Source organism: Haliotis rufescens, unplaced genomic scaffold (genome assembly GCF_023055435.1).
Source record: "Haliotis rufescens isolate VD_foot unplaced genomic scaffold, xgHalRufe1.0.p SCAF_2, whole genome shotgun sequence".
NCBI lineage: Eukaryota > Metazoa > Mollusca > Gastropoda > Lepetellida > Haliotidae > Haliotis > Haliotis rufescens.
Window position 1 is genome coordinate 77,715,935 of NW_025963890.1, and position 144,179 is coordinate 77,860,113.

Consider the following 144,179-nt stretch of genomic DNA (forward strand, 5'->3'; position numbering starts at 1 on the left):
CATGGATGGGTCTTTGATTCACCCCCCTCAACAACAGTCAACGCAGTGGAAACATTGTCTCCTCCAAAGTATGTTCCATAGCTACCGTTTTATCGTCGAACCATCATTTATCAATATTATGCTAATCTTCTTAGGCAACTTCGATGGAGTATCCAGTCTGTCGCCATAACTGTAATTCATGTCTTTGAACTCTTTGAACATCCCCCTCAGCAACGATACTTAGCACTGTCCGATTCTACCTCTTACTGCATTTGAAGAAAAAATTGTCTGACAAGCATTATGCAGATATTGATGACGTTATACCTGGCACTCTTTGTATTACATTAGGTAAGATAGCTGCATTCAACGTTATTGAACTTATATAGCGACGTGCATGCACGTGTGTGTGTGTGTGTGCGTGTGCGTGTGTGTGTGTGTGTGTGTGTGTGTGTGTGTGTGTGTGTGCAGGGACTAGCTCGGCCGTTTAGAATGATAGCCCAGAGATACCATGCAGCAATGTAACTTGGATACCTTAAACAAACACAGTATTCAACAAGTATAATCTTTTTATATTTACTTTGCTATGGTGCGTCCAGAACATGAAACCGCAGAACTTCTGCTCACCAGCCAGAAACTATATCCACCAGGCCATTGGCGCGATCTGCATCAGGAGTTGTCCAAGAAATAAATTAACACAGATGTGACAGAAAATTTTATTTTGATCAGTGCAAGAGTAGAAAAAAAAACACGGTGATTGCAACAACTTGTTAACTGACTGCTGATACAGCTTATAGACGACATTACATACATGCTGTGTGCTGCATGTGTTTGGTTGATGTGGGAATCAGTACTAGCATTGCTTTTAAATGAATATTCAAAATTAAATAAAAGTAATATTGATAAAAGTAAGCAAAAAATAGTAAAATGATCATAATTATTTACCACCGAATTTCTAATCACCAGCCAGAAACTTTATCCACAAGGCCACGGAGGCAGTCGTACATTAGGAATTGTACAAGAAAGATATTGACACTGACTCATAACTTTCAACCTTGATACTATTCAGAGGTCCACACATACCACATAGTACCATCCTTCCTTGAGGGACGGTCGGGTAGCCTTGTGGTTAAAGCGTTCGCTCGTCACGCCAAAGACCCGGGTTCGATTCCCGACATGGGTACAATGTGTGAAGCCCATTTCTGGTGTCCCCCGCCGTGATATTGCTGGCATATTGCTTAAAGCACTGTAAAACCATACTCACTCACTCACTCACTCACTCACTCCTTCCTTGACATCAACTCAAATATACACACACATGTGCTGGGCTACCTACGTTTCAATCCCAAGGCGTAATTTAGAAAACAAGTCATATTAATTATCATGTTGAATATCTGCCACATGCACAACAGCATTTCCCCGCAGAAGTTAAGAGTTATAGGTGGTTTATTTGATTCATTGTCATTAATGTGGTCACTTGTTCAGTGGGAACTCATGGAGTGTCAGAGAAAACAAGTGAGTTCATACGGTTGATGTCTTATTGACAGAAGTACACAAAACAGGGAACACAGATGATTGGCCTATTGTATATGTATAATGTTTTATCAGAATTTTGTAAATACATGTAGCAAATGTGGTCATTCAAAGTAACACCTTATTCATTAATCGCATGGATAAAATGAAACAGAATGTGAAAATCCTGTTAAAGTTGATTCCTGGATGTCTAAAAATCTTAAGTGTGTGTAAATTAAAACTGGCAATTTGGTGATAATTTGTGTCATCACAACAAGCTAAACGCCTTGTAGTACAAGTAAAAGGCGATGGCGACAGTAGAGTTAGAGGGTTCTAGACAGTCTAGGTAGTGTGAGGCGACAGTCTCTTCCTTCTACATAGTGATTCCTCCAGGCCAATCCTCACAGTCTAGGGAGGCTGCCGCCACATCAAAACACAGGCAGACGTCCGCCTGGAAATCGAAAGTAAAGATGAACGGTATTTTGTTGTTTGACGTAATAATTACAAAGTGATACATAAGCTCCGTGTTAAAGAACGGCAGATGGTAAACACTGTACCTGTGTGATACTGTAGTGGAGGAGATTAGCCATGACTTTCATGTTGTTGAAGATCTCCACTTCCCCGTCCTGCTTCACACGCTGCAGGATGTTGCTGATGATGCAAAACAACGCTGCTTGCCTTGTTGTTGTCTCACTGAAAGAACGGTACCAGGCAGTGGAACATCGTGCTAAACAGACGGGTTTTGTTATACATGCTGTGAACGACTTCACCTGCCTGCACATGTGCATACATGTATGTTTGTGACGGGTGCCACCGGTGGAGCAGGACACTCAACTCAACACCTGGTTTCATCAAACTTTGATAGTGATTCGTAATCACATGCTGAACATTGTCGGAAACGCACAATGCGCTCTTGTTTGGGCAGATATTATTATTTGGATTATGGGAGGTGTTGTGTTGGTTTTAGTTATTGATATGAGCGGCTATATCTTTATGTGAGATAACATACTTGAACACCACTGTGACTGGGGTTGCAGTGTCTTCCCTACTGGCAAGCAGGTCCATTTGGAAAGGGTAGGCAGCAACTGTCAGATGGTTCGCCAAGTAGACCTGTATGTTTGTCCACGAGGAGGAACCCTTTGTGGACAGAGGTTAGATGTTATCGGAAACATTATATTTGGTTGGTGGCATGGTGGCAATGCATTTATACGCATTTCGTTTTCTTGTTTAAGACGAGCTCATTAACACCAGACCCGTGAAGATCCGGGCTAGAATAGATCTTCAGCAGTCAATGCCTGTCGTGAAAGGCGACTATGCTTGTCGTAAGAGGCGACCTACGGAATCGAGTGGTCAGGTTCACTGACTGGGTTGATGCATGCCATCGTGTCCCAATTTCGAGGATCGATGCTCATGCTGTCAATCACTGGAATGTCTGGTCCAGACTCGATTATTTACTGACCGCCATCACATAGCTGGAATATTGTTGAGTGCGGCATTTAACCTCAAACAAACAAACATACATTAACTCAAACCTCTTTCTTTTGCTGTATGTTCCTCATGATGATGTCATGATTGATTATGTTTTCTGTGGAACACATCACACTGAACTGACTCAGATCCAGGCTGTTCCCAGGGGATAGTATAATGTCTTGCAGGATCTACCAATGATATATAGTACATGTACATGTGACGATGCTCATGATATTGATCAAATGTCAATAGGTAGCATTACTTAATTGCAATAATTTTTTGTGTCATATGTTTCATACAATGAACTCCATGTGAATAATGGCCTATGAATTGAGGACTGTTCGTGACTACATTGCGTTATTAACGCCTAACTATATATTATTGTACCTTGAAATCCTCTAGTAATACTACAATGGTGAGAGCTTGATTTAGGTCTACCAGTTGCCAGAACTGAGATGCTGCGGTGATGAAGGTAGTATCCACAAGAAGGTACCCATTCATGGACTTGAAAGACTGACACAAAACAGCAATGAAACGAAATATAGCTTTACATTAGTAATCTGAGATGACATGCTAAAATCTTTAAATGATAAGCACAATTGGATCGTTTGCAAATTAATATCACATTTTTAATCGTATTGTTTCATTAGGTGAGGGTGAAAGCATAACTTTAAATTCAAAACGAGTGATCTTGAAATGGGACTTACTGGAGACAGGATAGAAACAACATCGCATTGTCTTGATATTCGTCCCTGTTCGCTCACTAAACACGAAAAGTATAATTGTACAAAACGTTTTCATGGAAATATAGGTAAATGAAACATCAAGTTTGTTGTGGAGCAACAACTACGTTCACATGAAGCAGATTTATATAACTTTTGAGAAGACAAGCAAGCATTGCACAGGGTGTGACTAAACACAATGGCAAACATGTTAGCGTAATTTGCCCCGATTGTGTCATTCCTGTGAATACTGTTAAACATTATAGATAACATTTCTTACATTTAGTTTGAATGTCAGTCTTCTCTGGTATGTTAATCTACATAATGTGAGAGGAATTTGAGAACATTTAGTTCGAAGGAGATGTGCAAACTGTGTTGATAACCTACATTCCTTTGTTGTCTTGCTTCCTGTATTGACAGACTGAAAGTAGATGTGAAATGTATGGATTGAACATTACAAACCTCAAGGTCTCGGGTGTATCATGTGTCAAAAGAAAATGTAGACTAAACAACCTACATTCACTGATAACTGTAACACCAGTTGTCGGTGAAACGGAGAAACCTGTTATCCCATTTGTATACTGTTCAAAGCTCTGTTCACTTTAAGGAAAAATACTTCGTGTACCGCCTAAATGCGTGCGTGCGTGCGTGTTATTGCATTACAGTGTGTGTGTGTGTGTGTGTGTGTGTGTGTGTGTGTGTGTGTGTGTGTGTGTGTGTGTGTGTGTGTGTGTGTGTGTGTGTGTGTGTGTGTGTGTGTGTGTGTGTGTGTGTGTGGCGGCGTGTGTGGGGGTGTTGGCGTACGTGAAGATAACATGTACGAATGCGTGCGTGCGTTAATTCATTCCTTGATATTTCTTTCAATCCGCTTTCTTGGTGAAATTTGATTGTAAAGGGTTCCAAAACTGGCTTGAAATCGCCACGAATAAACACTAGTGCGCTAAATGTCTTTTCGAAATTTCTGGTGAGGTGAGATGAAAGTGGGGTGGGGTGGGGTGGGATAGGGTGTGTGTGTGTGTGGGTGTGTGTGGCGGAGAGTGTGTGGGTATGTGTGTTAGTGAAGATAACATGTACGAATGCATTTATTTTGCATGAGTGTAGAATGTGTGGTACCTTCACGTAGCTGCTGACATCAACTGATCCCATGGTAAACATTCGTTGATTTATCCTATTGTGACGAAACTCTGACACGGTCATCGTTGTGTCGCCGTGAGTCAGAGCTGCTTGGAGTGTTGTGTACACGCGTTCATACTGTTCCTGAAGGGGATATTGGTACTCATTATAACATACTACATGCAAACATAGATCAAAGCAATAGTAACAAGAATCACACAAGGCATGTTACAACTGCTACATTTGTATCTTTAAGTCGCCTGTTTTACTTAGCTGAAGCGGGGCGGTCGGGTAGCCTAGTGGTTAAAGCGTTCGCTCGTCACGCCGAAGACCCGGGTTCAATTCCCGACATGGGTACAATGTGTAAAGCCCATTTCTGGTGATATTGATATTGCTGGAATATTGCTAAAAGCGGCGTTAAACCATACTCACTCACTTAGCTGAAGCCTAAAGTGTTTTCAGTAAGTCGTCAGAGAAGAATTTTGGAATCAGTTCTGATTACACTTTGTTTAACACTGTTAATACTTTTTTTCATGAATGCATCTGGTTTGGTCAATTATTCCCCATAAAATAAAATTATGTTTATTAATTCCAAGGTGTCTATTTATATTAAAATTTATTTGAAAGTGAGGTGAACTTAAAAAATGATAAGGGAGGAAAATTTTTCAATTCCCACTCATTGATCTCAAATCTTAAATGCAAAGTCACTTGTCATGGAGAGCCTGTTTTACTTGATGTGGGAAATCTGAACATATTTACATTGGCAACACACGTTACACGTCGATGCCTGGAAAAATATTTCTTTTCGTAGGTTTATAAATCCAGTATCGTATGTATGATTCCAGATGTTCGCCAAACGTATGATAGGAAACACAAAGAAACATTTTAACAGGCGCATACATTTGTCTCAATCGGGTTTGTGTGGTGGGGTAGCCTGGTTTTCACTCCTCACATTGATACAACGTGTGAAACACATCATGTGCTATCTATCTATCTAGAGTGGCCTACCTTGGTCTGCCTGGTGTGTCATCACGCCTCAGTAAGTACTAAACCTACACTTCAGAGTGCCCTACCTTGATCTGCCTGGTGTGACATCTCGCCTCAACAAGTACAAGACCTACACTTCAGAGCAGCATACCTTGATCTGCCTGGTTTGACATCTCGCCTCAGTAAGTACCGTACCTACACTTCAGAGTAGCCTACCTTGGTCTGCCTGGTGTTGTCATCTCGCCTCAGTAAGTACCAGGCCTACACTTCAGAGTAGCCTAACTTGGTCTGCCTGGCGTGACATCTCGCCTCAGTAAGTACCAGCCCTGTACTTCAGAGTAGCCTACCTCGGTCTCCCTGGTGTGTCATCACGCATCAGTAAGTACTAAACCTACACCTCAGAGTGGCCTACCTTGGTCTGCCTGGTATAACATCTCGCCTCAGTAAGTACAAGACCTACACTTCAGAGTTGCCTACCTTGGTCTGCCTGGTTTGACATCTCGCCTCAGTAAGTACCAGCCCTGTACTCCAGAGTAGCCTACCTTGATCTGCCTGGCGTATCATCTCGCCTCAATATGTACAAGACCTACACTTCAGAGTGGCCTACCTTGGTCTGCCTGGCGTGACATCTCGCCTCAGTAAGTACCAGCCCTGTACTTAAGAGTAGCCTACCTTGGTCTGCCTGGTTTGACATCTCGCCTCAGTAAGTACCAGACCTAAACTTCAGAAGAGCCTACCTTGGTCTGCCTGGCGTGACATCACGCCTCAGTAAGTACTAAACCTACACTTTAGAGTAGCCTACCTTGATCTGCCAGGTGTGACATCTCGCCTCAGTAAGTACTAAACCTACACTTCAGAGTGGCCTACCTTGGTCAGCCTTGCATGACATCTCGCCTCAGTAAGTACCAGACCTACACTTCAGAGTAGCCTACCTTGATCTGCCTGGTTTGACATCTCGCCTCAGTAAGTACCAGACCTACACTTCAGAGTAGCCTACCTTGATCTGCCTGGTTTGACATCTCGCCTCAGTAAGTACCGTACCTACACTTCAGAGTAGCCTACCTTGATCTGCCTGGTTTGACATCTCGCCTCAGTAAGTACTAAACCTACACCTCAGAGTGGCCTACCTTGGTATGCCTGGTGTGTCATCACGCCTCAGTAAGTACTAAACCTACACTTCAGAGTGGCCTACCTTGATCTGCCTGGTTTGACATCTCGCCTCAGTAAGTACCAGCCCTGTACTTCAGAGTGGCCTACCTTGGTCTGCCTGGTGTGACATCTCGCCTCAGTAAGTACCAGACCTACACTTCAGAGTAGCCTACCTTCGTCTGCCTGGTGTTTTCATCTCGCCTCAGTAAGTACCAGACCTACACTTCAGAGTAGCCTACCTTGTTCTGCCTGGTTTGACATATCGCCTCAGTAAGTACCGTACCTACACTTCAAAGTAGCCTACCTTAATCTGCCTGGCGCATCATCTCGCCTCAGTAAGTACAAGACCTACACTTCAGAGTGGCCTACCTTGGTCTGCCTGGCGTGACATCTCGCGTCAGTATGTACAAGCTCTGTACTTCAGAGTAGCCTACCTTGGTCTGCCTGGTTAGACATATCGCCTCAGTAGGTACCGTACCTACACTTCAGAGTAGCCTACCTTGATCTGCCTGGCGTATCATCTCGCCTCAGTAAGTACAAGACCTACACTTCAGAGAGGCCTACCTTGGTCTGCCTGGCGTGACATCTCGCCTCAGTAAGTACCATCACGCCTCAGTAAGTACTAAACCTACACCTCGGAGTGGCCTACCTTGGTCTGCCTGGCGTGACATCTTGCCTCAGTAAGTACCGTACCTACACTTCAGAGTGGCCTACCTTGATCTGCCTTGTGTGACATCTCGCCTCAGCAAGTACAAGACCTACACTTCAGAGTAACCTACCTTGATCTGCCTAGATTGACATCTCGCCTCAGTAAGTACCAGCCCTGTACTTCAGAGTAGCCTACCTTGGTCTGCCTGGTGTGACATCTCGCCTCAGTAAGTACTAAACCTACACTTCAGAGTAGCCTACCTTGGTCTGCCTGGCGTGACATCTCGCCTCAGTAGTTACCGAACCTACACTTCAGAGTAGCCTACCTTGGTCTGCCTGGTTTGACATATCGCCTCAGTAAGTACCAGCCCTGTACTTCAGAGTAGCCTACCTTGATCTGCCTGGCGTATCATCTCGCCTCAGTAAGTACCGTACCTACACTTCAGAGTGGCCTACCTTGATCTGCCTGGCGTGACATCTCGCCTCTGTAAGTACCAGCTCTGTACTTCAGAGTAGCCTACCTTGGTCTGCCTATTTTGACATCTCGCCTCAGTAAGTACCAGACCTACACTTCAGAGTAGCCTACCTTGGTCTGCCTGGCGTGACATCACGCCTCAGTAAGTACTAAAAAACCTACACTTTAGAGTGCCCTACCTTGATCTGCCTGGTGTGACATCTCGCCTCAGTAAGTACTAAACCTACACTTCAGAGTGGCCTACCTTGATCTGCCTGGTGTGACATCTCGCCTCAGTAAGTACCAGACCTACACTTCAGAGTGGCCTACCTTGGTCTGCATTGTGTGTCATCACGCCTCAGTAAGTACTAAACCTACACCTCAGAGTAGCCTACCTTGGTCTGCCTGGTGTTACATCTCGCCTCAGTAAGTACCGTACCTACACTTCAGAGTGGCCTACCTTGGTCTGCCTGGTGTGTCATCACGCCTCAGTAAGTACTAAACCTACACCTCAGAGTGGCCTACCTTGGTCTGCCTGGTGTGACATCTCGCCTCAGCAAGTAAAAGACCTACACTTCAGAGTAGCATACCTTGATCTGCCTGGTTTTACATCTCGCCTCAGTAAGTACCAGCTCTGTACTTCAGAGTAGCCTACCTTTGTCTGCCTGGTGTGTCATCACGCCTCAGTAAGTACTAAACCTACACCTCAGAGTGGCCTACCTTGGTCTGCCTGGTGTGACATCTCGCCTCAGCAAGTAAAAGACCTACACTTCAGAGTAGCATACCTTGATCTGCCTGGTTTTACATCTCGCCTCAGTAAGTACCAGCTCTGTACTTCAGAGTAGCCTACCTTTGTCTGCCTGGTGTGTCATCACGCCTCAGTATGTACTAAACCTACACCTCAGAGTGGCCTACCTTGGTCTGCCTGGTGTGACATCTCGCCTCAGCAAGTAAAAGACCTACACTTCAGGGTGGCATACCTTGATCTGCCTGGTGTGACATCTCGCCTCAGTAAGTACCAGACCTACACTTCAGAGTAGCCTACCTTCGTCTGCCTGGTGTTTTCATCTCGCCTCAGTAAGTACCAGACCTACACTTCAGAGTAGCCTACCTTGTTCTGCCTGGTTTGACATATCGCCTCAGTAAGTACCGTACCTACACTTCAAAGTAGCCTACCTTAATCTGCCTGGCGCATCATCTCGCCTCAGTAAGTACAAGACCTACACTTCAGAGTGGCCTACCTTGGTCTGCCTGGCGTGACATCTCGCGTCAGTATGTACAAGCTCTGTACTTCAGAGTAGCCTACCTTGGTCTGCCTGGTTAGACATATCGCCTCAGTAGGTACCGTACCTACACTTCAGAGTAGCCTACCTTGATCTGCCTGGCGTATCATCTCGCCTCAGTAAGTACAAGACCTACACTTCAGAGAGGCCTACCTTGGTCTGCCTGGCGTGACATCTCGCCTCAGTAAGTACCATCACGCCTCAGTAAGTACTAAACCTACACCTCGGAGTGGCCTACCTTGGTCTGCCTGGCGTGACATCTTGCCTCAGTAAGTACCGTACCTACACTTCAGAGTGGCCTACCTTGATCTGCCTTGTGTGACATCTCGCCTCAGCAAGTACAAGACCTACACTTCAGAGTAACCTACCTTGATCTGCCTAGATTGACATCTCGCCTCAGTAAGTACCAGCCCTGTACTTCAGAGTAGCCTACCTTGGTCTGCCTGGTGTGACATCTCGCCTCAGTAAGTACTAAACCTACACTTCAGAGTAGCCTACCTTGGTCTGCCTGGCGTGACATCTCGCCTCAGTAGTTACCGAACCTACACTTCAGAGTAGCCTACCTTGGTCTGCCTGGTTTGACATATCGCCTCAGTAAGTACCAGCCCTGTACTTCAGAGTAGCCTACCTTGATCTGCCTGGCGTATCATCTCGCCTCAGTAAGTACCGTACCTACACTTCAGAGTGGCCTACCTTGATCTGCCTGGCGTGACATCTCGCCTCTGTAAGTACCAGCTCTGTACTTCAGAGTAGCCTACCTTGGTCTGCCTATTTTGACATCTCGCCTCAGTAAGTACCAGACCTACACTTCAGAGTAGCCTACCTTGGTCTGCCTGGCGTGACATCACGCCTCAGTAAGTACTAAAAAACCTACACTTTAGAGTGCCCTACCTTGATCTGCCTGGTGTGACATCTCGCCTCAGTAAGTACTAAACCTACACTTCAGAGTGGCCTACCTTGATCTGCCTGGTGTGACATCTCGCCTCAGTAAGTACCAGACCTACACTTCAGAGTGGCCTACCTTGGTCTGCATTGTGTGTCATCACGCCTCAGTAAGTACTAAACCTACACCTCAGAGTAGCCTACCTTGGTCTGCCTGGTGTTACATCTCGCCTCAGTAAGTACCGTACCTACACTTCAGAGTGGCCTACCTTGGTCTGCCTGGTGTGTCATCACGCCTCAGTAAGTACTAAACCTACACCTCAGAGTGGCCTACCTTGGTCTGCCTGGTGTGACATCTCGCCTCAGCAAGTAAAAGACCTACACTTCAGAGTAGCATACCTTGATCTGCCTGGTTTTACATCTCGCCTCAGTAAGTACCAGCTCTGTACTTCAGAGTAGCCTACCTTTGTCTGCCTGGTGTGTCATCACGCCTCAGTAAGTACTAAACCTACACCTCAGAGTGGCCTACCTTGGTCTGCCTGGTGTGACATCTCGCCTCAGCAAGTAAAAGACCTACACTTCAGAGTAGCATACCTTGATCTGCCTGGTTTTACATCTCGCCTCAGTAAGTACCAGCTCTGTACTTCAGAGTAGCCTACCTTTGTCTGCCTGGTGTGTCATCACGCCTCAGTATGTACTAAACCTACACCTCAGAGTGGCCTACCTTGGTCTGCCTGGTGTGACATCTCGCCTCAGCAAGTAAAAGACCTACACTTCAGGGTGGCATACCTTGATCTGCCTGGTTTGACATCTCGCCTCAGTAAGTACCAGCCCTGTACTTCAGAGTAGCCTAACTTGGTCTGCCTGGCGTGACATCTCGCCTCAGTAGTTACCGTACCTACACTTCAGAGTAGCCTACCTTGTTCTGCCTGGTTGGACATATCGCCTCAGTAAGTACCGTACCTACACTTCAGAGTAGCCTACCTTGATCTCCCTGGCGTATCATCTCGCCTCAGTAAGTACCAGCTCTGTACCTAAGAGTAGCCTACCTTGATCTGCCTGGTTTGACATCTCGCCTCAGTAAGTACCGTACCTACACTTCAGAGTGGCCTACCTTGGTCTGCTTGGCGTGACATCTCGCCTCAGTAAGTATCAGCCCTGTACTTCAGAGTAGCCTACCTTGGTCTGCCTGCTGTGTCATCTCGCCTCAATAAGTACCAGACCTACACTTCAGAGTAGCCTACCTTAGTCTACCGAGTGTGTCATCTCGCCTCAGTAAGTACCAGACCTACACTTCAGAGAGGCCTACCTTGATCTGCCTGGTGTGTCATCTCGCCTCAGTAAGTACCAGACCTACACTTCATTATGGCCTACCTTGGTCTGCACCATCCCCTTTCGTTGATCCCTCATCCGTGACACAAACCCGAACACATCCACCCTATCTTCAGTGAGAGCCTGATCCAGCAGGTTGTCCACAGCGATGTACGTCCCGGTCCGCCCGACACCAGCGCTGAAATATAATCAGCAGTATTGAACCAAACTTTGAAGTTAAAAAATGGTACTTGTTGTTACCCTGCCATTAAGGGGTTCAAACAAGCACTAGTCAGCTCGGAGTTAGTATGCTGTGTATGAGTGGGGTATCAATGGTAAATTGCGGCATCGTATCTGAGTAGGCTACCATTATAAAATCAACAATAGTATATAAGTGCAATAACCTTGGACGCGACGTTAAATCCCATTTCACCTCATCTCACAAGACTAGCTCTCCTACGTAACATAAAAGATGACCTGGATCTAAGAGTCAGCTACACAAAGGCATGAACAATGTATGAACAGAATATATGGATATGTTGGATGATATCATGATTCAAGGCATTCCACAACCTACCTGCAATGTACAAGTAGAGGACTTTGTTGTGGATTGGGAGCCTTCCTAACCCGCCACATGAACTCTGTTAGAGCTGTGTCACCTGAGACCCCACGGTCGGACCAGGATGTGAAGTGAAACTGTCGGAACTGGCGACTGTTACCTGTCTGCAATGTAATTATGGCAATGTACAGATAGGAGTTGAAGACATAATAATACTTTCTACTATCTTTTTAAAGGCGGCAGGTGAATAATCAAAGCTGAGATTGTTCTTATCAAGATTCCACGCCTTCAGGGTACCTTAAGTTTGATAAGTCGTCTCGTATGAAAATCCTCATGGGTTATATTCAAAATGAAACACGTCCAAAACCACATGAATGTTGAGAAAAAAATGCATGAATGTTTAGAAATAGGTTTACATAAATACACAATGCCATTTAGAAAGGGGTCAAATGTCACAAATTTTATATTTTGGATAACAACTTCTTAGTAAAACACTAGAATGTCTACTGTACAAAGATAACATATAACATATGTTAAGTTTTATAAGCTTGAATGCAAAACCTCTTTCAGTGTAGCTGTGAGTTCTCGCATTGTCCATTGCGCGCTGTGTGCTGTCTTGGTGACTGAGATGGCGAAGAGACCAACGTCAAGATCAGACGAATCAGACCAGTAAGGTTCACACCTCACCTGTGCGGAAGACAAGTCACGATGTCACATCAGTAGGTTTCACATGTCATGTAAGTAAAATCCTGCGATCTTGTTGATTGCGGTATGGGACATAATTTCGGTTATCTCTCAGAACAGCAGATGAACTAGTTGGAGATGCATATGCCCTGCTAACTCACTATTATGTTTATTTAAAGATTAAAGATCTACATGATGGTTGCTTTGTCAGTCATCCACCCTTGCTACAATACCATATACGCCAGTGTACGTAAGGATTTGAGATAACTACACGCATCAATGCACGAAGGTGTGGAGCTGGCATTTTGTACCTGTCAACTTTATAAATATATTTTCATTACCTTCTCATTCTCCAGGATGTTCGTCAACATGATGATTCTCGTACAGTTGTTTTCCCAAATCATCCTCCAGAAATCACACAAAGTCTTCTTATTGGGTGCTGAGAGGGGGATAGAGCAAACTACGTTATTGGGCATGTTCGTGTGGTGCAGTGTGCTCTGTAATAATTGAAGTGACACTTGGTTTTCTTATTAGATATACATAAAAAATGGTTACATGTGATCTTTGGGTGTGACCCGCATCTCTTTGACAATTGGACAGTAGATATTGGATTGGACATTTTCCAAATATGAAAATATGTATGTAGAGTATTGTATGATCAGGCCCTTGGGAATCCCATTTGTACACATTACAGAGATGTATCCAGGCGTATCTACATAAGGTTTATGAAAGAGCAACTGTTTAAAGTGCCGGGATTTTTAAAAGCGAAAGTAATTGAAAAGATTCACCTTGAGCTGCGACATAGGCCTGCGAGCAAGAGTAACCCTGCAGAAGAAGGTGATAGCAAAATATGGTTTGCATGAAGACTGACAAATTGAAGAGATTCTTATGTTGGTTATATTATAGCATGCCACATGTGGTACTTTATATGTTTGTGCAGCTTAAATAATTTTGAGTGTGTCATGCTTGTACCGGATTTGCATTAATATGTATTAACTTACATCAAAATAGCTTGCATTTATATAGTCAGACGATGGATGCCCAGCCAGTTTCGGCAGCAGAACCCGATTGTAATCATCTGAAACAGTAGAGTTAGCCAGTAAATTGTAGTTTAGGTCAACACCATATCAGAGTTGATAGAAATCAACACAACAAATGAGATGCTGGCCTCAGCAACAATGTCATGGAAGTATATACTATTGTATATGTAAAGTAGTCCCTGGTTACAGATACTGTATACCGACACGTATTGTGCCCCTTATGCATATGACGTTGAATATATGAAGACGTCCGTGTCTACAGTTACTTGATACTAACAAGGATAACATCCGAGGAATCTGTTCTTTCCAGTGTTATCTGTCTGCTGCGAGACGTCATACGGTCTTGTAAAGCCAGTGAACAGCATCTGAAACTCGTAACGTGAATATTAACAGTAAAAACATTAAAACACTATACGCCGCTTGTATGAGTAAACCTAAACGAAAAGAATCACATATACATAACACTGAGCCTGCTTAGTGCATGGTTTCGTTGCAACCTACTTCAAAAATGCATATCTACCTTTGTATACTAAAGCCCTGGTTACAACAAACTATGTTAGCCTTTTTGCACTTGATGTAGTATTAGTATATATTATCAATGTCCAAATTGCAACCTGCTTGATTGAGTTAATAGCTTATTCTGTATCTACGCTGCCTAAAGATAAACCAGCAAGTCACTGATTGAAAAAACAAACATATTACACGATTAACATCACATAATAATGATAATGATAACATATACGAGAAACGATACAGACCCGGAATTCCTTCTGGAAGCCATATTTAGTGGCCTGCATCTCCTTGATTCTGTCACCCAGCTTGTCCACCCCCACCTCAGTGATAAGAGGGGGACCCTCCAGGTTGTAGTAGGTGCTGTCCCCATCATGATCCTCCATCTCTTGGTGGTCCACGTCTCCATCGACCTCCTCTACCTCCGCATTAACCTCTTCAACATCAACAATTTTCTCACCATCGTCATTACCAGTAGGTTTACTGCCTGTGTTTCTATTACTGACAGCATAGATATCCCCACCAAACCCTTCACTAACAGCTGTGACCACAACCAAGTTCTCACTAACACCCTCTACTCCCTCGACTTCAGTGCTTCCCCTCCTTCCGCCATCATCACCATCTTCACAACCACTTAAACCCAATCCTCTTCCGATATCCAGCTTCACATCCGCCCCATCTTGTGCTGTGTTGCCTGTTCCACTAAAGCCCACGTAGTGGACGTTGTCGACCATGATGACGGTAGGTGCAAGTGTTTCTGTTAAAAAAAAAACAATTCAAATCTACATCTTGCATCGCTAGTTTATAAAATATGTCTTCCTATGTGGTGATTATTGCCCATACGCATGTACATTGTCAAACAGCCTGAGGAAAATGTGATATGAGTTATGTTTATCTTTTTCTGACCCTACCTCATGTTACAGTTACGTTTTTCGTTCAACGAATCCATCATGAAAGTTGTCATACTAGCATGTGTACCAAGTAGTTCCGACAAACATCCAATATCTCGAAGTTGCCACCAATGCACGATATTGCATTTCTAAAACACCATTTATCGCTCTACGGTCAATGTGAGAAACGCATACCATCAACGCTTGCAGTCATCTGCTTCAGTTTCATCTCAGGGTGGTTGGCAACAGATTCGCGTCCTTTGGAGGTTCTGAAATTTGGCAAAGACTGTATAACTACGAGAATATATCACTTAGGGAACTTGAGTAATATTCTAATAGTATGTACGTACATGACAGGCTTGGTTAATTTGCCAATCTCAATCCTCAACCTATCTGAAACTGTAATCATGTAACGGTATACAAGCTCTAGTGTTCCAAACAGAACACTGTAATCAACAATCGATACGAGTTTATTGATCTTAACTAGAAATTATCTAGTTAAGGATCTTACCTTGTTACGACAATTGCGATGAGAACCAGGAGAGCAATGAGCAGAAGACCGCCACCTGATGCCCCTGCAATCCACAGTACCCTCACAGGTATTTCACCAGTATCTGTTGATGGATGTACAACATATACTCATGTATTCATATGAATAATGTGTTTATACATGTACATGAATGGTATTCCGCTAGGGATCAAGAAAACCTATTATATATAAAGTATATATACACAGTAAAAAAAGTGTTGCACCCCCACATTAATACGTTTGATACATCACAACATTTAAAACGCCCGACTCTGGTTTTAATGGTAGGTATTCCTTGGGGATCTGATGTTAAATGTGTAATGTTTTCGGAGGGAAGATGATCACCAAAACGTAGCAATCAGCACGTGAATTGCATGGTGCATGACATTTGCAGACTGCAGTATCTTCTTAAGCTCAACATCGCCTATAAAAGATGTTCTCTGACAGCCCAGTTTATTGTAACCCACAATGCCGGGTAGACGATTGTCAGAAGCAGTCAAGTGGCAGATTATTGGCCTTCATGGAGCAGGTCTTTCGTTCAAGGAGATTGGCAGAAGAACCGGACATCACTACTCAACAATAAGCCGTTTGGTCAGAAAACACGCACAAACTAATGATGTAAGGAATCGCAGACCCTCTGGCAGACCACGTAAGACCACAGTTAGAGATGACAGAGCGTTGTTGTGGATGGCAGAGTGAGAGTATGGAGGCGTCCTGGAACAGCTTATACTGCAAGAAACATCATGCCAACTGTACCACATGGAGGTGGATCTGTTATGGTCTGGGGATGCTTCTCATTTGATTGTAAGCTTGATTTAGTGACCATACGAGGCAACTTGACAGGGGAGCGCTGCTGAATCCAGTTGTGGTGCCCCATTTTGACAATCATCCACTGGCCACCAGACCGATATTCATGGATGACAATGCCAGACCACATCGTTCACGAGCTGTGACCCAGGTTATCCACAACAATGCTCTGACGCAGATTCCATGGCCAGCAATGAGTCCAGATCTGAATCCTCTGGAACATGTATGGGACATTTTGGGACGCCTGATTTATCGTCGGGACCCTCCTCCACAGAACTTGCGTGAATTGGAAGCAGCATTACACGAGGAGTGGCAGCAGCTGCCCATGGAGCGATTCCAACGTCTGGTGAGGAGTATGAGACGAAGACTTCAAGCTGTGATCCAAGTGTTTGGTGGAAGTTCTCGATATTGACTTACTGTGTTCGTCAAATCTCCATATGACATTCTTACCCTATTGGATGAATTTGGTCACTAAAAATTATTGAGATGTCACCATACTTAATGCGTCTTCGTTGTTCGTTCATTTTTCGTAAAAGTTCAGCATGAGATTATTACATGCCAACAGGTCATGGAATACCCCATTTAAGTTCATTGTATAGACAATACACTGGTTTGTTGGTATACACGAAATCCTGGTTATAATATTAATTCGGTTATCTTTACACCCTTTCAAAACACCCCTCCATGAAAAAGTATAGGGGGTGCAACACTTTTTTTACTGTGTATATATACGGCATGATTAAAAAATATCTATACATCTATATATATACATAAGATGTTCGAAATGCAAGATGCTGTGACCAAATTTAAAATACCCAAGTGCTAATAATAAGTACATGTAATTCTTGTCAATGATCAGCGATGAGTCTCCAAAATGATGGTAAACAAGCATCCATAATATGATATATGTTTTACACTTGCAGTGTATAAATGAACCCATAGGCACCACATGTGCGTTTCATGTTCACACAAACATGTGTTTGTGCCGGGTGCTACCAGTTGGCTTGGATACGCTCGTGTACCTATCTGGGAAAATCTGACATCATTACTGTTTGCCAGTACAATGGACACGCTATCATTTTTTTTTCTTAATGCAGTAAACTTTTTTTACCTTGCTTTGATATGCAGAACTCCCCTGTCCATCCCTCCCTGCAGCCTCTCAGACATCTTCCGTTGACAAGGTCACACGTGTCATTGTCTCGACACGCACCACAGGTTTCTGAACAGTTGGCGCCGTACGTCATCAAGGGACATTCTGATATCAAATACAATATTGTAAAAACCAGATGCCATGTTTCTCTCAATCTGATCTGCCAACTGTATCACGGTAGCTCCATGTCGTAGAAAGGTAGTACAATACACCGATACGCATTGTTAATTTTAGCATATATAATTTTCGCCAATATATAACACAGAAATCATATTCAATCTAGAAACTGATAGCATCAAGCTCACTCTGCTTGCACAGGTGCCCTGACCACCCCTCACTGCAGCCTCTTGGACAAGTTCCGTTGACACGGTGACACAGCTCACTGTCCAGACATGCACCACATGAACCCGAACACTTGTCTCCGAACGTCCCAGAAGAACATTCTGTAGTTGCAATACAAACATTGTTGATTCAGTATGTACATAACATTGAATTAGAATATGATCTAAAACTGTCTCGTTATAATGATAAGTTCGGGCTTCATTAAAACAATGCTGAAGGATATTTTGTATGTGGATAATTAGGATCACAGGCAGTAAGTGTTTTCTGTCAAAAGCATTCAGGTCAGTTTGTATGAGAATGAGTTGAGCGCCGCTTTGAACAGCATTCCAGAAATAAAACAGCTTGTCAACCTAATAAGGGTGGAAAGCCCGCTTGATGCAGGTGGGAAACTTTTAACGCTTCTGAGAAACACACAAACGCGGGTATGATGACAAATCTACAAACATATACGGGACGAACCGGGATTCGAACCCACACTCATAGGTTTATAGCATCCCTAAGGGACGAACTCTGCGGCGAAATTGCGGCGCCTTAGACGAGAGGGCCACTCGTGTTCCTGTGAATACATGAAGTATTATTCATGGGTACTGTAGTCATTCATATATTGTATCAAATATAATCAGCATAAGCACATTGTAACTACCTGCCACACAGTCCAATCCCTGCCAACCTGGTCTACATGTTTGATCTGAAACGACAGTACAACTTCTCAGAATACATTCGCACACACTATATACTTCGTACTCATATATTCTTCGTGTATGTCACTTGTATACAAAGCAGGGTTATGGTAATTTTGCTACATATGCAAGTTAGGTTACAATTCTGTCTCTGAGATTCCATTACTTTGGCTGTTCAATTAGATTTTTTCACTCACTTTTCACACCACCTGTTCCTGGATTGCTGCAGTTGTGAACACATTCACCTGTCACGTGGTTACATGAGGCATCAGGATGTTTGCAGTGTCTGTCGTCACACTTGCGGGAACAGTTAGCACCATAGTGTCCTTCCTCACATGCTACAGTAGATTAATGCAATATAATGGGCTACTTGACTTCAATCTTCAATACGTAGTTGCTTGATACAGACACGTAATGTCTTACGAAGAACTAAGTTATATTATAACGTGTGATTTCGCAACTTTGATCATCACTATTCCACACAATAAAGGTAAGAAAAAAATATATACATCACAATGTTCCTACAACTGGCAGTGGGTATGGAACTAGGATATTGAAATATGAAACAAGTAAGATGATCGACGTTGATGATGTTAACTAATGCAGAAACAAGAAATACATTGACTAATTTATGTGATATTTCACTTAAGCTGCATACGACAAAAGACATTTCGTAACTTGTGACCACATTGGAAATATAGCGGCTTACCCTGTTAACGGAATCTGACATTACAGGTATATGGCTCAGAAAGTGCACATTCATTTCTCGAAATACATTGAGGTTAATATTTGAGATACCTCTTCATACTTGGTCCAAGTTTGGGGATATTAAATATTACGCCTGTCAAACAGTATTCACTTCTTGTTTGTTGAAAGTGTATTCTATTGATGCTACTCTGTCAAACTGTGCACAGATCAGTGCGGTTATGACATATATGGTTATGACATAGTTATGTTAAGGGTACTTTACAGGTAGGGCGATTGCCGTTGGTGATACTTAAAATGCTACTTCATGCACATCAAACAAAACATGAAATTTCACTCACGTCGCATACAGTCGGGTCCTCTGTAACCTCCACGGCAACCCTCAACACACTCACCAGTTACCTGGTCACAACGAGAGCTGTCCCCCCTGCATTCCCTTAAGCGGCAATCGGTGGAGCAAGTGAGGCCGTATCTACCATGTTCGCATTCTGTACATAAATCACGGAAAATGTTTCGGATCAGTTGCAGGTACAAACTCGTTCTTTCCTTATTGGTTGTATGGTGTGTAGAAACCCTGAAGGAGTAATCGACAGAGTTGTTTCCCTGGAGAACTCTCCACTTCCCGGGCGTACAGTTGAAACAAAATATGAAAGATGATGACTACGAGACACTTGTTTATGGATACAAAGCACCTTGTTCTATCCATCTACTTATGGGAGTCCCTTCATTAGTTGACCTATATCGTAAGTTAATATATGTGCATGTCAATATTTTTACAAACATTTGGATTAAATAAGAATATCATGATCACCCTGATTACAATATTTGCTGGCAACAAACCGAACATTTGCCGCACCAACACCCATCACAGGAACCATGGAAACTGGTAGAAACCATGAAAAAGGCCAGCAAGACACAAAGATTAATTCAGAATTACAAAATCTCATGTCTAGGTCATTTGAAATAATATTAAGAAAATCCGTCTGATCATCATGATCATGAAATATGCACATATCATAAACCACTAAAGTTAAGTACAACACTAGGGATTTTAAATTGATCAAATTCATCCAAATCTTAACAATCACCGAATGTGACAATGTAGACAGGATCTCATTTTGACTTTTACAATTGCACAGGTGCTTGTGGAAACCAAAGTTAACAGTTTATTATTCGAGGAAAGGGCATTTAGCATTGGTGAACTTCCACATTAACAGCCCAAGAGAAGAGATAAGAAGAGAAGTGGCAGAAGCTCTTATCACATAACACGTTACATGTACATCAGGCAGGTTTATCACTTTGAAAGGAATTTAGAAATTGGAACAGTAATGAATATATTTCTATTTATTATCTAGTAACAACAAAACATGGTTAAGATAAGAAAACTACATCAATATATTAAATTAAGTAGTAGTGACATGGACCGTTTGGTTGCTGTGAGCTTTAAGTTTCGCAGATATGAACAGGTTAAAATTAATGCAGCCAGAGACAGTTACAGTATAAAACAATACCTTTCTTCACGTGAAAGTTTACAATGTCTTTTCCATATATATGGACTTTCACAATTCACAAAATCTATAAGCCACTAGATATTTCCATCAATAATGCATAAATGTGCGACAGCGAGATAACATATGTTTGAATTAACACCCTTGTCTACGTTTTAACACTGACAATGGGAAACTGTTGCGTGTACGCACCGGAAGTTAATATCGCCTAAAAATCGACCGCTTAGCCAATGCAAATCAAGGGTTAAAAGTATATTTGTAAAAGACCCTATAAGCACATAGTCCGTCAACAGTTTTAAATTTGGTAGATATGTGCCTCAAATATTACCATTGACCTCTACCTCACAGAAGTCCATCATAGGTGTAATGATTTCTGGTTGGTCGTTGTTGATGGTGGTGGTGTACAGAAGGAGATAGCGCCCTCTACTGTAACATGTGATATGCAACACATCCGGTACATCAGTTCCGTCTCCATTCCCAGTGACGTTGTAGCAGTTGTGGCCACTCGGTATGTTGACAGAGTTGGTCACAAACACCTGGATTCCGTTCCTCCGAGCTTTAACTAGAGATAAAGATGCTGAACTTGCAATCAATGGGGATACATTTACAAATAATCTATCATTTCATAAAAGAGGGATCTGAGTGTATATAATTAAACAGTTATAACACTTACAGTCTTTTCTGAAGGAGATAGTGACGTCATTCATCAGTGTTCTGTTTTCCAGATCAGCGCGCCACCAAGTGTAGTTTGCACCCGTGTTATTGGTGAAGAAGCAGCTGTTGATGTGTTCAGGAGTTGCAGCTACCCTCCCGTCCGCAGCTCTGTGTGGTGGTGTGTTGAGGTGGGTAGGACTTGATGTAAACGCACTCTCAGTGAGATTCAGGAGGATGTTGCCTGAAATTAAATTTGTATGTGGCACTGTAACTAAGACGTTTGAGCTACTTATGCATTAACGTCCTACATTGTTTTCTTTGGATTATGAATAATATGTAATCACATATCAGCAAGCAAGAAACAGTGACACCATGAACAGTAGATCAATAGTGGTACTATGAAAACATATGTCTATAATTTATCTGCCAAAATATCACAAATTAATTTCAGTTTTGTTGTGATTGTTTATTTATTGTTTGTCAAAAGCTGCACATCAAAACTCCACACGCAGCATTTACGTTTGAACATTTACTAGATTATGTCAAACATATACAATATAAGGTGCATTTATTTTCTGGACAGGTTATGTTACCACCATACATGCATGTGACATGGGTTAAACAGTGAATGTACAATGAGAAGGCAGACATGTTGTAATGTGTGTAAAATTAAAAGCGGAAATAATTCAGGAACTGACATCTATAGTTGACAGATTAATTTTCTAAGACAAATGCAAGTATGAGGAATGAAGTTTTTAAATGAATTATAATAAGTATCTAAGGCCTAGCTATACCGTTACTTGGAAGAGTCTGTTACTTACAGGTCAAGCGCCAATATTGCCGTAGCTGGTGATGGAATTATAACACATTGGACAATATAATGATAAATGATATTTAATCTGTAATTACACAACACAACCGAGCTTTGCATAAAGGGCTTATTGTAAATATTGACTAGGTGCAACTTAAATAACATGTGTCAAACATTGCTTTGCTGTAAAATAACGTTGTTGGTTTTTTTCTCTAATTACACAACATGCCCAGCATAAACACAGAGCATATTTTAAACTTTAGCAAAATACAGAGTAGAAAGGAAAATGTATCTACCGTGTATGTTATTAAAACTAACGTACGTTTGTGACAGGTCGGCCCCGACCACCCCGGGTAGCAATCCCCACTTGTACAGCCAGAGGAGGAGTTGCACGTGTTTGGAGGACAGTTGCACCGATAGTCACAGTCGACTCCATAAGTACCAACCGGACACGTCCCTGAAATTGAGGTATATGTATACATATCATGCAGATGGAATTTGTATTACACAAATAATAACAATACACATTCATTTCAAGATAAGTGTGCTGCCTGTGACCTGATTGTATCCACTACGTTCATTTGTTTTAACTTACCTTGAACTTCATCAGCACACCAGACTAAAACAATAACACTGGTAAGGACCAAATCGAACATGGCCGTCACCAGATTTAGTCCTTACTTGTTCCTCGTGACATTTATAGTGGCTAACTGTGTCAGTATGAGCAACAGAAATTTAGGCGTTTCCAGTTGGACTTTGTCTATTTATCGTTTTACCTGGTTGATTAGATTTTGTCATGGTTGATCAACTTGTCGTTCAAAAGACCGACCTATTTTCACCAACATAGGGGTGTAGCCGTTTATCTCTAAGGAAGTGATTTTATTATATGTTGACATGGACTACCATATAAGAGAAGCACAATGGTTGAAATGGTTCAGTCGACCATGAAGATTTGAAAATGTGCTTCTTTCTTTTTGACTTCAGCACACTCCTGTAAACATAATACACTTCGTGTTTGTGTTTAAATAAAATGCAAACCTAACGGGCGCTCATTTGTATTTGGGTAACTTAGAAACACACATCTGTGAATGAAACGTGGATCGCGTACCATAAGTGAATTCACACCTTTTGCTGTTCACTTTACAGTGTAAACTCGCAGTGATGGAGGGCATCGTGTTGTTATTCTACCTATCCTCTACGTATACGTTCCTATCTGCATCAGGTGAGGTCTATATTTGGTTTAGGGACGTGATAGGGAATATGTAACGGCAGATTATCATATTAATTTATCATGACTATATCTTGCATATGCGAGGTGTAATACACATTCCATCTGAATGATATGTATACATATACCTCAATTTCAGGGACGTGTCCGGTTGGTACCTATGGAGTCGACTGTGACTATCGGTGCAACTGTCCTCCAAACACGTGCAGCTCCTCCTCTGGCTGTACAAGTGGGGATTGTTACCCGGGATGGTCGGGGCCGACCTGTCACAAACGTACGTTATTTTTAATAACATACACATTAGACACATTTTACTTTCTACTTTGTCTTTTGCTAAAGTTTAAAATATGCCCTGTGTACAAGCTAGGAAATATTGTGTTATTTCAGATAAAAACATAGCAAAACAATATCTGACACATGTTATTTCAGTTGCATTTTGTCAGTATGTACAATACGCCCTTTGTACAAAGCTCGGTTTTGTTGTGTTATTTCAGAATAAATATAATTTACATGTTCAGTGTGTTAAAATTCCATCGCCAGCTACCACAATAGTTCATTTAAAAATGTCATTCCACATATTGTTATTTGTCTATAAAATGTATCAACGATAGATGTCAGTACCTGTATTATTTCCGTTATTAAGTTTACACACATTGCAACATGTCTGCCTTCTCATTGTACATTCACTGTTTAACCCATGTCACATACATGGATGGTGGTAAGATAACCTGCTTACAAGTAGGTCACTTAAATGTGCAGAAAATGCACCTTATATTGTTATGCTCAAATGTAAATGCTGCGTGTGGAGTTTTGACGTGTGGCTTTTGAGAAACAATAAATAAACATTAATAACACTATTGAAATAGCGTTCATTGTTTGGCAGATATATCATAGACATTTGTTTTAATACTACCACGATAGATCTACTGCTCATAGTGTTACTGTTTCTTGCTTCCTAAAATGTGATTACATATTTATCTTAATCCAAAATAAAATTCATCACGTTAATGCATTGGTAGCTCAAACGTCTTAGTTACAATGCCACATATGAATCTAACTTCAGGCAACATCCTCCTGAATCTCACTGACAGTGCGTTTGCATCAAGTCCTACCCACCTCAACACACCACCACACAGAGCTGCGGACGGGAAGGTAGCTGCAACGCCTGAACACATCGCAAACAGCTGCTTCTTCACCAATAACACGGGTGCAAACTACACCTGGTGGCGCGCTGATCTGGAAAACAGAACACTGATGAATGACGTCACTATCTCCTTCAGAAAAGACTGTAAGTGTTATACCTGTTTAAATATACACTCAGACCCCTCTTTTACGAAATGAAATATCATTTGTAAATGTATCGCCATTATCGATTGCAAGTTCAGCATCTTTATCTCTAGTTAAAGCTCGGAGGAACGGAATCCAGGTGTATGTGACCAACTCTGTCAACATACCGAGTGGCCACAACTGCTACAACGTCACTGGGAATGGAAACGGAACTGACGTACCGGATGTGTTGCATGTCACGTGTTACAGTTGAGGGCGCTATCTCCTTCTGTACACCACCACCATCAACAAAGACCAACCAGGAGTCATAACACCTATGATGGACTTCTGTGAGGTAGAGGTCAATGGTAATATTTGAGGCACTTATCTACCAAATTAAAAACTGTTGCCAGACTATATGTGCTTATAGGGTCTTTTACAAATATATTTTTCAACCCTTGACTTGCATGGGCTAAGCGGTAGATTTTTAGGCAATAATAACTTCCGGCGCGTACTCGCAACAATTGCCCATTGTCAGTGTTGAAACATAGACAAGGGTGTTATTTCAAACATATGCTACCTCGCCATCTCACATAAATGCATTATTGATGTAAATATCTAGTGGCTTATAGATTTTGTGAATTGTATAAGTCCATATTTGGAAAAGACATTGTAAACTTTCACGTGAAGAAAGGTACTGTTATATATTGTAGCTGCCTCTGGCTGCATTAATGTTAACATGATTATGTCTGCGAAACTTACAGCAACCAAATGGTCCATGTCACTAGTACTTAATGAATTTAATCTTTTGATGTAGTTTTCTTATCTTAACCATGTTTTGTTGTTACTAGATACCAGATACAAATACAGACATTACTGTTCCAGTTTATAAATTCCTCTCAAAGTGATAAACCTGTTTGATGTACATGCAACGTGTTATGTGTTGTGAGCTTCTGCCACTTCTCTTCTTATCTCTTCTCTTGGGCTGTTCGTGTGGAAGTTCACCAATGCGAAATACCCATTCCTCTATTAATAAACTGTTAACTTTGGTATCCACAAGCACCTGGGCAATTGTAAAAGTCAAAATGAGATCCTGTCTACATGATCACATCCGGTGATTGTTAAAATTTGCAATGAAATTGGTCAATTAAAAACCCTAATGGTGTACTACACTTCAGTGGTTTATGATATGTGCATATTTCATGATCATGACGATCAGAGGGATATTCTTAATATCATTTCAAATAACCTAGAAATGAGATTTTGTAATTTTAAATTGATCTCTGTGTCATGCTTGCTTTTTTCCCTATTAATAAGTTTCTTCCAGATAATGATATTCTTATTTATGTACATTAATCCAAACGTTTGTAAAAATATTGACATGCACAAATATTAACTGAATACAGGTCACCTAATGAAGGGACTCCAATAAGTAGATGGATGGAATATAGTGCTTTGTATCCATAAACAAGTGTCACGTAGTCATCATCTGTCATATTTTGTTTCAACTATACGCGCGGGAAGTGGAGAGTTCTCCGGGGAAACAACTCTGTCGATTATTCCTTAGGGGTTTCTAAATGCACGTGCACGCTATACAACCAATAAGGAAAGAACGTGTTTGTACCTGCAACTAATCTGAAACATTTCCCGTGATTTATGTACAGAATGCGAACATGGGAGATACGGCCACAATTGCCCCACCGATTGCCGCTTAAGGGAATGCAAGGGGGACAGCTCTCGTTGTGACCAGGGAACTGGTGAGTGTATTGAGGGTTGCCGTGGAGGTTACAGAGGACCCGACTGTATGCGACGTGAGTGAAATTTCATGTTTTCTTTGATGTGCATGAAGTAGCGTTTTAAGTATCACCAAAGGCAATAGCCCTACATGTATAGTACCCTGAACATAAATATTTCATAACCATATACATATGTCATAACCGCATTGTGATGTACACAATTTGACAGAGCAGCATCGCTAGCATACACTTTTAACAAACAACAAGTGAATACTGTTTGACAGGCGTAATATTTAATATTCCCAAACTTGAACCCAGTATGAAGAGGTATCACAAATATTAACCTCAATGTATTTCGAGAAATGAATGTGCACTTTCTGAGCCATATATCTGTAATGTCAGATTATGTTAACAGGTTAAGCCGCTATATTTCCAATGTGGTCACAAGTTACAAAATGTCTTTTGTCGTATGCAGCATATTTAAATATCACATAAATTAGTCAATGTATTTCTTGTTTCTGCATTAGTTAACATCATCAACGTCGATCATCTTACTTGTTTCATATTTCAATATCCTAGTTCCATATCCACGGCCAATTGTAGGAACATTGTGATGTATACATTTTTTTCTTACCTTTATTGTGTGGAATAGTTATGATCAAAGTTGCGAAATCAAACGTTTTAATATAACTTAGTTCTTCGTAAGACATTACGTGTCTGTCTCAATCAACTACTTATTTAGCGTATTTACAGAAACAACAAGATTGAAGTCAAGTAGCCCAGTAAAATGCATTTATTCTACTCTAGCATGTGAGGAAGGACACTATGGTGCTAACTGTTCCCGCAAGTGTGACGACAGACACTGCAAACATCCTGATGCCTCATGTAACCACGTGACAGGTGAATGTGTTCACAACTGCCGCAATCCAGGAACAGGTGGTGTGAAAAGTGAGTGAACACTAATTGAACACGCCAAAGTAATGGAATCTCAGAGACAAATTTGTAACCTAAGTTTCATGTGTAGCAAAATTACCATAACCTTGCTGTGTATACAAGTGGAGAAGGTCTCAATGAAACGTGTGGTGAAATACACGAAGAATATATGAGTACGAAGTAAATAGTGTGTGTGAATGTATTTTGAGACTCTGTACTGTCGTTTCAGATCAAGCGTGTAGACCAGGTTGGCAGGGATTGGACTGTGTGGCAGGTAGTAACAATTTGCATATATTAATAACATTTGGTGTAAAATGCTTGCAGAGTTTGCCCCTTGGTCACGCAAGAAACCTATGATTTTGGTTCGAATCCCGGTTCGCCCCGATTGTGTTTCTCGGTTTATCAGCACCATACCTGCGCTCGTGGCTTTCTTCGGAGCGTTAAAAGTTTGACACCTGCATCACTTCGGGCTTTCCACCCTTATCAAGTTGACACGCCGTGATATACCTGGAATACTGTTCACATCGGCGCTCGCTCACTCACTCACTCACTCACTCACTCACTCACTCTCACCCACCCACCCACCCACCCACTCACTCACTCACCCACCGGAACTGACATTTATAACGATACTGTTTCAGAGCATATTCTAATACCATGTTATGTACATGAATCAACAATGTTTGTTCAGATTGTTCTTCTGGGACGTTCGGAGACAAGTGTTCGGGTTCATGTGGTGCATGTCTGGACAGTGAGCTGTGTCACCGTGTCAACGGAACTTGTCCAAGAGGCTGCAGTGACGGATGGTCAGGGCACCTGTGCAAGCAGAGTAAGAATTATGCTATTAGTTTCTAGATTGGATGGCTTTCTGTGTTTTATATATTTACGAAAATTAAATATTTTAAAATTAACAATGTGTATCCGTCACTAGCCTTTTTACGATGTGGAGCTACCAGTATATCGTTGCCAGATGGGATTGAGAGAAACATGACATCAGGTTTTTACAATATGTTGTTTTATATCAGAATGTATCTGGATGACGTACGGCGCCAACTGTTCAGAAACCTGTGATGCGTGTCTAGACAATGACACGTGTCACCATGGCAACGGAAGATGTCTGAGAGGTTGCAAGGAGGGATTGACAGGGGAATTCTGCACACTAAATCAAAGTAAGAGTTTTGAGATATACATATCCACATTGTATAGGACTATTTTTGTTAAAACATGATAACTGTATACTTAGAGTGAGTGAGTGAGTTTGGGTTTAAAGCTGCATTTAACATTATTCCAGTTATATCACGACGTTTATACTAAGAAACAAAGGGAATGCACTACCGACTTTCGGCAACTCACCTAATACTGAAAACAGGACCATATTAGACATATGTCCAATATTGAAAACATTATTAGCCAAATATTAAAGATCAGCGACAAAGACATTAAACATTAATTACATTCAGTCAGTGTTTTTGTTGGTTACATGTGTGGTGCATATGAGTTTATTTCACATATGTTCGTTGTATGTATAGGAGAGAGACCTTGAACAAATACATTACTTGGGTTGTTTTATGTATGCAGAATCAGATGGTGGCGGTTTATCCCCAGTGGTATCTGGCATTCTTGATGCCGTGACGATGCTTGTAGCTGTTGCCGCTATTGGTGGCGTGTGGTGTTTGTGGAGAAGACATATTATAAGGTACAATGGGCACGATGTATATTTGCGTAAGTGTTGCATAACGCCGCAGTCAGCACTATTGCATAACGCCGCAGTCAGCGCTATTGTAGTTCTAACACGGTGGCCTGGGTCAGGTTAACCAGTGGCTGACAGAATGAGCAACTTGCTTTAGAGGCTGACAATCTGATCCCGATTATCACCAACATGAGGTCCTGGGGCCAGCATATACTTCCATCAGCGATAGCTTATAATATGATAGTATGATACGCATATCCAGCAGCTACATATCAGACTCCTACATATCTATTTTCATTTTGTTCTGTTAATACATTCATGATTGTTGACCATAACTTTTAATTTGCAAAAGAGTGAGGAGCGAGGTATAACTGGTAATCTTTTCTCATCATCTTGACAGGGAGCAGTCAATGAATTCTGCAGGACCTATCGTGACCACGTCTGTGACATCGAATGACTCTGAAAACAACTATATATCACTGCATAGAACGCAGACAGAACTGTACGAGATCATCAGACCAACAGTACAATACAACAGCGAAGGCGTGGATATTTAGGCTTAAACTTATCTCACACACGTCAAAGTTGAGAAAAGAAATATGTCAACACAGGTGCAGGGAACTCGGCAAGTGTATTTAATGCGCATCAGTGATTCATACTGCAAAACTGTATCTGTGCCTTTTATCATGGTGATTCAATATATTCGATTCAGAATACATTGATATTTCCACAACAACTATACTGTCAGTCATGCTATGCGCACTTGAGGGCGTATCAGTGTATTGAATTGAATAAGGAACTAAGCCGATTTGCCGCACAAACGTTCTTATCACAGCTAAACTAAGCTTATCTAAAATAGAGATAGAGATTTTAATGATTGGATTACTCTTTCTTTTGATGAACCCTACCTAACAGCAAACAAACAATACAAAGGATTGTACTTTGATACTATAACGCACATATATACAGAGAGCAGAGATCTTATTGTATTTTGCATTTGCCTTTGTTCTCATGTATTCTCAAAGTCGCGGGGGCACGGATGGCCCAGTCGTCTGAGGCACCGCAATTCGCTGTGCAGAGTTGCGTCCCTTTGACACGCCAGAAACCTATGATCCCAGTTCGCCCCGATTATGTTTCTAGGTTTGTCAGCACCATACCCGTGCGCGTGGATTTTACCGAAGTGGTAAACGTCTGAGACCTGCATCACTTCGGGCTTTACTCCCACATTAAGCTGACACGCCGTGATATAACTGGAATAATGTTAAAAGCGGCGTTAAACCCAACTCACTCACACTCTCAAAGTCACAAATAACGAGTTGAACATATAGTTTGTGTTATGATTCGTGCTCGCTGAACCCTGGTTGTGTAAATATTGGCTACGTTCCTTCAATAATCTTTATCATGTATAAAAAAACATACTTACGTGAAAGTCAAAGTGAAAGTCAAAAGTACATTGTTTTATGTATCTATTTTTTATAGTCTGATTGATCTGTGGGAAGCCCATGACTCAAAACTGCTCCTGTCAATTATCGAAAGTGTACTGAGATTTATCAGGGAATTCGTAAAGATGTTGATCATATTGTAAAAAAAGTTTAAAAACAAATTTCGAATTCGGTCTGCTCATCAGTTTTCACAGAGACAGATAATTTGACATGCGACTGTGCGTGTTCAACCTGTAACATTGAAAGGGAACTGAAGTTATCCTGGTCTGGCTAGACAACTGGTTGGCTGTGTACACAGTTAGAGGAATGATTAAAAAGTTATATAGTCACGCACATCATATATCGTATTAGTATCCCTTCACTTTATCACATTTTATTTTCCTCTTCGATTCGGTATGCTTTGAATCATCACCCACAACCAGAGGATTAGATTACAACACTAAATTGATAGCAAGCATTTTCTGCAACTTCTACATGAAATGCGTTGCAACTCTTCTTTTATCGAAACATAAGATATGGTTATAGTCGCACACACAATCTATAATGCTTCTACCAGCGGGCAGGGAAGGAATATCTCTTCTGTTGAAGGTTCTATACTTATGACGTTCTTGACAGTGATTCATAAACGCAAACTAATGATATAGTCGGAATCGTACAGTGGACTGCGTCATCACTGATTTTCAGTTGTCCATTCATTTCATTTCCATAGCTATTTCGGTGGATTATCGAGAACGGCTAGTCTCTTGCAGTGACGTTTTATATTTTGTGAATATATGAAATGTTTTTGGTTTGCCTTTGTGAACATTTCAGTCGTTGTTCATGCCTCCAGTCGACTTATAACAGACTTACATTAACTTAATAGTGACTGGAACACCAGTCACTGGATGTTCACGGGTATGTTGAACACATTCAGTTATATTGCCCAATAGTAGGAGCACACGTGCCCTAAAGCGCCGCATTCGCTGTTCAAACCAGGGATGTATTGATCAGTGTTCAGTCAGATTTTCGTCAAAGGTGAAAATGTATTAACACAAAGGTCATTATTCGGTTTTCCGTATATAAATGCCTAACATGTGATCACGGTGTATACACATTTGTATTCGACCAGGAAGTTGCATATCTCCTATGCGAAGTAGGAGGCGTCAACTGTTTATGCCACACTGCTCAATCAATATCTGTTGAAAGGGCATGTTCACTGCGGGGAGAGAGCCTGTACACCCTGTTTACTGACCGTGTAACGAATGTATTGATACCTTCTGAGCCAGAGGCTTTAGTGCTAACTTTCAGAATTTAAAACGTCAATCTTATCAGTTTTGTAAGCGGAAGTCATATTTGCCAGGAAGAGTGTCTTTTGTAGTAAAGTATAGAAATATATATCATCCTGTCCCCAATATAAGCCGTGTTACACACGATTATAGATTGTCACCTGACGGATTAGTATATAAGACAGTGATATATAGATATATATATATATATATATATACAGAGAGAGAGAGAGAGAGAGAGAGAGAGAGAGAGAGAGAGAGAGAGAGAGAGAGAGAGAGAGTGAGAGATGAGGTAAAGGATATACTAAGTTTTTACGAGTGGCACGAGATTAGTACTATATACCTTTTGTGTGGTTGTCTACAGGAAAATTGAATTATTTTATTACTAATGTAAACCTTGAAACGTAAACGTCAATTCTTCCTACCTAACACACAGGGGCGTTTCACCACCTCTTGTATTTGCGACTTACAAAGTAATTCCGTTTTTGCAAAATCTGTAAAAAATAGAAAAAAGAAACAAAAAATATAGATGCCAAATTTAATTCTTTATCATACATTTGGATTATATACAAAATGCACTTCAACAAAACATATCCTAGCTTGAAATCAGCATGACCGTTTTGAAAGTGAACGAATACACATTGGTGAAGTAACAAAAATCGCGTTTTGCGAAACAAACAGTTTCGATTGGAAAGTTAAATGAGAAATTTACAGTCGATACAGTTTCAAGAGAATAACAAACGGCAAGAAGCGATATTAACTCCATAAATGGCCGTCTGTCTTTGTTTTGCCATGTCAATGTAGAACGAACGTAAATAGGAAGTCAGTTTGTGTATGCGCTAGACACTTTTATATAAAATATCAAATATCACATTTCCCAACTTCAGAAAACTCAGTCTTTCACTCTGAAGTATATTATTAACATTCATAATACACAGTTTACTGTTACACTGTATCTATTTGTTTTGTTGAGACGATTAAACTGTGAGACATGATGCATTTGTCGGATTTTATCTCTCAGGCAAATGAAGGGAGGTAACTCATGTCACCCTATTCGATTCTACGTATACATTATTCTCACCAGTTCTAATACTATGACGCAGTAGTTTGTACAGGTACATACTGGACAGTTAGTGGCCTACAGGAATGGTATGTTACAGAACATAATGCGCCATAGCCTGTCGGCACAACACCCAAAGTTGCAACAATCTGCATACCTGCGTCACGGTTGGCTTTCCTCTAAACCTTCGCTCTTTGATATAAAAGGAAGTATTGTTCAAAGGGATTTTAAACCAGCAAAGTCGGTCACTCACTACTATCAGGGGAAATATTTTCTCGGCAAGTTAATAATCTACAGTCGTGAGTTGGAATGTCATATACGCCGTCGATGCATCATATTTTCACTGCAATATTCTACAGTCTACATGTGGATAATGTACCCTGGCCTACACTTTCTGAATGTAGGCAGATAAGATTGTTCTCAGTTGATGTCAGATCCATCATATCCAAGTTATCAGTTGAAAGCAGCTTTTGTAGTGTACACTTCCTTGTTACCCGGATGTAATGTTCCAGCATACTGACCATATAAACATTAAACATATCGACAAGAGATGTTGATGAGAGTCGGTCTGAATTGTACAAATGTAATAAAATGTTCAGTACACTGAAATTAACAAAGTCGCAATAAGTACAATAATCAGTATAGCTTTACATGACATTGAGATGAATGTATAATATAACAAAATATTAAAGGCTTTGTGATGATAATGTTACAGTTTTTACAGTAACTGTTCTAGATAGGAAAATAAAATATAATATATACATTGACGATGTAAAACCTATTTATTTGAAAAGACGCTTCTGTTTGCCACCTCAGCATCACTGCCTGTAGCCAGCCATGGATGTGAAAGACTCAGTAAATGGTCGGTGATAACAGACTTTGCCGTCATTGGGTCTCCGTCTCATTTTAGCGCTTTAGTTCGATAACAACCGAATTGATTTGAAGGTGTCGATGGGTCAATAATACATAGGAGTTCTAATTGGAAGTTCATATTTTATAAAGTATACGTGAGGCCAAGCATTGCACACTTTCTCACACATTAAACTGTCACAGCATGATATCAATACATTAATGTTCAAAGCGTAAAACAACACATCGTTATCTAACAGAGTCGGTATTTCCAATATGGTTGCCTGTTAACTCTAGCTAGCTACCAATCCAATCTATAAAACTAGTCGGTGCTTAAAAATCGTTAACAACTAATTCTGTTTTCGTCCGACCTCGTTGTACTTGACAGTTTGCTTACACATTTATTCACCTTCACTGTCGTCTACAACTTTTGTGTTTCGATGAAGGATGAGGCCAATTCAAAACACGTAGATACCTCGACCTGGAAATATATACAGTTTCGTATGTACACGTGTATTCAAACGTGACGCATGTGGCTCCTGAACATGGTGTCACCTTCCTCTTTCATTAACTACACACTGTACTCCTAACCTGAATGTGCATGTCATCAGTGTGTGCCACCTTCCTGATCTCTTAACCACACGCTGTACTTCTTACCTTTTACAAATGTAACATTAACGTTGCTTACACACCATATAATGTGGAATAGGAAATAATGCGTTGGTAGAAAACCATCGATGTATGGGAGGCTCATTGACATACTGTTTCTTGGACATAATCACATAATTAGTAAAAACATCGTGTGTGTGTTGTGACTTCAGTGCTATTGGGTGAGTGAGTGAGTGAGTATGGTTTTACGCCGCATTAAGCAATATTCCAGCAATATCACGGCGGGGGACACCAGAAATGGGCTTCACACATTGTACCCATGTCGGGATTCGAACCCGGGTTTTCGGAGTGACGAGCGAACGCTTTAACCACTAGGCTACCCGACCCCCCCCCCCCCCCCCCCTATACTAAGACTTAGAATATGTTATACCATGACTTAGAGTATGTTATGCCAAGACGTTGTAGAATAAGTTACACCATGACTTATAGTATGTTGTACCTTGATTAAGAGTATGCTTATATGATGACTTTGAGTTTGCTTTACAATGACCTGTAGTACGTTATACCATGACCTGTAGTATGTTATACCATGACTTAGAGTATGTTGAACCATGTCTTAGAATATGTTATACCATGACCTATAGTACGTTATACCATGACTTATAGTATGTTATACCATGACTTAGAGTATGTTATACCATGACCTATAGTACGTTATACCATGACTTAGAGTATGTTATACCATGACTTAGAGTATGTTATACCATGACCTATAGTACGTTATACCATGACTTATAGTATGTTATACCATGACTTAGAGTATGTTATACCATGACCTATAGTACGTTATACCATGACTTAGAGTATGTTATACCATGACCTGTAGTATGTTATACCATGACTTATAGTATGTTATACCATGACTTAGAGTATGTTATACCATGACCTATAGTACGTTATACCATGACTTATAGTATGTTATACCATGACTTAGAGTATGTTATACCATGACCTATAGTACGTTATACCATGACTTAGAGTATGTTATACCATGACCTGTAGTATGTTATACCATGACTTAGAGTATGTTGAACCATGTCTTAGAGTATGTTATACCATGACCTATAGTACGTTATACCATGACTTATAGTATGTTATACCATGACTTAGAGTATGTTATACCATGACCTATAGTACGTTATACCATGACTTAGAGTATGTTATACCATGACTTAGAGTATGTTGAACCATGTCTTAGAGTATGTTATACCATGACTTAGAGTATGTTGAACCATGTCTTAGAGTATGTTATACCATGACCTATAGTACGTTATACCATGACTTATATTATTTTATACCATGACTCAGAGTATGTTGAACCATGTCTTAGAGTATGTTATACCATGACCTATAGTACGTTATACCATGACTTATAGTATGTTATACCATGACTTAGAGTATGTTGAACCATGTCTTAGAGTATGTTATACCATGACCTCTAGTATGTTATACCATGACTTAGAGTATGTTATACCATGACTTAGAGTATGTTGAACCATGTCTTAGAGTATGTTGAACCATGTCTTAGAGTATGTTATACCATGACCTGTAGTATGTTATACCATGACTTATAGTATGTTGAACCATGTCTTAGAGTATGTTATACCATGACCTCTAGTATGTTATACCATGACTTAGAGTATGTTATACCATGACTTAGAGTATGTTGAACCATGTCTTAGAGTATGTTGAACCATGTCTTAGAGTATGTTATACCATGACTTAGAGTATGTTATATCATGACTTAGAGTATGTTTTACCATGTCTAAGAGTATGTCTTACCATGACATAGAATATGCTATACCATGACTTATAGTATGTTATGTCATGACGTTGTAACGCATATTATACCATGACGTTTTAGTCTATGACATGCAGGAAGGTAGATACACAAAGAGGTTAATGGGCAGATTCTCAACGTAACAGTGTGTAACGAATATGTCACTAGAGATAAAGGTAGACAGACAAATATGTACCTCTGTGAGGTCGTTATCAAACAGATGCCCGAGTCGTCTGATGTTGTTGTAGATTTCCACCTCGTTGTCATTTTTCACGCCCTGCAAGATGTTGTTCAAGATGCAGAACAACGTAGCCATTCGCCTTTCACCCTCACTGAAAGTATTTGTACCATGAATTGACATCTGCTTAGATGAACCCTTCTGTGAATATTTTCAGTTATTTACGTACCTCTTAAATAAGGATTCGTAATTATAATTACATGTACACTACAGCAAAATATTCATTATCAACGAAAAAGAATATAGTATATCCACAAATCCAAAGTGCATAATTACCCAAACATAATTGTAACTGGCTCTGCTCTTGTTGCTCCACTTCGTGACTCCATCTCTGCTACAAGGTCAAGGACAACGTTTGGGTTGATTGTCTTCAGTAGATACACGCGCACTGGCGGAGAGGATACGTGACCCTTAAAATACAATATGTCAATGTTATATACCACGACGTCCCGTTAATTCGTAGGGTACCTTCCCTGGTCAAATGACGTCTATGGATTACTGTGCAGAAACATAAACCTTCCCAAGTATTTGTCCTGTATGCAGGGTACCTTGGATAGTGTTATCATGACTACGTTGTACTTTGCACAAATACATAGGTACATTCCACAGTCTCTATATATAATCATATATGTATTTATTGAACTTACGACTGAACTCCGACAGTTTTATATAACTCGCATATTGACTGCGAGTGAATGACGTTATTAAGACTAAACTTGGATATCCATTCAAACTTATCATACCTCCATTTTTCTTTCCACATTTCTCAAAACGATGTCTGGACTGATATCATATATCATGGAACATTTCACGCTCAATGGAGTCCAGTCGAGGCTGGATCCCAATGTTGGCAGGAAACAGGGCAGCATCTGTTAGTTAACATTATTAAGAAGTCAATGGTAAGGCTCCTTACAGTCACACAAGTATATCTCATCATTGACACAACTTCAATATAGTTCCTGTACAAACTGCCCAACATTACTTTATGTCATCTGTCTGCTGTAGAGCAGTGGGGGACACTCAAGTACTATACCTAGAAACACCAGCTTGTAGTCCTCCCCAGCATTCCTGATGTCATCTGTCTGCTGTAGAGCAGTGGGGACGCTCTAGTACTATACCTAGAAACACCTACTTGCAGTCCTCCCCAGCATTCCTGATGTCATCTGTCTGCTGTAGAGCAGTGGGGGACACTCAAGTACTATACCTAGAAACACCTACTTGTAGTCCTCCCAGCATTCCTGATATCATCTGTCTGCTGTAGAACAGTGGGGGACACTCTAGTACTATACCTAGAAACACCTACTTGTAGTCCTCCCCAGCATTCCTGATATCACCTGTCTGCTGTAGAGCAGTGGGGGACACTCTAGTACTATACCTAGAAACACCTACTTGTAGTCCTCCCCATTATTGCTTGATATCATCTGTCTGCTGTAGAGCAGTTGGGGACACTCTAGTACTATACCTAGAAACACCTACTTGTAGTCCTCCCCATTATTGCTTGATATCATCTGTCTGCTGTAGAGCAGTGGGGGACACTCTAGTACTATACCTAGAAACACCTACTTGTAGTCCTCCCCATTATTGCTTGATATCATCTGTCTGCTGTAGAGCAGTTGGGGACACTCTAGTACTATACCTAGAAACACCTACTTGTAGTCCTCCCCATTATTGCTTGATATCATCTGTCTGCTGTAGAGCAGTGGGGGACACTCTAGTACTATACCTAGAAACACCTACTTGTAGTCCTCCCCATTATTGCTTGATATCACCTGTCTGCTGTAGAGTTGTCAGGGACAGCCTGGCTCTATACCAACAAACGCCTACTTGAGTTTAACTAATATAGTGTATCGGATTCAACGCAGAAACCACATCATAAACTAAATCACATATGTAGGCTTACTTTGTTACCAATTATCATTTCCATAAAAATTAAGGACGGTCTATTCAGATTAAACTACTTTCAGTGTTGTAGAAATACAACTCAGGGCTTATACCATAAGAAGTGAAATGGTGTCTCACTTGTTGTGACTTTGGTAGAACTATGACTGTAGAAGAGTCGTGGCTAGTTGTGAGTTCCCAGAACGAAGACGCCGTGGTGACGGAGGGAGCTTCAGTTACTAGGTATCCTTTCAGAGAGAGTCGGGACTGAAATGTTCAAGAACAGGATTGAAAGTTCAATAGTTATTTGGTAGGGACAGCCCCTATGCCGAGACTGAATCACATATCAAGTATAAACAAGCGAGTTGGTGAGTGAGTTGGGTTAATCTTTGTCGCGTTTCCCAGATTCGCAATGTCGTTCTCGATAGTTGGATTAACGTTATATACATTTACCTACAACATGAATCTGACACGCCTGTGTATAGCTAAACATTGTTACTGTCTAGAGGCGTTAACCGAATTCACTATTCTCTTTTGATATTGCAAAACTGGCGTGTAATAACAAGCACTTACTTGTTGCTGCACTTCCCTATGTGCAGCATATGAAGTATTCTGTGATAAGGACTAGCATTTACAGCAGTATGATTCTTAATTGAAAGTTATCCCAGATACAGACTGTATCTAATCTAAATCGATCCTACCCTACCACACATAAGTATCATATTTAGATCATTTACAATTACACACTGGCATCATGACTGTTAGAACATCAGCTCCCCCGTTCACCCTCACAATGTTCTTGTAGCTGCCTTCTGGAACAAGGAGATTCATGAGTTAATTACTTCCACGGTATTTATGTAGCTACCTCCTAAAACAATGATATTCATGTGTAAATTATTTCCACAGTGTTCCCGTGGCTGCCTCCTAGAACAGGGAGATTCATGTGTTAATTATTTCCACAGTGTTCCCGTGGCTGCCTCCTAGGACAGGGAGATTCATGTGTTAATTATTTCCACAGTGTTCCCGTGGCTGCCTCCTAGAACAGGGAGATTCATGTGTTAATTATTTCCACAGTGTTCCCGTGGCTGCCTCCTGGAACAAGGGAATTCATGGGGAAATTATCTCACAACGTTCCTGTAGCTGCCTCCTGGAACAAGGAGATTCATGTGTTAGTTATCTCACAATGTTCCTGTAGCTGCCTTCTGGAACAAGGAGATTCATGTGTTAATTATCTCACAATGTTCCTGTAGCTGCCTTCTGGAACAAGGAGATTCATGTGTTAATTATCTCACAATGTTCCTGTAGCTGCCTCCTGGAACAAGGAGATTCATGTGTTAATTATCACACAATGTTCCTGTAGCTGCCTCCTGGAACAAGGAGATTGATGTGTTAATTATCTCACAATGTTCCTGTAGCTGCCTCCTGGAACAAGGAGATTCATGTGTTAATTATCACACAATGTTCCTGTAGCTGCCTCCTGGAACAAGGGAATTCTTGGGTAAATTATCTCACAATGTTCCTGTAGCTGCCTCCTGGAACAAGGGAATTCTTGGGTAAATTATCTCACAATGTTCCTGTAGCTGCCTCCTGGAACAAGGGAATTCATGCGGTCATGATCCCCTCAGTGTTCGTACAATGAACGTAGGGACATGAAGATGTATATGACTTACCTTAACATGACGTCACTGTGAGTGACAAGTGCTGTTCCGCTATTCTTACCTGATTCGGCATTTCCTCTCTCCCGTCCCAATTTCTGAATAGTCAATATATAAAACCAGTGTCAATACATTGATAAATCAAAGTGATAATTCTTTTAAAACCTCAACTTTAGAACATCGATGGATCTCAGTTAAAATTTATTTCTTTAAAACATTGAGGTTGGGATGCCATTTTAATATTCATAATTCAACACACGGTTATGTATATTCTCACCTTTATTAGGTGAGGTACTGTGATGTTCCCCATAGTGAATGTTCCATGACCAGCGCCTTGCTTAAATACTGCCACGGGCAAGGTCGTATCCCCGACCAGGAGTGCTTCATAGAGAGTGGTATACACGCTCAGGTATTGACTCTGTGACATATGTTAAAATAAATGTCGTAAAATAGGCGTCAACATGAGAACAACATAATTTTTATACAAACTGCTTCCCAAAATTCTGTCATTTAGAGAACACAGTCAAAGATAAACTAGTATATGGTGTAACAAATATATGGTGCACAAAACATATTTTTAAGTGACTATAACTTATACTTATTTCAGCCCTGAATATACATTATATCATTAATACGTTCAACAGGCATCATTTATTTACCACGTTCTGTACCATACTGTTGCGCTGCTGTCTCATTGTATTCACAACCCCGAACACGTCCACTTTGTGATCAGTGAAAACCTGATCCAGCAGATAATCCACAGCGATATATGTCCCTGTTCGGCCGATCCCAGCGCTGGTGTTAAAGGCAAATGTCCAAGTGAGGCATTAAATGAACCCCCATGTACAATAGACATTGATAATTCAAAAGGATAGGTTGAGGCCAAATACATACATACCACATTTGACAAGATAAATGAAATTCCCATATGACAGCAGAACGTTTTAACCAACCGTGCTTTAGTCTGGTCTTGAAACTGAGTTTGCTTACAAAGCTGTTGTAGGACATTTGACTTTACCAAGTAGATTGTACCATTTAACGACATCAGAGTTTGTGAAAGCAGTATTCAATCGTTTTGTGTTTCTATATTTGCGGCTACAGGAGAGTCCTCGGGGCTTTACACGTTTAAAAGTTAACAGAGATAGCCAGGGTCTGTACCATTGATGTACTAATACATCTATAGTGATAATGCAAATAATATGTGACATCGTGATTGCACATCCAGACAATGTCACTTACCTACAGTGAACCAGCAAGGGGGAGTTGTTCGGGTTGGGCGTCCTTCTTACTCGGAACACAAACTCCGCTTGTGCGAGTTCATCTGCGGTGCTGTCATCCGACCACACCGTAAAGTGGAAGTGATTCACCACAAGGCTTTCTCCAGTCTACAAATGAAAGAAAAACATTTAACATTGCAAAATACTGTTGTTGTTGTTGTTTTTATATTTAATCACAAATTACGACAACTTCGATGGTTAGATCTGGTACCTCTTTAGATGTGGCGTTGATTTTCCTGAAGGTCCAGTGCGATCTCTGCAACTTCTTGGTGACAGAAATCAGGAATCGTCCTACATCAAGTTTATATCCGTCCAACCAGTAAGAGTCGCATTTGACCTTGTGTGGAAACACAGACAACAAATTGTATAATGAACATCTACGGTTCAGATATAGTGTGGTTGTAAGCATGTGTAGTGTAAGAGCAATAGGTCATACCACGTCCTTCTCTACATGGTTGGTCAGCATAACCACTCGAGTTATCTCCTTCTCAAACACCATTCGCCAGAAGTCACCAACTGTTGTCCGTTTCGGCCCTGGACAATAGGTTAGCATCAGGTTATGTATATCATTAAAGTTGATACTGTATTGCATTAACTAATGCATCGTGATAAACATGGAGGGAAGTGTTTAACGCCACTTTAGACATTATTACTGATCACAGCATGTCTCCTTAATGTGGTAGGTACATTTGTTAGTTCATCTGTGCTGCTTAAACTGTATCATTGACATGATAAAACATCTATGTTTGACGTTTACGTTTTCGTGCTTTGAATTTAAATCAATGGAGCACTTTCGGAAAGAATGTTATACATACCTTGAGTCGCAATGTATGCTTGAGGTTTGAAATATCCCTGAAATAAAATAGTGAATCATCGTTACAATATCAGAACGTAAAAGTAACATATCCCTTCTCAAACAACAACTTACATGTCATTATTAGTATGTACATAAACATAACTGATATTTTTATTGTTGTTTTGATAACTTTTTTTCCAGGCTAATTTGCATAATGCCTATAGCCTGTTTCTGCCATGTCAATTTGGACTTAGTTTTATTTTTGAATGTTGAAAGTGCCTACAAATTACCTCCTGTAAAGTACATTTTGGATTGAGCACTGATATAAAACGAGCTAATCCAGACTTGTACTTTTCAAGTTGTTTTGTTATTTCGTATTTACATCTACGTAATGCTTTGTGTGGATTATTAAATCCAGCAAAACAGTTGGGTTTTTTTCTTTTCCATGAGTTATTTAGCTTGAAACTATTTGACGATAAACCCACATTGATGTAGTTAGCGTTGATATAGGTAGAGAGAGGATCACTGTGCAGTTTCGTCAGCTGTACTTGGTTGAAATCATCTGAAATATAGTTGTAAAAGGTGCTTCACACTACATTTACATCGATTTCTAAATCAGACTAAACATATGTGGATGCATTTAGTCAAATAGCCACGTAATTTGTTGCAACTTGTTGAAAATATTTTAAAAATCGATGGAAGCATTTGTGAGATGCTGTTTAGTCTGCTGGCTGCATATGCAAGTATGTGCATCACTTCACGAATTAACGTATTTCCTTTGTTAAAGATCAAGCACTTACATGCTGTAACAAGAAACGGATCATGCCCAACAACTAGTGGTTCACAGTTTACACCTATATGCAGACCCACAAACATTGTGCATGGCATTACTTACAAGGATAGATGTTTTTATAACGGTTCTTGGCTCTGTTTCCCTTCCGTCGAGATCTTAGCTGAGGTCGATTGGCACCAACAGAAAGTCGCTGGAACATATTGCATTCATCTGGAACTACATATGTGACCAAACGGAGATGTCTTCCAAACAAGGAATGATACATATTTTGAAATTGGATTCCTAATTATGTAAAACATTGTCCATTCTTACCTTGCATTTCATATCCACTACTAGTTCATCGATAATAGTATTGCGATAAATAAAGGAGTCAAATCGATATATCATTCTCGAAAATGCCATCGTTTTCATTATATGACACCACCAATATATAGTGCCTACGTTGAATTCACCGTGAACACCACCAGCTTCCTCTAACAACTCCCTGATCTTGTCATGCAGTTTGTCCACCTCCACCTCGGTGGAATGTTCAGGGGTGCCCTGGTTTTTGTAGTCGCCATTTGCTCTCGAACTTCCTGAAAGTGTTTGCTTATGTCAGAGTTATGTTTCAATTCATATGGGGCTCGAAGAAATACGTGGTGAGTTTCTAAATAGTTCAGGGTAGATATGATAATGATGAGGGAAAATGTATTGTTTCACACACATACACACACACACACACACACACACACACACACACACATATATATATATATATATATATATATACACATGCATAAACATAAACATTTACTACTTAAATTTTGAAAGAAATCTGAATTACCTTGTGAGTGATGCACTAGACAATGGCAGCCTGTCGTGTTCTTTCCTTTGCACCTAGAAAAGTTACCATTTCATGAAATACAGTTGAATCACCAAGTTGCTGGACGGATAATCTATAATTCTCTTGCACTGACAATTGATTTTTACTTGTTGTGCGTCACTTGTATTCTAGTTATGCGGGGTACCACAATAGATGCAGTTTGGTTCTCTAAGACTATATGGGTGTTCATTCATCTTACCAACACACAACACCTACAACTGCGACAGCGATGATCAGCAACAAATACGCCACTCCTCCAATTAAAGCACTGATCAACAGCGTGTGATCTGAAAGGAAGAGTGAGAGGTGAAACATGTTTAATTCAAAAGTCTTGAATTGGAGCTGTTATGTCATTGGTCAGTGTTTGTATCGTACAAAAGCAGCTCGTTCTCTAATGTGGTAATAAGTATACATTTATGCATTTGTACACAGACTTTGCGCCAGATCCAAGGGACTGAGTGGTCAATTGGTTCAAAGGCCACTTCTTGCAAATCGTGCCCCTATTATATTGACATTTAATAACATATTTTAAATGGAAAAATATCATTATTGAACTACACGTCTATATTTAAATATCGTAATATCAATCTTAACTAATCAGTCTTGACAGTGTCCACCCAGAGCAAGGGTCATTGCCAAGACAGTGTCCACACAGGGTAAGGGTCATTGTCAAGATAGTGTCCAAACAGGGCAAGGGTCATTGTCAAGACAATGTCCACCAAGTGCAAGGGTCATTGTCAAGACAGTGTCCACACAGAGCAAGGGACATTGTCAAGACAGTGTCCACACAGAGCAAGGGTTATTGTCAAGACAGTGTCCACCCAGAGCAAGGGTCAATGCCAAGACAGTGTCCACACAGGGTAAGGGTCATTGTCAAGATAGTGTCCAAACAGGGTGAGGTTCATTGTCAAGACAATGTCCACCAAGTGCAAGGGTCATTGTCAAGATGGTGTCCACAGAGGGAAAGGGACATTGTCAAGACAGTGTCCACACAGGACATGGGTCATTGTCAAGACAGTGTCCACCCAGAGCAAGGGTCATTGTCAAGACAGTGTCCACACAGAGCAAGGGTCATTGTCAAGACAGTGTCCACCCAGAGCAAGGGTCATTGCCAAGACAGTGTCCACACAGGGTAAGGGTCATTGTCAAGATAGTGTCCACACAGGGCAAGGTTCATTGTCAAGACAATGTCCACCAAGTGCAAGGGTCATTGTCAAGACAGTGTCCACACAGAGCAAGGGACATTGTCAAGACAGTGTCCACACAGGGTAAGGGACATTGTCAAGATGGTGTCCACACAGGGTAAGGGTCATTGCCAAGACAGTGTCCACACAGAGTAAGGGTCATTGTCAAGATAGTGTCCGAACAGGGTGAGGTTCATTGTCAAGACATTGTCCAAACAGTCTGAGGTTCATCGTCAAGACGGTGTCCAAACAGTTTGAGGTTCATCGTCAAGACAGTGTCCATAAAGGGCAAGGTTCATTGTCAAGACAATGTCCACCAAGTGCAAGGGTCATTGTCAAGACAGTGTCCACACAGAGCAAGGGACATTGTCAAGACAGTGTCCACACAGGGCAAGGGTCATTGTCAAGACAGTGTCCACCCAGAGCAAGGGTCATTGCCAAGACAGTGTCCACACAGGGTAAGGGTCATTGTCAAGATAGTGTCCAAACAGGGTGAGGTTCATTGTCAAGACAATGTCCACACAGAGTAAGTGTCATTGTTAAGAGGGTGTCAATACAGGGCAGGCTTTATCGTCAAGACGGTGTCCAAACAGGGCAGGGTTAATCGTCAAGACGGTGTCCAAACAGTGTGAGGTTCATCGTCAAGACAGTGTCCACACAGGGCAGGGTTCATTGTCAAGACATTGTCCAAACAGTGTGAGGTTCATCGTCAAGACGGTGTCCAAACAGTGTGAGGTTCATCGTCAAGACAGTGTCCATACAGGGCAGGGTTCATTGTCAAGATAGTGTCCACACAGGGTAAGGGTCATTGTCAAGACAGTGTCCAAACAGGGCGAGGTTCATTCTCAAGACAGTGTCCACACAGGGTAAGGGTCATTGTCAAGACAGTTTCCACACAGGGCAAGGCACATTGTCAAGAAAGTGTCCAAACAGGGTAAGGGTCATTGTCAAGAAAGTGTCCACACAGGGTAGGGGTCATTGTCAAGACATTGTTCAACCAGGGCAAGGCACATTGTCAAGATAGTGATCACACAGAGCAAGGTTCATTGTCAAGACAGTGTCCACACAGGGTAGGGGTCATTGTCAAGACAGTGTCCACACAGGGCAAGGCACATTGTCAAGAAAGTGTCCAAACAGGCCGAGGTTCATTGTCAAGACAGTGTCCACACAGGGTAAGGGTCATTGTCAAGACAGTGTCCAAACAGGGTAAGGGTCATTGTCAAGAAAGTGTCCACACAAGGTAGGGGTCATTGTCAAGACATTGTCCAACCAGGGCAAGGCACATTGTCAAGACAGTGTCCACACAGAGCAAGGTTCATTGTCAAGACAGTGTCCACACAGGGTAAGGGTCATTGTCAAGACAGTGTCCAAACAGGGCAAGGCCCATTGTCAAGACAGTGTCCACACAGGGTAAGGCCCATTGTCAAGACAGTGTCCACACAGGGTAAGGGTCATTGTCAAGACAGTGTCCACACAGGGTAAGGGTCATTGCCAAGACAGTGTCCACACAGGCCAGGCTTTATCGTCAAGACTGTGTTCAAACAGTGTGAGGTTCATCGTCAAGACGGTGTCCAAACAGTGTGAGGTTCATCGTCAAGACAATGTCCATACAGGGCAGGGTTCATTGTCAAGATAGTGTCCACACAGGGTAAGGGTCAGTGTCAAGACAGTGTCCAAACAGTGTGAGGTTCATCGTGAAGACGGTGTCCAAACAGTGTGAGGTTCATCGTCAAGACAGTGTCCATACAGGGCAGGGTTCATTGTCAAGATAGTGTCCACACAGGGTAAGGGTCATTGTCAAGACATTGTTCAACCAGGGCAAGGCACATTGTCAAGATAGTGTCCACACAGGGTAAGGGTCATTGTCAAGACACTGTCCAAACAGGGCAAGTCCCATTGTCAAGACAGTGTCCACACAGGGTAAGGGTCATTGTCAAGACAGTGTCGAAACAGGACAAGGCCCATTGTCAAGACAGTGTCCACACAGGGTAAGGGTCATTGCCAAGACAGTGTCCACACAGGGTAAGGGTCATTGTCAAGATAGTGTCCAAACAGGGTGAGGTTCATTGTCAAGACAATGTCCACACAGAGTAAGGGTCATTGTTAAGAGGGTGTCAATACAGGGCAAGGGTCATTGTCATGACAGTATCCACACAGGGCAGGCTTTATCGTCAAGACGGTGTTCAAACAGGGAGACGTTCATTGTCAAGACATTGTCCAAACAGTGTGAGGTTCATCGTCAAGACATTGTCCAAACAGTGTGAGGTTCATCGTCAAGACAGTGTCCATACAGGGCAGGGTTCATTGTCAAGATAGTGTCCACACAGGGTAAGGGTCATTGTCAAGACATTGTTCAACCAGGGCAAGGCACATTGTCAAGATAGTGTCCACACAGAGCAAGCTTCATTATCAAGACAGTTTCCACACAGGGTAAGGGTCATTGTCAAGATAGTGTCCAAATAGGGTAAGGGTCATTGTGAAGAAAGTGTCCACACAAGGTAGGGGTCATTGTCAAGACATTGTCCAACCAGGGCAAGGCACATCGTCAAGACAGTGTCCACACAGAGCAAGGTTCATTGTCAAGACAGTGTCCACACAGAGTAAGGGTCATTCTGAAGATAGTGTCCACACAGGGCAAGGCACATTGTCAAGAAAGTGTCCAAACAGGGTAAGGGTAATTGTCAAGAAAGTGTCCACACAGGGTAGGGGTCATTGTCAAGACATTGTTCAACCAGGGCAAGGCACATTGTCAAGATAGTGATCACACAGAGCAAGGTTCATTGTCAAGACAGTGTCCACACAGGGTAGGGGTCATTGTCAAGAGAGTGTCCACACAGGGCAAGGCACATTGTCAAGAAAGTGTCCAAACAGGCCGAGGTTCATTGTCAAGACAGTGTCCACACAGGGTAAGGGTCATTGTCAAGACAGTGTCCAAACAGGGTAAGGGTCATTGTCAAGAAAGTGTCCACACAAGGTAGGGGTCATTGTCAAGACATTGTCCAACCAGGGCAAGGCACATTTTCAAGACAGTGTCCACACAGAGCAAGGTTCATTGTCAAGACAGTGTCCACACAGGGTAGGGGTCATTGTCAAGACAGTGTCCACGCAGGGCAAGGCACATTGTCAAGAAAGTGTCCAAACAGGCCGAGGTTCATTGTCAAGACAGTGTCCACACAGGGTAAGGGTCATTGTCAAGACAGTGTCCACACACAGCAAGGTTCATTGTCAAGACAGTGTCCACACAGAGTAAGGGTCATTGTGAAGATAGTGTCCACACAGGGTAGGGGTCATTGTCAAGACATTGTTCAACCAGGGCAAGGCACATTGTCAAGATAGTGTCCACACAGAGCAAGCTTCATTATCAAGACAGTTTCCACACAGGGTAAGGGTCATTGTCAAGATAGTGTCCAAATAGGGTAAGGGTCATTGTGAAGAAAGTGTCCACACAAGGTAGGGGTCATTGTCAAGACATTGTCCAACCAGGGCAAGGCACATCGTCAAGACAGTGTCCACACAGAGCAAGGTTCATTGTCAAGACAGTGTCCACACAGAGTAAGGGTCATTCTGAAGATAGTGTCCACACAGGGCAAGGCACATTGTCAAGAAAGTGTCCACACAGGGTAAGGGTAATTGTCAAGAAAGTGTCCACACAGGGTAGGGGTCATTGTCAAGACATTGTTCAACCAGGGCAAGGCACATTGTCAAGATAGTGATCACACAGAGCAAGGTTCATTGTCAAGACAGTGTCCACACAGGGTAGGGGTCATTGTCAAGAGAGTGTCCACACAGGGCAAGGCACATTGTCAAGAAAGTGTCCAAACAGGCCGAGGTTCATTGTCAAGACAGTGTCCACACAGGGTAAGGGTCATTGTCAAGACAGTGTCCAAACAGGGTAAGGGTCATTGTCAAGAAAGTATCCACACAAGGTAGGGGTCATTGTCAAGACATTGTCCAACCAGGGCAAGGCACATTTTCAAGACAGTGTCCACACAGAGCAAGGTTCATTGTCAAGACAGTGTCCACACAGGGTAGGGGTCATTGTCAAGACAGTGTCCACGCAGGGCAAGGCACATTGTCAAGAAAGTGTCCAAACAGGCCGAGGTTCATTGTCAAGACAGTGTCCACACAGGGTAAGGGTCATTGTCAAGACAGTGTCCACACACAGCAAGGTTCATTGTCAAGACAGTGTCCACACAGAGTAAGGGTCATTGTGAAGATAGTGTCCACACAGGGTAGGGGTCATTGTCAAGATAGTGTCCAAACAGGGTGAGGTTCATTGTCAAGACAATGTCCACACAGAGTAAGGGTCATTGTTATGAGGGTGTCAATACAGGGCAAGGGTCATTGTCATGACAGTATTCACACAGGGCAGGCTTTATCGTCAAGACGGTGTTCAAACAGGGAGACGTTCATTGTCAAGACATTGTCCAAACAGTGTGAGGTTCATCGTCAAGACGGTGTCCAAACAGTGTGAGGTTCATCGTCAAGACAGTGTCCATACAGGGCAGGGTTCATTGTCAAGATAGTGTCCACACAGGGTAAGGGTCATTGTCAAGACATTGTTCAACCAGGGCAAGGCACATTGTCAAGATAGTGTCCACACAGAGCAAGCTTCATTATCAAGACAGTTTCCACACAGGGTAAGGGTCATTGTCAAGATAGTGTCCAAACAGGGTAAGGGTCATTGTGAAGAAAGTGTCCACACAAGGTAGGGGTCATTGTCAAGACATTCTCCAACCAGGGCAAGGCACATCGTCAAGACAGTGTCCACACAGAGCAAGGTTCATTGTCAAGACAGTGTCCACACAGAGTAAGGGTCATTGTGAAGATAGTGTCCACACAGGGCAAGGCACATTGTCAAGAAAGTGTCCAAACAGGGTAAGGGTCATAGTCAAGAAAGTGTCCACACAAGGTAGGGGTCATTGTCAAGACATTGTCCAACCAGGGCAAGGCACATCGTCAAGACAGTGTCCAAACAGAGCAAGGTTCATTGTCAAGACAGTGTCCACACAGAGTAAGGGTCATTGTGAAGATAGTGTCCACACAGGACAAGGCACATTGTCAAGAAAGTGTCCAAACAGGGTAAGGGTCATTGTCAAGAAAGTGTCCACACAGGGTAGGGGTCATTGTCAAGACATTGTTCAACCAGGGCAAGGCACATTGTCAAGATAGTGATCACACAGAGCAAGGTTCATTGTCAAGACAGTGTCCACACAGGGTAGGGGTCATTGTCAAGAGAGTGTCCACACAGGGCAAGGCACAATGTCAAGAAAGTGTCCAAACAGGCCGAGGTTCATTGTCAAGACAGTGTCCACACAGGGTAAGGGTCATTGTCAAGACAGTGTCCAAACAGGGTAAGGGTCATTGTCAAGAAAGTGTCCACACAAGGTAGTGGTCATTGTTAAGACATTGTCCAACCAGGGGAAGGCACATTGTCAAGACAGTGTCCACCCAGAGCAAGGGTCATTGTCAAGACAGTGTCCACCCAGAGCAAGGGTCAATGCCAAGACAGTGTCCACACAGGGTAAGGGTCATTCTCAAGATAGTGTCCAAACAGGGTGAGGGTCATTGTCAAGATGGTGTCCACAGAGGGAAAGGGTCATTGTCAAGACAGTGTCCACACAGGACAAGGGTCATTGTCAAGACAGTGTCCACCCAGAGCAAGGGTCATTGTCAAGACAGTGTCCACCCAGAGCAAGGGTCATTGTCAAGACAGTGTCCACACAGAGCAAGGGTCATTGTCAAGACAGTGTCCACTCAGAGCAAGGGTCATTGCAAAGACAGTGTCCACACAGGGTAAGGGTCATTGTCAAGACGGTGTCCACACAGGGCAAGGTTCATTGTCAAGACAATGTCCACCAAGTGCAAGGGTCATTGTCAAGACAGTGTCCACACAGAGCAAGGGACATTGTCAAGACAGTGTCCACACAGGGTAAGGGACATTGTCAAGACAGTGTCCACACAGGGTAAGGGTCATTGCCAAGACAGTGTCCACACAGAGTAAGGGTCATTGTCAAGATAGTGTCCGAACAGGGTGAGGTTCATTGTCAAGACATTGTCCAAACAGTCTGAGGTTCATCGTCAAGACGGTGTCCAAACAGTTTGAGGTTCATCGTCAAGACAGTGTCCATAAAGGGCAAGGTTCATTGTCAAGACAATGTCCACCAAGTGCAAGGGTCATTGTCAAGACAGTGTCCACACAGAGCAAGGGACATTGTCAAGACAGTGTCCACACAGGGCAAGGGTCATTGTCAAGACAGTGTCCACCCAGAGCAAGGGTCATTGCCAAGACAGTGTCCACACAGGGTAAGGGTCATTGTCAAGACAGTGTCCACACAGAGCAAGGGACATTGTCAAGACAGTGTCCACACAGGGCAAGGGTCATTGTCAAGACAGTGTCCACCCAGAGCAAGGGTCATTGCCAAGACAGTGTCCACACAGGGTAAGGGTCATTGTCAAGATAGTGTCCAAACAGGGTGAGGTTCATTGTCAAGACAATGTCCACACAGAGTAAGTGTCATTGTTAAGAGGGTGTCAATACAGGGCAGGCTTTATCGTCAAGACGGTGTCCAAACAGGGCAGGGTTAATCGTCAAGACGGTGTCCAAACAGTGTGAGGTTCATCGTCAAGACAGTGTCCACACGGGGCAGGGTTCATTGTCAAGACATTGTCCAAACAGTCTGAGGTTCATCGTCAAGACGGTGTCCAAACAGTGTGAGGTTCATCGTCAAGACAGTGTCCATACAGGGCAGGGTTCATTGTCAAGCTAGTGTCCACACAGGGTAAGGGTCATTGTCAAGACAGTGTCCAAACAGGGCGAGGTTCATTCTCAAGACAGTGTCCACACAGGGTAAGGGTCATTGTCAAGACAGTTTCCACACAGGGCAAGGCACATTGTCAAGAAAGTGTCCAAACAGGGTAAGGGTCATTGTCAAGAAAGTGTCCACACAGGGTAGGGGTCATTGTCAAGACATTGTTCAACCAGGGCAAGGCACATTGTCAAGATAGTGATCACACAGAGCAAGGTTCATTGTCAAGACAGTGTCCACACAGGGTAGGGGTCATTGTCAAGACAGTGTCCACACAGGGCAAGGCACATTGTCAAGAAAGTGTCCAAACAGGCCGAGGTTCATTGTCAAGACAGTGTCCACACAGGGTAAGGGTCATTGTCAAGACAGTGTCCAAACAGGGTAAGGGTCATTGTCAAGAAAGTGTCCACACAAGGCAGGGGTCATTGTCAAGACATTGTCCAACCAGGGCAAGGCACATTGTCAAGACAGTGTCCACACAGAGCAAGGTTCATTGTCAAGACAGTGTCCACACAGGGTAAGGGTCATTGTCAAGACAGTGTCCAAACAGGGCAAGGCCCATTGTCAAGACAGTGTCCACACAGGGTAAGGCCCATTGTCAAGACAGTGTCCACACAGGGTAAGGGTCATTGTCAAGACAGTGTCCACACAGGGTAAGGGTCATTGCCAAGACAGTGTCCATACAGGGCAGGGTTCATTGTCAAGATAGTGTCCACACAGGGTAAGGGTCATTGTCAAGACATTGTTCAACCAGGGCAAGGCACATTGTCAAGATAGTGTCCACACAGGGTAAGGGTCATTGTCAAGACACTGTCCAAACAGGGCAAGTCCCATTGTCAAGAAAGTGTCCACACAGGGTAAGGGTCATTGTCAAGACAGTGTCGAAACAGGACAAGGCCCATTGTCAAGACAGTGTCCACACAGGGTAAGGGTCATTGTCAAGACAGTGTCCACACAGGGTAAGGGTCATTGCCAAGACAGTGTCCACACAGGGTAAGGGTCATTGTCAAGATAGTGTCCAAACAGGGTGAGGTTCATTGTCAAGACAATGTCCACACAGAGTAAGGGTCATTGTTAAGAGGGTGTCAATACAGGGCAAGGGTCATTGTCATGACAGTATCCACACAGGGCAGGCTTTATCGTCAAGACGGTGTTCAAACAGGGAGACGTTCATTGTCAAGACATTGTCCAAACAGTGTGAGGTTCATCGTCAAGACATTGTCCAAACAGTGTGAGGTTCATCGTCAAGACAGTGTCCATACAGGGCAGGGTTCATTGTCAAGATAGTGTCCACACAGGGTAAGGGTCATTGTCAAGACATTGTTCAACCAGGGCAAGGCACATTGTCAAGATAGTGTCCACACAGAGCAAGCTTCATTATCAAGACAGTTTCCACACAGGGTAAGGGTCATTGTCAAGATACTGTCCAAATAGGGTAAGGGTCATTGTGAAGAAAGTGTCCACACAAGGTAGGGGTCATTGTCAAGATATTGTCCTACCAGGGCAAGGCACATCGTCAAGACAGTGTCCACACAGAGCAAGGTTCATTGTCAAGACAGTGTCCACACAGAGTAAGGGTCATTGTGAAGATAGTGTCCACACAGGGCAAGGCACATTGTCAAGATAGTGATCACACAGAGCAAGGTTCATTGTCAAGACAGTGTCCACACAGGGTAGGGGTCATTGTCAAGAGAGTGTCCACACAGGGCAAGGCACATTGTCAAGAAAGTGTCCAAACAGGCCGAGGTTCATTGTCAAGACAGTGTCCACACAGGGTAAGGGTCATTGTCAAGACAGTGTCCAAACAGGGTAAGGGTCATTGTCAAGAAAGTGTCCACACAAGGTAGGGGTCATTGTCAAGACATTGTCCAACCAGGGCAAGGCACATTTTCAAGACAGTGTCCACACAGAGCAAGGTTCATTGTCAAGACAGTGTCCACGCAGGGTAGGGGTCATTGTCAAGACAGTGTCCAACCAGGGCAAGGCACATTGTCAAGAAAGTGTCCAAACAGGCCGAGGTTCATTGTCAAGACAGTGTCCACACAGGGTAAGGGTCATTGTCAAGACAGTGTCCACACAGAGCAAGGTTCATTGTCAAGACAGTGTCCACACAGAGTAAGGGTCATTGTGAAGATAGTGTCCACACAGGGTAGGGGTCATTGTCAAGATAGTGTCCAAACAGGGTGAGGTTCATTGTCAAGACAATGTCCACACTGAGTAAGGGTCATTGTTATGAGGGTGTCAATACAGGGCAAGGGTCATTGTCATGACAGTATTCACACAGGGCAGGCTTTATCGTCAAGACGGTGTTCAAACAGGGAGACGTTCATTGTCAAGACATTGTCCAAACAGTGTGAGGTTCATCGTCAAGACGGTGTCCAAACAGTGTGAGGTTCATCGTCAAGACAGTGTCCATACAGGGCAGGGTTCATTGTCAAGATAGTGTCCACACAGGGTAAGGGTCATTGTCAAGACATTGTTCAACCAGGGCAAGGCACATTGTCAAGATAGTGTCCACACAGAGCAAGCTTCATTATCAAGACAGTTTCCACACAGGGTAAGGGTCATTGTCAAGATAGTGTCCAAACAGGGTAAGGGTCATTGTGAAGAAAGTGTCCACACAAGGTAGGGGTCATTGTCAAGACATTGTCCAACCAGGGCAAGGCACATCGTCAAGACAGTGTCCACACAGAGCAAGGTTCATTGTCAAGACAGTGTCCACACAGAGTAAGGGTCATTGTGAAGATAGTGTCCACACAGGGCAAGGCACATTGTCAAGAAAGTGTCCAAACAGGGTAAGGGTCATAGTCAAGAAAGTGTCCACACAAGGTAGGGGTCATTGTCAAGACATTCTCCAACCAGGGCAAGGCACATCGTCAAGACAGTGTCCAAACAGAGCAAGGTTCATTGTCAAGACAGTGTCCACACAGAGTAAGGGTCATTGTGAAGATAGTGTCCACACAGGGCAAGGCACATTGTCAAGAAAGTGTCCAAACAGGGTAAGGGTCATAGTCAAGAAAGTGTCCACACAGGGTAGGGGTCATTGTCAAGACATTGTTCAACCAGGGCAAGGCACATTGTCAAGATAGTGATCACACAGAGCAAGGTTCATTGTCAAGACAGTGTCCACACAGGGTAGGGGTCATTGTCAAGAGAGTGTCCACACAGGGCAAGGCACATTGTCAAGAAAGTGTCCAAACAGGCCGAGGTTCATTGTCAAGACAGTGTCCACACAGGGTAAGGGTCATTGTCAAGACAGTGTCCAAACAGGGTAAGGGTCATTGTCAAGAAAGTGTCCACACAAGGTAGTGGTCATTGTTAAGACATTGTCCAACCAGGGGAAGGCACATTGTCAAGACAGTGTCCACACAGAGTAAGGATCAATGTGAAGAAAGTGTCCACACAGGGTAGGGGTCATTGTTAAGACAGTGTCCACACAGGGCAAGGCACATTGTCAAGAAAGTGTCCAAACAGGGTAAGGGTCATTGTCAAGAAAGTGTCCACACAGGGTAGGGGTCATTGTCAAGACATTGTTCAACCAGGGCAAGGCACATTGTCAAGATAGTGATCACACAGAGCAAGGTTCATTGTCAAGACAGTGTCCACACAGGGTAGGGGTCATTGTCAAGACAGTGTCCACACAGGGCAAGGCACATTGTCAAGAAAGTGTCCAAACAGGCCGAGGTTCATTGTCAAGACAGTGTCCACACAGGGTAAGGGTCATTGTCAAGACAGTGTCCAAACAGGGTAAGGGTCATTGTCAAGAAAGTGTCCACACAAGGCAGGGGTCATTGTCAAGACATTGTCCAACCAGGGCAAGGCACATTGTCAAGACAGTGTCCACACAGAGCAAGGTTCATTGTCAAGACAGTGTCCACACAGGGTAAGGGTCATTGTCAAGACAGTGTCCAAACAGGGCAAGGCCCATTGTCAAGACAGTGTCCACACAGGGTAAGGCCCATTGTCAAGACAGTGTCCACACAGGGTAAGGGTCATTGTCAAGACAGTGTCCACACAGGGTAAGGGTCATTGCCAAGACAGTGTCCATACAGGGCAGGGTTCATTGTCAAGATAGTGTCCACACAGGGCAAGGGTCATTGTCAAGACATTGTTCAACCAGGGCAAGGCACATTGTCAAGATAGTGTCCACACAGGGTAAGGGTCATTGTCAAGACACTGTCCAAACAGGGCAAGTCCCATTGTCAAGACAGTGTCCACACAGGGTAAGGGTCATTGTCAAGACAGTGTCCACACAGGGTAAGGGTCATTGCCAAGACAGTGTCCACACAGGGTAAGGGTCATTGTCAAGATAGTGTCCAAACAGGGTGAGGTTCATTGTCAAGACAATGTCCACACAGAGTAAGTGTCATTGTTAAGAGGGTGTCAATACAGGGCAAGGGTCATTGTCATGACAGTATCCACACAGGGCAGGCTTTATCGTCAAGACGGTGTTCAAACAGGGAGACGTTCATTGTCAAGACATTGTCCAAACAGTGTGAGGTTCATCGTCAAGACATTGTCCAAACAGTGTGAGGTTCATCGTCAAGACAGTGTCAATACAGGGCAGGGTTCATTGTCAAGATAGTGTCCACACAGGGTAAGGGTCATTGTCAAGACATTGTTCAACCAGGGCAAGGCACATTGTCAAGATAGTGTCCACACAGAGCAAGCTTCATTATCAAGACAGTTTCCACACAGGGTAAGGGTCATTGTCAAGATAGTGTCCAAATAGGGTAAGGGTCATTGTGAAGAAAGTGTCCACACAAGGTAGGGGTCATTGTCAAGATATTGTCCTACCAGGGCAAGGCACATCGTCAAGACAGTGTCCACACAGAGCAAGGTTCATTGTCAAGACAGTGTCCACACAGAGTAAGGGTCATTGTGAAGATAGTGTCCACACAGGGCAAGGCACATTGTCAAGAAAGTATCCAAACAGGGTAAGGGTAATTGTCAAGAAAGTGTCCACACAGGGTAGGGGTCATTGTCAAGACATTGTTCAACCAGGGCAAGGCACATTGTCAAGATAGTGATCACACAGAGCAAGGTTCATTGTCAAGACAGTGTCCACACAGGGTAGGGGTCATTGTCAAGACAGTGTCCAAACAGGGTAAGGGTCATTGTCAAGAAAGTGCCCACACAAGGTAGGGGTCATTGTCAAGACATTGTCCAACCAGGGCAAGGCACATTTTCAAGACAGTGTCCACACAGAGCAAGGTTCATTGTCAAGACAGTGTCCACACAGGGTAGGGGTCATTGTCAAGACAGTGTCCAACCAGGGCAAGGCACATTGTCAAGAAAGTGTCCAAACAGGCCGAGGTTCATTGTCAAGACAGTGTCCACACAGGGTAAGGGTCATTGTCAAGACAGTGTCCACACAGAGCAAGGTTCATTGTCAAGACAGTGTCCACACAGAGTAAGGGTCATTGTGAAGATAGTGTCCACACAGGGTAGGGGTCATTGTCAAGATAGTGTCCAAACAGGGTGAGGTTCATTGTCAAGACAATGTCCACACAGAGTAAGGGTCATTGTTATGAGGGTGTCAATACAGGGCAAGGGTCATTGTCATGACAGTATTCACACAGGGCAGGCTTTATCGTCAAGACGGTGTTCAAACAGGGAGACGTTCATTGTCAAGACATTGTCCAAACAGTGTGAGGTTCATCGTCAAGACGGTGTCCAAACAGTGTGAGGTTCATCGTCAAGACAGTGTCCATACAGGGCAGGGTTCATTGTCAAGATAGTGTCCACACAGGGTAAGGGTCATTGTCAAGACATTGTTCAACCAGGGCAAGGCACATTGTCAAGATAGTGTCCACACAGAGCAAGCTTCATTATCAAGACAGTTTCCACACAGGGTAAGGGTCATTGTCAAGATAGTGTCCAAACAGGGTAAGGGTCATTGTGAAGAAAGTGTCCACACAAGGTAGGGGTCATTGTCAAGACATTGTCCAACCAGGGCAAGGCACATCGTCAAGACAGTGTCCACACAGAGCAAGGTTCATTGTCAAGACAGTGTCCACACAGGGTAAGGGTCATTGTGAAGATAGTGTCCACACAGGGCAAGGCACATTGTCAAGAAAGTGTCCAAACAGGGTAAGGGTCATAGTCAAGAAAGTGTCCACACAAGGTAGGGGTCATTGTCAAGACATTCTCCAACCAGGGCAAGGCACATCGTCAAGACAGTGTCCAAACAGAGCAAGGTTCATTGTCAAGACAGTGTCCACACAGAGTAAGGGTCATTGTGAAGATAGTGTCCACACAGGGCAAGGCACATTGTCAAGAAAGTGTCCAAACAGGGTAAGGGTCATTGTCAAGAAAGTGTCCACACAGGGTAGGGGTCATTGTCAAGACATTGTTCAACCAGGGCAAGGCACATTGTCAAGATAGTGATCACACAGAGCAAGGTTCATTGTCAAGACAGTGTCCACACAGGGTAGGGGTCATTGTCAAGAGAGTGTCCACACAGGGCAAGGCACATTGTCAAGAAAGTGTCCAAACAGGCCGAGGTTCATTGTCAAGACAGTGTCCACACAGGGTAAGGGTCATTGTCAAGACAGTGTCCAAACAGGGTAAGGGTCATTGTCAAGAAAGTGTCCACACAAGGTAGTGGTCATTGTTAAGACATTGTCCAACCAGGGGAAGGCACATTGTCAAGACAGTGTCCACACAGAGTAAGGGTCAATGTGAAGAAAGTGTCCACACAGGGTAGGGGTCATTGTTAAGACAGTGTCCACACAGGGCAAGGCACATTGTCAAGAAAGTGTCCAAACAGGGTAAGGGTCATTGTCAAGAAAGTGTCCACACAGGGTAGGGGTCATTGTCAAGACATTGTCCAACCAGGGCAAGGCACATTGTCAAGATAGTGATCACACAGAGCAAGGTTCATTGTCAAGACAGTGTCCACACAGGGTAGGGTTCATTGTCGAGACAGTTTCCATACAGGGTAAGGGTCATTGTCAAGACAGTGTCCAAACAGGGCGAGGGTCATTGTCAAGACAGTGTCAATACAGGGCGAGGTTCATTGTCAAGACAGTGTCAATATAGGGCAGGGTTCATTGTCAAGACAGTGTCCACACAGGGCAAGGGTCATTGTCAAGACAGTGTCCAAACAGGGCGAGGTTAATTGTCAAGACAGCGTCCACACAGTGTAGGGTTCATTGTCAAGACAGTGTCCACACAGGGCAAGGCCCATTGTCAAGACAGTGTCCACACAGGGTATAGGTCATTGTCAAGAAAGTGCCCATACAGGGCAGGGTTTATTGTCAAGACAGTGTCCAAACAGGGTGAGGTTCATCGTCAAGACGGTGTCCACACAGGGCAAAGGTCATTGTCAAGACAGTGTCCACACAGGGTAAGGGTCATTGTCAAGATAGTGTCCACACAGGGTAAGGGCCATTGTCAAGAGAGTGTCCACACAGGGCACGGTTTATCGTCAAGACTGTGACCACACAGGCTAAGGTTCATTGTCAACATACGGATGAACAGTTTACTCCATTGGTGTAGAGGCTGCATTCTGTCAAATAACCAGTTCATAATACCCCAAACGTCGTGATAGCATACGTTTCATTCAGTAATTTGAAAAGTAACATTCAACCTTGTTCAACGTCGAATGCGACACTAATTTTTCCGCCTGTTGCAGATTTCTGTGGCGCCGTCTTGCTTTGAATTGGACCAATGACTGTCTTAATGACACAATAATGTTGTTTTCTGTATTTTGCTTCCACCTGTTGAGAGAGCCTGGTAATAGCGTTTTACACGTCCCATTTTAATTCTGGAAACCCAAAAGTCCAGAAACGCTTAGGTCTTTGCCGACTCTTGGTCAAAGGTATTTACAAAGTTAAACATGTTGTTTTCATGGGAACATACTAAGGAAGAAAAAATGAAAAATAAATTGTTCAAAAACTCAATATTAACACTATCTCGCCGATGGGCCTGCCCATGGGCGAAGACAGGCCCATGGGTAGGCCCATGGGTAGGCCCATGGGCGAGAATATGTTCCTTTACTCAAAACTCATGTTTACATTTAATGTAAAATTTAAGTACATTTAAGTAAAATATTTCGCCCATGGGCGAGAAAAAGGTTTGGCCCATGGGCGAGAATATGTTCCTTTACTTAAAACTCATGTTTTTGTTTCGTAAATACATTAAATGTATTCATTCAAGTATCATGACACAAAATTTAACTCATTTTAACTTAATTCAACTATTTTATAGCGATATTGAAATATTTCGCCCATGGGCGAGAAAAAGATGGCCCATGGGTAGGCCCATGGGCGAGAATATGTTCCTTTACTCAAAACTCATGTTTTTGTTTCGCAAATACATTAAATGTATTTATTCAAGTATCATGACACAAAATTTAGCTCATTTTACCTAAATTCAACTATTTTATAGCGATATTGAAATATTTCGCCCATGGGCGAGAAAAAGGTTTGGTCCATGGGCAGGCCCATGGGCGAGAATATGTTCCTTTACTCAAAACTCATGTTTTTGTTTCGTAAATACATTAAATGTATTCATTCAAGTATCATGACACAAAATTTAACTCATTTTAACTTAATTCAACGATTTTATAGCGATATTGAAATATTTCGCCCATGGGCGAGAAAAAGGTTTGGCCCCTGGGCGAGAATACGTTCCTTTACTTAAAAATCTTTTTTTTGTTTCGCAAATACATTAAATGTATTCATTCAAGTATCATTACACAAAATTTAACTCATTTTAACTTAATTCAACGATTTTATAGCGATATTGAAATATTTCGCCCATGGGCGAGAAAAAGGTTTGGCCCATGGGCCAGAATATTTTCCTTTGCTCAACAGTTTTAGTTTCGCAAATACATAAAGGTTTTAGAAGCATGACACATGATTCAATTCATTTTACCTTAATTCAACTATTAAAATATTTCGCCCATGTTTTCGTCAGTCCCTTAAAATAATTAAATAATTGTGTACAGAGTATATTGTATCATGTGAAATATACTTTATGTTATATCATTACATTCCTATTTTAAAAAGGCATTTGGTTCGATGTTTCCTTTACAGAAGTTTTACAAATTTCACCTTTTTTACATATTGCAACGATACGCCAATTCATTAGCGACATTTTCCAACACATCAAAGTTTAGTTAGTTTCTTATTCATTTCCCATTTTATGTCTCGTTGATACATCACACTGGGAAAGTAAGTGACACTAAGTTTGCAATATACAGGTACACGTGCGCGTATTTTAATTGCAACAAAAAAACGATTCGTCTTTCGTTGCATAACGTCTGGCTGAATATCTCACATTCTAACGAAATCTCGAAATAATTATTTAATTATATGCGGTGTCGAACTGACCAATGGGAATTATGTTTACAGGCGATTGAGGAAAACTTGAGTGAATATTATAACACTAAAGCAACTTTTAAATGCATTGTCACTTTTGGTATGAAAATGGTAACAGTTCAGAAAAAAACAACAACCTTCTTATGATAATTCTCATATTCTCATTAGGACGTTGTATCTAATTATAGTGTCGGCCTTATTTACAGGTGATTCTACAATACCTGCTCTCGGTCAATTACGATCTACCACACCACGCGTGAATAAACAGTTATTCAGGTGTTGCTGTGGGCAAATACCTAGCCTGAAAATGTTTTACAAATTTTCGTTGATATGTGGATATATTAAGCACAAAGACAAAAAAATGTTTATGAAAGATGAATTAGTGCCTTGAAATATTCATCGAGATGTGTATCATCGTTTAATGGGGTCATTCAATAAAAGTATGTTTGGAGGAGATATCAAAGGAGCCGCCCAATATACACAGTGTCGTCCGGTGAACTACCACCCCACCCTGTCCATAATAGTTATGTAATCGGTACACAAATATATTTCATGCGGTGTCAGTGTGGAAGGAGTTTGAATTACGTCCGCCACTGGCCACAGAAATCCTCAAAGTATAGTAACAATCAACAAGGTCAATGCCGTACTAATTACCTAGTGACGCACGTAACAACGACTGTCAATCTGTCTGCTACAGCTACCATACCATCATCTCTGTCACAACTGGCATATTTACGGCTTATTCAAAATATTAATTGTAGAAACGTCGTTAAGAGACTAACGTATGTCGTATACAGTCCTCATATTTGATTAAAAAAAAGGAAGTACGTCAACTTGGAATTCAACTGGATGTTACCTTCCTTATATCAGCTAACAGCCCTGTTTGTGAAAATATTTACTAGACATAAGATTTAAAGACTAATAAAATCAATTGTAAGACCGCATATACCATAAAACCGAATAAAATATGACTTGGTATCATGTCTTGTGTATTATATGATGGTAATGACCTGAAATGTTATAACGTTAGATTAGGACGGAGAAACATTAAAGTGTTTTATAATACTTGAGAACATGAGCAATAAGATGTAGCAACATTAACATGCATGGGATAGGGAAAATGGTGAAAATAAATTTAAATAGATTTTAATAAAAAATTATTGTACTAAATAACTTGCAAGAGCGGTGTCCAAAATTGTTTGACCGTGTTATGTGTGTTGTAGACTGACGAATAGCAAGTAATTGTCATGCTGTACGCATGGTTCCATATACAAATTCAGATATACAACCGGTATGAAACTGAGAACTGAGATGCCAAGTACAACCTGCATTCACAGACGGAAGCAGTATACTTGTGTGTATGCCCTCTCATCTGAAAAATGTATCACTAAAGTATTTGCATTGTAATAAATATAGTAATGATAAAACTTGGTTATTTGGTAGGTCTCCGACAGATATGATTTTCAGGATTTTTTACACCTTTGATTGATACGGATTACGTACATGTAGTCTAGTCACTGTCTCTAATATATCTGCTTGTTAGAAATTTTCTTTTATCGGGTATAAATAGTTGATTCGTCTTTCGCAGTCATTTTTACTTGATCGAATGATTTCCACAAAAAATTACGGCAGATTACGACCGATTCCGTTAGTCGCCTCTTACGGGCGTAGTTATCTCTTAAAGGCAAGGGGACACGGTTGCCCAGTTGTCTAAGGCGCCGCGATTCGCTGTGCAGAGTCGCGTCCCTTGGGCACGCCAGAAACCTATGATTGTGGGTTCGAATCCCGGTTCGCCCCGATTATGTTTCTAGGTTTGTCAGCACCATACCCGTGCTCGTGGGTTTCACTGAAGGGGTAAACGTCTGAGACCTGCATCATTTCGGGCTTTCCTCCCACATTAAGCGGACATGCCGCGATATAACTGGAATACTGTTAAAAGCGGGTTAAACCCAACTCACTCACTCACTGTATCTCATTACGCCAAACTGATAACATTCAAACATGTAATTAGTACACAGTTAATTGTAGCATATAATTTCCTGCATATTCCTTTTTGAACAAAAAGCCTACATGTATACTGAAATCGGTGTCCACTGTTAAAAGGCTATTAGTGCAGCCAGCCATGGTAAATGGAGAGACAAAAATAAGGTGATTAATTATAGTCTGTTGCAGAATATGCGGTATAAGTGTAGTCATTTATACATATACACATTACACATATACAGATGAAATACACGATATGATACAGTGCAAGAACAAATTAAGACACGGTTTCTATTAGAAATAATTATACGATTATGGATTTAATGAGCATGTTTAAATTTTCAGGCCAACACGGTTGAGATACAGCATCGGCATACTCAACTGTATGTCGTAAGTTTATTGTTTGTCTGAGCACATTTGTGTCGGGGTTGCGATATTTTCATCTCTTTGTTGGCAGCCTGCCACCGGCCTGAATTTTGAGAAAGGTCTCAGCATGGGACTGTTAATGTCTTCTTAATGACGTCTACAAGCTTACAAACTTGTAGATGTTGGGGCGGTTAGGACCAAACTTTTTCAGCTCAGATTGTTAGTGGTCCTGGAACCCATAGTGTCAAACAGGTTCTGCACAATACGTCCATCAGATTCTACTGTTCAGCAACATTGTCACTGAATTTCAGAACTCTTGCATGATATAATAATCAAGGATTTCCAAGGTGAACGAGGGGAAAGGCAGACGCACGTGGATTTACTCTCAGGTAATTATTGTTTGGAGTTCACATTTTGGGGCATTTCATATACTAATTCAACAGAGTTCACCTGCACATGTCCACTTTAGTTAGACAGACTGTAACCAAAAATGCAATGAGCCGTAGCTCCTAATCCCTTATAACAACGGTAACAACAACAAGGGGGAGGACACAGTAAGGTTAAACCGTGCCCAACCTACAATCTCAGGTGGCTAACGCCATATCTCCCATCAAGTCAGCTCTGTTTTGAAGCGCATAATTATGTTTTTACATATTGAAATAAAAGGAATTAAAAAAATCATATTTAACAAACCTACACATTACCAAATACAAAACCTTATAACCCTTTCTACACTTCGTTCCAATTAACCTGGATCATTCAACTCGCTCGCGAAGGTCGTATACGACTTTAAAGTGAATACATCTACAGTGTATCATATATACTCATGATAAGCAATTTCGTTCCTATTTCGAATGAGCACATCCTGAGGCTAAATCTGCAAAAGGACAGACAAAATATTTCTTTGTACAATGCAAACGATACAAACGTAGCGGCTGATAATAGAGACAATGATTTAATAATCTGCAATATATCATTTGTTCTCGTTCAATCTATTGTAGATAATGAAGTGATTGTAAAGTTTCAAGGAGTACTAAAATGTTGTGGTATTATGAATTTATTTAAAATATGAATAGCGAAAACAGTCACCATATCGGATGTACATGTATAACTTGTCTTCCATCACCACGCTTGTGCCGAGGCCCATGGCCATAAAACTAATCGGTCCCATAAAAGGAGCAAATAGTTTCGCAGATAGTACTTGCTATGGTTCACAATACTGTCATACTGTGGGCAGAGTAAGCGACTCCAACTTGTTGAGTGATACAGAATTACCAGATTATGATTGTGTTTGTAAGTTGCGTTTAATCTGTGTCGGATTGCAGTTGGTTTTTTTGGCAAGACCAGGGGTATTTTTTTCAATGAAACCTTTTAGCCGTTGAGTTTGTTTTGCATTCATTTCATTAAATACATTGTTAGGTAGAATAATAACACGTTATATGGATTAAACATAATCTCACATGTACTCTAAGTTCCGTACTATATTACTTTGCGGAGACATTGAGTATAATTTTTGAGTTGGCATTCTATGCTGTCTGCCCATGGGCGAAATATTTCAATATCGCTATAAAATAGTTGAATTAAGTTAAAATGAGTTAAATTTTGTGTCATGATACTTGAATGAATACATTTAATGTATTTGCGAAACAAAAACATGAGTTTTGAATAAAGGAACATATTCTCGCCCATGGGCGAGATAGTGTAAATATTGAGTTTTTTCATTTTTTTTTCCTTGGTATGTTCCCATGAAAACAGCATGTTTAGTTTTGTAAATACCTTTGACCGAGAGTCGGCAGAGACCGTAGAGTTTCTGGACTTTTGGGTTTCCAGAATTAAAATGGGACGTGTTGTTTGTATTTTGTTAGTGTTGCGCACCTTTCCTCGACGACAGGGGTGATCATGCATTTGTGAGCTTTGAGCCAAGCATGATTTTTCCTTGTTTTTTCCCCAAAGGCTGAGATTGAAACTGTGTGTCTCCTAGATGGTCCCATCCTTTCTTGGCATCACCATATGGAGGTTCTGTAACCAGATAATCATCCTTGGCACCTGAAAAAGACTCAACTCTCAGCGGGTCCCAGGTCTTGCTGACATCAACGAATCTTCCTCTCTAGCTTAATAGAGAGGTCAATCTTCTTCCGCTGGAATCAGACCAAGAAAAGTTCGGCACTGAGGTGAACACATGTGATAAGCTGCGGTGTGCTGATCAGGTCCATTTGGTGCCAGTGTTTGGACCGGGGTGTTTCCGGGACATCTTGCGCTGAGGCTTAGCTGGGAAGCAGGAATCGGCACATTTCCATTTGTGCGTGTGCACAGTTTAAGATTCCGTCCATCTTCATTTATCTTACCAATTCGGTATTCCGGGTCAACGCAGCTGTTCTTGACTGCCGATTCCCTTAATAATGATTTGAAGATGGTAATAGAATTGGAACTCGTCCTTCGCCTTTACAGAGAGTAGAATCGTTCACGCTCATGAGGTTGACAGGCCCGTCGGATGTGAGGATAACGACGGTCAGAGGTTTACAGTCAGGCTGGTCAGTGCCCTAAGTCTGGCATCCATACAGCAGTATAATAGAAAAAGTTGTTAGTTTATATTTGACTTCTCAATATTTAAATACACACCATCAGCAACAAGTTCGTATTTTTTTTAATTTTCCTAGCATATATGCGGCAACGCAAAATAGGTGAATACTCAACGTGATACAGAAACTCCTCCAATCGGACACAATCTGGATCCTGGTCACAAACATATTCCGATTACAGTTCGATTAGTCAGCGACACATTATGCACAGTCTAAGTCTAGCTCAAATCACAGTTCCAATTTCCTGTCTCTCACAAATGAAAGACACGGCCGAATACATGACAAGACTACACTGGTAGGAATGTCACAGACGGACATGGTGGAATACATGACAAGACTACACTGGTAGGAATGTCACAGACGGACCTGGCCGAATACATGACAAGACTACACTGGTAGGAATGTCACAGACGGACATGGCCGAATACATGACAAGACTACACTGGTAGGAATGTCACAGACGGACGTGGCCGAATACATGACAAGACTACACTGGTAGGAATGTCACAGACGGACGTGGCCGAATACATGACAAGACTACACTGGTAGGAATGTCACAGATGGACATGGCCGAATACATGACAAGACTACACTGGTAGGAATGTCACAGACGGACATGGACGAATACATGACAAGACTACACTGGTAGGAATGTCACAGACGGACATGGACGAATACATGACAAGACTACACTGGTAGGAATGTCACAGACGGACATGGCCGAATACATGACAAGACTACACTGGTAGGAATGTCACAGACGGACGTGGCCGAATACATGACAAGACTACACTGGTAGGAATGTCACAGACGGACATGGCCGAATACATGACAAGACTACACTGGTAGGAATGTCACAGACGGACACGGCCGAATACATGACAAGACTACACTGGTAGGAATGTCACAGACGGACATGGCCGAATACATGACAAGACTACACTGGTAGGAATGTCACAGACGGACCTGGCCGAATACATGACAAGACTACACTGGTAGGAATGTCACAGACGGACATGGACGAATACATGACAAGACTACACTGGTAGGAATGTCACAGACGGACATGGCCGAATACATGACAAGACTACACTGGTAGGAATGTCACAGACGGACATGGCCGAATACATGACAAGACTACACTGGTAGGAATGTCACAGACGGACATGGACGAATACATGACAAGACTACACTGGTAGGAATGTCACAGACGGACATGGCCGAATACATGACAAGACTACACTGGTAGGAATGTCACAGATGGACATGGCCGAATACATGACAAGACTACACTGGTAGGAATGTCACAGACGGACATGGCCGAATACATGACAAGACTACACTGGTAGGAATGTCACAGACGGACGTGGCCGAATACATGACAAGACTACACTGGTAGGAATGTCACAGACGGACATGGCCGAAAACATGACAAGACTACACTGGTAGGAATGTCACAGACGGACACGGCCGAATACATGACAAGACTACACTGGTAGGAATGTCACAGACGGACATGGCCGAATACATGACAAGACTACACTGGTAGGAATGTCACAGACGGACCTGGCCGAATACATGACAAGACTACACTGGTAGGAATGTCACAGACGGACATGGACGAATACATGACAAGACTACACTGGTAGGAATGTCACAGACGGACATGGCCGAATACATGACAAGACTACACTGGTAGGAATGTCACAGACGGACATGGCCGAATACATGACAAGACTACACTGGTAGGAATGTCACAGACGGACATGGCCGAATACATGACAAGACTACACTGGTAGGAATGTCACAGACGGACATGGCCGAATACATGACAAGACTACACTGGTAGGAATGTCACAGATGGACATGGCCGAATACATGACAAGACTACACTGGTAGGAATGTCACAGACGGACATGGCCGAATACATGACAAGACTACACTGGTAGGAATGTCACAGACGGACGTGGCCGAATACATGACAAGACTACACTGGTAGGAATGTCACAGACGGACATGGCCGAATACATGACAAGACTACACTGGTAGGAATGTCACAGACGGACACGGCCGAATACATGACAAGACTACACTGGTAGGAATGTCACAGATGGACATGGTGAAGACAGGGACCTAGTACGTGTGAGACGTCCGTCCTGGACCCGTCTCAGCTCTAAAGTCTACGCCTGCGGGTAGGTATGTCATGTCCATACCTCTCAAAAAACACACCATACAAACATAAGAACATATTTACAGATACTCGAGTGTAGCAATATCTCCTTGATTAGCAATTACATGCAGCTACATACATCAACATGGAGACTCTCAAAAATACCCACCTACATGTTAACGTGAACTGATCACTCGTTACATAGCGACATTATTTTTCATTCTTATACACTGATTATGCTTACAAAGTTGTTGAAAGGTCTTTACCTGTTGCGCCAACAATCCGACAGAAGGACAGAGCGGAGAAAATCCGCAGCACAGCCACCATACTCCCTGTGAAACAAAGACATATCTCACTTCCCGGTTATAAATGAGCTCATACAGTCTTTCAATGCAAGGTTTTAGTTTTAGTTTCAGGTTTAGTTAACGCGTCACATAAAACTGTCCGTGACCACCTCCGTGATCTGGTGGATAGAGCGCCTGCCCAGAGAGCGGAAGGTCGGGGGTTCGACGCTCGGGTGCGTCATACCGAAAGACATGACAAAATAGTTCTTGCTGTTACCCTGACTTGTGCTCGGCATTGAGGGGATACAACTCTACTGGTCGGCTCGATGTCTGTATATTGTGTCTGAGTGAGGTATCCATGATAAAATGGGGCATGGTACCTCAGTGGGGTAGTACCATAATACTGGACTAGTACAAACAGACACATGTACATCATGGTCGGTAGCCTCAGAGAAATTCAGAACGTCAACGTCAGAGAATATTTACCGAAACAGATTCCATAAGTAGAAAAAGCCGAAAAGGTAAATATGTCCTGCTCTACTGATAGCATCCTCCACTCAAACAATGTTTATTTGAAAAGCGTGTTTATCACTTGCCTAACGCTGCATATGGCGGCGGTCTGTAAAAGGTCGGGTGTTTACCAGACAGTCCATTGTGGATTATGAGCAATGATCAACGCCAGGCTATATGTGGGTGTGCGCGCGCGCGTCTGTGCCTGCTTGCGTGCACATGTGTTTGTCCCGTTTTGAGAGTTAAGCCTTTTGTAATTGTTCACTGGTTTTGCTGAAAGTTTGGGCTGTCTACAGTGATCTAGGTTTCTCTACACACTTGACGTGAGGTGTATTCTCTTGATAACGATGTCAACAACAACGACGTCAGATAATGGCTTAATTTGCAAATTGATACACTGAACAAAGTTTCCGAAAATAACATGATATCCCAACAATTAGACCGAGGAAGAGAGCAGACAAAACTCGCAGTACATTCACCAAACTCGAGCGTGAGCATGGAAATACCTTGTACCGTCACACCTCTGGGGAAACATGGAAATACCTTGTACCGTCACACCCCTATGTTTAATGAAAATACCTTGTACCGTCACAAACCTGTGTGTACATGCAAATACCTTGTACCGTCACATCTCTTTCGAAACATTGAAATACCTTGTACTGTCATACTCCTGGGTGTACATGGAAATACCTTCTACCGTCACACCCCTGTGTGTACATGGAAATACCTCGTACCGTCACAACCCCTGTGTGTACATGGAAATACCTTGTACCGTCACACCCCTGTGTGTACATGGAAATACCTTGTACCGTCACACCCCTGTGTGTACATGGAAATACCTTGTACCGTCACACCCCTGTGTGTACATGGAAATACCTCGTACCGTCACACCCCTGTGTGTACATGGAAATACCTTGTACCGTCACAACCCCTGTGTGTACATGGAAATACCTTGTACCATCACACTCCTGGGTGTACATGGAAATACCTCGCAACGTCGCACCCCTGTGTGTACATGGAAATACCTTGTACCGTCACGCTCCTGGGTGTACATGGAAATACCTTGTACCGTCACACTCCTGGGTGTACATGGAAATACCTTGTACCGTCACACTCCTGGGTGTACATGGAAATACCTCGTACCGTCATACTCTTGGGTGTACATGGAAATACCTCGTACCGTCACACTCCTGGGTGTACATGGAAATACCTTGTACCCTCACACTCCTGGGTGTACATGGAAATACCTCGTACGTTTATACTCCTGGATTTACATGGAAATACCTTGTACCGTCACACTCCTGCGTCTACATGGAAATACCTTGTACCGTCACACTCCTGGGTTTACATGGAAATACCTTGTACTATCACACTCCAGGGTGTACATGGAAATACCTTGTACCGTCACACTCCCGGGTGTGCAAGGAAATACCTCGCACCGTCACACTCCTGGGTGTACATGGAAATACCTTGTACCGTTATACTCCTTGATGTAAATGGAAATACCTCGTACCGTCACACTCCTGGGTGTGCAAGGAAATACCTTCTACAGTCACACTCCTGGGTGTGCAAGGAAATACCTTGTACCTGCATACTCCTGGGTGTACATGGAAATACCTTGTACCGTCACACTCCTGGGTATGCAAGGAAATACCTTGTACCGTCACACTCCTGGGTATACATGGAAATACCTTGTACCGTCACACTCCTGCATGTACATGGAAATACCTTGTACTGTCATACTCCTGCGTTTACATGGAAATACCTGGTACCGTCACACGCTTGGGTTTACATAGAAATACCTTGTACTATTCTACTCCTGGGTGTACATGGAAATACCTTGTGCCGTCACACTCCTGGGTGTAAATAGATATTACCTTGTACCGTCACACTCCTGGGTGTGCAAGGAAATACCTCGTACATTTATACTCCTGGGTTTACTTGGAAATACCTTGTACCGTCACACTCCTGGGTGTACATGGAAATACCTGGTACCGTCACACGCCTGGGTTTACATAGAAATACCTTGTACTATTCTACTCCCGGGTGTACATGGAAATACCTTGTACCGTCACACTCCTGGGTGTAAATAGATATTACCTTGTACCGTCACACTCCTGGGTGTACATGGAAATACCTCGTACCTTTATACTCCTGGGTTTACATGGATATACCTTGTACCGTCACACTCCTCGGTCTACATGGAAATACCTTGTACCGTCACTCTCCTGGGTGTACATGGAAATACCTTGTACCGTCACACTCCCGGGTGTACATGGAAATACCTTGTACCGTCATACTCCTGGGTGTACATGGGAATACTTTGTACCGTCACACTCCCGGGTGTACATGAACATACCTTGTACCGTCATACTCCTGGGTGTACATGGAAATGCCTTGTACCGTCATACTCCTGGGTGTACATGGAAATACCTCGTACCGTCACACTCCTGGGTATACATGGAAAATACCTTGTACCGTCACACTCCTGGTTGTACATGAGAATACCTTGTACCGTCACACTCCCGGGTGTATATGGAAATACCTTGTACCGTCATACTCCTTGGTGAACATGGGAATACCTTGTACCGTCATACTCCTGGGTGTACATGGAAATGCCTTGTACCGTCATACTCCAGGGTGTACATGGAAATACCTCGTACCGTCACACTCCTGGGTATACATGAAAATACCTTGTACCGTCACACTCCTCGGTATACATGAAAATACCTTGTACCGTCACACTCCTGGTTGAACATGGAAATACTTTGTACCATTCTACTCCTGGGTGTACATGGAAATACCTTGTACCTTCATACTCCTGGGTTTACGTGGAAATACCTTGTACCGTCACACTCCTGGGTGTACATGGAAATACCTTGTACCGTCACCCTCCTGGGTGTGCAAGGAAAGACCTCGTACCTTTATTCTCCAGGGTGTACATGGAAATACCTTGTACCGTCACACTCCTGGGTGTACATGGAAATACCTCGTACCTTTATACTCCTCGGTGTACATGGAAATACCTTGTACCGTCACACTCCTGGGTCTACATGGAAATACCTTGTACCGTCACACTCCTTGGTGTACATGGAAATACCTTGTACAGTCACACTCCTGGGTGTACATGGAAATACCTTGTACCTTTATACTCCTGGGGTTACAAGGAAATACCTTGTACTGTCACACTCCTGGGTGTACATGGAAATACCTTGTACCGTCACACTCCCGGGTGTACATGGAAATATCTTGTACCCTCACACTCCTGGGTGTACATGGAAATACCTTGTACCGTCACACTCCTGGGTGTGCAAGGAAATACCTTGTACCGTCACACTCCTGGGTGTACATGGAAATACCTTGTACCGTCATACTCCTTGATGTACATGGAAATACCTTGTACCGTCACACTCCTAGGTGTGCAAGGAAATACCTTGTACCGTCATACTCCTTCATGTACATGGGAATACCTTGTACAGTCACACTCTTGGGTGTGCAAGGAAATACCTTGTACCTGCAAACTCCTGGGTGTACATGGAAATACTTTGCACCGTCACACTCTTGGGTGTGCAAGGAAATACCTTGTACAGTCACATTCCTGGGTGTGCAAGGAAATACCTCGTACCTTTATACTCCTGGGTTTACTTGGAAATACCTTGTACAGTCACACTCCTGGGTATACATGGAAATACCTGGTACCGTCACACGCCTGGGTTTACATAGAAATACCTTGTACTATTCTACTCCTGGGTGTACATGGAAATACCTTGTACCGTCACACTCCTAGGTGTAAATAGATATTACCTTGTACCGTCACACTCCTGGGTGTACATGGAAATACCTCGTACCTTTATACTCCTGGGTTTACATGGATATACCTTGTACCGTCACACTCCTCGTTCTACATGGAAATACCTTGTACCGTCACTCTCCTGGGTGTACATGGAAATACCTTGTACCGTCACACTCCCGGGTGTACATGGAAATACCTTGTACCGTCATACTCCTGGGTGTACATGGGAATACCTTGTACCGTCACACTCCCGGGTGTACATGGACATACCTTGTACCGTCACACTCCTGGGTGTATATGGAAATACCTTGTACCGTCATACTCCTTGGTGTACATGGGAATACCTTGTACCGTCATACTCCTGGGTGTACATGGAAATACCTTGTACCGTCACACTCCTGGGTATACATGAAAATACCTTGTACCGTCACACTCCTGGTTGAACATAGAAATACCTTGTACCATTTTACTCCTGGGTGTACATGGAAATACCTTGTACCTTCATACTCCTGGGTTTACGTGGAAATACCTTGTACCGTCACACTCCTGGGTGTACATGGAAATACCTTGTACCGTCACACTCCTGGGTGTGCAAGGAAATACCTCGTACCGTCATACTCCTGGGTGTACATGGGAATACCTTGTACCGTCACACTCCCGGGTGTACATGGACATACCTTGTACCGTCATACTCCTGGGTGTACATGGAAATGCCTTGTACCGTCATAATCCTGGGTGTACATGGAAATACCTCGTACCGTCACACTCCTGGGTATACATGGAAAATACCTTGTACCGTCACACTCCTGGTTGTACATGAGAATACCTTGTACCGTCACACTCCCGGGTGTATATGGAAATACCTTGTACCGTCATACTCCTTGGTGTACATGGGAATACCTTGTACCGTCATACTCCTGGGTGTACAAGGAAATACCTTGTACCGTCACACTCCTGGGTATATATGAAAATACCTTGTACCGTCACACTCCTGGGTATACATGAAAATACCTTGTACCGTCACACTCCTGGTTGAACATAGAAATACCTTGTACCATTTTACTCCTGGGTGTACATGGAAATACCTTGTACCTTCATACTCCTGGGTTTACGTGGAAATACCTTGTACCGTCACACTCCTGGGTGTACATGGAAATACCTTGTACCGTCACACTCCTGGGTGTGCAAGGAAATACCTGGTACCTTTATACTCCAGGGTGTACATGGAAATACCTTGTACCGTCACACTCCTGGGTGTACGTGGAAATACCATGTACCGTCACACTCCTGGGTGTACATGGAAATACCTTGTACCGTCACACTCCTGGGTGTACATGGAAATACCATGTACCGTCACACTCCTGGGTGTACATGGAAATACCTTGTACCGTCACACTCCTGGGTGTACATGGAAATACCATGTACCGTCACACTCCTGGGTGTACATGGAAATACCTTGTACCGTCACACTCCTGGGTGTACATGGAAATACCATGTACCGTCACACTCCTGGGTGTACATGGAAATACCTTGTACCGTCACACTCCTGGGTGTACATGGAAATACCATGTACCGTCACACTCCTGGGTGTACATGGAAATACCATGTACCGTCACACTCCTGGGTGTACATGGAAATACCTTGTACCGTCATACTCCTGGGCACTGCTACTATATTACAACGGTGGCAGGCTGACTAGTGTTTCGATGGGACTAAATTTAAAAGTTCCGTGTTGTAGTTTTAGGATATATATAATATAAAACTGTGAATATCAACCATTCGATATGATTGATGCCCCTTATAGACTATTACAGCATTCTCGAGATCATGTTTGCGGAAATTAAAACAAAACTACTGTTTTCAAGCTGTGTATTAATAATCATGCAGTATCGCATTCCATGTGCAGGTTTTAACATTGAACTCAAGGAAATGAGAACTTGATGAAACCTGAAACATTTACAGCGAGTGAGTATGTGCTTTGTTTGGAGATCAAACATTTTAGAAAAAATGTAGAATCATGGCAAAGTTAACAGATCAAAATCAGCCATCAGTGACTAAAAATCCTCCTACTGTGTTTCTCTTTTTGTCTGAACTGCACTCGACCAGCCTACATCTTGTAGTCAACTCCCCTAACACACACAGACCTGCTCAGACAGGCACGTCTGTTGCTTGTCATCATCTCCCCTAACACACACAGACCTGCTCAGACAGGCACGTCTGTTGCTTGTCATCATCTCCCCAAACACACACAGACCTGCGCAGACAGGCACGTCTGTTGCTTGTCATCATCTCCCCAAACACACACAGACCTGCGCAGACAGGCACGTCTGTTGCTTGTCATCATCTCCCCAAACACACACAGACCTGCGCAGACAGGCACGTCTGTTGCTTGTCATCATCTCCCCAAACACACACAGACCTGCGCAGACAGGCACGTCTGTTGCTTGTCATCATCTCCCCAAACACACACAGACCTGCGCAGACAGGCACGTCTGTTGCTTGTCATCATCTCCCCAAACACACACAGACCTGCGCAGACAGGCACGTCTGTTGCTTGTCATCATCTCCCCAAACACACACAGACCTGCGCAGACAGGCACGTCTGTTGCTTGTCATCATCTCCCCAAACACACACAGACCTGCGCAGACAGGCACGTCTGTTGCTTGTCATCATCTCCCCAAACACACACAGACCTGCGCAGACAGGCACGTCTGTTGCTTGTCATCATCTCCCCAAACACACACAGACCTGCGCAGACAGGCACGTCTGTTGCTTGTCATCATCTCCCCAAACACACACAGACCTGCGCAGACAGGCACGTCTGTTGCTTGTCATCATCTCCCCAAACACACACAGACCTGCGCAGACAGGCACGTCTGTTGCTTGTCATCATCTCCCCAAACACACACAGACCTGCGCAGACAGGCACGTCTGTTGCTTGTCATCATCTCCCCAAACACACACAGACCTGCGCAGACAGGCACGTCTGTTGCTTGTCATCATCTCCCCAAACACACACAGACCTGCGCAGACAGGCACGTCTGTTGCTTGTCATCATCTCCCCAAACACACACAGACCTGCGCAGACAGGCACGTCTGTTGCAGCCTGTACTTCCATGTTGGCGAAAGCAGGTTTAAAATTTAATTTGTTGGAACAGAACCATAAAACATTTATTTGATAATGTCGACACAATTGATTGATAACAACTTCTTTAATACTGTAATACTGTCATCGATAGATTGTGTCTACTTTGTCATCCGTCAACTTGTAATAGCTTTCAAACATAACATCTATTTGGCCTAGTTTCGAGGTCTATGGCAATTAAATACTATTATACTATATCTCGTCCGCTTGAAAGGAAGTCAGACACAGAGTCGATGAAAAGAATGTTACCAAAGCAAACGACAGCTTCCCCCTCTGTGTCGGGTGTAATGTAACGTTATTATACATATATTCGCAATCCGGTATCTGGATTATCGATCACAACCCTCTATAAACCTGAAACAAATATATACAAACAACTTTAACGCATCAGTGACAAAAAATTGTAACGCATCATTGACAAAAAATATGTCCAGTTTTAGTTATACCATAACGTCCCGTGTATTTTCAATTGAACAAGCCTTTGCATGTGTTTGTGACAGATGTCATCGGTGTTGCAGAATACGCTCACCTTTTCACAAATACCTGGTATCATCACTAAATGATAGTGATTCATAAACACCTACTCACGATATAGTCGTAATCGTACAATCGACTCTGATTGGTTCTGAAGAATATGGAAAGGGTTTTGCCAATAATGTTTAAGGGTCAGATACAGGCCCCTTGGTTTGTGTAAGTATTGACCTCACAACAAGTGCAACTTTTATCACAGGTAATGAAATATGGTAAAGACTTTTGTGACACCAATAAACTTCAATATGTGAAACTAGATTGTCTTAACACATTCCAGGTACATTCCATCATGAGCCTCCACATAACCTAGCCTTTTTTGTTTTAAACAAAGTGTAAGTTACTTCTGTGGGAGGTTACTTTAGTTAGATTGGTCTCTTGTTAAAGTAATTAGTGAGTGTATGAGAGAATGAATGTTGCTGCACATAGCACTGGTTCATTCATTCGTTCATTCTTTCGTCCGTTCATTCCTTTGTTTAGTCGGTCTTACGGTCGGTCGTTCCTGGAAAATTTCTACGGCCTGGCATTAAACATTTCAAGATTTTGAAACGAGCAATCAAGTCTCTCAGGACTCTTACAAGAGCAAATATTTTATGGAGCTTCTTCACTTGTTTAATAATTTAGAGTACCCTCCCATTGAAATGGTTGAACATGCGACATAATTTGCAGTTGAACAGCATCGCAGTGATAACAGACTAACGTTATTCGGCTACAACATCTGTCCCACCTGTCCTATATGTGCTGGCGAGTAGCAATAAGCTAGCAGTGTTGACCTATAGTGGTTTGGCCCGTCGAACGCGTGTTGGCGGGCCAAAGTATTGTGAGACAGGGTAGCCACCGGAGATCAATCTGATTGTATCGTAGTATGTTTACTTCCTTGTTTATCGGACATTGCGTACACTGACATATTTCACGGTCACTGTCTGTGTCGTTTTGTGATTTTTCACCAAACAAAGTACATTTAGTATAACAATTATTCATGGCGATGATGTACAATATTATCATTTTTGACAGGACATCCAAGCATACTTCATTCAAGTGTGGCAAATAACTCCCTGTGTGCACTGTAAAGTACCTGAAACACAAAAGAAACGAGATACATGCAGAATTCAGAAACTGATAACTGGGGACAAATATGTAAAATGATAGCTCAAAAAATAAGAGCCAAAGGGATATAACAGACTGCATATATTGTTGGCACTCCTACTCCTGTCACGATATATACGAAACAAGTAACGCTTATCTTGCTGTGGTTCCGCTGTCATTTACAAAATGAAAGATCAAACATTCAAGTCGTAAAGATGACGTGTTTAGTTATCCTCTTAACAGCGAGTTGATCTATATTAACACATATTTTGAATACAGGCGCTAACGATATGCTTCGAGCAGCCTGCCGTACTTATCATGAACGGGTCTTTTACCTATCAGTATACCAGTTCATGTAGCTTAAGTGAAAAGTCTATAGTCCATACTTTTTGTTACAAAAGCACCATGGATCACAGAATTTCGTTACTCGTGGGGGATATCGGTGTACAAAGTTGGATATCAAATGTTTGAATTGAACTTTGTTCTTTCTGAGACTGCAAAAAAAATTTCAAGCAAATTCTTTAAGTTTTTGAGAATCCAAATAGTATTAATTCCACATGTTTCAAATGTTTTCTGGGAAAATAAAGAATGTTTGTACTTGATTATATTAAGGATTATGGTTAATCTTTAATACAGGAAATTAGTGGGACATTTGCTGGACCGAGGAATATATACTACTCAAAAGAAGTTAAGGACCACCCAATGCTTTTCTATTACTATGGTGTATCCCTCATGCCATTACAGATTAACAATAGTAATTTGAAAGAATCTGCTGATCCCTAACTTCTTTTGAGTAGTATATATCTCTGTGTATATTTTATTTATTTATTTTTGTTTTTGTGGAGCCGGGGGCCAAACGAAGAGATGAACCCGTTGAATGTCTTTCGGAGTGGATTAAGAGCTTTGAGATCGAGTACAAAAAAGAAATGGACATGTCAACAGGCTTTAGAGTCTAGCAAAAGTAGTGATGCCAAAAATATCAAAGAGTGATGCCACCAGGCGTTATCAAAAAGGTGAGTGTATCCTGCCCCACCGGTGACATCTGTCACAGATACATGCAAAGCAAGTCACATGTTTACGTGATCAAATACGGGAACATATGGTACAAGTAGTCAAATAGGGAATTGATAAAAGAAACTTCCATCTTCCTGTTTGTTACAATTCGACATTATCTTGGAAATAGACACATCACCCGCACCTGACTTGTATTTACATAGTGTAAGATGATATAAAAGGTTGTCCGACTACCTCAGCCGTGGAGCATGAGCGAGGAAACAAGATACACAACACAGTAAGTACTGAAGTTGGTGTTTAATACAAAGCAATAAAGTAAATACATTCATGTTGGAAAGATAACCTTTAAACATCAATCCTTTGAATTCCAATCAATGACACGACAAAACCCTTTCCATAATCATAAGCTATCTCTGAAATGGCACATGTCTATAGATGGCGTCTGATTAAATGTTATAACAAGTTATATGTGAAGAGTTAAACCGAAAAACAGTTGAAATCATAAGCAGAGAAACAACTGAAATACAATGAGAAACTATTGGCATGAGAGCAGTCATAAAATGTGATATTACATGTCGTCTATTCTGATGATAAACTTAAACACCGTAACAAGCATAATCTGTGACGTTTAGTAGTACGCAATAACATAATAGCATCCACATGGTGGAAATTGTAAACGTTCAAATCCATAAACAAAGTCATATAAGATCAATAAATCAAGTGGTGCATGTGACAGTATATTTCATCACTATGAAATAATGTACACACAAATCAAATCATATATTATTCATATATAAAATTCAATTGCTGCAATGTGTAAAGAAAAGTCATGATTATTTACAAACACGTCAATACCAATTATTAAGTAATCCCGTAACATCCCTGAAATAGCTTCATACATGTTCTCTTACAGTTACTACAGCGTCTACTTTCTGAACATACAACACATACAGTATTTCAATATCCAATTTTTTCAATCTGGACAAAGAAGCAAACTACTCTCAATTAACTAATCATTGGACTATAAACACATTAAATATAGTGGTATAGTGGATGTCTAGATATTCTGTTGCAGTTACCTTGATGTTGAGTAACGTGATGTGTAGATTGCTACATCAAGGGTTACATATTTAACGATTCCTTATGCTGATCTGACCCAACATAACGAGATAAGATTTCTTCATCACAAAGACATTAGACAGCGAAGCCCAACAGTGTACGTGGAATGTGTTTTACAGATGGTGTGCTTCACATGTTGGCGTACACATTCTCCGTCTCTAGATAGGTCGAGGCCAGGTCGTAACAAACGGATATCTCATCCTGCAAACACAGAGTGGTAAATGTACTACATAGACAAATGGCCTTGTCCTTAATTTCAAATTTGCAATGGCTCATAAAAAAATCACATTTGCGTCATTATGCTTTGGTTTGGTGGTTTTACTTGTTCAGTCAGTACAAAAGTCAAATTTACGAGAATTTCCAGCCAATAAAGCGAACAATTAACAATAGTTACTATGAGGAAAGTAAAGGTTACAATTTATTCAAGTTTTGTTGCAATACACTTTAGTTCCTTCAACGTTTGACGTGTACAATATGAGTATATTTTCGAAGTGTAAGACGTAAGTGGCACTTCATTAATCCCTGTGTTTTCATGGCACACCGTCCCTACATGTACCTGTGTGAGATCGTTGACATGCAGATGCCCCAGTCGCCTGATGTTGTTGTAGATCTCCACCTCGTTGTCGTACTTCATGCCCTGCACGATGTTGCTGAGGATGCAGAACAACGTCGCCATTCGCCTTTCGCCCTCACTGAAAATATAAAATGACTATTTGCTTTGATATTTTATAGAGGAGAAATAACAAAAGTTCAATGTGAATTTCTTGATCAATCAGGACAATTAGTAACTGCATTATCCAATACATCGGTCGAATGTATGTATTGTTTCAATTTCATACACAGTGAAAGAGTTTCATAAAAGTTACCTGGCCCAGTTGATACAGCCTGCTGTGAATATTTTCTAGGAAAGTATGTACTTCTGAAATACGTATCCGTAATTATCAACAGTAAAATATAAAATACCGACCCCGCTGAATATGTTATTTGCACAAATCCCTTATTCATAAATACCTAAACATAATTGTAACTGGCTGTGTTCTTAATCATTATGACATGTTAACAACAGCAAAATATACATTATCAACAAAACCGAATATATTATATCCACAAATCCCCAGTACATAATTACCCAAACATAATTGTAACTGGCTGTGCCGTTGTTGCTCCACCTCGTGACTCCATCTCTGCCACAAGGTCAAGGACAACTCTTGGGTTGATGGTCTTCAGCAGATACACGCGCACTGGCCGAGAGGAAACGTCACCCTTAAAGTACAATGCCTAATGTTAAAACGCCCTATAATACCGTAGGCTACCTTTCCCAGTGAAATCATGAATTTGTAATGATATGCAATTTACATACAAACCTTCTCAAGTATTGTGTTGGATATATGGTACTGCTCCTCGTGAAATCAGGACATTGCAGTAATATGTAGTTATAACATGGAAACATGTCCATCTCTCTATATATGTAATATGTATTTATTGAACATCTGAACTTTATTGAATTTCATACTGACTGAGAGTCATTTGTCTTTGTTACTTAACTGAGATATTCATTCAAAATCAATTTATACTACCTCCAGTTTTCTTTCCACATTTATCAAAACGATGTCAGGACTGATATCATATTTCGAGGAACATTCCACGCTCACTGGAGTCAAGTGGAGGCTGGACCCCAAAGGTGGCAGGAAACAGGGCAGCATCTGTTTGTTGACATGGTTAATAAGTCAATAGCACAGATGTTTTAAAGTCTTGTAAACGACACAATTGTATCTGATAATTCACACATCTTCAACATAGTTCCCTGAAAAACGAAAGACCTTGTGTTACTATGACACCGAATGACTTTTTCGGTTATCTTCTTATCTAGTTTTATTCATAATTTATTTCAACCAGGAAGAAACCTTATACTTAGGTGGTGTTGAGTCCCTTACTCCTAAACACGCTCTATTGTAAACCAACCCAACATTGCTTTATGTCATCTGTCTGCTGTAGAGTAGTGGAGGAAGTCTAGTACTATACCCAGGAACACCTACAATGTACTTGTAAACCAACCCAACATTGCTTTATGTCATCTGTCTGCTGTAGAGCAGTGGGGGTAGAGAAGCCATTGCTTGAAGTCATCTGTCTGCTGTCTGCTGTCTGCTGTCAGGGATAGCGTATCTCTATACCAACAAAGGCCTACTAAAGTTCAACTAATTAAATGCATTGGGATCAACGCAGAAACTTGATGTATGTATGTGTGTACTAAATCACATATACAGGCTCACTCATTACCCTAATGAGAACGGTCTATTCAGCTGAAACTATTGTCAGTGTGGTAGACTTTCAACTAGGCTCACACTATAAGAAGAGAAAAGGTGTCTCACTTGTTGTGACTTTGGTAGAACTATGACTGTAGAAGAGTCGTGGCTAGTTGTGAGTTCCCAGAACGAAGCCGCCGTGGTGACGGAGGGAGCTTCAGTTACTAGGTATCCTTTCAGAGAGAGTCGGGACTGAAATGTTCAAGAACAGGATTGAAAGTTCAATAGTTATTTGGTAGGGACAGCCCCTATGCCGAGACTGAATCACATATTAAGTATAAACAAGCGTGTTGGTGAGTGAGTTGGGTTGATCTTAGTTGCGTTTACCAGATTCGCCATGTTGTTCTCGATAGTTGAATCAAATTAGTATACATCTGCATCCCTTTGGATTTATATACCATATGAATCTGACACGCCGGTTTATAACTGCAAACTGTTACTAGCAAGTGGCGTTAACCGAATTCACTATTCACTTTTGATATTGCGAAACTTGCGTGTAATAACAAGCACTTAACTCAACTATTCTGTGATAAGGACTAGCACTCACAACAGTATGTATCTTAATAGAAAGTTATCCCAGATACAGATTGCATCTAATTTAAACGTTCCTACCCTAACACACATACGTATCATATTTAGATCCTTTACATTTACATACTGGCATCATGACTGTTAGAGCATCAGCTCCCCCGTTCACCCTCACAATGTTCTTGTAGCTGCCTTCTGGAACAAGGAGATTCATGTGTTAATTATATACACAATGTTCTTGTAGCTGCCTTCTGGAACAAGGAGATTCATGTGTTAATTATATACACAATGTTCTTGTAGCTGCCTTCTGGAACAAGGGGATTCATGTGTTAATTATATACACAATGTTCTTGTAGCTGCCTTCTGGAACGAGGATATTCATGTGTTAATTATATACACAATGTTCGTGTAGCTGCCTTCTGGAACAAGGGGATTCATGTGTTAATTATATACACAATGTTCCTGTAGCTGCCTTCTGGAACGAGGAGATTCATGTGTTAATTATATACACAATGTTCCTGTAGCTGCCTACTGGAACAAGGAGATTCATGTGTTAATTATATACACAATGTTCCTGTAGCTGCCTCCTGGAACAAGGAGATGCATGTGTAATTATCTCAACAGTGTTCGTAAAATGAACGTGAGGACATGCATGTGTATATGACTTACCTAAACATGACTGAGAGTGACAAGTGTTGTTCCGCTATTCTTACCTGATTCGGCATTTCCTTTTTCTCTTCCTAGTTTCTGAATAGTAAATATATATAAAACCATTGTCAATACACAGACAAATCCAGGTGATCAAATTCATACCAATTATGATATAATGTGAAGTTATTAAAAACATAAATTTACTGCATCAATGGATCTAAATGACAATTAAGAATATTTTGGAAATTATTATTATCACCTGTATTAGTTGAGGTACTGTGATGTTCCCCATAGTGAATGTACCCTGACCAGCTCCTTGCTCAAATACTGCCACGGGCAAGGCCGTATCCCCGACCAGGAGTGCTTCACACAGAGTGGTATACACGCTCAGGTATTGACTCTGTGACATATAATACAATTAATGGCTTTACATGAGAACAAAGTAATTTTGATACAAACTGCTGCCCCATATCCCATCTTTTCCAAAACTCCTGAGGTCAGTTAAAGGTAAACTTGTATATGGTGTGACAACTGTACAAAATCATATTTTAGTGAATATAATAGTAATAATCATTTCAGCCTTGAATTTACATTATATTCAAAACAGATATCAATTATTTACCTCATTCTGTACCATATTGTGGCGTTGCTGTCGCATTGTATTCACAACCCCGAACACGTCCACTTTGTGATCAGTGAAACCCTGATCCAGCAGATAATCCACAGCGATATATGTCCCTGTTCGGCCGATCCCAGCGCTGGTGATAAAGGCAAATGACCAAGTGAGGCATTAAATGAACCCCCATGTACAGTAGACATTGATAATTCAAAATGATAGTTTGAAGCCATATACATACACACACACAACCTTTGACAACATAAATGAAAGTTCCCAGTGACAGCAGAATGTTTGAAACAAGGGTAGTTTGAACTGTAGACCTTGATAATTCAAAATGATAGGTTGAAGCCATATACATACAGACAATCTTTGACAAGATAAATGAAAGTCTCATACGACAGCAGAACGTTTTAACCAACAGTGTTTTAGGCTGGTCTTGAGATTGTTTAGTGTTGGAGAACATTTGACTTTACCTAGTAGATTGTAACATTTCACGACCGCGGATGTTTTTTAAGTGTTTCCATCTTTGAGGCTGTGGGAGAGTCAGGACGGAGGGGACTGTTCCACTGATGTTCTGATACATCTACAGATATCATACAAACAATAGGTGACATCGTGATTGCACATCCAGACAATGCCACTTACCTACAGTGAACCAGCAAGGGGGAGTTGTTCGGGTCGGGCGTTCTTCTTACTCGGAACACAAACTCCGCCAGGGCGAGTTCATCTGCGGTGCTGTCATTCGACCACACCGTAAAGTGGAAGTGATTCACGACAAGACTTTCGCCAGTCTACACATAAATAAAAACATTTAACATAGCAAACAACTGCTTTGTTTGTATTACATCAAAAATTCCGACAACTCCGACGGTTACATAATCTGGTACCTCTCTAGACGTGGCGTTTATTTTCCTGAAGGTCCAGTGAGATCTCTGTAGCTTCTGGGTGACAGAAATCAGGAATCCTCCCACATCAAGAATATCTCCGTCCAACCAGTAAGTTTCACATTTGACCTAGAGTGGAAAATAAGACATCAAATTGTTTTATACACATCCACGGTTCAGACATAGTGAGGATATAAACATGTGTAGTGTTCGTGCAACATGGCTTACCACGCCCTTCTCTACATGGTTGGTCAGCATAACCACTCTAGTTATCCCCTTCTCAACGACCATTCGCCAGAAGTCGTCAACAGTTGTCTGTTTTGGCCCTGGGCAAGAGGTTAGCATCAGGTTATGCATATCATTAAAGTTGATACCATTTTGCATTTACTTATGCATCAGGATGAACATGGAAGGATAGTGTAAATTCATAACTATCAATAAATCTGCTGTGTCTTTGAGTGAGTGAGTTTAACGCCACTTTGAACATTATTCCATATCACGGCATTTCAGCTTAATGTGGGAGGTACTTAATCTGTGCTGTGCTGGCATGATAAAACATCTTAATATCACACTTCCGTGCTTTGAATTAAAATCAATGGAGCACCGTTACAGGAAAGAATGTTACACATACCTTAAGTCACAATGTACGCTTGAGGTTTGAAATATCCCTGAAATGGATATGTTGTCAATTAGTCGTTTGTTTATATGTGTGTTGTCTCATTTCACTAATTGTGCAAGTGTTTAATCATTAACCCACATTGATGTAGTTAGCGTTGATATAGGTAGAGAGAGGATCACTGTGCAGTTTCGTCAGCTGTACTTGGTTGAAATCATCTGAAATGTAATGTCTTAAATGAGTTAAGTCTTAAATCAGAATAAACATGTTTAGATGCTTAAGGTAAGAGACGCATTTAGTCAAAAGTGATATGTTGTAACTTTGTAAAAATGTAAAAGTAATCGATGGAAACATTTGCGAGATGTTTTTTAGTCTGCTGGCTTCATATGCAAGTATGTGCATCGCTTCACAAAATAACGTATCTTCTTTGTTACAGATCAGCCAGTAACGTGCTGTAACAAGAAACGCCTCATGCCCAATGACCAATGGTTCCCAGTTTATACCTATATGCAGACCCACAAACATTGTGCATGGCATTACTTACAAGGATAGAGGTCTTTATAACGGTTTTTGGCTCTGTTTCCCTTCCGTCGAGATCTTAGCTGAGGTCGATTGGCACCAACAGAAAGTCGCTGGAACATTTTTGCAGGATTTATCTGGAACTACATGTGTGATCAAACGGAAGTTTCTTTCAAACAATGAAAGATACATATTTTGAACTTAGATTCCTGATAATGCAAAACCTTGTCAATTTTTACCTTACATTTTTTATCCATTAATAGGTAATTGATTATAGTATTGCGATAAATAAAGGAGTCACATCGATATATCATTCCTGAAAAAGCTATCTTTTTCATCATATATGATACTACCAATATATAGTGCCTACGTGGAATTCACTGTGAACACCACCAGCTTCCTCTAACAACTCCCTGATCTTGTCATGCAGTTTGTCCACCTCCACTTCGGTGGACCGTTCGGATGTGCCATGGTTTTCGTAATTGTGATTTGCTCTCGGAGTTCCTGAAAGAGTTTGCTTCAGTCAGTGTGATACTTACGTTACTCATGTTTTTAGTCAGAGGAAGAAATAGGAGCTGAGTCTCTAATTAGTTCAGGATTGATATGATAATGATAAGTAAAGATGTACTTGTCGCCACATACACACGCACACCAACACATCCAGACACCCAAATATATATACTCTTCAAAAAAAGAAACTTGACACTGACTTTCAAAATGTAATATAATCCGATTCTTTCAAAATTGGACACAGAAACCATAATTGAAACACTGTTTGCAGATCAATGTACAAAATGTTCAAAACATTAATCGTGTCACCTAGACAGACACACTTACACGATACAGTTAATGTCACAGGGGTACTAAAAATGTTAGTATCGGTTGTGCCCACCACGTGCATCAATCACCGCTTGAAAACGACGACCCATAGATGCAATCAAGTTGTCAATAACACGCTGTTGGATGTGCTGCCATTCATCCTGAAGTGCATCAAGAAGCGCCGGAAGTGTTTGGGGCGGTGGATTCCTTCTGCGAACGCGTCGATCCAACTCGTCCCACAGATGCTCAATCGGGGACAAATCTGGTGACCGGGCTGGCCAAGGTAATGTCTTGATGTTGTGCTGTAAGAAGTCCTGACAAACACGTGCAATATGTAGTCGAGCGTTGTCCTGCTGGAACTGTCCGCCATGAACGTTGACGTGAGGAAGAACGTAAGGCTGTAGGATCAAGTCTCTGTAACGCACACCTGTCAATGCGAGAGGCGTCCTACCACCGTGATGAATTCCGGCCCATACCATGACACCCCCGCCGCCAAATGGGACAACCTGCTGCACGTCTGTAAACACGTGCGCGCCCATCAACACGTGTGAGTAGGAAACGGGACTCGTCAGTAAACAGTTCATTTCTCCACCTTGCACGTGTCCATCTAACCCTCTGTTTGCACCAAAGCAGACGGTCCGCCAGATGACGTGGGGTCAATACATGACGTCGAACAGGTCTTCGTGAAAAAAGTCCAGCCTCCCTCAGTCTGTTGCGTACCGTTTGATCTGATATTCTGCGTACCCCAGGGGTCTGTGTGGTTGTAGACGTGGCTGTGGTAGTGCGGTCTCGGAGGTGTCGCAGCCGGATGTATCGACCTTGTGCTTGGTTGTCACCCTTGGTCTTCCTAAACTTGGTCTGTGGTCAACTCTGTTGGTGTTGTTGTATCGGGTCCACAGTGCGGAGATTGTCTGTCTGGATACGCCAAAGTGCCTGGCCACTTCTTGCTGAGTTGCTCCAGCTTGTAATCTCCCAATGGCGCTGTTCCGTTGAGCTGCATTCAGTCTTGGCATTCTGTCACCGCCTATACTGCCGTTATAAGGACTGTATGAACAGCCGTTGATGTGATTTTTATACCCATTCAGCAGGGGGGCCTGCATGCCTAAATGCAGAATCCTGTGCTGCACGTTTTTTTACAGGCGGTTGCGTTTGGATGAAGCTGTAACATTGATCCCCAAACGCTGCGTTTATGTGCTTTGCATGTGTTTTCGCTAATTATAGACACATCATCTTTCTGTTTGACTTATTTGGTTCTCATTTAACGTAATTATTTTAGATATTTGGCAAAAAGTGGTTTTACATCTATGTCAAGTTTCTTGTTTTGAAGAGTATATGTATAGACATACATACATACATACATACAAACATACATACATACATACATACATACATACATACATACATACATACATACATACATATCCTAATTAAAATTAAAAACTTCACATTTCTAAAAGTTATCCCATATCTGATATACAACGGACAAATGTATCAGAGAAGGTAATTTTTAATCATTAATGTCCAAAGAAGGATTTTAATTAACGGCGGTAACCATAATTTGTTCCAAGCACCTACGGTATTCGGTAATAGCATCAACAGTTTAAATCATAAGTCCCAAGCACGAGAATCTGATGGCACACAAGTTCAGTAGCGTGTATGGCCACCATGTGCGTTGACAACTGCCACACAACGCCTCTGCATGGACCTTGTGATGCTTGTGAACACATGATTGGGAAGACGACGCCATTGTTGCTGCAAAATTGTGCCAAGATCTTGCAAATTCTGTGGTTGGTTCTAGAGAGTGCGCAGACTTCTGCCAAGAGCATCCCAGACGTGTTCGATGGGATTGAGGTCAGAAGACCTTGACGGCCAGTCCATGACGTTGACTCCCGCATTCTTAAGAAAAATTCTTGTCGAAATTGCTGTGTGGGGTCTGGAATTAACGTGTTGGAAGATCAAACTGGGTCCATGTGCTGCCATAAAAGGCAGAAGTTCTGGTGCCAGTACCTGGTCGCGGTAAGCAGCAGCGTTCAGGTTGCCACGGATGACAAGAAGCCTGGAACGTGCATTGCCACAGAAAGCACCCCACACCATGACACTTCCGCCTCGAAATCTGTCAACTTCCTGTACACAACACTGGGCGTAACGTTCATGACGGCGCCTCCACACCCTCGCCCTACCATCAGCAAATCGAAGATTAAATCGGGATTCATTACTGAAGACGACTTGATTCCAATTCCCCTGAGTCCATCGTAAGTGTCGCTGTGCCCACAATTGACGTTGACGTCTGTGTAAATGAGTCAGAATCGGCCCGCGGTATGGCCGTCGTGCTTGAAGGTGAGCAGTTATCAGACGGTTTCGAACAGTTTGCGCACTCAGTCTACCCCTAAACAGTTCATTTCTGGTTGATGTAGCCGTCAAAAATCGGTTACGGAGGTGACGTAAGACAATCTGACGATCCTCTGCATGTGACGTCAAACGTGGTCGACGTGGCCGAGGGCGATCAGCGGTGGTACCCGTTTGTGTAGACGCGTCTGTAAATCATAAACAGTCCTTCGACTACAACCCATCGTCCTTGCGACTTCAGCTACGGACGTTCCTGTCTGCAACATGCCGATGGCACGTTCACGTTGAACATTTGAAAGGCGTGGCATGACAAATGGCCGTAAAGACTTTTGTAATCTTGTGTTTTTCTTTTTTTGTGTTAATGACTGCTAACAAGTATGGCTGAAACACGTGCGGTATTATGGCCACGTGACCAGTTGCACGTGTAAAACCACTTTTGCCACTATAGTGCTGTGCACATGATTTTGATCGATTCACCTGCACAACAACGGGTATTATCTGAAGACAATACGTGGCCATTACTGTTTAAATACATAATAAGGGCCCACAATGATAACTGGTCAAAATGTTAAAATTTTAGGATTGTGAAGTTTTTAATTTGGTTCTACATACATACATACATACATACATACATACATACATACATACATACATACATACATACATACATACATACATACATACATACATACATACGAAACTACGAATTCAATTAACTTATGAGGCTATGACAGGATACGTACATACATCCACATATATACATACACACACACACACACACATACACACACACACACACACACACACACACACACACACACGTACGAAATTAGAATTTAATTAAATTATTAAATTATTACAAAAATATGTGTTACCTTGTGAATGATGCGCTAAACGGTTGGAGCCTGTTCTGTTCTTTCTTGTGCACCTAGAAACATAAGCGTTTAATGAAATCCAGTTGAATTAATGACCAGCTGGAGGGTTTGTCTTTACGTGTATCAACGTATGCAGTTTAGTACTCTTGGACTATATCAGTGTCCGTTCATCTTACCAACAAACACCAGCTGCAGCTGAGACAGCGATGATCAACAACAGGTACGCCGCTCCTCCAACAACAGCGCTGATCAACAGCTTGTGGTGACTCTCTGAAAGGATAAATGAATGAGAGAATGTTGTTTTTAAAGAAGCACCCTTCGTGGAACATGTTTTATTTAACATAATCGTTACGTTGGCCAGCGATGCTCGTTCCCTGATGTAACAAATATACATTTATACAGATATAGACCATAGAATTGTGGCGGATCCCGTGGTTCGGGGAACATAGGTATTCTTTTCTTAAATCGTGCATGGGCCCCAGTGGTATTGATATATAATTTTAAATGAAAAGATATCATTCCGTTATACCATAGAACTACACATGCACATTGAAATATATAAAGCATCGTGTTCATGGCATTCATAAATATATAAGGGTAATTTGCCCCTCAGTAAGGGTCGGTCGTATTGTTGTTAAATATTGATAACCTGTTTTACAAACGTCACCTCCATAGCCCTCCGAACACCCGCCTGAACAGGACCCATCATTCTTGTTACAAACTGATCACCGAGACAGTTAACGTTCCAACACTCCATAAGACACCCAACACCATACATTCCGTCAGGGCAACTGTAACTCAAGGGAAAACTCCAAAGGCACAATCGTTTATTTCTCCATCATTGGACCATCATAGGACCGTCGTCGTATGGCATAAGTACTGCTGTGCGGCCTTAGGCAACATTTTTTTAATTTAAATTGTGTGAGTGGTAGGTGTTACCGGAAGAGCAGGACATACATCATCACTGATTTCCAGTTATCATTTACCAATGTATTATTGTCCCTAATTTGACTTTTACGCCCTTTTGAATATATTTTGGCAGATATTCAATACATAATTCTCGATTATGAATATATTTCATGCGTACGTAAATCACCTGAACCAACGCCTATTTTTCACAGCACACGTCAGAAAAAGAAAAATACTCTGCGCGTGTGTGGTAAAAGTCTATGCCAGCAATCTTTTGAAGATTATGTAATAATTGAAATCTCACGATGTAAAAGTGTGGGCATACTATCTATCATAGAGGAAAAGATTTGATGTTTGATAAAATGACCATCGTGCTGTGTGATGAATACAGCTACTGAACAACCAGTATGTTTTTAGTTTTCAGTTGTAAGCAAAGTTTATATAAGTGAGGATCCTTGAAAAAATAACCATTAATGAATTGGTTTCTTATGTCAACAAAACACGTACAAACAAGTAAAAAGTGATATTCTTCTACTATGTTATTAAAACTACGCACTTGAAAGATTCTGGCTTCTCTCTGCATACTGCAGTGTCTACTTGATTCAATAAGGAGATCGCAAGAGCTGCATCTAAATCGAGCTAATAAGACTCGGAATTTCTTTGAATCTATTCAAACAAATAGTGCTCTCAATATAAGTTTATAATAGTGATTAATTTATTGGACAAAAGTGGAGTAGATAACCATTTTCGGAAGAACATGTCTTTTAAAATATTTATGAAGTCAATAATATCTCGCTTTGGCATAACTACATTTTGTTCAGTCCACACAAAACTATACCCAGTTGAATTAATTAACTGTTGACATACGATGCCAAGTTAGATGTCCCTTGACGATCGATTTCTTTGGAAATATTGAATTTGGCATATGAAGTAATGTTAACCAGTATTTATTAACCTTTGTGTGAGCGTCTGTGTACAATGGGCATCTTCCACATTAACCATATACCAAAACATTTGGAGTGATAGGTTTAATACCAAGAAAGTTCTTACAAGAATATAAAGTAATCGTTTCAATAGCATCTATATTTCTCAATCCCCACATTTCGGCTCTATTCATCACAATTTGGGCTAATTTTAGTGTCGAGGATTTTGCAAAATGTATTGGAAGTTACATTTGCAAGTTGCTTAAGATAAATGCCAATGAACATGTTTTTAAAATGTAAAGCAGCCCTATGAATATGCATAGGCCTTGGCAATCTGTTAGTAAAATGGACACCAAGGTATTTATAAAATGTAACGACATCTAGAGGTTGCCCCTCGCGATAATCTGCCACTACGTTTGAATATGACTACTTTTCTTTTGTTAACATTCACAGAGAGTTTCCATTAATCATGGAAGGATTCAAGTCCAAATGTTTTGGTTTTTTTGTAATTTTATCGGCAAACAAACAACGAAGTCATTTTACTGAATCAGGGTGTATCTACATACCATTTGTACAATGCATGTATAAAGAGGAAAGAACTAAGCATACATCCTTGGCAAACACCAATATAACGAGCAAACGAATCTGATACAGTGTTGTTCTTACACACACAAATCTTTACATTAGGGTAGATACGGCAAAATAATTACCCAATTTTGCTATTAACTCCATTTGTTTCAAATGAGTTTATCTCTGTGGCAGAGTCAAATGCTTTCGCAAAATCTACAAATACGGCATATACGGCCACCCTTTGCTGTTAGATGCCTTAATATAATTGACTGTAAAACGAAAAATTTATCAATTGTGCAATAAACCTAGCTAAATCCAGATTGTGACTCGTTGACTCTTTCAAATGTGTCTGCCCAAAGCACAAAACGTGTATTAACGATCATGTCAACACTTTACTAAATACATTTAGAAGCACAATTTCTCTATAGTTATTTGTATCAGTCACAGTTGTTTCTTTGTGAAGCAGAATAATAATGGCAAGAGACCAATTCTCAGGAAAGTACGGAGTTCCAAGCATAATATTGAATATCAGTTCAAGATAAGGAAATAATAATAATTTCAATTCATCCACACCTGAGGCCTTATTATTCTTTTAGTGAATAATAGTGTCACCCATTTATTTCTTTGTAATTAAATAATCGAGAATGTATGTTGTCAAATCATTAAAATGATTATCATCGACATAAACGTGGCCAGTTCACTCTCATTAAGCAAAAATTATTTCAAGTGGATGAAACTGCTTGGTTTTCAGAGCTGTGGAATGATGCTAATAACCCTAATGGTAATAAGCTGAGGACCTATAGATTGCTTAAGAAGGATCTAGCGCCTGAGCCCTATGTCTTATCAAATTATATCCATAGAAACACCAGAAAATATTTGGCACTTGAACGCAGTGGCAGCCTCCCCATTAACATTGAAAAATGAGGTACAGTCGTCCCCCTGTCCCCCTTCACGATAGAACTTGCCCTTTTTGTTTTAACTCAGTAGAGACTGAGGTCCACCTCTTAATTGATTGTTACATGTATGATGATTTACGTTATGATGTAATGAACGCTATGTGTGAATGTATGCCAGATTTTAAAAACTTATCTTCAACCGAGAAATTTATAACATTACTCAGATGTGAAAACGGATGTTATACTCTTTGTAAGCTAATTGATCAAATGTTCCAAAGACGCTTGTCACTCACTTGATTCTGTGTGCGCTTTTCTGCACGTATGTCATTATGCTTGAGAATTGTAGTTTTTCTTCTTGTGATCAATGTTATACTTGTAACACTTATGTTGAGTGTCGGTGAGGATAAATGCACCCCTGTGTGTGTGTGTGTGTGTGTGTGTGTGTGTGTGTGTGTGTGTGTGTGTGTGTGTGTGTGTGTGTGTGTGTGTGTGTGTGTGTGTGTGTGTGTGTGTGTGTGCGTGTGTGTGTGTGTTGGGGCGTATAATCTACGTATGGTATATGTGTATGTGTGTGCGTGCCTGGCAAATCACAAACGCACAATACTTGCATATTTTAAGCCCTTAACCATAAAATAATATATAAGTTTTTTTCTTTGATAATTTCTTCAAGCAAACATAAAAAGCTGTTTGTGTACAGCTGAGGGGTGTAAAGTTATCTCACTGTGAGTACAGTCTGTTCCATCCCATCCTGCACTACAGCCTCCAACACACTCCCCTGTCTCGCGGTCACAGCTAGAGTTGTCGCCCTTGCAGTTCCTATTCAGGCAATCATTGCTACAGTTGGCTCCATAGTAGCCAAGGTCACACACTGAAAGAAAACGCAAACGTATTGTGATACCCTAACGAGGCGTATGACATTTGACAAGTGTTACTCGTTTGTTGATATTTTGAATGACTAAATTATTCAAATAGCACGTGGACATTGCCTTTATTAAGAAACGATGTACTTGAACTGACCTGTATCACACGTTTCTGTTGCCCAGCCAGGAAGACAGACTCCACCAGGACAGACGCCGCTCACGTAGTCGCACACGTCGCCGTCACAGTTGCAGTAGTTGGCACAGTCAGCACCGAAAGTACCAGGACTGCACACTGTAAGGAATTTAATACATGAACGAACACACGTTCAATGTCACTGAACACTCTATGCACGTTCACAAATTTGAAATAATGTTATTTTGGACAGATATAATTGGAGAGATATATACAATATGACAATATACCCAAGCCTATTTAGGTTGTCTTGATTCATCTGGTGCCAAGACAGTATGCAAACAAAAATTACATGGCAAGTCTTAACTGTTTCTGACAGTGTTTTGCTCAGTAAGACGAATACTCCAGATTAATGTGTCGTAGTTGAAGCTTTCTAGGTCCATAAAATATTGTCACAGAAATACATCGCTATTGCAAACGTCTGCAAACGCCAGCACAATATTTATCGCTCATTGCTTATTTTAGGTAAAACCAGAATTCACCAAAATTGTGTATGTTACAAGAATAATAATTCAGTAGTAGTTATACAGCTCTTATTATAACAAATATTCTTTGTTTTATTTTTAACCATAAAAATACAAGACAAGAAAACGTTTTTCACCGTGAAATTATACATCACAGAAATCAGTTATAGGCATGATTTAGTTCGTTGTTTATGATGGTGTTCAGGGCCAGACAGCGCCCGTCACCAGACCACGTGACGTTCAAAACACCGTGCTCTTGTGTAGCATATACATCTACAAGATTTGCAGTAAAAATTGCTATCTGATGATGCAGTCAAGAAGTTACATAAACATATTGACATTTTCTGTTTTAATACTATTATACTACATTCAACAATTCCCGTGGTTTAGTTCGACATATGTTATTATCTGCTTACCAAGCCACCCCACATCTACTTTCTTATAGTTTAGTCGAATCATTTCACTTGCAAAGGAGAAAAGAGAAACAACTGAATCACAGTTTCGATCCGTAAGATCAAACTTCGATTAAGTCATGAAAATTTCACCCAAAATATGACAGTGTGCATGGAGAATATAAATCATTCAGTAAGTATACGGTTCCCAGCACAGAACAAATTAACAATTAACGTTCACCAAAAAAACATGTAGAGTTTATGAAAATTAAACTTGACAAAAATATAGCAATGGTTTTTTTTACCGTCAACCTCAACTTCATAGAAATCCATGATGGGCACGTCATAACCCTCGTTGTTGATAGTGTTGGTGTACAGGACCAAATATTGCCCTTCGCCAGAACACGTGACGTTCAAAACATCAGGTATGTCCGTCCCGTCTCTGTTCCCTGTCACGTTGTAGCAGTTGACTCCATCAGTGGGGGAGGCGTCAGTATCAGCTATGTAGATCTGGATACCATTCCGACGTACTTTGACTGTTGCATGTGAAAGTCCACTGTGAACTTTATGTCATTATTTGACGTTTTGTTCTATTTACTCTACGAATGATGAAAAACGCTTTTTTGAGTCTTCTTTGGGGGATATGCGACCATTGCTCAATCAAACAGTCTTTAAAGGACTACGATGTGAACAGTGTGATTGCCAAACCGTTCTGTGAAGGAATTCATTGTGCAACAAGCACTGACATTGTAGTCCATTGGAAGTAAAAACACGTCCAATTATGAACATTTTGGACCAACCCCAGTTTAGTATTCGTTCGTTATGACATGGTTGTGTTGAACGTAGCCATCTTATCAACCCCCAATTCACAAATGATCCATCACTAACCTGTCATGTTTAGTATTGGATATCATAATTCGCTTCTGACTATAAGCACTTATCAAGTTTTACCATGATCGCCGTAGTCGAAACTGGTTCGCCTATACAAATAATTAATACATATAATCTCAAGTGTCAAGTGTCTCTTAAATTGATTAATTCACTTTCGGAAAGGAATGTGAGAAATTGGGACGAATATTAAAGAAAGATCACTATTACGACCTTGATTAATAATAATAATTGAGTAATATGTATCCATGCCTAGATGGAATAAACATCACATACCTGTCTTGTACCTCGACAACGGATGAGGAGTGACATTAGTTGAACTTTTGACTTTGGCCGAATTGGACAAATTGTTAATGATTAATTTTATACTGGCCACTAATTATATCAGTGATATTAAGAATAAGCTTCAATGCAAACGGAGATAATAACTTTAGCGAACACCTTTTATCTTCACTATTTTACTGTAATTCATAGATGCATGCTTCTAATAAGTCGAAATCGGAGAATGAAATCTACTTCTGGAAGATATTTTTCAAGGTTTTTTTAAATGGACTTTTCTATATAATTTATTTTTTTGCAATAGACTTCATTCTCGTGAGAGTCTGTCCTGGAGTGTATGGTGACGTCATGATTTTCTGTCTTAGAAGTATGAATGGACGCGTCTCGCACGGCTTTAAACACCTGGTATCATTACTATTTAGGATTCGTGCAATGGACTCCTCTCCTTGCAGGGAGTTCCTATGATTACTCACAGTCCTTCCTGAAGTATATGGTGACGTCATGTATCGGTGTCCTCTCCCCCAGATCCACTCTCCACCATGCATACGTTATAGTTCTGTCATAAAATCCTGAATGAAAGCCTAGTTGATATTTTGCGTCTCCTCTGTCTCCATTTACAGCCCTGGCCGCTGGAAGATAGGCTGTACTGGCTGATGTGGGTTTGTTAAGTGCTTTATTGTCTGCAATACGATATAACCAAGTAAGGAATGAGTAATGAATTCATGTGTCATAATCTGAACAAAAAACGACTTTCGGAGGATATGTTATTGGACGTAAATAACTGTAGCTAATAGCTGGTGAATGCTGATACATATAAGTCCGCAAACTGTCTTTATCTGGCCTTACACATCACAATTGTATTGGTCAATAATGAAAAAAATAGACCTGATAGACAGATATTTTGCCAATCTCTATCTGACATATGCAATCTCTGCATTCCACACAGAGAAACAGCGCCGCGTAATGGATACTGACACTGGCTTTAAATGTACCTCATGCACTTAGCCTGGACATAAACATTGTCGTCATTCACAAACATCTTATTCCCTGTTTGTTTTGTGATAAATGGATATAGATTAGTGGTAAATGGATATAGATTAGTTGTGAACATGGATATAGATTAGTAGTGAACATGGATATAGATTAGTAGTGAACATGGATATAGATTAGTAGTGAACATGGATATAGATTAGTAGTGCACATGGATATAGATCAGTAGTGAACATGGATATAGATTAGTAGTGAACGTATATAGATTCCCTGCAGGCTTATCCCTCGGGATATGTGGCTTGATGTATCCTCACAGATTAACCCTGCATCTTATAATGCATCGCACTACCGACACATTGCCACCGCTCATAACAAAAGCAGACCCCCAACATGATATGAACGTACCTTTTCTATTGCCAATTCAACTTTACGATAGTTACAGACAAGACATGATCAGCAAACTGCATGCAAAGTAACCGTCAGGAGATGTACATGAAGTACCCACTGTGGAGAATGGGTGATACTCTTTGAACTCTATTACGACAAACAATTTGTAGCTCGAAACTGATTTAACGTTTACAGGGACATGATACCGTCTCTAACATACGTTTCTGACATGTTGGCCCTGACCACCCTGGGCTACAGGGTTGTAAATTGCATCCATCCGGAGTATCACACCTGGTCACGGGACAGTTACATCTGTAGCCACACTGGAAGCCGTATGTACCATCAGGACAGCTGCCTGTAACAGAATCATTATTTCACAGATAGACAGTGACACTGCTAGCTGTATGTACCACCAGGACAGCTGCCTGTAACAGAATCATTATTTCACAGATAGACAGTGACACTGCTAGCTGTATGGACCATCAGGACAGCTGCCAGGAACAGAAACATTATATCAGAGATAGACAGTGACACTGCTAGCTGTATGTACCATCAGGACAGCTGCCAGGAACAGAAACATTATATCAGAGATAGACAGTGACACTGCTAGCTGTATGTACCATCAGGACAGCTGCCAGTAACAGAATCATTATTTCAGATAGACAGTGACACTGCTGGCTGTATGTACCATCAGGACAGCTGCCAGTAACAGAAACATTATATCAGAGATAGACAGTGACACTGCTAGCTGTATGTACCGTCAGGACAGCTACCTAAAACAGAATCATTGTTTCGAGGTGGACAGTGACACTGCTAGCTGTATGTACCATCAGGACAGCTACCTATAACAGAATCATTATATAAGAGATAGACAATGTAACTGCTAGCTGTATGTACCATCAGGATAGCTGCCTGTAACATAATCATTATTTCAGAGATAGACAGTGACACTGCTAGCTGCATGTACCATAAGGACAGCTGCCAATAACTGAAGCATTATATAAGATATATACAATGACACTGCTTGCTGTATGTACCATCAGGACAGCTGCCTGGAACAGAAGTGCTATATCAGACATAGACAGTGACACTGCTGGCTGTATGCACCATCAGGACAGCTACCTAAAACAGAATCATTGTTTCAGAGATAGACAGTGACACTGCTAGCTGTATGTACCATCAGGACAGCTACCAAAAACAGAATCATTGTTTCAGAGATAGACAGTGACACTGCTAGCTGTATGTACCATCAGGACAGCTACCTATAACAGAATCATTATATAAGAGATAGACAATGTAACTGCTAGCTGTATGTACCATCAGGATAGCTGCCTGTAACAGAATCATTATTTCAGAGATAGACAGTGACACTGCTTGCTGTATGTACCATCAGGACAGCTGCCTGGAACAGAAGTGCTATATCAGACATAGACAGTGACACTGCTGGCTGTATGTACCATCAGGACAGCTGCCTGGAAAAGAAGTGCTATATCAGATATCGACAGTGACGCTGGTAGCCGTATGTACCATCGAGACAGCTGCCTGTAACAAAGGGGATAGGCCAACCTTAGAATCCAATACCACAAAAGATAACCGTATCCTGCCCCACCTGTGGCATATATCACACACACTTACAAAGGCAAGTCATGTGTTCACCTAAAACACGGGAACATATGGGAAAAGTCAAAATAAAGATTTGCATCGGACATGCCTTCTGTCAGTGATGCGTTTAAGGAAATGTCATTCACCCGTCTATCATTAAACGTTTTGAAAGCTTTACTGCGACATTGGGTTTTGTAACCCTCATCAAAAACGTTTTGAGCAAGAGTGGTATGATGTTCTTTCAAATTTTCACAGAAATAGCAGACTCGATGGTGGTGGTTGGTGGTAAAATGCTAAATATGTAACCACCAATTTAGGGAACTGTCATGTGGTGGTTGACGTCATGTACTGGATATGCACTCACACATATCTAGAAAACTGTCATGTGGCGGTTGACAACAGAGCACTGGATATTCACCAGCATTTCGTATTTTTAACCTTTTGGACAATGGGATTTCTCATACCAACGATCAATATCTAGGTTGTTCCAACATGAGATATCCACAAGACAACAAAGAAAATGGAGCTAAGTGTTTTCAGATATTCAAGTAAGGCACTATATATCTGCGTGAATCGCAATAACAGGCATACAGTAACGTCACCATAATACTAAACTAAAGACAGCTACATTCCAAAGTGAGGTAAATAGCGACTTTATGTTTCATATTGAAACCCTGAATGTGTTTACATGGCTTTCGAAAGATCTTTACCTGGCGTGCCCTCAATAAGAGAGAGGGACAGAGTGGAGAAAACCCGCAGCACAGCCACAATTCTCCGTGTACACGGACCTATATCACTTCCTCCTTGCTTTATTGTATGGCTTTAGGTTTAGTTTCAGGGTTAGTTAAAGCATCATCGACCGCCTCCGTGGTCTAGTGGATAGCACGTCTGCCCAGAGAGTCAAAGTCCGATGGTTCAATCCACGGTGCGTCATACCAAACGATTTTACAAGATGGTTCTTGATGTTACCCTGCCTGGTTCTCGGCATTAAGGGGTTGTACCATCACAAACACATGCAGAGGCAAGTCAACTGTTCACCTCAAAAAGACACGGAAAAATATAGTTCAAGTCAAAATAGAAAATTGCATCTGACATCATTTTTGTCACAGATGCGTCAAATTTGTAAATGCCTACGATTAAACTTTTTTGAAAGCTTTATTGAGGCCTTGAATTTTATTACCTTGATCAGTCAACTTCTGAGCAAGAGTTGTATGACGCTCCTTCAAATATTGGCAGAAAGATCATGCCTGATTGTACCTCATACGTTGTGAAATGTAGACACCAAGGACTGGAGCTGAAGGAATATTGCTCGACATCAAGGGAAAATTGACTATTCGAAAGTCAAAGTCATCCCTTTTGCCGCAAAGATTCATGGAGAGTGTTTTGTCATTCTGACAGCATGTATTGTGTGTGCCCGTGTGGGGTGGGGGACAAGCTACCGACAGTCTACAGATACCAAGGCTAATCTACTCACGCGACGCGATCCCGTCAAATCGTGATAATGACTACTGACGTCAGATAAAGGCTTAATCTACACATTGATACACTGAACAAAGTCGTGGATAATTACCTGATATACCAACAATCAGACCGACGAAGAGAGCACAGAAAACTCGCAGAACATCCACCATCCTTATGCTGTGAGGTTTGCAGGCTGAATGGTGTTTCGACGGGACTTAAGTTTATAAATATTTCCGTGTTGTAATTTTAGGATAAGTGACCTGATACAAGTACAGTCAAACCGTTGTGTTGACGTTGAAGGGACCTACGTAAATAATTCGAGTGATCGAGGTTCGACAGTACCGAAAATTGTGAATAGAGAAGGAATACGCAGGAACCAAGCTATTACTTCGAGATAGTCATCATTTCGACATAGCAAAGTTCGACACAACGGTGTTTGACTGTACTTAAAATGGATCTCTTTCACAAAATCCATTTACTAACTGTCTGATAAATATCCTCAACATATTGATATGAAGATGCACCTGATAATCTGTCACAGCATTCTCGAGGACATATAGAGGAAACTAAAACTTTCCATGTTATTCATAAAGCATCATGTAGTATCGATTTCCATTGGTGGGTTTTTACAGTTTAACTCAAGGAAATGAGAACTTGTCGAAAACTGTTTGATGATCATACAATCAACAATATATAGTACAAGCTTGTTTTGATCTGCAGAGTGTGGTTTTTGAAATACTCTCCTAACGTCATGAAGTCGGTTCTCTGGTCTGTACTGAATTTTTTCAGGATGTTCATGAACTATAACAGGAACATGCTGAATTTTACAATCCTGCATTCTAGATTGCACGAGGCAGCGGTGAAGAGAAGGTGTTTTCCGGTGCAGAGGGGGACGTCCGAGTAAACCTCAATGCCGACTTCCCCCCCCCCCCCCCCCCCCCACCCCACCCACACACACACACACCCACGCACCAACACACACACACACACACACAGCTTGTATTTACAAGGTGCGATGGAGCTGGGTGCACGTGCAACAGCGGCAGCGAACATATTCCTCGTGCATCGCGCAAGGGGGACTCACACAGTATAAATGCAGGCTTCAAAGAGTTCTGGTTTATTTTTCACATATTTTCCACAAGACAATATTTCGTCAAAGTGTGAAATTAGGGATGTCTTTTACATAGGGCACTGTCCTCGTAACTTGGGCCTCCATTATATTTAAGGGATAGAGAGGATGACGTCACAGATGCATTTTAATTCCGTTTAAGCGTCAAGACCACGCGACATTTCTCAATATCGCATTGGTCGTGTCAGGCTTGTCATTCGTAGATTGTTAATGTACATGTTTCATGACTTACAAAGTTTAGAACTTTGCAGCATATACTCAATGAAGGAGAGACATTTGTTAATTTTGCAAGTGGGAAACAATATGTGTTTATTTTATTTACTTGTCAATTACTACAGTATTGTGTGCATAAACTTAAATGATGTTTTTTTTCAAATTGTATGCAACAGTTGTCAACACGGATCGCAAAAGGAACAAGAAACAAGCCTTTATTAAAGTTTAGTAAAACTTACTACAAGCTTAGTACACATAATATTGTAGGGAATAAAAAATGAGAAAAATATCCTTTCAGAGATGGATAGAACTATCTACTAACTGATAAGTTAATTGTACGAGTGTACGATAAGCCACCCATTTCGCCTTATCAGCAAATATTATACAAACCGGTGAGTAAAATATCATAACAAGTTAGTGTCTGAGTGGACAGTGAAATTCACTCAGCAAGTTAGTAAACATCGCTAACTATATCAGTCAGCGCATGCACGTCTTTTGCACTCTGTAGTTTCATTGTGGTCAAAGAAGGTTAAAGTTAAGATTTGGTTAAAAATGACTAGCAGAGACCAGAACATAAAACACCTATTTCGCCAAAAAACAGAATCTTGTTGGTAATTTGCACCAAAATATTGTAAATCGCGTCCGCTCATACGGAAGTCAGATACACCGTCGATATATATAAAGTTACGAAAGCAATCCAAATGAACATAACAGTCACAAGCCAGGAGCGATGAAAATAACGACGAGGAAATCGATACCCCAGCCCATGTCAGTAACATGTGACGCTTTCATCTCTGTTTCAGGAGTGATGGCATGCAACATTAGCAATGATTTGACTTCCTGCAAGGACAGTAAGTTCAAATGAACACTCAAACGACACAGTCTGAAAACAAATTAATGTAATGTCATTACCTGTATTCACAATCCGATATTAGGAATATAGATTTAAAATTTTTGCCGCATCGGTGACAAAAAAGATGTCCGATGCAATTACCTAGTTTGACCTATACCATATGCCCCCGTGTATTTATAGGGAAACCACTGACTTGCCTTTGCATGTGTTATTCACGGGTGCCACCTGTGTGGCAGTGTGCGTTCACCTTTTTGCGAACACGTGGTATCATCTTTAGTCGATAGTGATTCATTTATACATGATGTAGTCGTTATCGTGCAATCGGCTCTGCTGTTGGCAGATACTTCTGATGGATATGGAAAGGGCTTTGTCGCTTTTGTTTAATAATATGTGGAACATTTATCACAGTTTATGAAATATGGGTTTTCAGTCAAGAGGTTTCTCAATCTCATTAAAATCAGACCTTAGTATTCGCTACTGCTAAACAAAGATCTGAGGACATCCAAGTACGGGTCACGTCAGAACGACCTTTCGCGAATTTTGACCGACCAATGAAATGACTCACAAGAAATCGACATTAGCCAATCAGAAGGCAGCTTTCTCGAGCTTAATGACACTAGTTTCAAACTGGCGACTACGCTTCGAAACATATTTTGACGTATTCTCGATTAAACAAAAAAAAACTGATAAGAAGAACATTCTTGAATGGCTTATTTATGGCCTAGATTGTACGGATATAATCATAAAACTCGCAACTGTCGTTTGGAATACCCCGTGTTAAATATTTCGTGGTTGCATGATTAGAAAACACATTCCGACAGTCACTTTCATGATCTTGTAAGCGACGCTCTGATTGGTTGGATGAAAGGTCGCTCTGACGTGACCCTTAATGGGATGTCCTCAGATCTTTGTTTAGCAGTAGCGAAAACTAAGATCTGATTTTAATGAGATTGGAGGTTTCTATTTGTGACACCAGCTCAATAAACTTCAATATGAGATACTAGATTTTCTTCACACATTCCAGGTTCATTCCATTATGAAACTCCACATAACCTATACGTTGTTTGAAACAAAGTGTTTGGATACTTCAGTGTGAGGTTACTTCAGTTAGATTGTTATCTCACAAAACTAATTAGTGAGCGTATGGGAGAATGCATGTTGATGTACATAACAGTGGTTGGTTCCTTCGTTCGTTTCTTCGTATGTACCTTTGTTCGGTCTTACGGTCGGTCGGTCCGTCGGGAGTGTAGCGAAACAGCTTTCAGGACATTTTCTACTGCCTGACAATATTTTCAAATATTTTATGGAGCTTCCTCATTTTTTTGTAAGTAAGAGTCATCTCCCTTCGAAATGGTTGAACATGCGACACAATTTGCAGCTGCACATCATCGCAAAGGCCACTGACTAACGTTATTCGGCTACAACATCTGTCCCACCTATCTTATATGTGCTGGCAAGTAGCAATAAGCTAGCAGTGTTCACATATAGTGGTGTGGCCCGGTGAAGGCGTGTTGGCGAGCAAAAGTACTGTAAGACAGGGTAGCCACCGGAGATCAATCTGATTGTATCGTAGCATGCTTATTTCCTTGTTTATCGGACATTGCGTACACCGACATATTTCACGGTCACTGCCTGTGTCGTTTTGTGATTTTTCATATTTTTCACCAAACAAAGTACAACTAGTATAACAATTATTCATGACGACAGGAAATACAAGCTTTCTTCGTTCAAGTGTGACAAATAAATGGCCGTCTGTATGTACTGTAAACTACCTTAAACACAAAAGAGACGAGATACATGCAGACTTCAGAAACTGCTCTTTGGGGACAAATATGTAAACTAATAGCTCAAATAATAATAGCCAAAGGGATATAACACTCCAAAGTTGCATATATTGTTTACACTTCTACTCCTATTACGATATGTGGGTACAACAAACAAGTAAAGCTAATCTTTCTGTGGTTCCTGTGTTTTGATTTTTTCTGATCCTTACCGACATTCTGATTCATATGCAAAATAAACTGAGGAAGAAGACTTACACAATTGGAGCCTATTGGGTACCCACTTCCTGCCAGCATGTCATATCCCTGAATTTAACAGAGGTGTGCTATCTATGAGGAAGTCCAGCATTTTACATTTTGCTTTTCAGTAATATTTGGTTTCATTTTTGACCAACTATCCTGAACCTCTCTATCTATGGTCACCAGTTTTTGTAACAAAAGCGCCATGGATCAGGAATTACGTTACTCGTGTGGGATAGTGGTGTACACAGTTGGATAATTACATGTTTGAATTGAACTTCGTTCTATCTGAGACTGCAAAAACCGCAAGCAAATTCTTTGAGTTTTTGAGAATCTAAATAGTATTAATTCCACATGTCTCAAATGTTTTTTGGAGAATATGAAGAATGTCCGTGCTTGATTATATTCAGGATAAGGGCTAATCTTTGAGACAGGACATTCGCTGGACCCAGCAATATATATCTCTGTATATATTGTTTTTCTGGAGTCGGGGGCCAAACGAAGAGATGAACCCGTTGAATGTCTTGCAGGGTGGATTAAGATCTGATCTAGCACATAAGAGGAATGGACATGTCTTCATGCTTTAGAGTGAAGCAAAAGTTGATAGAATTGATGCCAAAAATATCAAAGAGTGATGGTACCAGGTGTTATCGAAAAGGTGAGTGTATCCTGCCCGACCGGTGAAACCCGTCACAGATACATGCAAAGCAAGTCATTTGTTTAGTGATCAAATACGGGAACATATGGTACAAGTAGTCAAAAAGGGAATTGATAAAAGCAACTTCCATCTTCCTGTTGGTTTACAATTCGACATTATCTTGGAAGTAGACACTTTACCCGCACCTGTCTTGTATTTACATGGTGAAGATGATAAAAGTGATGTCCGACTACCTCAGCCATGGCGGAAAACAAGATACACAACACAGTAAGTCCTGAAGTTAGTGTTTAATACAATGCAATAAAGTAAATACATTCATGTTGGAGAGATAACCTTTAAACATCAATCCATTGAATTCTAATCAATGACACGACAAAACCCTTTCCATAATCATAAGCTATGTCTGAAATGGCACATGTCTATAGATGGCGTCTGATTAAATGTTATAACAAGTTATATGTGAAGAGTTAAACCGAAACACAGTTGAAATCATAAGCAGAGAAACAACTGAAATACAAAGGGAACTATTGGTATGAGAGCAGTCATGAAGAATCATATTATATGGCGTCTATTCTGAAAACACGACTTAACACGTTAATAAGCATAACCTGTGACGTTTCTGATTATCAGTACGCAGTATCATAATTACATCCACCTGGTGACAATTTTAAACGTTCAAATCTATAAACAAAGTCACATAAGATCAATAAATCAAGTGGCACATCTGCCAGTATACTTCATCAATCTGAAATAATGTACACACAAATTTAAATCAAATCAACCATATTTAAAATTCGATGGTTGCAATTTTGTTAATTATAGTCATTGTTATTTACAAATATGTCAATATCTATTGTTAAATATTTCTGTAACATCCCTGAAATAGCATCATGCGTGTTCTCTTACAGTTATCACAGCGTCTATTTTGTGGAGACACAGCACATGCAGAAGCGAATTACTGTCAATAAACTAATCATTTTAGGACTATAAACATATTAAATAAAGTGAAATAGTGTATGTCTATATATTCTGTTGCAGTTACCTTGATGCAGAGTAACGTGCGATGTAGACTGTTACACCAAGGGTTACATATTTAACGATTCCTGTAGTGCTGATATTTTTTCATTCCAAAGACAATAGACAGCGAAGCCCAACAGTGTACGTGGAATGTGTTTTACGGATGGTGCGATTCACATGTTGGCATACACATTCTGCGTCTCTAGATAGGTCGAGGCCAGGTCGTAACAAACGGATATCTCATCCTGCCAACACAGAGTAAAAAATTTACTACATACACTAATTGCCTTATCCTTAATTTCAAAGTGGCAATGGCTCACACAAAATACATTGTGTCGTTGTGCTATTGTTTGGCAGTTTTTCTTCCTCAGTTTGTCGAATTTTACGAGAATTTAAGACCAGTAAAGCCAAGGAAAGTTAAGGGTACCATTTATTCCGTTGTTGTTGCATTACACTTTAGTACCTTCAATGTTTGATGTGTACAATATGAGTATTTTTTCTTTCAAAGTGTGAGATGTATGTCACTGTTTTATTTATCGATGTGTATTCATGGCACACCGTCCCTGCATGTACCTGTGTAAGATGTTATATTAATTAGTGGCCCTCCAGTAATCGATGTGTATTCATGGCACACCGTCCAGGCATGTACCTGTGTGAGATGTTAGTGGCACTTCATTAAACGATGTGTACAGGCACACCATCCCTGCATGTACCTGTGTGAGGTGTTAGTGGCCCTTCAGTAATTGATGTGTATTCATGGCACGCCGTCCCTGCATGTACCTGTGTGAGATGTTAGTGGCCCTTCAGTAATCGATGTGTATTCATGGCACACCGTCCCTGCATGTACCTGTGTGAGATGTTAGTGGCACTTCATTAAACGATGTGTACAGGCACACCGTCCCTGCATGTACCTGTGTGAGGTGTTAGTGGCCCTTCAGTAATCGATGTGTATTCATGGCACACCGTCCTTGCATGTACCTGAGTGAGATGTTAGTGGCCCTTCAGTAATCGATGTGTATTCATGGCACACCGTCCCTGCATGTACCTGTGTGAGATGTTAGTGGCCCTTCAGTATTCGATGTGTATTCATGGCACACCGTCCTTGCATGTACCTGAGAGAGATGTTAGTGGCCCTTCAGTAATCGATGTGTATTCATGGCACACCGTCCCTGCATGTACCTGTGTGAGGTGTTAGTGGCCCTTCAGTATTCGATGTGTATTCATGGCACACCGTCCCTGCATGTACCTGTGTGAGATGTTAGTGGCCCTTCAGTAATCGATGTGTATTCATGGCACACCGTCCTTGCATGTACCTGAGTGAGATGTTAGTGGCCCTTCAGTAATCGATGTGTATTCATGGCACACCGTCCCTGCATGTACCTGTGTGAGGTGTTAGTGGCCCTTCAGTATTCGATGTGTATTCATGGCACACCGTCCCTGCATGTACCTGTGTGAGATGTTAGTGGCCCTTCAGTAATCGATGTGTATTCATGGCACACCGTCCCTGCATGTACCTGTGTGAGGTGTTAGTGGCCCTTCAGTAATCGATGTGTATTCATGGCACACCGTCCCTGCATGTACCTGTGTGAGATGTTAGTGGCCCTTCAGTAATCGATGTGTATTCATGGCACACCGTCCTTGCATGTACCTGAGTGAGATGTTAGTGGCCCTTCAGTAATCGATGTGTATTCATGGCACACCGTCCCTGCATGTACCTGTGTGAGATGTTAGTGGCCCTTCAGTAATCGATGTGTATTCATGGCACACCGTCCCTGCATGTACCTGTGTGAGATGTTAGTGGCCCTTCAGTAATCGATGTGTATTCATGGCACACCGTCCCTGCATGTACCTGTGTGAGATGTTAGTGGCCCTTCAGTAATCGATGTGTATTCATGGCACACCGTCCTTGCATGTACCTGAGTGAGATGTTAGTGGCCCTTCAGTAATCGATGTGTATTAATGGCACACCGTCCCTGCATGTACCTGAGTGAGATGTTAGTGGCACTTCATTAAACGATGTGTACAGGCACACCATCCCTGCATGTACCTGTGTGAGGTGTTAGTGGCCCTTCAGTAATTGATGTGTATTCATGGCACGCCGCCCCTGCATGTACCTGTGTGAGATGTTAGTGGCCCTTCAGTAATCGATGTGTATTCATGGCACACCGTCCCTGCATGTACCTGTGTGAGATGTAAGTGGCACTTCATTAAACGATGTGTACAGGCACACCGTCCCTGCATGTACCTGTGTGAGGTGTTAGTGGCCCTTCAGTAATCGATGTGTATTCATGGCACACCGTCCTTGCATGTACCTTAGTGAGATGTTAGTGGCCCTTCAGTAATCGATGTGTATTCATGGCACACCGTCCCTGCATGTACCTGTGTGAGATGTTAGTGGCCCTTCAGTATTCGATGTGTATTCATGGCACACCGTCCCTGCATGTACCTGTGTGAGATGTTAGTGGCCCTTCAGTAATCGATGTGTATTCATGGCACACCGTCCCTGCATGTACCTGTGTGAGATGTTAGTGGCCCTTCAGTAATCGATGTGTATTCATGGCACACCGTCCCTGCATGTACCTGTGTGAGATGTTAGTGGCCCTTCAGTAATCGATGTGTATTCATGGCACACCGTCCCTGCATGTACCTGTGTGAGATGTTAGTGGCCCTTCAGTAATCGATGTGTATTCATGGCACACCGTCCCTGCATGTACCTGTGTGAGATGTTAGTGGCCCTTCAGTAATCGATGTGTATTCATGGCACACCGTCCTTGCATGTACCTGAGTGAGATGTTAGTGGCCCTTCAGTAATCGATGTGTATTCATGGCACACCGTCCCTGCATGTACCTGTGTGAGATGTTAGTGGCCCTTCAGTAATCGATGTGTATTCATGGCACACCGTCCCTGCATGTACCTGTGTGAGATGTTAGTGGCACTTCATTAAACGATGTGTACAGGCACACCGTCCCTGCATGTACCTGTGTGAGGTGTAAGTGGCCCTTCAGTAATCGATGTGTATTCATGGCACACTGTCCCTGCATGTACCTGTGTGAGATGTTAGTGGCCCTTCAGTAATCGATGTGTATTCACGGCACACCGTCCTTGCATGTACCTGAGTGAGATGTTAGTGGCCCTTCAGTAATCGATGTGTATTCATGGCACACCGTCCCTGCATGTACCTGTGTGAGATGTTAGTGGCCCTTCAGTAATCGATGTGTATTCATGGCACACCGTCCTTGCATGTACCTGTGTGAGATCTTAGTGGCCCTTCAGTAATCGATGTGTATTCATGGCACACCGTCCCTGCATGTACCTGTGTGAGATCGTTGGCATGCAGATGCCCCAGTCGCCTGATGTTGTTGTAGATCTCCACCTCGTTGTCGTACTTCATGCCAAGCACGATGTTGCTGAGGATGCAGAACAAGGTAGCCACGCGTTTTTCGTTCTCCCTGGAAAACATGTCATTCTCTCTGTCTTTGTAAAGGAATTTAGCAAATGAAGATTCACGATTGGTTGGTATCATGGCATGATGGCTTCGTTTATCTCGACCATATGTAAAGTGCAAAAACATTACAAAGTCGAAGAAACAAGGAACAATGGAATCATTGCTATGTTAATAAGGCAACTTAACATTTAAACAAATAATTATTAAATTTGTATGATTACTCAAACGACCACAGTTAAGACTAGTATAAACGAATCACGGGAAGAGTACCTACCCGAAAACTACTGTCACAGGATTTGGGGTATTGTCCCTTGTGCCGAGGTCGACCTGTTCCAGAAGGTCAAGCAGGACGGAATGGTCGCCTCTTGGAAGCCTTCTCAACATGTACACACGAACAGTTTGGGACGAGGCATCACCCTTTAATATAGAAAGAGTGGCGAGTATCACATTGACATCGTACGCGTGCTAGATTATCTTGAGTTTATGTGTGTTATTACTTTTGATAAGACGTGATACAAAATGGAAGGCTGGACTAAAATATTAAGCGTATATGAGTCGGAGATGCATACTGAGTTTTTTTCAGTCGACAATTTTGCTATTAACGCTTGATTTTGAAGAGTTCTAGTTTATATCTACCTTTAGTACATTTTGCGTTGACATGAAATACAATTACTCTAAATCTAACCGACCTCCATCTGCCTGTGGATGTTCCTGAGTACGATGTCAGGGTTGATGGTGTTCTCGGTGGAGCATCTGACACTCACAGGACTCAGATCCAAGCTTTCTCCTGGCGCTGGTATGACGCATGACATACTCTTGAAATGGAATAATTTATCGTATATTTCTTAAATCGTTTTCTTTAATCGGATAGAACCATACTTTTAAGATATGATTATGACTGATTGCAGTTGGCAGATAATTAGATTACCACTTTCAGTTTGTTACGACTATGTTCTTTGCTTATGGCCGCTATATGGATACCCTTTAGGCTGCTGGTGGAGAGATCTACTATGATGGCTTCACCTGGTGCCTGTCAGGCAGGATAATGACAGTGGAAGACTCCTGTTCCTCTGTGAGTTTCCAGAACAGAGACGCTGTGGTGACGGAGGGGGCCTCAGTCAACAGGTAGCCATTCACAGACAGGTGGGACTGAAGGAGAATGAATACAGGACTCGGAATATGAATGAAGCCACGTGTCATCTTGAAGTATTGATATCACGGACATCCGTGTTCTGTATAAATTTGCATTACTGGAGGTATTAGTTATAGATGAAGTGTTGAGATATCGTAGATCATTTCATTACACAGTATCACCGAATGACCATGTCCATCGTGACACGTACAGGCATCACCACAGCTAGGATATCCGTGCGTCCGTCCACCCACACACGACCCTTCATGTTGGTTCCTAACAAGAGAAACAAATAATACATGGCAAGGTCAGGAAAAGCAATCGGTTCAACTCATATAAGACATGTCACTGTTATTCTTAAAATAAATTTTCCAAAAAGTATGACTGCTCTAATCAATTTTCTCATTAACCACAATTCTTAATTAGACATTAAAATCTAAATATATTCGAAAACAATTGCTTTTTCATCCTGTCAATCGAAATTTATGTGACAATTCACTCTGCTATCACTTAACAGCATGCCACATTCTACTACAACTCCAGCTAAAAGCAAACACTTGAATATTCACTTTAGGTGTAAGCAAATATGTGTGGTTGTGCAGGTGATACTCTATTCTTACCTGATTTTGCTCGCTGTATATCGGACTTCACTCTCTAGAAACCCAAGAAGACAACACGTGTTGACATATGACCTATGTTTAGGTACTTTGGGGAATATGTAGTTTCTGCATTCAAGGTAAATATATTCAAGGGATCAGTATGAGTGAGTGAGTGAGTTGGGATGGAATAGTAGTCCAGGTGTGTCATGACGTTGTCAGCTTGATGTGAAAGAAAAACCCGAAGTGATCGAGGTGTTGAAGTTTATAACTCTGGTGAAACCCATGACACCTGGTATGGTGCTGACAAACACAGAAACATACTCTGTGATTCAAACCCGTGACCATTGGTATGGTGCTGACAAACATAGAAACATAATATGTGATTCAAACCCATGACCATTGGTATGGTGCTGACAAACATAGAAACATACTCTGTGATTCAAACCCGTGACCATTGGTATGGTGCTGACAAACATAGAAACATAATCTGTGATTCAAACCCGTGACCATTGGTATGGTGCTGACAAACATAGAAACATAATCTGTGATTCAAACCCATGACCATTGGTATGGTGCTGACAAACATAGAAACATACTCTGTGATTCAAACCCATGACAACTGGTATGATGCTGACAAACATAGAAACATACTCTGTGATTCAAACCCATGACAACTGGTATGATGTTGACAAACAGAGAAACATAGTCTGTGATTCAAACCCATGACAACTGGTATGGTGCTGACAAACATAGAAACACTCCAGTGATTCCAACCCATGACAACTGGTATAGTGCTGACAAACATAGAAACATAATCTGTGATTCAACCCCCATGACCACTGGTATGGTGCTGACAAACATAGAAACATAATCTGTGATTCAAACCCATGACCATTGGTATGGTGCTGACAAACATAGAAACATACTACGTGATTCAATCCCATGACAACTGGTATGGTGCTGACAAACATAGAAACACTCCAGTGATTCAAACCCATGCCAACTGGTATGGTGCCGACAAACATAGAAACATAATCTGTGATTCAAACCCATGACCATTGGTATAGTGCTGACAAACATAGAAAAATAATCTGTGATTCAAACCCATGACAACTGATATGGTGCTGACAAACATAGAAACATACTCTGTGATTCAAACCCATGCCAACTGGTATGATGCTGACAAACATAGAAACATAATCTGTGATTCAAACCCATGACAACTGGTATGGTGCTGACAAACATAGAAACATAATCTGTGATTCAAACCCATGACCACTGGTATGGTGCTGACAAACATAGAAACATAATCTGTGATTCAAACCCATGACCACTGGTATTGTGCTGACAAACATAGAAACATACTCTGTGATTCAAACCCAAGACCATTGGTATGGTGCTGACAAACATAGAAACATAATATGTGATTCAAACCCATGACCACTGGTATTGTGCTGACAAACATAGAAACATAATCTGTGATTCAAACCCATGCCAACTGGTATGGTTCGACAAACATAGAAACATACTCTGTGATTCAAACCCATGACCACTGGTATGGTGCTGACAAACATAGAAACATAATCTGTGATTCAAACCCATGACCATTAGTATGGTGCTGACAAACATAGAAACATAATCTATGATTGAAACCCATGACCACTGGTATGGTGCTGACAAACATAGAAACATATTCTGTGATTCAAACCCATGACAACTGGTATGGTGCTGACAAACATAGAAACATACTCTGTGATTCAAACCCATGCCAACTGGTATGGTGCGACAAACATAGAAACATACTCTGTGATTCAAACCCATGACCACTGGTATGGTGCTGACAAACATAGAAACATAATCTGTGATTCAAACCCGTGACCATTGGTAAGGTGCTGACAAACATAGAAACATAATCTATGATTCAAACCCATGACCACTGGTATGGTGCTGACAAACATAGAAACATACTCTGTGATTCAAACCCATAACAACTGGTATGGTGCTGACAAACATAGAAACATACTCTGTGATTCAAACCCATGACAACTGGTATGGTGCTGACAAACATAGAAACGCTCCAGTGATTCAAACCCATGACAACTGGTATGGTGCTGACAAACATAGAAACATACTCTGTGATTCAAACCCATGACCATTGGTATAGTGCTGACAAACAGGTGCTGACAAACATAGAAACATACTCTGTGATTCAAACTCATGACAACTCTGTAACCCAACGCTGCAAACCGATTTACCGCACGTTCTCCCAGATCAATATGAGAATATTTTAAAGACAGGCTGAACATCTGCATTTCAGATATCATCATTCGTGATTTACTGGCAACACCGTTCCCCACCTGTATCCTATGCCAATACAGATATGTTTAACCAGATACTGACACATAACCTCCTGTATCAGTGTGGGTACTGCCAAGTTGCCCATACAGATATGTTTAACCAGATACTGACATATACCACCTGTATCAGTGTGGTCACTGCCAGGTTGCCCATACAGATATGTTTAACCAGATACTGACATATAACAACCTGTATCAGTGTGGGTACTGCCATGTTACCCATACAGATATGTTTAACCAGACACTGACATATACCACCTGTATCAGAGTGGGTGCTGCCATGTTGCCTATACAGATATGTTTAACCAGATACTGACATATAACCACCTGTATCAGAGTTAGTACTGCCATGTTGCCCATACAGATATGTTTAACCAGACACTGACATATACCACCTGTATCAGAGTGGGTGCTGTCATGTTGCCCATAAAGATATGTTTAACCAGATACTGACATATAACCACCTGTATCATAGTGGTCACTGCCATGTTGCCCATACAGATATGTTTAACCAGACACTGACATATAACCACCTGTATCATAGTGGTCACTGCCATGTTGCCCATACAGATATGTTTAACCAGACACTGACATATACCACCTGTATCAGAGTGGGTGCTGTCATGTTGCCCATACAGATATGTTTAACCAGATACTGACATATAACCACCTGTATCATAGTGGTCACTGCCATGTTGCCCATACAGATATGTTAAACCAGACACTGACATATAACCACCTGTATCATAGTGGTCACTGCCATGTTGCCCATACAGATATGTTAAACCAGACACTGACATATAACCTCCTGTATCAGAGTGGGTACTGCCATGTTGCCCATACAGATATGTTTAACCAGATACTGACATATAACCACCTGTATCAGTGTGGGTACTGCCATGTTGCCTATACAGATATGTTTAACCAGATACTGACATATAACAACCTGTATCAGTGTGGGTACTGCCAGGTTGCCCATACAGATATGTTTAACCAGACACTGACATATAACCTCCTGTATCAGTGTGGGTACTGTCATGTTACCCATAAAGATATGTTGAACCAGACACTGACATATAACCACCTGTATCAGTGTGGGTACTGCCATGTTGCCCATAAAGATATGTTGAACCAGACGCTGCCATATAACCACCTGTATCAGAGTGGGTACTGCCATGTTGCCCATACAGATATGTTTAACTAGACACTGACATATAGCACCTGTATCAGAGTGGGTACTGCCATGTTGCCCATCTTGAACACTTCCTTCCGTCCCCGCCGTTTAATGAAGTCCAGAGAGGCCAGGAAAGTATCTCCCACCGTCAGAACTTCGTGTAAGGTGGTGTACACACACGCATACTGCTCCTGGCATATAGGACAGACAAACATTAACATTAGTAGCGTATATCAACTACCTACTGTGGCTAACATTCATTATTTCTTATACATGTATGCAAAAGCGACTTTCCATAATCCAACTTAAGATTATAGCTTAAAATGACAATATTTTCGAGATTGAGCAACGTAGAAACGCACGTGTCGTACCTTTGTCTGAATCATATTTCTCCTCTGACGTCTCATGTCATTTGCAAACCTGAACACGTCAACTTTCTGGTCACGCAAGGCCCTGTCTAGAAGGTAGTCCACTGCAATGTACGTTCCAGTGCGACCTATCCCAGCACTGAATAGAACATAAAAATACATAACGTCAACGCCAGAGAACAATCAGCCTCGACTATCTGCTGAAACAGTCCATTGGACGTAAAAGGCAAAACAGCGATGACAATTATAGGAATGGATCACTGAAAATCACTGATGACACCAGGTGTTCGCTAAAAGGGTGAGCGTGTCCAGCCCTACCCGCAGTATCCGACATTTATACAATTTCTTTAAACATCTGAGCGTTTGTTTGTTGCCTGAGGCCACACAGCACTGCACTGCTTCTGCCATTCGACGGCGGCCTGTAAACAATGGAATGCTGACCAGACAGTCAAGTGATGGAGCAGATAATGTACTGACAACATAGCACTGATGTATTGATTTTGTGGAGCCTGCAAACAATATGTCAATTGTGAATTTCATCTGCTGTATACAAGTGAATAGCTTGTGCTGTACATAAGTATAAAAGAGAAACGTTTAAGGAACATGTTCGTTCTGCATTTCATAACTTTGTATCATATACAAACTGTAGACAGTAAAACAATCCGTGGCATATCACTAGAATCTAAAACAAGTTGAAGTTTACTATCAGGTTTACCTGCCCAGAAACAAGACAAAAATGAAAACTGCCTTTTTACAGACCTGCAGTGCACCAATAGGGGAGAGTTGTCAGGGTTTGGCGTCTTTCGAACTCTCCACAAGAGCTCCATCAGTGCCATTTCGTCTGGAGTACCATGGTCCGGCCATTTTGTGAAGTGGAATTGGTAGAACATTTTGTTTTCACCCGTCTGTTGGAAAAAGCATATGGTCGTCCCCGTTGTCACGATACACTTGGTCAGAAAAGGTTAAGAATGAGTGAGTGAGTGAGTGAGTGAGTGACGTCGCCTTTAGTAATATTCAAGCAATATCACGGCTGGGGACACCAGAATATGGCTTCAAACATTGTACCTATGTCGGGAAACAAACCCGGGTCTTCGGTGTGAATAATGCTTTGGGTACTATATTTGATATTTTCAATCGTTTGGTTTGTCAGGATATAGGCATATTTCAATCATTGTCGTGGATATTCTAATTGCATCTGGGCAATTAAGTGTAAATTATCAAGTCTCCTTTGGTCCCCAGTTAAAATTTGTACATGATTGTAATGGATATGAGGTACAAATGCTGATGTATTCTCGATTCCCAAAACCTGGCCAAGGCTTACATGCTGATAATAATATCCCTCAAATCATTGCTGACTTGCTGAATAAATATATCGAAAACACAAATCCGTTAACGTCGACAGACTGTCTAAAAATGCGTGATTCGTTTCTTAAAATAGAAATTGTACCTCAAAATTATTCCCAAACTTTAAAATCGGTAATAGGTAGTCATTATTCTGCCTCGATATACTGAGATGCCAAACGTCAAACAAAGCATGTACTGGATCGTGTGAGTGGCCAAAAATCACCTCATGCCCAGACATTATTCGGCAAGTACAGTCAGTCGTCATTCAGAATTAAGCATCGTGACATCAACTTGTGACAAGATACATGCGAGGTGGCCACATACCTGCTACCCTGCAAACAGTGAGATTCCTGACATATTAGAGGGGCTAGAAAAGTGTGTATCTGCACATATATTCGCAGTTGCAAGAGATGACGTCATGTAACATTACCTTATTTAGCAGTGACATACGGATGACCTGATTCCTGACAGATCAGCGAGGCGTGAAACGTGTGTATCGGCATATGTACTCCCAGTGGCAAGAGATGACGTCATGTAACATTACCTCACTGAGTGTAGCGGTGAGTTCTCTGATGACCCAGCTGGCCCTGTGAATGACCTTGGTAACAGTGATGGTAAAGGGTCCAGCTTCAAGGTCAGATGTGTCAGACCAGTAGGGTTCACACTTCACCTTAATGAAGAAGACAGCTCTTGAAGCATTACTGAGCAAACACTAAAACATGCGTGCACATATCCGGTGACGAAAAGGGATAAGAGACAGATATACATTTCTTTAAAACTATATGTTGTTATAAAACTATATGTTATTATAAAACTATATCTTGTTATAAAACTATATCTTATTATAAAACTATATGTTGTTATAAAACTATATGTTATTATAAAACTATATGTTATTATAAAACTATATCTTGTTATAAAACTATATCTTGTTATAAAACTATATGTTATTATAAAACTATATCTTGTTATAAAACTATATCTTGTTATAAAACTATATCTTGTTATAAAACTATATCTTGTTATAAAACTATATGTTATTATAAAACTATATCTTGTTATAAAACTATATCTTGTTATAAAACTATATCTTGTTATAAAACTATATGTTATTATAAAACTATATCTTATTATAAAACGATATCTTGTTATATAACCATATCTTGTTATAAAACTATATCTTGTTATAAAACTATATCTTGTTATAAAACTATATCTTGTTATAAAACTATATCTTGTTATAAAACTATATGTTATTATAAAACTATATCTTGTTATAAAACTATATCTTGTTATAAAACTATATCTTGTTATAAAACTATATGTTATTATAAAACTATATCTTGTTATAAAACTATATCTTGTTATAAAACTATATCTTGTTATAAAACTATATATTATTATAAACTATATCTTGTTATAAAACTATATCTTATTATAAAACTATATCTTGTTATAAAACTTGTTTATTTCACTCACTAATGTCCCCTATTCGCATCAAATGAACAAAACTGATCACCTTGCCCATCTCCACCAGGTTTGTCAACATGACGATCTTCGTTAAATTCTTCTGATATATCATTCTCCAGAAGTCAGCGACAGTTTTCTTGTTTGGTGCTGTGGTAGTGATACATGGAAGCAAAGACTGTATGACTACATACACATAGATACATAAAACGGGGTACATTGTGATATTCAGCGAAATATTTATTATGGATTTCAAATTATGAAAACATGAATGTTTATATCACCTTGAGCTGCAATATAGGCTTGTTTCTTCGAAAATCCCTGAAACATAGTTAACTTTGTAAACATTGTGTATATATCATATCTTTAATCATCTATGCTCATCAAACAGGCTTTGAAAAGGATGGATGTAACCAAATGAGGAGTCTTACATACTATTGCAAGGCTTTCAAGATCCCCTGTTATATAATTCCTAATTCTGCACCTCGACACAAAGTGGTCACTCTTACTGTGCTTATTTTGACATAAAAACAGTCAGAACAAGTTACTATGATCAGTTTAATTAATGTCTTGTGAATAAGAAAGCTCAAGATTACATTGATATAGCTGGCGTTGACATAGTCGGAGGATGGATCCCCCGGAAGCTTGTCCAGGACAACTCGGTTGTAGTCATCTGCGGTAAACATGGACGTGTTAGTTTCCCTGAGGCATCCCCCTCTGTATATGAATATACATGTGAATGTATTGGTAACAGATATATAAAGTCACAGCACAATATGTGAATACTCACATGGGTAATATTGTAGGAATCTGTTTTTTCCTGTGTTCCCCTCAAGCTGAGAGTCTTCGTATGTGTGGGTGAACCCAGAAATCAATCGCTAGGTATTGAAAATTATTTAATATCAATGTATACTGATGACTGCGTTCTGACATACACTATCTACTGTATAGGTTAGCATCAATATTATCGGAAAGGCAGAATAAAAAATAGCAAACTTAGAAAATACCATTTTTTAGTAACATGCGTGTTTTCACTGGTTGGTTCTATCTGATAAGTGTGATGTCGGAACAAACTCTGTTTTTAGAAAACATCTCTTCAACCAAAATAGTATATTTGCATTGATTTTATATTGCCATTTGATGTTTTGTGGGTGGTGACAATTACACATACAAAATAATCCTTGTAATATTCTTCAAAAGAGTCTTCACAATCACTTGAACACACCTGGTATTCATTTTCGAATCCATGTTTTGTAGCCTGCATGTCTCTTATCCTGTCCCCCAGCTTGTCCGCCGCAACCTCGGTCACGATAACCGGCCCAATGTTGTAGTAGGTGTCAGGTGTGTTAGAAACCCCAGCCTCATTTTCCGGCTCCTCCTCTTCATAACCATCATTCACTCTTGGTGCTTCAGAAACACAACATTTACCCTACTAAGTCTATTATAAGGGGTTGTGTGCCATTGGATTTTAGTACAACTGCCATCACAATAGTTCCACAGGAATTGGGGCAATGTGAAGGCACACCGTATATGTTCTTTCATGAAGAAGACCGCACTTCAATTTATTCTCTCTCTGCTGTGGAAGTTGTGTAGTAATGATGCAGGATGCATAAAGCCATGCTCGCTATCTAAACAAGAACGACTGACTGAATGCTGAACTGAATTGATATGATCGGGAGATCTTACCTTGCAGCTCTAATACGTGTGGTTCAAAGGCAGACACGTCCTCATAAACAGAGTGTTCTTTAGTCTTGCTGTTTGCCTTTCTTTTCCTCCTTTAACATTGTAAGGTCAATTAATGTCACATAGTTTTATACAACGATGTATCGATGAAGAAAGAGCCATGCTCATAAAAAAGTAAATGCCTCAACCTCGGTTAAAATAGAAAACAAAAACAAATACTCATCGTTTTAACTATTTGTCAGTTTTGATATATTTTGAATAAACATGACACTGCTGTATGTGCATGATACCTATAAAAGAAGACTGCTACAACAGTGACAACAACCGCAGCTACGGCAACAACTCCACCAATGGCGCCACCAATGGCGCCACCATTTCCAGGTGATGACGATGCCGATTGACTTTTGACTGAAACCCATAAATAAGAATGCAGTCTCATGAGTGAGTGAGTGAGTTTGGTTGAAGGCCATTTTTAATAGCATTTTAGATAGTTCAAAGTGACTCAGCCTCATATTAAAAGACAACACAAGGTTACATGAACAAGAAGAGGATGTGCATCGCTTTAATGTAAAGAGTTGGCAAAATATTTAAATTTTACTGATACATATAAATCTATGTTAACATCGAGTATTGGCTACTACTATTTAACAACGCGTTAGCGTACCTCGTTGACAGTTGTCGTTACTCCAGCCTGGACTGCAGCCCACGAGACAGGTTCCGTTGACATGGTGACAAGGTTCATTGTCTATACAATGTCCACACGTTAAGGAGCAGTTAACACCAAACGTGCGTGACTGACATTCTGCAAAATAATATATTAACTTGTGATGTATATAGTTAATAATTAATTATCATAATACTCTTAAAAGTAAATACACTAATATCCAAAGGAACAGCCTAGAATTTAAACAAAAACCTGTGAATTCATAATTAATATATAGTCGGAGCGTTGTACTCTGTGAATACTAATCGGTTTTAAACTTGAACTTTCTCAAATGGAGTTTTCACATCCGTTTATTCATTGACACCATCTTTTTTAATGAAATGTTTGGAGTGGTTGTGCAGGACATGATGATGCTTTAGGTGAACCCCTAATTCACATAAGTTTTATCTAATTCGCCTTCTACGCCCAATTGAATCTCTTCCGGTAGATGTTAGCTACCGAGTAGTCTCGGACGTTGACGTTTTTAAAATACTTGTACCCCTTTGTTTATCAACAAAACTTAATCTAACCTCGTTGACAGGTGTCGTTAACCCATCCTGGACTGCAACCCTTAAGACAGGTTCCAGTGACATGGTGACAAGTTTCATTGTTCAGACAGTGTCCACACGTTGAGGAGCAGTTAACACCAAACGTGGGTGACTGACATTCTACAGGTAAGAACATTATACTCTATAAGATTAACACTTCTTTTGAAGATACAGTAAAATATCCCTGATTCGAAGTAAAAAAGGAAACCTAATGTTCCAAGACATTTTATGTTAAGCATATGTATTAAGTCATTAATAGAACAGAAAGTTACATGTTATTTGTTAAATGATGCTCTATTACTAGTTGGTATGATAGCCTCACATACTCAACATACAGTCCACTCCCTCCCATCCAGGCTCACATCCTCCTTCACACCGTCCTGTATCCCGAGGACACGTGCCCGACTCTGCCTTACACTTCCGGGCACTGCAGTTACCTTGGCATCCAGGGCCGTAATCCATATTTGATATACACTCTGTAAGATAATACACTGAAACGCACTGAAAACGCACCAGAGGTAAAAAGTGAAATTGACGCTAAACATAATTTTATTTGGTGTTGGCTGTGCACTACAATCACACTCAGAAAGCTCAGTACCACATTGGTAATGACAAGTGTCATTGGAAAGTACACAATGTTAATGTAGAGGAAATGGAAGTCACAAGGGGTCCAAAGACAAAGTCAGTACCGGGTATGACTGTCCCTGGTTGGAATGCATGCCACAGACCGCCTTCTCATCGTCAATATCATTCTCAAGATAACGGCTTGTGGTACCCTACGCCACTCACGTTGCAGGACAAGTGCGAGCGCTGATCTCTGACGTTGGCGGTTTAAGGTTGACGTGCAATGCGCTGTCCAAGGTAGGCCGAAAAGTGCTCCATGGGCGATAAATCGGGAGATAATGCAAGCCATGGCATAACAGGTGCGTCAGTCTGTGCCAGGAAGTCCATAGAAGCACGTGCTGTATGTGCTCCGGCGTCCTGTTGGAAAGTATGCAGTTCTTGTGTTGACGCAAACAGAGGACAACGTGACGTTTTAAATATGGCGTCCCTGTAGCAAACTGCATTGACAGGACCTATGCATACATAGAGCTGTGTTCTGTGCCGAAATCTAATATCGCATCAAACCATCACACTTCTGCCGCCCCATCGATCATCAGTCACGATCATCGTGACAACGTTCACCACGGCGATGCCATACCCGTTGGCGTTCCTGAGGTGAAATCAAGATTCGTCAGAGAAGAAAACGTCATGCCAGCGTCGAAGTAACCATTGTCTCTGCCGTGTAGACTTGCATCACGGTGCCTTAGGGTCAGAATCGGGCTGAGGAAAGGATGACGGATCATTCCCGTTCCTCAAGTGTCAATCGCGGCATTGCGTCCTCAGTGCTATTCCGCAGCTACAGCGATTATGCGGGTAGCCTTTGAAAAGGTAATGACAGTTTGCATTTTTCGTGCTTTGACTACTTTTCACTTTTGCGTTTTCGTGAAGAGTCCCAACGGCTTTCAAACTTGACAACATTTTGGTGCTTCCTTAAGTCCTAACATGGGATATGTTCGTTGTTCTTTGCCAACTATCATGATATGTTCATGGATTCATGTTGGTGCGTTTTCAAAGCGGGTGAGTATAATTTAAAGAAACACTGGATTATTGTTGATGGTGTTCACAGCACAAAACTAAACATACACACTTAAGACAACTGATAAATGTGTCATATCTTTATTATGTAGCTTGGGTGCTTTGGCGACATTTCAAATACTGTTTCTGCATAACTGGCAATGATCAAGTCACCGGGCCTGACCACCCGACTGTAGATCATCCCTTATGACCAGTGCATGTTGCTGGGGATTAATACTAACCCGACGGAGGGAATAATTAAATTCATCATTAAGGCCAGTCGTAGGCCAATAGCGTATCATAACCAGATTGATACAAGTGGCACTATTAGCACAATAGCTGAGTGTTTTTGTCCCCCTGTCGTATCCGTAAATGAACCTCATGATGATTAACTGTCTCGGTCAACGTTTCCTATGCATGTGGAAAAAACTGAGTTTTAAAACAAACTAATGCAATTGTGTAATATTGTTGTAACACAATCATTTGTTTTCTAAAGAGGAGTTGTATCATATGGTGTTTGCTAAAACAAAACACTTGATCATTTCTGACCTTTTGCTGGTGCCAATACTATTTCATTCTATTACTTAGCCCATGCTTCCCATACAGTCGGAATCTTGCTATTGACGCTGCTGATGGCACAGATGGAACGTGTTCTGTCACTTTGTCTTTCCATCCCGCCTTACAGTCACGTTTATTCCAAATGATATCAAATAGTTCATCGGATAGTTCAGTTTAGTTTAAATAAATAAAGCTATATAAATGCTTAAGACACTACTTGTTTTCGATCTTACAAAAGTTTCCATGAATCGCAACTAAGAAAGAAACTACACACTGGTACATTTCATCAACAGAAGCCATGCATGACGATGGGACCTACCCGATGTACAGTTCACTCCCTTCTCTTGAAGAATAAGTTAAACTTTTGTACAGCAATACCAAAACAGCAGAGTTAAGATCGGATCGTGTGTCATTCCGTATGCCATTTGAGTACTTGCTCACATTATGAGGCAATGTCGTGTCTTGTCCTAACTAGATAAAAATGTTGTGAAATGCCTAGAATCGCACTGACTGAAATTTACCCTCTCTGCAGTCCACTCCTTTCCATCCTCCCCGACATCCATCTGTACATTGGCCTGTATCCCTGGCACAGGTGCTCGATCCTATCTGGCAAAAGCGGGCACTGCAGTTTTTGAGACATCCAACTCCATATTCAAGACCATCAGCACATTCTGTGGGGATATTCACATAGAATCGTTGCATGATCATGATGCTTTAATCGTTATCTTTCTAACCAGTGTAAGTCACGATGGGACAGTTCAAGTTTAGAAGTGTGCACTTTAGTGTCACTGAAGAAGGTGCAATCAAGTGCCTCTGGATGACACTAGACTCACCATGGAACACTCTGATGGCACCCACCTTGTGTACAGTCTGTATCCTTCCATCCGGCCTTACAACCATTTTCACATGCCCCAGTCACGTGGTCACATGCAGATGAAGCCGTCCCCTCACAATGTCTACTGGAGCAGGGTTTGCTGCACCCATCTCCGTATGTATTGCTGCATTCTGTAGAATAAACCAAAGCCGGGTTAATGAAAGTGAAAAGATAAAATTAGCGGGATCACGAACATAAACAACCTTGACATATTGAATATCATTTTAGTTAGTGTGTAAGATATTCTCACTAACAGCTGAATATATACCGACATCAAAGATTTTAACTCAATAAAAATATATATTTTGATAAAATACTTTTTCAACACTGATTTGTTTTCGATGTTTAAAATGTTGCCATGAATGGGAACAGAGAATGAAACGATACATTGATACTTTTCATCAACAGAAGCCATGGCTGACAGTGTGACATACCTGATGTACAGTCCTCTCCGTCCCATCCAGGCAGACATCCTCCATCACACCGGCCTGTATCCTTGGGACAGGGGCTCTTTCCTTCCCTACACTTCCGGGCACTGCAGCTACCTTGGCAACCACTGCCGTAATTCACATTTAGTATACACTCTGAAAGGTAATCATTTGGAGAACCGTTGATATATTCTTGTCAGTATTGACAGCAGGAAAATAGGCATACATGCTACTCACTTGAGAGAACTGATAGATGTCTCAGTTCCATATGTTATATAACTCATGCGTTTTGTCAACATAACAAATACTAGTTCTGTATAAAAGGTATGGTGTGAGCGTTCTTTGGGTGTGTTTTGTTGTTTTCAACGCCGTACTCAGGAATATTCCAGCTATGTTACCGCGGCCTGTATAAAATTGAGTCTGATTGATTGATATTACATACAACCTTCTATACCGTCGGGAATAATGACACACAATCAAGCAAGTTACCAGGCATGTCCACCAGATTCATTAAGTCATCTTGGGAGTAATTCTAACCCTACAGGAGAAATGAATGTATCAGTTAATGACAGTCGTTCGGCTTTGTATATCATCACAAGGGGGATAAGACTGACACAATTTTAGCAGTTATGAAGAAATAAGGTGTATTTGTCATCCTTTCGTATCTGTGATTGAACTTCATGCCAATTTGTCAACTATGTCTTGGTCAACCTTCCTTATTCATATGGAAAAAATGAGTTTCAAAACTAAATGATACATCTGTGTCATATATATTTATATTGCACTGACCTCATTTCCCAAAGATGTCATACAGAACTCTTTGAAACCAAACATTGGACATGGTAGGCGTTTCTCACCTGTTCCTGGTATCATCACCATTATTGTGATTCATTTATACTTGATTATTTTGTCATGGGAAGCATACATTGGGCTCTTTTTTAGCAGCGATTTATAAAGATGATGTTTGTTTGGTTAGTTGGTTTTTAATGCTGCACTCAGCAATATTCCATCTGCTCACATTATTAGGCATTGGCTTGTCTGGTACACGTCGACTGTAGGCCGTCATCATGTGCCTGGGCTCATACTGATTGTGGCAGTAAATGACATTTACTATGAGGTGTAGTTTTACCTATTGTGCAGTCTTCTCCCCTCCAGCCTGCCTGACATCCATCAATACACCGGCCTGTATCCCGGGGACAGGTGCCCGATCCTATCTGGCACATCCGGGCACTGCAGTTTTGGAGACATCCAACTCCATATTCCAGATCATCAACACATTCTGTGGGGATATTCACATAGAATCGTTGTATGATCATGATGCGTTATTCTTTATGATTCCTAGCAACATTAGTCATGGTGGAACAGTTCAGGTTTAGAATTGTGACCTCAACTGTCACAGAGCAGGTGCACTAGACTCACCGTGGAACATTCTGATGACACCCACCTTGTGTACAGTCTGTATCCTTCCATCCGGCCTTACAACCATTTTCACATGCCCCTCTCACGTGGTCACATGCAGATGAGGCGGTCCCCTCACAATGTCTACTGGAGCAGAGTTTGCTGCACCCATCTCCGTATGTATTGCTGCATTCTGTATATTGGGAATACACCATACGTCCGGTTAATGAAAGTGAAGGGGTAGAATTAACGGGATAATGAAAGTACACAACCTTGTCACATATCACATATCAATTCATCACGATATTAGTCAATATAGACCAGTTCAAAGCATGTGTTGTTGTGAATTGCTGTAACTCCGAAGTAAGTCTCCCTGACTTAGCTGAGGGTGCGGGTCACTGCTCGCAAAACGAGGCACTGGGTTGTCTGGTTCAAACTCAATTATATACATGCAGTTGTGTATGGTTAGCCAGGCTTGGGCTGCGGAGTGAGGAGACATCCACGATCAGATGCAGTTTGAATGGAGCAGGGCTTTCTACACCGCATGTATTGCTACATTATATACACATCAAGAAAAGTTAAGCACCCCCTAATTTAATGTATGATAATACACTACCGAAATGCTTAGTGTTGATTGCAGTACTAATTATGATATTAATGTTGTTTTGTCCGAATAATGTGACCGATCATGTCTGATGGTGACGTCCCAGTTCCCCGTGTTTTGCACGTGCATCCTGCTTCCCTAGCACTCAGCAAAAGACAGTTAGTTCGCCCAGCAAATACTGGCACCGAAAACAGTGCAAACTGATTTGTATAATCCTCAAATGGTACAAAGGAGATTATGAGAAGCACAAAGACGGAGAATCATTGGTATGTATTCCACAGGAATATATTTCAAGGCGATTGGACGTCAACTGGGTTACCATTACTCAGTAATCAGCCGACTAGTGCAAAAACAAGCCCAAACCAATTCAGTAAAGGGACTGCCAAGTACAGAAATCCCTCCTGTGACGTCAGGACTTGAAAACAGCATATTACTGCATATCCCACGATTGCAAGCTAGACCTTGTGACTATACGGGGCAATCCCATTGGTGAACGTTACATCCGGGAGGTTCTGGAACCTGTTGTTGTTCCCCATTTTGACAACCACCCTCTGGCATCAAGACCCCTTCATGGACGATAACGCTAGGCCCCGCCGTTCAAGAGCTGCGAGCATATTTGGCAAACAACGCCATTGCAGCTCTACCTTGGCCTGTGGTGAGTCCAGATCCCCATAGAACATATTTGGGACATTTGGGACATTCTTGGACGTAGAGTGTAGGAAATGGACCCTCCTCCACACAATCTGGAGCTTTGCATAATGAATGAGCGCTATTTCCCCTTCCGCTACCTGTTATTAAACCTTTTGACACGCGAATGTCATTAATGGTCGTTGATGCACACTTTTATTCTTTATGTGCAATAATTTAAGGTTGTTCCAGATTAGCAGTGCTATATTTATAGAGGATGTTATGCTGTGGTAAAAACAGTACCGGTGTTTGGGCAACCATATCTCAATTAAATTCCATTCGGGCTCAAAATTGTTTTGTTTTACTTGTTCTCAGATGATAGCTGTTTACAAACATAGTGCTTTCTCCAACTTCACTCTGCCCATTTTATCATGTTCGTGAATCTAATTTACTATACAGAAAATTTCTAGGGGGTGCTGAACTTTTTTATGTGTATATATGTAAATATAACTATGAAGGAATGTATGATCATGGAAACAAAAAAGCCTGGAACTATCCAATAAATATTTGGGTCAGAATATTATCGAGCATATGATAAAACATGATTGTGTACGACATTTGTATCAATAATTATTCACAACAAATATATATATTATTGGGTCTGGTGTTACTTAACACACATTACTCACTGATTTCAACGAATAGCTGTAAGTACTTTCATTTCCGAACACTGATGTTGCTGACAGACATTTCAAGGATGTCACGTTTACATAACAAACAAAAGCAACACAGTTCTGTCAATAATCATAAGAAACCCTTGCTAAAAGCAGAACTCGTTGTAAGATTCCCACTGTATCATAAGTAGAGGCTATGAATCACTGCCAAATTGACAAGAGGTGTTCGCATAAAGCCTAGTGTATCCTGCTCATAAACACGTGCAAATAAAATAATAAAAAACATCTTCCAATGTGCAAGGACAATCTAAGGCTCTGTAATATTCTGCTTCTGTAATCCATTTAGCACTGACCTGTCGCGCAACTGTTTCCAGTCCAGCCAGGTTGGCACAGTTGTGTAGGACAGTCTCCTGTTGTGTAGTCGCAGGGTCCGTCTTTACAGTGGCAGTAGTGGTCACAGTCATCTCCAAAGGTACCAGGATCACACACTGTTAAACATAATGGTTGCTCTGTTATCGCATTTTATCCGGTGAAAGGGTCAGATGTTCTGGTTGTATTACCACACCTGTTCACCATGTAATTAAATGCTGGTATTGAAGATTCAATTAAACCAACAAGAATATTGATCATCAAGCTTTTGTTCCCAATGATCAGTAGCCCATCCCATTGTTCATGGGAAGATTCATGGGAAGTGCCTTACCATCCACTTCCACCTCACAAAAATCCATGACTGGTAACACAGTGGTGTACAGAAGGAGATAGCGCCCTCTACCGTGACAAGGTGCGTGAGTGACGTTACTTATTTTCATCCCATCGTTTCTGTTCGTGACGTTGTAACAGTTGAGACCACTTGGGACCTGGATAGAGTTGGTTAGGTACACTTGGATGCCATTTCGTCTTGGTGTATCTGACGAAAAACATGAGAATACCACTTCTTAGAATAAAGGAATACAAACAACGACAAACATGCTTACAAAGCTTGACACAGCCAGTCTGTATTAGAGCTTCCTTCTTGCACTAATACTTTCTCGCAAAGCCAGTTATTATTACCGAATGTAAAACCAATTCATTGACTTATTCATTGCTTATTCATAACAATGAAAGCAGTTTTGAGTTGCATTTCTAGTTTTATTAACCTTTAGTTCTACATAGCTCGGCACATATGTAACAATATTAGGCCAAGATGTTCACTTGCGGAAGAAAGCGTGAAAATTTGTACATAGGGGTTTCAGAGTATGGAGAATCCGATTTTAATGGGATCCACGCTGGCAACACAATGGTTCCTCCTCAAAATTTAGAAATTCAAGATGGCTGCCATCTGTATTACAAATTTCGATATATGGCCATAACTTTGGATCTATTTGACATAGAAACATGATCTTGGTGGCAAATTATAGGTTTTCGAGGCTGTACTATGTGGTGCATCCAGAACAAGATCCAAGATGGCCGCCATCCGTGTAACAACTTGTGTAAACTACAAATCTGCTTTTTTGAAGGGTGAACGATTTTAACTAAAACCGCATCTAAACATTAATTTATAAATCTCTTTTCATTTATTTTTCAGGAAAATCATAACAAAAGTACACCTGGTGAATGCATGAATAAGCATAAATTTGAGGTTGTGCTTAATTTGCAGAATTTGACAACATGCATTCTGATCAGCATTCAGCTGAAACTTTTGATATAGATTTCTGAGAAATATTGAAACGAACTTAACGAATCTGGGCTCATGCCATTATTCCGTGATAATGCACATTCTTTGGCGATGATAAAGCATGGCATAGATGAAATCGCTAAATATACCGAACATGTGCATCCTGGACAAGTCCCAATATTGACTGGTGATCGGCCGCTGTATGCCATCGCCAAGAAGATCCAGTGGACCTGGACAGCTGCCTATGGCGAACACAAGTATGTGGTCATGATCGGTGGATTACATAAAGAGATGGCGTTCCTGAAAGTTCTAGGAGATTGGCTAGATGCCAGTGGATGGTTGGTTGTACTGACGACTGCGAACGTTACCACCGATGGTAGGGCTGATGCTCTTAGAAATGGATCATTCACAGCACGTTCTCAGTGGGCTCATCACGTAACAGCTGCTGCACTGTTTTGTTTACGTAGCCAAGCCTGGAGTTCATACAAAGCAGAAGCAGAGGCAGACGCGAGGCATGTGATGCCATTAGAAAACTGGTGCACACACTTGGAGACGCATCATCCACAGTTTCGAACCTCAAACTTGAGGTTCTCTTCCTCCATTTCATGTAATCACAGTGTGAAGGAAACTTTGAGCTCTACATTGGCACACAAGGAACATTTGTGCATTGGATGTTTGCCATGGATTACTTCCACCATGCGAGTTGGTTGTCTGTTCACATGCGTGATCTGATGCAGTTACAGCGTAAATGTCCAGCAGTGTGCAATGAGTTCAAAAAAGGACACTTTGTGACACAGAAAACGACTCATCGCTTCTCCATGATTGCTCATGACCATGTACACGGGCAGCTCAATGCTTTGTTAAAAGGGGATGGTGCCTCTGCATCATCTAAAAATGAATGCAGGTCCCGAGATGGCCAGAATCATACATGAGGTTGAAGTTAGCACATCTCAGAAGACAACCCAGAATGATCAACACCATGAGTAAACTCTGACCACACAAAAGAAATTTGCAACAAATGTCCAAAGCGTGATTGATGTTCTACATGAATTGGGTAATCCCTTCACAGAAACGAGCGCTGATCTCCTCACACTGATCACGAAGCACACAGCTCTGCTTTTGTGGTGGACAGTGTACACCAAAGGACATTGAGTGACGGACCTCTTGCAGACATCGAGTAAAGGACTTCTAACAAGAAGGGAACAGTTGGGTTTTTTAGAATTAGGTGGAATACAACAACTTTGAAGTTTATAGGTTGCTTGTATGATAGCATCACGTCAGAAAAAACAGTTTTGTTTGATTCTTGATTCTTGTATTTTTACATGTATTAGCGTCATCATGCCCACAAAATATTTTCAAAATCTTATAGTTGCAACAACTTTATTCACATGTGCTGATGACAGAAAAAATAAATCAATAAAAGCTATGTTTAAAATTATAGTTCAACTTAAAACATTTTATGTTCAATCTAAATTCTGAGTAGGAATCAAATTACAGTTATGGAGAGATATCGAAATTCGTGAAATGGATGGCGGCCTTCTTTGATCGTGTTTTAAACTATTTCATTGCATTTCTTGGACACGAAAACCTGTAATTGCCACAAAGATCATGTTTCGATCTCAAGTAGATCCAAAGGTACGGCCATATATCAAAATTTGTAATACGGATGGTGGCCATCTTGAATTTCTCAATTTTGTGGGGGAACCATTGGTTTGCCAGCGTGGATCCTATTACAATCGGATTCTGCATACTCCATAACCCCTACGTACACATTTTCATGCTTTCTTCCGGAAGTGAACATCTATTTGACATATCTGCCCAGCTAACATGTATATGTCAAAAGCAAAAAAATTGTAAGTTTCCTTGTTAATATACAATATACAGCGTATCTGATTTATTTGCCCAGATAACGCACTGCATACATGGACGTGGTTTGGGTTTTGGTGTTTATATCATGATACAACTGACTTACAGTCAGTTCTGAAGTAGATGGTAACTTCACGTATCAACACTGTGTCATTGAGATCCACACGCCACCAGTTGGGGTTGCTGGGCGCTGTATCTATACAGACAAGATACGAGTTTGCATCAGTGTTTCCGTCTGTAGCTTTGGATGACGGAAAATTGTTATCTCCACTGGATGATGTAGCCTTCTTCCTCGCAATATTATCTAGAAAATACATCAACATGGAACTTCTTTTAAAATATCAGATTTGTTTGTCTTTAATATCTTCAGTCAGCGTAGTTTTGCAGAATGTGGTCTCTTTCATTGCTTTACATTGTTACGTCTGCTCATTAACAAGACTTACGTTTATCAAACACATTTAAAATTCTTTACATACAATACCAGGCTTGTTATACTGTTTACCATGTTAATATTGAAAAGATACACAAATGTTCGGATTGCTGGACTCAATGTTTTACAGTACATAGAAGTGTCTGTCCTTTCATGGTCCATATTTATCTCTGCCGGACTATGTAAACCTATATTTGTCACAGTTTATCAATTAAACATGCCATCATCACATTTAGGGACCGACCGTTTCACAGTCCAGGAGTTTGGATTTTTTTGTCAGAAACAGTTAGAAACATGATCGTCAAGGCGTAAAAAGAGACGAAGGCAACATTTTGACGAAATGTCAGATTTACTCATTGTCGCAATGTTGTTCTTTCTTGAAATATTGAAAACAGGCTGAAGAACACGCTTCGTCGGGCTACCGTCTATTTCTCAAATTTGAACAAAGTATCAATGTGCCCAGTACAGATTCCTGGATGGGACTCAACCAAAAACAATACCAGTATATGTACTTTACAAAGAAAGTGTTATCCTAAATATAACATTTGTTGAGTGAATACCACATGTTGGTTGGTTGTTGGTTTCACACTAAAATTTATTTACTTACAGATTTCTGGGTCAACATGTTGTTTAAAGTTGTAACGAAAGAAATTTGTACATTTACTCAATATCAAAAGATATACAATAATACAGGTCTTCTGATTAAAAAAGACAACGCCTCAGTGTTATCCATATTCGTATTTCTGCCACAACAAAATATGTTTCCAAGCAAAATGGAACCACCAGATTCAAGAACCGAGGTTCATGAGACACCGAAAAAGTTACATTGGTGACATAAGGGTTAGCTTTTGAATACATTCTATGACTGCCAAATTGAAGATTGTTAATGTATGTGACCCGTTAGAGACAGGACTAACATGAGTGACAGGGTATGACAGCTGAATCAGTCGTTGATAGCCGAGAAATATATTTGCAATTTGACACATCATGGGTGGTCAGTATAAAAAAGGTTTCCAGGGTCAGTACGATGTCAGTAGTGGTTTGTGCTGCCATAGTTACATACGTTTCTGACATGTCGGACCAGACCATCCTGGGTGACAGGCTGGCGGACTGCAGCCGGAAGTAGAATCACACTTGTCTTGGTCACAGTTACATCTGTAGCCGCACTGGAAACCGTAAGTACCGTAAGGACAGCTGCCTGTAATAGATATACATATATAAAGTGTCACTGGTAGCCGTATTTACCATCAGGACAGCAACCTGTTACAGAAGTATTATAGAACAGAAAGACAGTGACTTTTGTGTGCATATGCATCATCATGCAGTATACCTCTGTTGTTATGCGTGGTTTAGATGGTGACCTCTTAAAGATTTCCCAATTCTATTTATTTAATATAAATTGATTATATGCAATTTGTACCAAACCAACAAGAAAATGAAGAAACTTACTTCATGCATCCCCAAAATATAAGCCAAGAAAGGTAAACTGCGTTAATAAAATGAAACCCATGTTGACTGACAACCATATGCAATTCCCTATTTTCTGGTGTCGTTTCTCTAGATGGTAACTTCACATATCAACACTGTGTCATTGAGATCCACACGCCACCGGTTGGGGTTGCTGGCTATACAGACATACCATGTGTGTGCAGACGAGTTTCCGTCTGTAGCTATGGATGACGACCAGGGATCCTCTCAACTGGATGATGCAGCTGTCATCCTTGCAACATTATCTAAAAATGCATCGACGAGATAATTCGTCAAGTATTTATACAATGTTTGCATTCAATATCGTCAGCCTGCGTTTATTTACAAAATGTGGTCACTTTCTTTGCCTAAAAGCATCAAACAGGGTGTACTGTTGATGATGTTAACAAAGAAAGTACACAAATGTTGAGATTGGACGACTTTTCAGTACAGATAGGTATTGTATTTCCCTGTCATCAGAGATGGACAGTGACACTGGTATCCATATCAGGACAGCTGTCTGTAACAGAAGTATATCAGAGATAGACAGTGACACTGATAGCTTAATGTACCATCAGGACAGCTGTCAGTAACAGAAGTATTATATCAGAGAGAGAAACTGACACTGGTAGCGAAATGTACCATCAAGGCAGCTGCCTGTAACAGAAGTATTACATCGACAATCTTCTATAAACTACATCGCGTGCGTTTGAAAGAACGTACGGCTTGTTTTTGTGTCAACGAGACCACCATTGAGAGATAAAACCCTTTTGATTTGGGCCAGGATTTGTGCTGGGCATAGGAACTCAAAACGATGGCAAAACACTGTACCTGACGGAAGCACGAGGGGTTATTTCAATGTTCCAGTCCCGCATTTTCCCTTCATTTCGAGTAATATACCACCAGAGCTGGCTTATTGCGTCTACATTTCCCGTTACGTTATGTACATTGCCTTCATATTTCATGTAATGAAACTCATTATGTTTAAAACTATTAGGGAAGGTGAAATCATTCCAGAAATTGAATGGATGACTATCCATAGGGTATTACACTTCAGTGTTTTGGATGAAGTCTGTCACAGTGAACAGTTGTGTCCATACGTAACACTTCCAATCTAACGACTTTGTAAATACACCCATGTCATCCATACATGATTAGTTAACAAAACACATGAATATGGACAATGTGTCAAAAATAAAGACTCATCACTATTTCAGGTGACTCATGGACACATGCTCATTGCTAAATGTCCAAAATTGTTCATAGTTGTTTTTGTGGCATGTTTCTATTTGTTTGATAACACACACACATGATAACCACCCGGAATACATATATCAATATGAAGGATATTAGGATCAGAATCATATGTCTGGAGATTTACACATATATAGACCCATGTTTTATTCCAGTAATATCAACGGATCCAGTACGTGTTTTCAAGGGCACACGTGCTCTTTCTAGGTTTTTTAATTATTTGTCGCCTCAGTTCAATTTTGGCATGCGACTATAGCTCTGAAATGTTAGGTTATGTAGCGTTTGCTGGATGGCAATTTCATTGTTTTCTTATGACAGAGGTGAGTTAAACAATAATCCTTACATTTGAATTTCTCGTTGTAGAAAGCGACCAGTTTGTTGGTACACTATATCCGATCCAATTTCCATTACCAATCAAGAGTTCAATCAACGTTTGTGAATGGAACTATTAATGGAAGAACGGCACAATATGAATACATGGTTAACTCAAACAAACATGAGGAAAACTCACAGCACATCCCTTAACAAGCCAAAAGTATTTTAAACATAAATCTATATAAGTCTGTGAATGATATTTAGAAGTGATAAACATGAGGAATATAGTTTATGCATGACATCTTCTTAAATTATGAAGAACACAACGTTTCGGAGTACATATTAACTACATCATCAGGTGAATAAATGCTATGAAGCAGACAAGATATAAATGTACCTGTAAGAACAACAGAAAGGTGGAAACTTAGTAAGGGAAGCCAATGGTTAATTGACTTTGATAGGTGTTTAGCAATGGACACATGGAAGCCTAAACTTTAAAGTTAATTAGCGATGATAGGTGATAGACAACTCTAAACTTCTTGTAAAATTCTTTGTCGCTAGCCGTTGTTGTTGGTAGACAGGACTTCGGTAGCTTCCCACATGCTGTTAAGGTCATGTTTCTTCAGGATGTATTTGGAAATATCGGATTTCAGGTCTAGTTTGTTGACACACGTCTGATGTTCTTTGAGTCATATGTTGAGGGGTCGGAGAGTTTCTCAAATGTATTGGTGGCCAGCAGGGCATCTGGTATATACATCCTCTGCGACTGGGACTCGCGATGCTAGTGCCTCTACCATTGCTACTTTTGTTTTGTTCAGGAGGTGGGAAATCTGATGAGTGGCAGGGCTGTGGTAGGATATGGTGATTGTGATAGTTTTGAGGGTCTTGCGGATACCATTTGTAGCATTTATTCGACTGATGAAGGAGTAAGTTTATACTCTGAAACGTTGTTTTCTTCATAATAAAGAGGTTGACATGCGGAAATTATCTTCCTTATATAGCTATAAACTACGCAACATAACAAGTCCTGAAGGTAAGCATATACGTGTACATGAGTACAAACAGGAATAGTATTGATTTAGTTTTATTCCGTTTGTCAGGTTGCAATCCAAAATAAGTCTGTTAGGGATATATTCATGCGACAAATAGAAGTAGAACTGCTTCATCTGTCAGAAAGATTTAAAGCTTTTTTTCTGCCACTGCTTAAATGCACCATTGCGCAGAAAATCGATTTTACTAATATGTTGAGTTATCACTATACACTCTTGAGAATATATACATGCGCAAACCTAACTAAAATCCTCGTTTAAAACTGTTCCGTGATGCATATTCCTTTAATGTGACCACCGTCAAACACAGTTGTAAATTCCACAATGGGGTGAAGTCAACAGATCGTCTTTCTTTTTTCTTTGCCCAGCAACTGTTAATCTGATGTTTGTTTATGATAAGTAGATCCTGCTATGGGCTTGTCTACAGCTGAGGTCACAAGTGGGTGTACTAGTTTGGTGAAAAATGATGTTCAATGCATCACATTTGAATATTTCTTCCATCTTCGAAAACAGGTTAGCAAATCATGTTGTTACGATACAGTTTTCACTTTTCAACCTATAATATCTTGATCTCCACTGAAATGCTACTGATCACAGAAGCACATTACTTAGATAGGCATTGATATGGAGTGGAAGGTATATATTTTCAACAGTACCTCACTTCCCTTCTTGTTGTCTGTATGGGATATTGCACAATACTTGTTGATATCAAACTGCCGGCACTCAATCAGTCGTTGTGGTCATATTGGGCTCATGGTGTTTGAGATAGTGAAATGTATGAATAAATATTCCTACCTGTTGAGTGACCCAGAAACGATACCTTATGATAAACTACCCTGGTAGTCTCATATCTCAGTCAGTTGCCAGTCAACACCTAGACCAAACACGTCACGTATTATACTGTGACCTGTTGTCATACATGAACAAATATTAATAAGGCGACACGACAATCAAACCCGAAAAGATATGCAAGTTTAACTTACATGAACACTGTCCTAGAAGGATCATGCACAAGACCGCAGTCCCAAGATACCGCGCCATTGTGTGATAAGAACACAGTACTACTAGGAAGTGAATTGCTACACTGCTTGGCTACATCATTATCAACAAGGAAGTATATTACACATACACAGCGTATCTTAGTGTCAGAAATATAGAGGCTCTTAACCGAATACGCCTGCAGTTGAGACCACTGCACACATTGCTGTAATGCTAGTTTTTCTTTTTAGAGTATCACTGTCTAATGTTAGCTATCGCTATGTAATATCACCCTTAGCAACCCATGAGCTTAGGTCCACAGCGAGCTTAAACATTCTTAATTGCCAACAAATATGTGGTACTTGAATGTACACTCTTCTAGGAATATGATGCTCACAATATTGTGGAATTTTCTTGATCATCTCTGGTATTGGTGACGTCACAGGCCTTCCAATTCGGAATGGGTAGGTGTGTGTGTGTGTGTGTGTGTGGGGGGGGGGGGGGGGGGGGGGGTCGTTTTCAAGACTACTGCCCACTTCTTTATAGTGGCATGGAAGGGACATCTTTCACAAGTGTTTCCTATCTTTATCCCCATTGAAGCATTTGGGTGTTAAGCCCTTTTCTGCATGTACGCGATCATTGCACGTACCTCATGTTTGTAGTATTGTATGTAATATTTAGTCCTATTAAACACAGCAATGTTGATGTACATAGTGTCGACAGTACAAAAGAGGTCGAACGCCGAATATTTATCTTTTGATGAACTGAAGGATGATTTATAATTAACCAATTGACCCGTTAAGGAGGATAAAAGAACAAAGACGTATCCATATACCATTTTGTTGGTGTTGCGCCAGGACGTAATATCTCATTTCATTGGGTGTAGTCTGACAAGGTGAAAAGCTGTGTCAATACATAACACTGCTTGTGCGACGGTTGTGTAAGTACACCCATGCGTTATATGTGTGTATATGTCTGTTAAAATGATGACAGGTCTTATCTGTATGTCATGTGTCATGATTTGAGGCGAGGTGAAACGGGTTTAACGTCGCGTCCAAGATTAACGCACTTATATAGCAATTGATTTGATACATAACAGAACATTATTATGTTAAACATTAAGCAGAAGTACATAATACACCACCTGTGTGTGTAAGAACAATATTTATAATAAACTAGTGTCCAAAAGAAACGATACCAACTTATTTTCAAAATTGTTTTTTACTAAGTGAATTGTCAAGTATGAAAACATGCCAATTCGTATTGCACATCCCAAACACAGCATAGTCGTTAAAAAATACCGGGAACACGTGATCACTTCCGGGAAAAAACGTAAATTTCGTGAAAGTGACATTTCCCTCTCTAGCATGTTATGCACGTGCATAAAAACTGTATAAAACGGCTGATCAGACACGTTGATATCACAGCAACAAAAAGAACACAAGATATGCCACGTTTGACAGCCATCGAGAGAGAGAGAGCCGTTGGAATGGTCCAACAAGGAGCGTCACACGTCGACGTCGCCAGAAGGTTGGGCTGCGCATGCATCACTATCACCAGGTTGATGCAGCGGTTACGTCAGACAGGTCAGACGTCAGACAGGCCCAGGAGTGGAAGACCACGAGTAACCACGCCCCGTGAAGATCGTTACATCCGGGTAATACACCTGAGGAACCGCACCGTAACAGCGACGTCCACGGCGGCTACAGCACTGGGACACAGGATCAGTCGACAGACCGTCTACAGGAGACTACGGCAGTATGGTATCCGGCCACGTCATCCCTACCGCGGACCGCTCCTGACGCCTCGACACCGGAACAACAGACTGATCTGGGCCAGGCGAGTTCGACGTTGGCAACGGCGGGACTGGGCACGTGTTATGTTCTCTGATGAGAGCAGATTCCTCATCTTCAGAAACGATGGACGGCAGCTTGTATACCGACGATTTGGTGAACGTTTGGCGCCTAACTGTATCCAACAGGTCCGGCCGTTTGGAGGTGGAGGGTTAATGGTTTGGGGTGGCATATGTGGTGACGTCAAAACGATGCTTGTCGTAATTCGTGGAAACCTGAATGCACAGCGTTATCTTGATGACATCCTACGGCCTGTTGTGGTGCCCTTTATTCAGCAACAGCCTCGTGGACTCCTTTTCTAACATGACAATGCAAGGCCACACACAGCAAGATTGACACAGAACTTCCTTGCCAACGCCAACGTACAGGTTTTGCCATGGCCCGCATGTTCACCGGACATGAATCCCATCGAGCACTTATGGGACCACCTCGATCGGCAAATCCGACGTCGCCGTGTGCCTCCAGTCAACGTCCAGGACTTGGAACGATGTCTCCTCGAGGAATGGCAACGCATCACTCCCAACGTCATCAGACGTTTGACGTCATCAGTCCGTAGGCGTGTTCAGGCATGTATTGATGCTCACGGTGGACATACCCGCTACTGACTTGACTTTTAAACGTGTGGTGTGACATTTCCCGTTGTTTCTGTGATCAGTGCTCTAAGGAAATGTTCATTTTTCGACCCCACCCATTTTTAAAGGCTTGTCATATTGGTTGTACAGATTTTATTGAAATGAATTTTTTGTACAGATGTTGTGAAAGGATTTCTTAAAAGCATAACACCAATCCTAAACTTCTGCATTGTTTAGTTTTTCTTTTATGTCTTTGCAAACAGGTGGTATCGTTTCTTTTGGACACTAGTTTATATGCAACTAAAGAGGTGTAACTTTTGTGTGTGTGTGGATTCACACCATGTCATTATATATCTACCCTTTTTCAGTTTGAGTCAGTTGACCTAGCCTGCCGACCACAAGTTTGCCGCATACAAACATAAGAGTGTTCTATGGCTACGGGTCCATTATTATCACAGAAACGCACACTCAGAAAAAATATAATGAGGACACGGGAATTAATGTTTTGTTTCAATAACATAGATTTTTTTGTATTCCATTCGGGAGAAGGACAAGTTTTGTAATGAAGGAAACAATATCAGAATATTCAATTCGATTCAATCTTTTTATGTCTTTTTATGTTAATATTTCTTTTATTTCAGTATCTCACCGCCAACCGAAATCACACCAACCTAACACAACGGTAACTTCAGCACAACAATACATTTCACAAGATAGTGCGTGACTTTTGCTCTGACATGTTGAAGTAAATATGACATTTCCTTGATACTCGTTTTATTGTTTTATTGTTAACCATACAGTGGAGTGAGTGAGTGAGTTGGGTTTAACGCCGCTTTTAACAGTATTGCAGTTATATGGCGGCGTGTCAGCTTAGTGTGGGAGGAAAGCCCGAAGTGATGCAGGTCTCAGACGTTTACCACTTCGGTGAAACCCACGAGCACGGGTATGGTGGTGCTGACAAACCTAGAAACATAATCGGGGCGAACCGGGATTCGAACCCACAATCATAGGTTTCTGGCGTGCCCAAGGGACGCAACTCTGCACAGCGATTCGCGGCGACTCGGACGCCTTGACCACCCGTGCTATAATAGTCCAGGGCGGGATGATGCACCTTATTGGTGCACCCTTTATGTAAAGTGACAAAATACTTTTTAAACACGTATACTGAACAGGAAAAGAAACGCAAGTATAGATTACTAAACATAAAATTTGCAATGTGAAACTTTCCAAAAATAAATGAACCAGGTAAATAATGGTCAAACAAGACTATTCATGGCTTCCAGCATTCATTTTGAACACATTGGAGAAACGCAGCAGTTCCATCTCCTGAGGCACATTTTGAACGAGCAATATTACGCATAAGAAAATCACGTGCTATTTGTGTGGTTTTAAGACATGGAAATGGTAAATCCACTCTCAGTTGAATCTGCAACTTCAATCGACCTTGCATGTCATCTGACCACCATCAGAAGTCGCTTATCTCGTCATCAACAGACAAGCAGTGAACAGGATCGACGCCGTTCTGGGCGGTCATGGGTAACAACTGCAGCACAAGATCGACACATCTGTGTGACGCATCTCAGAGACTGACAGCAACAAGCATCACATACAGCTGCCAGTCCTCAAGGCCCACATGGTCAAGTATCATCCAACACCATTCGTCACCGCAGGGATCCAATGTCTGTGCCCACATGTAGGGGCCACTACTTACATCTCGTATGAATCAAGATTCCTCAGACTTTCTTCCTGGAACTCAACAACTCAATGAGGCGATGCTGTACAGCTTGTAATGCTGCTCTGGGAAGCTATGACCTTTTCATGGGCGAAGTCTGCAAATCACTTGTTGTTTTGGATCTCAAGGGGCACCTGTTAAACACGATGATTTTGAGTGAACACTATCACATGGTAAACAAACCTATGCTATGAACTGTTTGAATTATCATAGAAGTGAATTAAAATGTACAAATCGTTTTATGTATAATGCTTGAAAGCATTTCAAATGAAACTTTAGTTTCTCTTGCTATTATGTATAATAACACCACTACTCTGATACTGATCTTGCATGTAGGCAGGTTTACGGCCCGACTGGTATGTCGGAGCCTGTAATAGAGACCTGTGTAGCACAAAGGGACACTGTGAGTTAACCAGAGTGCAACAAGTGTACATATCACCTACTCTGGGAGTTACACCTGTGGGGACCCCACCACAAAACGGCTTGTACGAAATGACTAATCTGGAAGGGGCGATCAGATTTCGTGACTTGGTGGACTGTGTGTCATCGTGTCCTAATTGCACGGATCACAGACAAACATGTTGTCCCGGTGGGTAGTTTGTTGTTAATCAGTAACTTTTTATTATCCATTCAGTGTGTGATTATCCATAATCTCAAGCAGCGATTACATTTGTGTAACTGCAGCATGTTGGTAAATGACGTACAGGTGTACATATGGTTATCAAACGTTTCCAAAGACGGGTTAATTCCAAGGACACCAACACCCGCCTGGGATAACTTGTGTCTGCTGTGACACGGAGACAGAGGTTTCAGGATAACCACGCAGCCAAATTTCGTCCCAGAGAATAAAGTAATTTATTTGATAAATTTAGGGAAAACATATGGTTGCGCCATCTCGATTGACAGATTCCATAAATTTCGATAAATAATGTATGTGTTTATTGACCAACAACGAAAAGCAGTGTACCTGCAGTCGGCGCCTTTGATCTTCTAGTGACTTATCTAGGGTATGTAATAATTTATCTGCTGCTGGTGAACATTACGCTCAATATCGTTGTTGCTGGTTTTGTCTAGATGTTTCACTCAGTTGACGAACTTTAAAATAATGACTCGACGTGTATAAATACTTTAGAACAGTAATACATGAACTTACATTGTACGTCATGTCAGCGGAAACGTTACTACTGTTACTGAGGGGATATTACTTTGACCACAGTTGTAAATTCCACAGTGAAGGAAGCTTCAGGTCATTAAACAAAAATGTGTTTCTTTACTATTTGCCCAACAACGGTTATTCGGATAATTGTTGCTTTCATGACAATCAACCCAAGACTGGCCTTTATTTCGATCCTGCCAAAAGCATGAATTGATATCGGATAAAGGGGCTCATGTACATTTGGATGTAGTTTTCGTGAAATATGTCGATCAATATATCACATCAGAATATTTTTTAGTTGTTATCTTGTAGCGATATAGTGTTGACTTTTCTAGTGCAAGATATAACACCTTGATGGCTCCCGCAATTTGCGCCTGATAACAACACGAGTCCAACGTACACAGTAATTGTGTAGACATTGATATGGAGAGAAAGACATTTATTTTTAACATTGCCTCATATCACATCAACCGGTTTATCTGTTTGGAAATATTGTTTTAACGCTACCACCTACACTCTGTCAATCAGTGCAGATAATTGAGTAGTTCGCATCTGTATAGTTATCTCGTGGTGTGTGATACCGTGAAAATGCGTGGATAAAGATTTCTGCTATTTGAGTAACCCCATTATCATTGCAAATGATAAACTGCCCTGGTGTTCTCGCACCTGCATATATATGACTACCAGTCTGTGTATCACTGCTTCCCATATCAGGACAGAATCCCGCGTGTTTATCATCTGTACTGTGTTCAACTTCTATTATCATTGTGAAGCCAATTTCTGGTGTCCCCCGCCGTGATATTGCTGGAATATTGCTAAAAGCGGCGTAAAACTCACTCACTCACTCTATTATCATGGTACACGTTTTCGAGTCAGTGATGCAACACCAGACCAAACTAGCTGGGGATTGTACAGTGAGTTACCTGTTGCTAACCATAAACGTATGATAAAACATCGACACGGGATTCCAAGCTGATAAAGATATGCAAGCTTAACTTACATGAACACTGCCCAAGAAAGATCCCCAACAAGACAACCCTAGATACTTCTCCATTGTGTAATATTGTAACAGTCCTACCGGGAAGTACGGCTGTAGTCCACAGAACACATTGCTGTGCTGCTTGGCAGATATGGAGATAATTATAGACATGGACACAATAGGTATGCGTAACAAGTTAAAGATGAGATCACTTGTCTTCACTCCTAAATATAACACAAGAACATTTATGAAAAATACGCCACAAAATGAATTTAGGAAACAGAAACGACTTTATCTAACAGTTGATAGTTCAAAACATTCGGTTGTAACCGCCAGGCTTTAGGATTGTTATTTCACAGTTAAGTTGACAAGAGTTCGACACGCCCTCTAATAGTGTGCTAGTTGATTCTTATCTTCCTATACCCATCAGACATTGAGTGGGTGTTTCGGTAAACATACCGGATCCTGTGGTACTCCATATCACAAGGACCCATGAAGATCCGGGGTAGAATAGGTCTTTAGCAACCTAAGCTTGCCTTAAAGGCGACTATGCTTGTCGTAAAAGGCGACTAACGGGATCGGGTGGTCAGGCTCGCTGACTTGCGTCGATCGATGCTCATGATGACAATCACTGGATTGTCTGGTCCAGATTCGATTATTAAAAGACCGCCGTCATATAGCTCGAATATTGCTGAGTGCGGCGTTAAACAACCAA

General features: G+C 41.4%; 6 protein-coding genes across 13 annotated transcripts; 2 read left to right on the forward strand and 4 right to left on the reverse strand.

The window, feature by feature from the left end:
- Positions 1-1,250: 1,250 nt before the first annotated feature.
- LOC124121515 lies at positions 1,251-23,129 on the reverse strand. Its single transcript, XM_048400589.1, has 27 exons — positions 22,972-23,129; positions 22,699-22,833; positions 21,585-21,806; positions 21,240-21,473; positions 19,745-19,891; positions 18,896-19,036; positions 18,662-18,706; positions 17,982-18,119; positions 17,638-17,781; positions 15,702-15,804; positions 15,386-15,459; positions 14,549-15,057; positions 14,068-14,155; positions 13,752-13,828; positions 13,539-13,575; positions 13,092-13,189; positions 12,628-12,753; positions 12,085-12,230; positions 11,571-11,706; positions 4,794-4,937; positions 4,068-4,101; positions 3,666-3,721; positions 3,346-3,471; positions 3,021-3,146; positions 2,498-2,625; positions 2,046-2,181; positions 1,251-1,939 (listed from the first exon to the last, which is right to left on the reverse strand). The coding sequence occupies exons 1-27, from the start codon at positions 23,030-23,032 to the stop codon at positions 1,862-1,864; spliced, it is 3,489 nt and encodes a 1,162-aa protein (XP_048256546.1). The 5' UTR covers positions 23,033-23,129; the 3' UTR covers positions 1,251-1,861.
- Positions 23,130-23,326: 197 nt separating this feature from the next.
- Positions 23,327-25,144, forward strand: LOC125382146. The gene is made up of 4 exons (XM_048400612.1): positions 23,327-23,598; positions 23,744-23,878; positions 24,668-24,892; positions 25,005-25,144. The coding sequence occupies exons 1-4, from the start codon at positions 23,538-23,540 to the stop codon at positions 25,142-25,144; spliced, it is 561 nt and encodes a 186-aa protein (XP_048256569.1). The 5' UTR covers positions 23,327-23,537.
- LOC124121525 (multiple epidermal growth factor-like domains protein 10) lies at positions 25,101-30,282 on the forward strand. The gene is made up of 8 exons (XM_046484544.2): positions 25,101-25,238; positions 26,535-26,681; positions 27,414-27,554; positions 27,769-27,813; positions 28,231-28,368; positions 28,565-28,708; positions 29,118-29,235; positions 29,630-30,282. Exons 1-8 carry the CDS (start codon positions 25,208-25,210, stop codon positions 29,784-29,786), a joined length of 921 nt encoding a protein of 306 aa, XP_046340500.2. The 5' UTR covers positions 25,101-25,207; the 3' UTR covers positions 29,787-30,282.
- Positions 30,283-32,466: 2,184 nt separating this feature from the next.
- Positions 32,467-68,652, reverse strand: LOC124121514 (receptor-type tyrosine-protein phosphatase epsilon-like). The gene is made up of 19 exons (XM_048400604.1): positions 68,480-68,652; positions 43,993-44,080; positions 43,755-43,807; positions 43,373-43,506; positions 43,034-43,121; positions 42,624-42,700; positions 42,158-42,194; positions 41,779-41,876; positions 41,554-41,679; positions 41,305-41,450; positions 40,725-40,860; positions 40,343-40,483; positions 40,130-40,163; positions 39,158-39,222; positions 38,552-38,677; positions 37,276-37,401; positions 36,809-36,942; positions 36,491-36,626; positions 32,467-34,326 (listed from the first exon to the last, which is right to left on the reverse strand). The coding sequence occupies exons 1-19, from the start codon at positions 68,538-68,540 to the stop codon at positions 34,267-34,269; spliced, it is 1,866 nt and encodes a 621-aa protein (XP_048256561.1). The 5' UTR covers positions 68,541-68,652; the 3' UTR covers positions 32,467-34,266.
- Positions 68,653-78,862: 10,210 nt separating this feature from the next.
- Positions 78,863-100,845, reverse strand: LOC124125745 (multiple epidermal growth factor-like domains protein 10). Of its 6 annotated transcripts, none has more exons than XM_048400609.1 (14): positions 85,436-85,512; positions 85,310-85,346; positions 84,907-85,004; positions 84,682-84,807; positions 84,440-84,585; positions 83,798-83,933; positions 83,435-83,575; positions 83,238-83,271; positions 82,655-82,719; positions 82,063-82,188; positions 81,271-81,396; positions 80,823-80,956; positions 80,250-80,385; positions 78,863-79,894 (listed from the first exon to the last, which is right to left on the reverse strand). In XM_048400609.1, exons 3-14 carry the CDS (start codon positions 84,967-84,969, stop codon positions 79,823-79,825), a joined length of 1,305 nt encoding a protein of 434 aa, XP_048256566.1. In that variant the 5' UTR covers positions 84,970-85,004; positions 85,310-85,346; positions 85,436-85,512; the 3' UTR covers positions 78,863-79,822. The 6 variants fall into 6 exon arrangements, 5 of the variants coding, with proteins under 5 accessions (XP_048256566.1, XP_048256567.1, XP_048256563.1 ...); XR_007222366.1 differs by lacking the exons at positions 78,863-79,894; positions 80,250-80,385; positions 80,823-80,956; ... (5 more) ...; positions 83,798-83,933; positions 84,440-84,585 and adding exons at positions 85,839-85,926; positions 86,184-86,317; positions 89,854-89,906; ... (5 more) ...; positions 97,825-97,959; positions 100,777-100,845 and having other exon boundaries at positions 84,766-84,807; XM_048400610.1 differs by lacking the exon at positions 85,436-85,512 and having other exon boundaries at positions 85,310-85,428.
- A 4,970-nt stretch (positions 100,846-105,815) lies between these two features.
- On the reverse strand, positions 105,816-137,247 carry LOC124125741 (receptor-type tyrosine-protein phosphatase epsilon-like). 3 transcript variants are annotated; one of them, XM_048400586.1, is made up of 31 exons: positions 137,178-137,247; positions 133,173-133,307; positions 131,786-131,983; positions 128,860-129,066; positions 128,513-128,647; positions 126,301-126,447; positions 125,986-126,135; positions 124,863-125,012; positions 124,413-124,559; positions 124,076-124,225; positions 121,706-121,855; positions 121,362-121,499; positions 120,793-120,930; positions 120,419-120,536; positions 120,132-120,220; positions 119,671-119,852; positions 119,236-119,323; positions 119,042-119,118; positions 118,730-118,766; positions 118,498-118,595; positions 117,523-117,648; positions 116,394-116,539; positions 115,638-115,773; positions 115,314-115,457; positions 111,757-111,790; positions 111,348-111,412; positions 111,028-111,153; positions 110,694-110,819; positions 110,279-110,421; positions 109,873-110,008; positions 105,816-106,803 (listed from the first exon to the last, which is right to left on the reverse strand). In XM_048400586.1, the coding sequence occupies exons 1-31, from the start codon at positions 137,233-137,235 to the stop codon at positions 106,732-106,734; spliced, it is 3,846 nt and encodes a 1,281-aa protein (XP_048256543.1). In that variant the 5' UTR covers positions 137,236-137,247; the 3' UTR covers positions 105,816-106,731. The 3 variants fall into 3 exon arrangements, with proteins under 3 accessions (XP_048256543.1, XP_048256542.1, XP_048256544.1); XM_048400585.1 differs by having other exon boundaries at positions 120,419-120,542; XM_048400587.1 differs by lacking the exons at positions 124,413-124,559; positions 124,863-125,012; positions 125,986-126,135 and having other exon boundaries at positions 120,419-120,542.
- Between the last annotated feature and the right edge of the window lie 6,932 nt (positions 137,248-144,179).

What these genes read in the sequence shown, in the direction of transcription:
- LOC124125741 (XM_048400585.1), bottom strand. Translation starts at nt 137,235, where the DNA reads ATGGCGCGGTATCTTGGGACTGCGGTCTTGTGCATGATCCTTCTAGGA. An exon ending in GATTCGAAAATGAATACCAG is followed by an intron (nt 119,324 to 119,670) that starts GTGTGTTCAAGT and finishes TTCAATACCTAG; the next exon opens with CGATTGATTTCTGGGTTCAC. An exon ending in GAAATATGATTCAGACAAAG is followed by an intron (nt 115,458 to 115,637) that starts GTACGACACGTG and finishes CCTATATGCCAG; the next exon opens with GAGCAGTATGCGTGTGTGTA.
- LOC124121525 (XM_046484544.2), top strand. Translation starts at nt 25,208, where the DNA reads ATGATGGACTTCTGTGAGGTAGAGGTCAATG. An exon ending in GGGATTGGACTGTGTGGCAG is followed by an intron (nt 27,814 to 28,230) that starts GTAGTAACAATT and finishes ATGTTTGTTCAG; the next exon opens with ATTGTTCTTCTGGGACGTTC. An exon ending in ATTCTGCACACTAAATCAAA is followed by an intron (nt 28,709 to 29,117) that starts GTAAGAGTTTTG and finishes TTATGTATGCAG; the next exon opens with AATCAGATGGTGGCGGTTTA.
- LOC124121514 (XM_048400604.1), bottom strand. Translation starts at nt 68,540, where the DNA reads ATGGTGGCTGTGCTGCGGATTTTCTCCGCTCTGTCCTTCTGTCGGATT. An exon ending in AGCATACATTGCGACTCAAG is followed by an intron (nt 41,877 to 42,157) that starts GTATGTATAACA and finishes CCTATTGTCCAG; the next exon opens with GGCCGAAACGGACAACAGTT. An exon ending in CCAGTTACAATTATGTTTGG is followed by an intron (nt 36,627 to 36,808) that starts GTAATTATGCAC and finishes AAATACTTTCAG; the next exon opens with TGAGGGTGAAAGGCGAATGG.
- LOC124121515 (XM_048400589.1), bottom strand. Translation starts at nt 23,032, where the DNA reads ATGTTCGATTTGGTCCTTACCAGTGTTATTGTTTTAGTCTGGTGTGCT. An exon ending in GGCCTATGTCGCAGCTCAAG is followed by an intron (nt 13,190 to 13,538) that starts GTGAATCTTTTC and finishes TCCCCCTCTCAG; the next exon opens with CACCCAATAAGAAGACTTTG. An exon ending in ACATACAGCAAAAGAAAGAG is followed by an intron (nt 2,626 to 3,020) that starts GTTTGAGTTAAT and finishes CTGTCCACAAAG; the next exon opens with GGTTCCTCCTCGTGGACAAA.
- LOC124125745 (XM_048400606.1), bottom strand. Translation starts at nt 85,062, where the DNA reads ATGCAAAATGGTATCAACTTTAATGATATGCATAACCTGATGCTAACC. An exon ending in TTCTACCAAAGTCACAACAA is followed by an intron (nt 81,397 to 82,062) that starts GTGAGACACCTT and finishes GTCAACAAACAG; the next exon opens with ATGCTGCCCTGTTTCCTGCC. An exon ending in ATGTCAACGATCTCACACAG is followed by an intron (nt 79,895 to 80,249) that starts GTACATGTAGGG and finishes CTGTGTTTGCAG; the next exon opens with GATGAGATATCCGTTTGTTA.
- LOC125382146 (XM_048400612.1), top strand. Translation starts at nt 23,538, where the DNA reads ATGGAGGGCATCGTGTTGTTATTCTACCTATCCTCTACGTATACGTTC. An exon ending in GGGGCCGACCTGTCACAAAC is followed by an intron (nt 23,879 to 24,667) that starts GTACGTTATTTT and finishes ATCTAACTTCAG; the next exon opens with GCAACATCCTCCTGAATCTC. An exon ending in TATCTCCTTCAGAAAAGACT is followed by an intron (nt 24,893 to 25,004) that starts GTAAGTGTTATA and finishes CTTTATCTCTAG; the next exon opens with TTAAAGCTCGGAGGAACGGA.